Raw genomic sequence first — 126410 nt, 5'->3', positions numbered from 1 at the left:
ACAGTCGTTCCCTCCACATCTACAGTCGTTCCCTCCACATCTACAATCGTTCCCTCCACATCTACAGCAGTTCCCTCCACATCTACAATCGTTCCCTCCACATCTACAATCGTTCCCTCCACATCTACAATCGTTCCCTCCACATCTACAGCAGTTCCCTCCACATCTACAATCGTTCCCTCCACATCTACAATCGTACCCTCCACATCTACAATCGTTCCCTCCACATCTACAATCGTTCCCTCCACATCTACAGCAGTTCCCTCCACATCTACAATCGTTCCCTCCACATCTACAATCGTTCCCTCCACATCTACAGCAGTTCCCTCCACATCTACAATCGTTCCCTCCACATCTACAATCGTACCCTCCACATCTACAATCGTTCCCTCCACATCTACAATCGTACCCTCCACATCTACAATCGTTCCCTCCACATCTACAATCGTTCCCTCCACATCTACAATCGTTCCCTCCACATCTACAATCGTTCCCTCCACATCTACAATCGTTCCCTCCACATCTACAATCGTTCCCTCCACATCTACAATCGTACCCTCCACATCTACAATCGTTCCCTCCACATCTACAATCGTTCCCTCCACAACTACAATCGTACCCTCCACATCTACAATCGTTCCCTCCACATTTACAGCAGTTCCCTCCACATCTACAATCGTTCCCTCCACATTTACAGCAGTTCCCTCCACATCTACAATCGTTCCCTCCACATTTACAGCAGTTCCCTCCACATCTACAATCGTTCCCTCCACATTTACAGCAGTTCCCTCCACATCTAGTTGTTCAATCCGCATCTACAGCTGTTTTTTCAACATTACAGCTGTTCCCTCCACATCTACAACTGCTCCCCACCACCAACTTTGCTGCTCCCCTCAACTTTATCCTGAGCTGCTCCACATGTCTCTAACAACAGAAGAGGTGGGAGCTGAGCTCAGTAAAGGCTGTTGGTCCAGATGGTATATGTCCACAGCTTCTCAAAGACTGTGCAGGACAACTAACAGTCCTTCTTTAGCTTCTCTTCTATGTGAGTCGTCAGATGGAAAAAGTTCCAGTGCTGTGGAAGATTTCCTGTCTCACTGATGCCAAGAACAGGGTTACCAGTGAAGAAGAATGACTACAGACCAGTGGTTTTGACATCTCACACAGGGAAGACCTTGGAGAGGCTCCTTGTCTGTTACATAAATCTGCAGGTCGCTGAGAATCTAGACCCCCTCCAGTTTGCCTACCAGGCACACTTGGGAGTTGAAGATGCAGTTCTTTACATGCTGCACCGGCCGTACACCTACGTGGATGTACCTGGTTCTTATGTGAGGATCACGTTCTTCAACTTCTCCAGTACCTTTACCACCATAAGGCCTCCTGAGGTCCAACTCAGCTGTACTGAGGTACAACTCAGAGCCCTGCCACATATAGAAGTCCTCAGAAGATACAGTGATAGCGCTGGAGGGGAAGGGGAAGACAGGGATCTTGTAGAGGCCTTCTCCTCCTGGAGTAAAAAGAACTGTTATCTCCTAAACACCACCAAGACTAAGGAGCTGGTGGTAGATTTTAGGAGATCTAAAACACCCAGCCAGCCAGTCTGTATCGATGGAGAAGAAACAGAAACTGTGCAGGCCTATAAGTACCTGGGGGTAGCTCTAGATCAGAAGCTGGGCTGGTGTTCCAACACAGACACAGTGTGCAAGAAGAGAGTCTTCCTGAGGTGGCTTAGGTCCTGCGACGTCTGCAGTGACATGCTGCCGATGTTCTCTCACACTGTCATAGCAAGTGGTCTTTGTTGTCTGCTAGGCTGCTGGGGTGGGGGGACTGTAGACGTCTGGACAAACTTGTTAAAAAGTCCACTTCTGTGCGGGGTAGGGTAGATAGCTGGACCTGTTTTGCCTTTAAAAAGGGGTGATAATGGGAAGAGTGAATAATAACAGCAAACAGTTCTCTCCGTCTGTAATAAGGGAGGGGAACAGAGCCTGACTCCCCCTACTGGAGCACTGAGACAACATCATGAAGAAAACTGCTCAACATACAGGAGTCTCTGCTGGCTGCCTCCCTCTGATGAATAAAAGATGAAGCAAGACCATTAGCACAGAAATCCAAAATAAGAGTTTCATATGAACCTCTGGTTTGTGTCACAGACCCTGTTAGAGCTGCATCAGAGGAGGAAACGGCAGGACATTATGGACACTATTCCACCCTGACAGGACAGAGAAGCTGCTCTGAGAGGTTCAGGACATCCTTTGTCCCCACAGCCATCAGACTGTAAAGCTGTCACTACTTAAATATTAATCAATATTCTTATTTTATTCATTAAATTAACATGTTATTCTTTATATATGTTAAATTGTATGCTGCTGGCAGTCTGACTTTCCTCCATCAGGATTTATTTATCACTGTTACAGCATACCTCCACCCATCGACTGGCTATTAACAGGCGGAGTGGAGAAACACTTGACAACAAACTGGTAGGTTAATGGCTGCTGGCAGGATGATCTCCTGCATCTTACTGTAATATCATTTATTTATTATCATCATTAGGTCAAGAATGACATTAGGGATCTGGGAACTTAACTTTTAAACTCTTTCAGTTCATATTGAAGAGTAAAATCGTGTTTTTTCTGTTTCCCAGCAGGATTGATTAATTATTTTATTTCGTTATTGTTTATTTTCAAATATGTCTGACTAAACATTTACATCTTTTAACCAGTGGTGGCCGGCCAATAGAGGGCGCTGGGGCGCCGCCCCCCATAAAATGGGGAGAATGTAAAATTTATTTTTCATAATATCTTCATTTTATGTTCATAAATGTTGGTTTTACCCACTCGTATATGCTTACATGCAATATGAAATGTATCAGCTACATTTCACACCTGCTGACAATAAATTTGACAATAAATTTACACAGACGTTAGTGTTGTGGGGCTCTGGTCTGACTGCCCCAGCAGTGCACCCAAATAACCAATCATGCAGTGTAACTAGGGCGAATTAATAAATATATGACCAATCAGTGTCGCTGAAATTTCTCGTCTTGGGGCGCTAAAAATATTGCCCCTCAGCAGGAAATGCCGCGATATTTAAGATGTAAAAAAAAAAAAGAAAAAACGAGAGCGACAGAGAGAGGGCGCGAGAGAGAAGCTTGTGTGGTGCGGTCAGTTGGCGGAATGATGGCGAGTTTAACGAGCGAGGAGCAACTTCCACCAAATTCGGTGAGATCCTTATTTATTTCCCCCTTTGCAAGAAGGACAATGAAGGAGAAAATCTGTGTTAAGGAATTGGGACCCGACAAGCCCGACCTTAACATTAACCAGCAGACCAAGGAGAAAGGCAAAGTTTACAACCGGAGTTTTTGCAGGAGTCGGTTCGAGCAGAAGTCGTGGCTTACAGGTTGTGGACTCGCCAATGCACTTTTCTGTTTTCCCTGCATTCTTTTTAAAAGTGACAGATGTGATTTAACATGGACACAGTCAGGACAAACCGACTTGAAACACCTCTCCGAACGCATCAAGAAGCACGAACCATCAAGAGTTCATGTGATAAACTGCATCAAGCTAGCTGTGCTAGGAAAGATTAGCATAGCGACGCAGTTGGACGACGGACACCGCATTGCGGTAAGAAAGCACAACAAAGAGGTTGATAAGAATCGTCATGTTTTATTGAAACTCATAGACTGCATTAAGTTTTGTGGTGCTTTTGAACTGGCATTGCGGGGGCACGATGAAAGGGACACTTCTGAAAACCCTGGAATTTTCAGAGGTTTAGTTGACTTAATGGCGTCCATTGACCGGGACTTGAACGACCATCTTGAACTGTTTGCAACTGTTTTAAGAGGCACCTCAAAGACCGTGCAAAACGAGTTACTAGACTGTATGCTGGCAGTTCTGAGAGAAAAAAAAAATGATGAAGTAAAAACAGCTGATTTTTAGCCATCCAAGCTGATGAAACAACTGACATTTCCACACACTGTCAGTTAGTCCTGGTTCTAAGATACATTGACAGAAGCCACAATGTCCAGGAGCGTTTTTACGAGTTTATTAAGCTCTCCAATGCCAGCTCGGATACAATCGCCAGCGCCTTATTAGAAAGGCTGCGCATCATCCTTCCTGAGGGACAAGAAAAGAAGCGGATCGTCCAGGCCTATGATGGGGCTTCAGTGATGAGGGGTGCCACTGCAGGAGTTCAGGACATCTATGGAAATGCTTACTATCTTCACTCTTATGCCCACCAGTTAAACTTAGTAATGCAACAAGCAACACCTCACATTCCCCAGATCAGTCACTTTTTTTCTGACATTGGGGGATTTTCTTCTTTTTTTTCCAAGTCAAGCAAGAGAACGGCAGTGCTTGATGAGGTGGTCGCGCATCGCCTTCCAAGTGTATCAGCAACACGTTGGAAGTTCAGCAGTCATGCTGTTAACACAGTGTATGAACACAAGGCTGATATGGTCAGGTGTTTTGAGACCATCCGGAACAGACCTGAATTTGACAGTCTTACAAAGAGAGAGGCTGGCGGCTACGTGAGAATGCTTCAGGATGATGATTTCTTTTTTTTCCTGGCCCTCTTTCATAAAATAATGCCACATGTGGACATGCTGTACAATCAGCTGCAGAAAAGAAACATAGATTCTGTCTACATCTCAGGAATCATCCAGAGATTCATTGACAGCATGCAGGCTATCAGGTAAGCTTCTGTGCACAGAGTTACCCAAATGTTGTCTCTGAATAGACTCTGTGTAGCTTAATACTCAAATACAGTAATTTGTCATTTAATACAGTCTTAGAGTTATATATTATATGTTAAGAAGTTTTCAGAAATTATTTTTGAATCATATGTACTGAAGGGCTAAGCCAAAGCTTTAAGCCACTGGAATGTTAGGATCGGAAAGTTTGCTGACTCGCTTTACCTGATGTGGATGATGTTGATAATTGTCCAGACGCTGCAGTTTAAAAGCAGATTTATTTCCCATTTCGAACTCCAATATTTCCACAGTCAATAAACCAACGGCATTCTGCGCATACAACGTGTTCCCGGCAAAGCGGTCAAAACTGAATTTCTTTTCCGGCCTAACACACACCTTACACACACAATTTCCTGTCTTATATAGTCTTTCATTAATTGGCCCCTACATGTACTGTTTGTGTATTATCAGAGAAGCTGTTCCTTCCCTAGCTGAGGGTCAGGAGTCCAGTGGACCTGTACAGGAACCACCCACAAAGAAACGGCAGACATTGGGAGAAGACAGGAAACACCATTTGGCATTGGAGGTAAACACTTACTGCTGCCACCTGGTGGACAGAAGAATAACAACTTTTCACCACACTAGCTGTTTGAAATAGTGCTACTGACTGAAATATACATTGTCATGTTACGATATGAATACATGGATCAGGGGTCTCCAACTCCAGTCGTTGTGGGCTACCATCCTGCAGGCTTTGGTGTTTCCCTGCTGTGACACACCTGACCCAAATCAATGTCTCATTAACAGGCAGGTGCAGAAGATGACAACAAGTTGTTGGAGAACCTCTTCATTTGAATAAAGTGTGTTGTACCTGGGAAAACTAAAACTTGCAGGATGGTAGCTCATGAAAACTGGAGCTGGAGACCCCTGGTACAGAGTAACAGAGTACATACTGGCTCATACAATTTAGCTGTTCAGGAAAGGAAAGAATTGCAATCTGAATAATTTTTTTCAACAAGTCATTTGATTCCGGTGGTTACTTGCTCTCAGTGTACATTCAATACAAAAAGTAAAAAAAAAATTAAAGTTATAAGATATAAATAAAAATAAGAAAAATCCATTTTAAAAGAATATAAAGCTTATTGTTTAAAATGAAATGTCAAAACCTAGTTTTTACCTTTTTTAAATGACATATCATGTTATAGGTATGCGACACCATTATGTGCCGTGCCAAGGAGAGGTTTTCCTTCACCAAACACCTGGTCAGTGCCGCTCTGCTGCAGGGAGACTTGTTCCCAGAACACGACAAGAAGTTCCCAGATTCCCCGCTGGATACTACGGTGGAAGCATATCCCTCACTGGACAAGGCCAGGCTTAAAACAGAGCTGTCCTTGATCTACTGTAATGAAGAGATCCAGAGCTGCAGTGGTGCACTGGCTCTCTTTCAGGTTCTGAGGAGAATAATCTCCAAGACACAGAAACTGTAAGTCTTCTCAACATCCTGATTACCACGCCAATGTCCACATCAGAGTCAGAGAGGCGCTTCTCAACGTTAAAGAGAATAAAAACCTTCCTCAGGAATACAACGACAATGCTTTGGCTCTGCTCTCCAGAGAGAAACATCTAACACGGGACATCCTGATTTCAACACCAGAGTCTTTGAGAAATTTGCCACTCAAAAAGACAGATGAGCAAAGTTCCTGTCCAAATAAAACCTGTCCATCCCCTCCACTCAGCTATCACACCATACTCACCTCAGGGACACAAACACATTCTTCTTTCTCTGATTCACTCACACACACTGTTTTGTATAAATTCAGTTTATACCCTTTAATATTTGACTTATTATATTTGATACTTTTTCTATAACATGCATAGAGTATTATATTGTGAAACTGTTTAAGTTTATTTATCTATGAAAATGGTGATTTGAGGAGATTAAATCATTACTGTGAAATTATAATCGTCTGACTGTTGATTTGAATTCTTACACTCGACCAGGCAAAGCAATGTATTGTCACGTCAGCCCCACCTCGAACATTTTTCACCAGCCGCCACTGCTGTAAACCAATAAACGTATTCGTATCGCGGTTGCTATGGCGACAGACCTGTTGCCATGGCAACGCATAACCAGAGCTGGGTCTGAGATGTCCGGACACGCAGCAGAGGAAGAAAGGAGCAGTGAGGAGGACATTTCTGGGATAAAACCTCCCCAGCAGCAGATCTTCCACACCCCAGAAGCGGTGGAGGACTTCCTGAGGAACTTCCTCCTTAAAGCCGGTCTGAACCGGACTCTGAGCTGCTTCGAGGCGGAGTGGTACGGCTCAGCACCAGACACGTTCATCCCCGATGCGCTCGCGCACAGGCACGTGCTCCTGGTGCAGCTGGACTCGGTCCGCAGGGACACGCAGCTGCTGGGGAAGGAGGTGATGGCTGCAGCGGAGAGCCTGGTGAGGACGCAGCGGGAGAGGGACTTCCACCGGCTGCAGCACGGCCGCGTTGCGGAGCAGAAACACAGGCTGCTCGGAGACTACAAGCAGCTGGGGAAACACCTGCAGGGCTGCGAGCGCGCGCTCAGACAGCTGGAGGACAAGTACCACATAGCCCTGAGACATAAAACACTCCTCAGCCTCCAGAAGGACCGACTGCGAATGTCCAGTTCCAAGAACCAGTCAGGAAGACTGGTGGACATGCTGGTGGAGCCTCCACAGCCGCAAAGGAAATAAATTCATGTTTTATCAGCAAACTGCAATTTTTCTTGTTCCAGACCTGCAGCAGGAATCATCTCCTGTACTTTAGCTGTCCTCTGGGCCTGAAGAAGCCTCTGACTGAACACACCAACCTTATATTATGTTGTGTAGTATGGTGCAGCATAAGGATCAAAATTAGTGCCAGTGTGTTTCTTCCTAATCTGATACCAAGTAAAGCTTGGGCCAGTGTTGGCGACACCGATCCCATAAAGGACACTGTTTAAAAACTCACAAATCTCACGAGAGATAAACTTGTACATTTTTATAGAATGCTTCGTGACTAAAACTGACAATTTCAATAGATATGAATATTTAAATACAATAACTGCACATTTGTCAACAAATGCAACAAGTTTACCATCAAAACAAATGAGAATGATTGATGTTATTCACTAGCATAAGCAATTACATGCTAGTCATTAGCCAGGAGATGCTAAGCATTAGCAATTACATGCTAGTCATTAGCCAGGAGATGCTAAGCATTAGCAATTACATGCTAGTCATTAGCAAGGAGATGCTAGGCATTTGCAATTACATGCTAAGCATTAGCAAGGACATGCTAGCCATTAGTTGTTGCATGTAGCATGCATGTTGCAGCGACTCAGCCTTGTAGGATTAGGGGTGTTCATGTGTTTCATGTTATTTTTAACAGCAAGTGTCTTCCTGATACTTCTGTAAAACAGAATATATGTCAGATGTCCCACCATGAAGCCACATACAGTTTATATTCAGAACTTTTTATTTATCATAAATATATACAGACATGTACTTTTCCAGGCACTTCCTCTGTTATTAAGGTCCACTTTGACTTGTTCTGGAAACATGTACCATGGAACATGCTAACATAAGTTTATAACACATTTTAGCAAGACAGGATTAGCAATAAAAAAATATAACAGGCATCACACTGCATATGGTCATGTTAGCTTTCATACAGTAGTGTATGCTAAAGTAAGTTTAACATGTTTTAAGCTGTAAGCTGCACATGTGCTACCCTGACCACAAACACTTCCAACACAGTTCATGTTCATAATTCTTCATGTCCGGCCTGAGAAGGACGTCTTCATGTTTGTAAAAGCTGTCATGTAACATGGACAGCTTCATGTTTTACAGGATACCTGGATCAGAGATGCAGACAGGAAAGCGCAGAACCAGTCAGCTGCCATCTCATTTTACAGTTTCCTCCACTCAAGCACATCACACAGCCTAACACACATCCAATCATCAGTTTTATAATCCTCAATTTCCATCACACAGATTCCCTCACATCCACGAGGGACATGAAGCGCATTCAGTCGGTCTCCTGCAGAGAGAAGATCAGTCCATCAGCAGCTGAAGACAAATAGTGTCCTTCATCGCCCTCTTCAGTGGGTTGCTTGGGTTCCTCCACGAGAAGCTTCAGACGGCTCAGGTGATGGAGAGCTCTGAGGACGGATTCTGATCAATAAAACTGACTGAGGACCCTGAGGTTCATTGGTGCACAGGCACGTCTGAGTAAGTTACCTTTGTAATGACGGACTCCCAGAAAAACTTGGAAACTCTGCTTCACTGTCAGCTGGCTGCAACATACACATCATGTCACTGAAACCGATTAATGAGCAAATGAAATACATTTTCACTCCTTTAAAGCCAAAACTCTAAATTTTCTCTCACAGCAATACACACGTTTTATTTCATATAAACATCCTGAACATGCGTGATGTTTCAGTGTAGATGTGAAACATCACATGGAAGTGGCCGATATAAGTCCTATCAACATCAACTCCCCCATCAAGACTGGGTACCAAGCCTTAGCATCAGAGCTAAGACGAGAGTGAGGCACCCTCAGCACCTACTGGCAAGAATTAGTGATGTACCAGAAAGACCCCAACAAGTGATCAGTCCCATCCAACTACCGGCCAATAACCTGCCTCTCCACGACATGGAAGCTCCTGTCAGGCATCACAGCTGGTAAGGTAAGTGGGCACATGGATTGACTACCGGAAAGCCTATGCATCAATGCCTCACTCATGGATCTTGGAATGTCTGAAGCTGTACAAGATCAACGGCAACATGAGGACCTTTGTTGCAAACTCAATGAGGCTGTGGCAGACCTCCCTGGAGGCCAACTTCAAGCCAATAGCACAATTTTCAATCAAATGTGGCATGTATCAAGGAGATGCCCTGTCCTCGCTGCTGTTCTGTATAGGCCTGAACCCCCTCAGCCAACTAATCAACAAGACTGGCTATGGATACCGACTCAGGAATGGGGCCACCATCAGCCGCCTCCTGTACATGGATGACATCAAGCTGTACGCTAAGAGTGAGCGGGACATCGACTCACTGATCCACACCACCAGGATCTACAGCAGGGACATCGGCATGTCATTCGGACTGGAGAAATGTGGGCGGATGATAACAAAGAGAGGGAAGGTAATCCATACGGAGGGCTTTGCACTCCCAGAGGGCAGGATAACAGATGTGGAGGAAAGCTACAAGTACCTGGGCATACCACAGGCGAATGGCAACCATGAAGAAGCCACAAGGAAAGCTGCCACAGCTACATACCTGCAACGAGTGAGGCAAGTACTGAGAAGTCAGCTCAATGGCAAGAACAAGATCCAGGCAATCAACGGTGTGTTCAGACCAAACGCGTTTTGAGCGTCCAAAGCGTCAGGTTTACATGTAAAGTCTATGTGGAGGCGCGGCAAGGGGGCGTCGAGCTTTCTCACGTCGCGTTTTGAGTGTTAGCGTTCCGCGCCGAGAAGTTTTTAAGCTTGATGTGCGTTCTGCGCGGAACGCGCATCAAAAGCTGGAGATAGAAAATCGGAACTTTGCCCGCTTGACACGGGGTGTCAACCAATCAGATTGATCAGTTCGCAGCTCCTGGAGGATTTCTGTGGTGAACCCAGACACGGGGCTGAGACGCTCTACGACAGTGTTCATGCATGCTGCTCACTTGTGGCTCGTGAAGCACTTTCTGAAAATGCTCTCTAAACAAGTCATAATGATCCTCAATGCTGCAGTTCTCTCCACAAACAAGAGCTGCAGGCTGCTTGCAGAAACTTTGCTGTCCTAACAGCCCTAACTGACCCTGTCAGAGTTGCCAGTTCTGGCTGATTTCAGCTGCACAGAACTCCACCAAAGAGCCGCTCCGTCAGTAGCTCCGTTTATATAATGAAAAAGAAACGCCCACATTCTGGAGGCATTGTTGCATTTTACTGTTGCATAAGAATGCCATTACTCCGTACAATATTTAGGATAACCATTCCTTGCTAAAAAGCTGAATGTTACTGATTTGGCAATCAGGTGGTGGCTCTGCTTAGTGCGGCTCTTGTTTCATAAACAGTAGGGCCTGACCGATATGGATTTTTTTATACCGATATAAAGACTTTAGAGCCAATAGCCGATAAATCCATCCATGAGAAAAAAATTCAAAAATATGACTCAAAGCTAAAACATTCTAAGCTCGTTCTTAAACTCATGTCTACCTGTTAGACACCATGAACTATCTGAATTATTCACTGATTTAAAACATGTAAATCTGTTTTTCTTATTCCACAGTGCCGACACACCGTCACCGTTTTATCAGCTGACCTCTTTCCTTCTTCATCGTATCTGACAGGGAAACCAAAGTGTTCCCACACAAGGGATTAGAATGAACCGGGTGTTCATGTTCCTCTGCTCGCCATGACCACGCTGCACTTGTGTGGAACGATTATGCACGCGGCTTTTTAAAAATTTTTATATCAATCCGTGGATCACATGTGTGTCGAACCGTAGATACTGATCCAAACGGATCGCGGATCAATGATGATCCGTTGCACCACCAATAATAATAATAAGTATTCAGAAGTTGTGTAAATGGCACGCAGCCACCAACTTTCACACACGTTCACGAGGCTAAACACTAAGCACGGCTTTCCTCGCTGCAGCGCGGCCACGAGACACGCAATGACCAGTCTGTAGAGAATGTAAGAGGGAAAACATAACTGTGTTTAACATTTCAACTTACCAGTGAGTAAATATAAAATGCTGGTGAGCAGACGTGACTTTACTAGCCTCAGCGTCTATCTGTTTCACCGTCCGGTTTGCTCTGTCTCGGCTTCCACGGCAGGCAGCCATGAGCAAGGATGACCCCGCCCCCGCTGCTTATCCTGCAGACATGGCGCCATCTGCTGGATAAGTAGCCCAATTACATTTTTAACTGGGCAGACTCAGAAACAAACATGACAAAAATAAATCTATAAAAAATAAGCTATTTTTTACCGATAGCCGATATCACCCTGGACCCCCATATCGACCGATAATATCGGCAGGCCGATATATCAGTCGGGCCCTAATTAACAGTGACTATCACTGACCTACGACAACGTTCTCTAGCTTTATTTATTAAATAAAACCATGCCGTCTCTCTACTGCACCGCCGTCATTCAGACTGACCGGAAGGAAAGCTCCGCCCCCTCCTCTCTTTTCCGCTACGTCTGCCGCTCGCTCCAGACAAGCAGCAAACGCAGCAGGAGCGTTTTGGGCGTCGAACACAAAAGTGGCAGTTTAGTGAGCAGCGCCGAGCATTCAGCGTTTTGAGTGTTTTTGACACTCAAAACACGTTTGGTCTGAACACACCGTAACAGCTATGCCCTGCTAGTGATCCGATACCTTGCTGGGATACTAAGCTGCACTACAAAAACTCAGCCTTGAAAAACAAGAAAAAAAAATACAAAAATGAGGTAAATGTTGCTTTAACTAAGATAAATTATCTGCCCACAGAACAAGAAAATTAAGCTTGTTAAGACTTCCCAAAACAAGTAAAAATACTCTTAAAACAAGAGGAATTCTCTGGCATAAAAACTAAGAATTATCTTACCTTTAAAAAAATGAGCATATGTGGACTCAATTTAAGATTTTTAATCTTACTTAGATTTCAGTTTTTGCAGTGGAGGCCAAAGGAGGAAGCTCAGAACATGGATGTCAGAACACGGAAGCTGTTCACCATGCATGGAGGGTTCCACCCCAAGTCCAGTGTCCAGCGACTAGACACTAAGAGCAAAGAAGGGGGCCGGGGACTAGTGAGCATCAAGGCCACAGGAGCAGGCCCAGATCTACCAGACCAGGCAGGATCCCAGATCTACCAGACCAGGCAGGATCCCAGATCTACCATACCAGGCAGGATCCCAGATCTACCAGACCAGGCAGGATCCCAGATCTACCAGACCAGGCAGGATCCCAGATCTACCAGACCAGGCAGGATCCCAGATCTACCAGACCAGGCAGGATCCCAGATCTACCAGACCAGGCAGGATCCCAGATCTACCAGACCAGGCAGGATCCCAGATCTACCAGACCAGACAGGATCCCAGATCTACCAGACCAGGCAGGATCCCAGATCTACCAGACCAGACAGGATCCCAGATCTACCAGACCAGGCAGGATCCCAGATCTACCAGACCAGACAGGATCCCAGATCTACCAGACCAGGCAGGATCCCAGATCTACCAGACCAGGCAGGATCCCAGATCTACCAGACCAGGCAGGATCCCAGATCTACCAGACCAGGCAGGATCCCAGATCTACCAGACCAGGCAGGATCCCAGATCTACCAGACCAGGCAGGATCCCAGATCTACCAGACCAGGCAGGATCCCAGGTGCAGACTATGCAAAGGAGCCCCTGAAACAATCCAGCACCTCACTGCAGGGTACAAGATACTGGCAGGCAAAGAATACATGGACGAATGTACTCTCCATGTAACCAAGTAGCTGCATAGAGTACAGGATCATCTGTGCAGAATATGGACTGGAGACCCCTTAGTCCCAGTGGGAAACTCCCCCCAAGGTGGTGGAGAATGAGAGGACTAAGATCCTCTGGGACTTCCAGATCCAGACAGATAAAATGGTGGTGGCCAACCAAGCAGACAAAGTGATCATGGAGAAGCATCAGAGGAAAGCCGTAGTGATCCATGGATCCATCCCCAATGATGGAAATATCAGGAAAAAGGAGAAACTGGAGAAGTACCAAGGCCCCAAGGAAGAACTGGAGAAGGCCTGGAGGGTGAAAGCAACAGTAGTACCCATAGTGATGGGAGCACTGAGGGCCGTGTCCCCCCCACTGGAGAAGTGGCTCCAACAGATACCTGGTGGAACATCAGACATCTCTGTCCAGAGAAGATCAGTCCTAGGAACAGCTGAGATACTGAGTAGTAGAACCCTCAAGCTCCCAGGACTCTGGTAGAGAACCCGAGCTGGAGAGATGAACAGCCACCCGCCCTACCCTGGGAGATGGGAGGGGTGGGTGAGGGAGGAGGATTTATATTATATTTTATTTATATATATATATATATATATATATATATATATATATATACACACACACACACACACACACACACACATTTATATGTGTGTGTGTAAATAAAACTTTTTTTCTTTTTTTTGTGTGTAAGTAAAACTAAATGGTGGAGTAAATCCTTCTCTTCATGAGAGTTTCTGATAGATTGTCTTGTTCGAAGTCGATCCTAATAAAAAGTATTTATGTATATTTAAAACACTGATATGTATACAAACAGGGAGGCAATAGCATCTTATATACTGCAGTGTATACAAGCCAAAGTGGTTACTGCATCGAGTGAATATTTTATATACTGAGTACTACATATGTTATGATACACAGCCACCAGTTTACAGATCTGCTCAGCCAGTTGGAGTACGGATCACTGGTGTTCCACCTGTTTGTCAGGTGTGTGTGTGTGTGTGTGTGTGTGTGTGACTGTACCTGTTTGTCAGGTGTGTGTGTGACTGTACCAGTTTGTCAGGTGTGTGTGTGTGACTGTACCTGTTTGTCAGGTGTGTGTGACTGTACCTGTTTGTCAGGTGTGTGTGTGTGTGTGTGACTGTACCTGTTTGTCTGGTGTGTGTGGAACATCGGGTTGTAAAGCTGCGTGTTCCTGGCGGTGCTTGTGAAGCTCCGCCTCCACAGCCTGTAGTCTGAACAGCATCTGCTTCAGGGCCTCCAGCGGTCCAGGCTGTTTCCAGCGGCCGTCTGGACTCAAGCCTCCCACCTGGAAGCGGGGGAAGGACAGCAGGCAGCTTTATGCCTGTGGACCATGAAGCTCCTGCAGAGGTCTGAACGGCACCACCTGACCACCTACCTCCACTTGTGGGCGGCTCAGGTGTGTGGTGAGCCCGCTGGCCGAAGCGCCCCTGCAGGTCCAACATCAGGACATGTGAGAGGGGGAAGTCAGAGCGGATCAGAACAGAACTGGAACAGGAGTCTTACGGAGAGAACGGAGCAGCGTGATTGGCTGAACGCTGGGGCAGGTCTTCGGTGTTGGCTGGACTTTGTGGAGCTCCGCCCACTAACAACAGGAAGAGGTTTTTTGAGTTTGCTCCAAACTGAAGAGCCGTTCCCAAACGACCCCCACCTTCAACTACAGCAACACCCTAACTGCAGGACGAACACAGGAGTTAGCGAGCTGGCTGCAGAAGTATGGACACCCCTCAATAGAGGGATGTAGTCGTTACTTTGTAGTGAAGCTGACAGGAGGGATCTGGGGCTGCATCACCGGACCCGGTCTGACTGGGGACTTGGTTCAGTTGGGGAGGGGGGAAATTATTCCAGACCTGTGTTCACTGCACTTCCCAAACAAAAAACGTTTCACAGCCACCAAAATGTTAAAGAAACTGACGAATGCACCAAACCCGCAGACACGGTGACACCAACGAAGAAGAAATAAACCAAAGAAATGCTGTGAAATTTGACAAATGATAAACTACCAGATGAAATCCAAACTCGTTTAAAATGATGTGCAAAAAGGAAGAAAAAGCAGATTGATACTGATCAGAACGTCAAGCAGGGAAATCTGCTCAGGGGAACAGAGCAGTTCTGAGGTTTACACAGCTGATCGATCAGCTTCATCAAGTTCTAAATTAATTACAATTAAAACAACATGCTCGCCTTTTAAAACTGCCAATCAGCACACTGATCAGGGTGTTTCCCCCCCCTGCAGGACCCGCTGGAGGACCTGGTCTACCTGTCCCTGATGAAGGACCTGGTCTACCTGTCCCTGAAGGAGGACCTGGTCTACCTGTCCCTGATGGAGGACCTGGTCTACCTGTCCCTGATGGAGGACCTGGTCTACCTGTCCCTGATGAAGGACCTGGTCTACCTGTCCCTGATGGAGGACCTGGTCTACCTGTCCCTGATGGAGGATCTAGTCTACCTGTCCCTGATGGAGGACCTGGTCTACCTGTCCCTGATGGGGGACCTGGTCTACCTGTCCCTGATGGAGGACCTGGTCTACCTGTCCCTGATGAAGGACCTGGTCTACCTGTCCCTGATGGAGGACCTGGTCTACCTGTCCCTGATGGAGGACCTGGTCTACCTGTCCCTGATGGAGGACCTGGTCTACCTGTCCCTGATGGAGGACCTGGTCTACCTGTCCCTGATGAAGGACCTGGTCTACCTGTCCCTGATGGAGGACCTGGTCTACCTGTCCCTGATGGAGGACCTGGTCTACCTGTCCCTGATGAAGGACCTGGTCTACCTGTCCCCGATGGAGGACCTGGTCTACCTGTCCCTGATGGAGGACCTGGTCTACCTGTCCCTGATGAAGGACCTGGTCTACCTGTCCCCGATGGAGGATCTAGTCTACCTGTCCCTGATGGAGGACCTGGTCTACCTGTCCCCGATGGAGGACCTGGTCTACCTGTCCCTGATGGAGGACCTAGTCTACCTGTCCCTGATGGAGGATCTAGTCTACCTGTCCCTGATGGAGGATCTAGTCTACCTGTCCCTGATGAAGGACCTGGTCTACCTGTCCCTGATGAAGGACCTGGTCTACCTGTCCCCGATGGAGGACCTGGTCTACCTGTCCCTGATGGAGGACCTGGTCTACCTGTCCCTGATGGAGGACCTAGTCTACCTGTCCCTGATGGAGGATCTAGTCTACCTGTCCCTGATGGAGGACCTGGTCTACCTGTCCCTGATGGAGGACCTGGTCTACCTGTCCCTGATGGAGGATCTAGTCTACCTGTCCCTGATGGAGGACCTGGTCTACCTGTCCCTGATGGGGGACCTGGTCTACCTGTCCCTGATGGAGGACCTGGTCTACCTGTCCCTGATGAAGGACCTGGTCTACCTGTCCCTGATGGAGGACCTAGTCTACCTGTCCCTGATGGGGGACCTGGTCTACCTGTCCCTGATGGAGGACCTGGTCTACCTGTCCCTGATGGAGGACCTGGTCTACCTGTCCCTGATGGAGGACCTGGTCTACCTGTCCCTGATGGAGGACCTGGTCTACCTGTCCCTGATGGGGGACCTGGTCTACCTGTCCCTGATGGAGGACCTGGTCTACCTGTCCCTGATGAAGGACCTGGTCTACCTGTCCCTGATGGAGGACCTGGTCTACCTGTCCCCGATGGAGGACCTGGTCTACCTGTCCCTGATGGAGGACCTGGTCTACCTGTCCCTGATGGAGGACCTAGTCTACCTGTCCCCGATGGAGGACCTGGTCTACCTGTCCCTGATGGAGGATCTAGTCTACCTGTCCCTGATGGAGGATCTAGTCTACCTGTCCCTGATGGAGGATCTAGTCTACCTGTCCCTGATGGAGGATCTAGTCTACCTGTCCCTGATGGAGGATCTAGTCTACCTGTCCCTGATGGAGGACCTGGTCTACCTGATCCAACTGCCCCGTGCCATACCAGGTGGTCTTCACCGCCCCTCCTCTCCATCCTGTCTAAGCGCTTGTTTTTCCATTCTCAAAGTGTCCGGTGGTCTGATGCCGACAGTCCACCTTCCTGGCGGTGCTGATGTCCACCTTGCCTCTACCTGATCAGTTTTACATGTGGGAATTTCTACCTCACATTCCAGAAAGTTCCTAGTTGCCTGCTGTGCGTCATGGAAATGACACAGATTCATGGTTATCTGGGGTCACGTACCTTTTCAAAGCCAACATGTGGGCGTGACCAGACACTCCCTTGTGTTGCATCATGTAGTATTGATCCTGATTCATGAACAGCACCAGGCGTGGGACGTGAGTGCGCACAGTTTTATGAATCAGAAGTTTTTACACTGCATTTGCAGTTTTGTTTTTGTAAGCCTGCTGGAGTTGCGACACACTTTTCGAAACTAGGCTCAATCAGATTCCAGCGGTCTTGGTGGATCAGGTTTTAGTGGGCATGGTGGATCAGGCTTCTATCAGAAAGTTGTTTACCCACTGTGTACTTTGTTTTGTCATCCGCATCCGGTATTTGGTCCACTTCAAGACTGGTCATTGTAGGAGGTTCTCTTTTGTGATTGGAGCGGCTTTCCCGGCAAACGGAGCGGCTTTCCCGGCAAACGGAGCGGCTTTCCCGGCAAACGGAGCGGCTTTCCCGGCAAACAGAGCGGCTTTCCCGGCAAACAGAGCGGCTTTCCCGGCAAACGGAGCGGCTTTCCCGGCAAACGGAGCGGCTTTCCCGGCAAACGGAGCGGCTTTCCCGGCAAACAGAGCGGCTTTCCCGGCAAACAGAGCGGCTTTCCCGGCAAACAGAGCGGCTTTCCCGGCAAACGGAGCGGCTTTCCCTGCAAACGGAGTGGCTTTCCCTGCAAACGGAGTGGCTTTCCTGGCAGACGGAGCGGCTTTCCCGGCAAACGGAGCGGCTTTCCTGGCAGACGGAGCAGGATTTGGATCAGAAAGGTTGCTGGGAACGTGTACCGAGTGAGATGCTGTTTCTGGGACATCGGTTGGAAAGCGAAGCAATCATGGACCTGTCCGGGTTAAAAGAAGGAAACAGTTGGAAGTGAGAAAGTGGTGGTAGGAAAAGCGCTGGACTCACCTGGATTTGCAGGACTGTCTGAACCTCCAGCACCCTGAGACAGCCAGTTTAACACCTGGTCGGCCTTCTGAATTAGAGACTCCATCCTGCTGCCTGCAGGGCGGAGCGCTCAGGGTGAAACGGCAGACATGTGTACGTCTCTGGGCTGTTCGGGGGGTTTTTACCTCTGAGTAACGGCGTCAGGACGTCAGAGCTTCCCGTCTCTGCAGCTAGCAGAGACATCTGTCCAGCCAACCGAAGTCTCAGGTCTCTGAGTGACTGCTGCTGGTCCGCCTGCACACATTCACACAAACTGTCATCAACATGTTTTATTCTCATGGAGGATTAAAACTTGTCACACCTGGGCAGGTGTGTCGTCTGGCTCATCGTGTTTTTCCAAGTCGGACACCCAAGACGGAGGTCCAACTGTGGGAGCTGTGGGATGTAGAGGACCTGGAAGAAACAAACATCCTGATTCATTTAGATGTTTCTGCTCATTGAGTCCAACTTTCATCAGCTCCAGCTGTGCTGCACATCAAGCTGGTTCCAGTTTCATGTCAGATGGCTGATCGCTCACAGCGTCCAATTCAGGGTCTGCTCACTTCAAAGTGCGGTCGTCGCCTGCACACGTCACAGTGGTGCGCCTGTCCCGACTCTTTTCTCCCAGAATTCATTGAGTCTGATAAAAAACGGTGAGCAGCAGAGTGCCAGTGTCGTACCACACCAGCTAGACAGTTTCTTTTTTAAAATCTGTTTATTGAGGTGAACAGAATATAATAATGAAATAATGAAACGTAGTATTTATACTGACATGAAATCCAGACAAGAACAGACTCCCAGTCCAGCACCAAGCCCCAGTAGATGGACACACACGGTTAAAAGGCAAAGGAGAGCTAGAAATTTAGAGGGAAAAAATAAAATAAAAATATGAAATACTTTAAAAAAGAATAAAATAAAAAAAAAGTTATATATATATATATATATATATATATATGTGTGTGTGTGTGTAGAGAGAGAGAGAGAGAGAGAGAGAGAGAGAGAAAAAAAGCAGAACCCCAGACTATCCAAACTATCTCAGTGATCCACAGTGATCTGACACCCTGAGGTTTTAATATAAGGGCTTCCACGTCTTCTCAAATAGGGCAGCCCTGCCAGTCAGTCAGTTGAATTTTTCTGACCTAAGAAAATGAAGTACCCCTCTGACCCAGTTTGTATAGTTATGTGGAACTGGGTACTTCCATTTTAATAACATCAGTCCTCTTGCTAAGAGTTGTAAATGCTATAAGGTCTTTTTCAGCTAGGGAAAAAGTAGGATTTTTGTTCAAGGGGAGCTCCAATGGAAAGTGTTTGTAGGCCAAAATGGCGTCTGAATTGAGTCCAAAGAGGCCACCACCGAATTCCTCGAGTAATCAGAAACAGAGAGAGTCAACGGTGAGCACAGCCGAGCTTTCAGTGAGGCCAGATGCAAAGAGGTGGCTTCCAAAATCAACCAAGGTGGAGAGTCCTCAATATTTTCATAATTAACTCAGTAATTCTAACTTCTTATATGTGTTGCTCAATAATAAAGAAAATGAGGTGACGCCTTTCCACCCACAGCTTTAGGTCTCTGTAAGACTTGTCGATGGAGTCTAGGGGTCTCCTTATTCCAAACAAAATCTGGAATAAGGCTGTCAACTTAACGGAAAAATGAGAAAAGAAGGAAGATCGGAATGCATTGGAGTAAGTATAAGAACTGTGGAAGAATATTCATTTTAACTGTATTTATTCAAGCAACAGTAGGAAGGTTTAGTGGAGACCATCGGTCCGTGTCCAGTTTGATTTTAGTGACAAAAGAAAAAGTTTTTTTTCCTCCCAAAGCCGTCACCTCATCGTGGTGGAGGGGTTTGTGTGTCCCGAAGATCCTAGCAGCTATGTTGTCGGGGGCTTTATGCCCCTGGTAGGGTCACCCATGGCAAACAGGTGTCTAGGGGAGGGACCAGAATAAGTATGGCTCACAGAACCCTATGATGACAACAAACCTGGGCATAAATGTTCTCTTGCCCAGACACGGGTTATCGGGACCCCCCTCTGGAGCCAGGTCTGGGGGTGGGGCACGATAGCGAGCGTCCGGTGGCCGGGCCTTTACCCATGGGGCCCGGTCGGGCTCAGCCTGAAAGTGTCACATGGGCCCCACCTCCCGTGGGCTCACCATCTGCGGGAGGAGCCGTAGGGGTCGGGTGCAGTGTGAGCTGGGCGGCAGCAAGGGGCGGGGACCCTGGCGGTCCGATCCCCGGCTGCAGAAGCTGGCTCTAGGGACGTGGAACGTCACCTCTCTGGTGGGGAAGGAGCCTGAGCTTGTGCGCGAGGTTGAGCGGTTCCGACTAGATATAGTTGGACTCACCTCGACGCATGGCTTGGGCTCTGGAACCAGAACCCTCGAGAGGGGCTGGACCTTCTTCCACTCTGGAGTTGCTCATGGTGAGAGGCGCCGAGCAGGTGTGGGCATTCTCATCAGCCCCCAGCTTGGTGCCTGCACGTTGGGGTTTACCCCGGTGGATGAAAGGGTAGTTTCCCTCCGCCTCCGGGTGGGGGGACGGGTCCTGACTGTTGTCCGTGCTTGTGCACCGAACAGCAGTTCAGAGTACCCACCCTTTCTGGAGGCCTTGGAGGGAGTGCTGGTGGGTGCTCCTTCTGGGGACTCCATAGTTCACCGATTCTGTTCATAACTTATATGGACAGAATTTCTAGGTGCAGCCGAGGTGTTGAGGGGATCCGGTTTGGTGGCCTCAGGATTGGGTCTCTGCTTTTTGCAGATGACGTGGTCCTGTTGGCTTCATCTGGTCGTGATCTCCAGCTCTCACTTGAGCGATGAGAATCAGCACCTCCACATCTGAGACCATGGTCCTCAGATGGAATGGACCTCTCTGGGTCGGGAGTCAGGTCCTGCCTCAAGTGGAGGAGTTTAAATATCTCGGGGTCTTGTTCACGAGTGAGGGAAGGATGGAGCGCGAGATCAACAGACGGATCGGTGCGGCGTCTGCAGTAATGCAGACTGTGTGTCCCTCTGGGAGGAGACCCCGGGGAAGACCCAGGACACGCTGGAGGGATTATATCTCTCGGCGGGTCTGGGAACGCCTCGGGATCCCCCGGCAGATTTGGCAAATGTGGCTGGGGAGAGGGAAGTCTGGGCTTCCCTGGGTTAGGCTGCTGTCCCCGCGACCCGACCCTGGATAAGCGGCAGAAGATGAAGATGAAGAAGAAAAAGTTTTTCCCGTAGAGATCATCAAAGTTTGGGGAACATACTCTCCAAGTTGAACAACACCAGAGCTCACAACCTTAAATGGAAAATTTTGAGGTGTAAGTAGCTTCCATTTACGCCTCCTCTAATAATAAACATTTCACTTTTGCTAAGATTAAGTCTATATCCAGAGAATTTACCAAAGTGGTCTTGGATTGAGAGAGTCTGTCAGCGATAAAGGTTACTGACAAACCTGTCAGTAACCATGACACCTCACCCTGCGATGCCGCCAAACCTGTCAGTAACCACGTTACCTCACCTCGCGGTGACGCTAAACCTGTCAGTAACCCCGCGATGATGCTAAGCCTGTCAGTAACCACGTTACCTCACCTCGCGATGACGCTAAACCTGTCAGTAACCCCGCGATGATGCTAAGCCTGTCAGTAACTACGGGATGACGCCAAACCTGTCAGTAACCACGTTACCTCACCCCGCGATGACGCTAAACCTGTCAGTAACCACGTTACCTCACCGCACAATGACGCCAAACCTGTCAGTAACCACGTTACCTCACCCCGCGATGACGCTAAACCTGTCAGTAACGACACCTCACCCCGCGATGACGCCAAACCTGTCAGTAACCATGACACCTCACCCCGCGATGACGCTAAACCTGTCAGTAACGACACCTCACCCCGCGATGACGCCAAACCTGTCAGTAACCATGACACCTCACCCCGCGATGACGCTAAACCTGTCAGTAACCATGACACCTCACCCCGCGATGACGCTAAACCTGTCAGTAACCATGACACCTCACCCCGCGATGACGCTAAACCTGTCAGTAACAACGACACCTCACCCCGCGATGACGCTAAACCTGTCAGTAACGACACCTCACCCCGCGATGACGCTAAACCTGTCAGTAACAACGACACCTCACCCCGCGATGACGCTAAACCTGTCAGTAACCATGACACCTCACCCCGCGATGACGCTAAACCTGTCAGTAACAACGACACCTCACCCCGCGATGACGCTAAACCTGTCAGTAACAACGACACCTCACCCCGCGATGACGCTAAACCTGTCAGTAACCATGACACCTCACCCCGCGATGACGCTAAACCTGTCAGTAACAACGACACCTCACCCCGCGATGACGCTAAACCTGTCAGTAACAACGACACCTCACCCCGCGATGACGCTAAACCTGTCAGTAACAACGACACCTCACCCCGCGATGACGCTAAACCTGTCAGTAACCATGACACCTCACCCCGCGATGACGCTAAACCTGTCAGTAACGACACCTCACCCCGCGATGACGCTAAACCTGTCAGTAACAACGACACCTCACCCCGCGATGACGCTAAACCTGTCAGTAACGACACCTCACCCCGCGATGACGCTAAACCTGTCAGTAACAACGACACCTCACCCCGCGATGACGCTAAACCTGTCAGTAACGACACCTCACCCCGCGATGACGCTAAACCTGTCAGTAACAACGACACCTCACCCCGCGATGACGCTAAGCCTGTCAGTAACCATGACACCTCACCCCGCGATGACGCTAAACCTGTCAGTAACAACGACACCTCACCCCGCGATGACGCTAAACCTGTCAGTAACGACACCTCACCCCGCGATGACGCTAAACCTGTCAGTAACAACGACACCTCACCCCGCGATGACGCTAAACCTGTCAGTAACAACGACACCTCACCCCGCGATGACGCTAAACCTGTCAGTAACAACGACACCTCACCCCGCGATGACGCTAAACCTGTCAGTAACAACGACACCTCACCCCGCGATGACGCTAAACCTGTCAGTAACCATGACACCTCACCCCGCGATGACGCTAAACCTGTCAGTAACCATGACACCTCACCCCGCGATGACGCTAAACCTGTCAGTAACCATGACACCTCACCCCGCGATGACGCTAAACCTGTCAGTAACCATGACACCTCACCCCGCGATGACGCTAAACCTGTCAGTAACCATGACACCTCACCCCGCGATGACGCTAAACCTGTCAGTAACCATGACACCTCACCCCGCGATGACGCTAAACCTGTCAGTAACCATGACCCCTCACCCCGCGATGACGCTAAACCTGTCAGTAACAACGACACCTCACCCCGCGATGACGCTAAACCTGTCAGTAACGACACCTCACCCCGCGATGACGCTAAACCTGTCAGTAACAACGACACCTCACCCCGCGATGACGCTAAACCTGTCAGTAACGACGACACCTCACCCCGCGATGACGCTAAACCTGTCAGTAACCATGACACCTCACCCCGCGATGACGCTAAACCTGTCAGTAACAACGACACCTCACCCCGCGATGACGCTAAACCTGTCAGTAACCATGACACCTCACCCCGCGATGACGCTAAACCTGTCAGTAACAACGACACCTCACCCCGCGATGACGCTAAACCTGTCAGTAACAACGACACCTCACCCCGCGATGACGCTAAACCTGTCAGTAACAACGACACCTCACCTCACTAAAGGGAGACTGCATTGTTCAAAGACATTCACATAGGTGTGTAATAATAATAGTCAAAACTTGGACAGAAATTTAGAATTTGCACCCAAATGCTGTTTAGTGAAGCAAAGTTGCTTCAAGTCAGTCTACAGCCAGGGATCCATTTAACTTATGGGTTACTAACCTAACACCAGTGTCTAAACACGGGAGCTATGTGCAGCCTATTGCCACAGAAAAATAACCCAAAGTGTTCAGGCGAAAAATCAGCATCCTTCGGGGACGGGGCCTTTTTAAGTTTCTTGCAGACAGACTCCACGGCCCGGTCCGGACCATCTACCCTGTAGGTCTGGCCGCTGACAGACTCCACGGCCCGGTCCGGACCATCTACCCTGTAGGTCTGGCCGCTGACAGACTCCACGGCCTGGTCCGGTCCGGACCATCTACCCTGTAGGTCTGGCCGCTGACAGACTCCACGGCCTGGTCCGGTCCGGACCATCTACCCTGTAGGTCTGGCCGCTGACAGACTCCACGGCCTGGTCCGGACCATCTACCCTGTAGGTCAGGCCGCTGGACAGGGTGAGGACAATTTTACTGTTTGCACAGATGTGAAGCTTCCTCTTCACCTTAGAAAAAGCTGCTTGCTGCTTCGCCACAGACGGTCTGGCAAAATATACACTCTTTACCGTTATATAAAAGGGGTTAGATAAGCTGTAACTGATGACCATCGGGCGTGGTGGGTCCTCCTACTCCGGTTTAGCATGTGACGTTCGATGGGCCCCATCGAGACCGGGTGTCTCGCCAAGTTTTAACAAGTCCATTATAAGTTTGGCACCTGTAGGTTGGGGACCTTCGGATCCCTCAGGCAGCCCCACTAAGCGAACATTATGCCATCTAGAACGTGCCTCCAGCTCCTCACACTTCTTGCCTAAGGACTCCACTGTAGCAGATAACTTAGCTTTATTCCCCTGCAAGCTGGCTAGCTGGTCCGAGTGATCATTAGCCAGGCGCTCCAGGTCACTAGTAGTTCCGCTTTGCAGGGAAATTTCTTCTTGCAACAGTTTAAGAGACGTTGCCACCTCCTTCTTAACCAGCTCTGATATAATGGACTCGTATTTCGCCACTATTTACGTTGATCGTCCATCATTACTTTAATGCTACGTAGCATCTCCTCATTAGCACCTAGCTTCTCCCGGCCTGTTCCGCCCGGACTTAGCAGCTGCATTTTTCACCCTATCGCTCGACATTAATGCAGTACTGGTTCTCAAAATGTTTCCTTCCTGAAGTACTTTCAGCCACCTAAAGGTTACAAAGACAGCTGGGAAGCTCAGAATGAATTTTAAACTATATTATAACCACGTTCCGAGATCCCTCGGGAAACACATTGTTCTCTCTCCAAGACCGTTTGTTTCATGTATACACACATATCTGTCCCAGCAGACCAGCTGGGATGGCACTGTGCCCAGTAACCACAAATTAATTTAATCACATTCCAACCAGGATTATTTTCCACTGACGTTAACGTCAGCTTGACAGGATGAGCTGTCAGCCAGAGCAGAACTGAACCGCCTCCTCCTTATGTTGTCATTTACTCACAAAGGAAAATAAATAAAATTAAAATGACTGGCACCATTTTCTGTCACTGTAAACAATATTTTTTTGTTTTTTGTGAAGAATGGGATCAGTATTTAGACCAACTTGGCATATGTAGTTGCTAGGCAACGGAGGACTGGAGCACTATGGGTAATTGCCGTATGTCATTTTATCTCGGAGTGCGCAGACCCTGACCGGGACGCAGCTACATTCTAGGTTTAATCCAGCACTGTGTCGCAATGAATGAAAAGCACACCATCGCGATCACGTTCATTCACACGCTGCGCTTCAGGCACGCGAGCCGCGGCGGCGATGAGTCATACCCGGGTCATCCCAGGAGTCTGGAGACGCTTCACCGACACTGCAGTGCTGGATCCAGGCAGGCCACTTCGGGTCCAGAACGCTACCCATCTCAGAGGAGTCCGGTTCAGCCTGGTCGAGTGATGACGGCGGCCTCTCGGCTCCGTGTGCAGACTGGCGGACAGGAAGAGCGGATGATGCGGCTGCAGCGGTGTCACCAGCTTGTCTAAACGTGATCAACTTGGCTCTTCTTCTGCAACTACAAATGCAGAGAAAGTCAGAAACTCTTTCAATCATTACATGAAAGCTGTATTATATCTTTTCAGATGGCTTCCTTCTAAGGGAAGCTGCACAATGCCTGAGGCTCAACTGACCAGCAGCTTCGTGCAGGAACACAGTGGCGGTGGGGGGCATCGCAGCCTCCGCAGAGCCCCGCTGGGCCTCCGTGTGTTGGTCTGGTGGAGGACAGGCCAGACTGGGACAGGAGGTCTGGACCAGCAGATCAGACATAAGCAGGAGTCACTCGGGCTGCTGCGACCGCAGGACATGAATGTGGACTTTACAGACCTTGTATGAAGGCAGAGGTGTGGGTGACAGGCATGGAGCCATCGTATGGTATGGACAACAGCTCATCTGTTGTCATGGAGAGCCTGTCGTGGTTGCCATGGTGATGGAGGGAGCTCACGGGGAGGTTCAGGAAGTCCAGTTCCCTGTCAGTCAGACGCTCCCTGAGAACTACAGACATGAAATGAAGAACTTAAAGTGGAACTATTATGTGCATTTCAGGCTAATTTATTTTTATTTTTGAGACCAGAAGGGCTGGGATTGATGGAGTTATTGTCACAAATGGCTTTATTTACTTCAGACCGACCCTCTCCGTAGGCTGTCAGATCAGCCTGCGGGCAAAACGAGTGGATTGAGACTCTTCCGCATTAAGCCCCGCCTCCCGCCACTGCACTACATCGGGAGCGCGCACCGCACCTGCTTTCACCGTCATTGTAACGTCTCATAAACAGAAGGATTAGGCTGATATGAACTTAATAAAAAAACAAAATACAATGTCAACACATAGCATCCAGCCCTACATGTTGGAACCTGAATCAGAGCCTGAAAACGAAGTGGAAAACAGCAACCCACAGCAACGAATGCAGCAGGATGTCTCTCTTTGGTAAACTCACCAGCCATCGTTGGAAATAACTTTATCCCACATTTTCCACCCGCCTGATGTATTTGTACATGCCCTTGTTAACCAGTAGAAGGTAACCAATCACCGACCCTTATCCCCCGGGACGTCACAAGAATTTCCAAGCAGAAAAAACTCTCTAAAACCAAGCGTTTTTCGTCACCATGGAAACTGAACGGAGAGAGTGCTGGAACTCAAACTCAAACATGCGTTTAGGTGTTAAAAAACAGCGTTGTTCACATGTCTGATGAGGATTCAACACTGTAACACCGTAGAAAGCTCAGAAAACTCCAAATACCATCATAGCACCCATTTAACATGTCCAGGATGACACCAACGCTGGTTAACCAGCACTGCAATTCCACCACCCTTTAGCTTTCCGCTGTGTTGTCTACTGCGGTCTGCACGGACCATTTTAAAGCCCGGTACAGACACATTACAGTCAGGGATGTGTTCATGCAGCCATGTCTCGGTGAAGCACATAATACTGCACTCTCTGTATTCTTTCTGAGACCTTGTTAGCATCTCGAGCTTGTCCGTAGCTAGCGTTCTCACAATGTGTTTATACCTTCTGTAAACGTGTTTATATCTGCTGTACTCGTGTTTATATCTGCTGTACTCGTGTTTATATCTGCTGAAAACCTGTTTATTACTGCTGTAAACGTGTATAAACACGTTTACAGCAGTAATAATACTGCTGTAAACGTGTTTATTACTGCTGTAAACGTGTTTATTTCTGCTGTAAACGTGTTAATGTCTGCTTTAAACGTGTTTATTCAGTAAAGACAATAATAAATGTGAGCTTCCTAAAACAGAGGAGGATGGATGTGATTTGTTTTTTCCATCCTGCATGCAGAGACGTCCTACCGTCTTTGTTCCTAAGCTTTCCCAGTCTCGCTCTGCTGATTGTGGAGTGTCGGTCCTGAGGCAGAACCAGTGGTCCCATCAACATCCCCCTGCTCCCACTGCTCCTCTCAAAGTCTGCAATGTAGGCGTCCAACGCTTCTGAGGCGGAATCGTACTCCTGAAATGATTCAGTACAGACACATGGATGTCTTCATCATCGTTTGCACTGTGAGCAGAAAGGAAGTCCAACTTCTCCACTGGTCTACAGCTGATCTGGGACAACAGGAGACTCAACCTGGTCTCTGTATCTGAAGGTGGGGTTGCCTTCAGGAACCCTCAGACTGCTCCTCAGATGGCCTGAGCTGGACAGCAGAGACGTCACAGTTGACTCTGGGGATTGGACATCACCGACCAAGCTGGTGGACTCCATAAAACCAGTAAGCCCTACAGCTGGGGGCAGATAAGAGATCCAACATGGAGCTTCCTGAACTGGACAGATGTTCTGACCAACCGTTACTTAGCAACGGCTAGCCAACCGCTAGCTTAGCAACGGCTAGCCAACCGTTACTTAGCACCGGCTAGCCAACCGTTAGCTTAAGACCGGCTAGCCAACCGTTAGCTTAGCAACGGCTAGCCAACCGTTAGCTTAAGACCGGCTAGCCAACTGTTAGCTTAGGACCGGCTAGCCAACCGTTAGCTTAGGAGCGGCTAGCCAGCAGTAGAAGCTGTATTTTAACGTGCAGATGAAGTTTCTATCTGAAGCGCAGTAACTGCAGCGGAATTTCTCTGGAACACAACTGGTGATAAACATGAACTCACCGCTGCCGCAAACCTCAGGTGCAACAGTTTAACTCGCTACAGGACGCTTTACTGTTCAGTGTCCGCGGTCCTCTCCCAGTCCACGGTCCCAGTCTGTGGTCCTGGTCTCAGTCTGTGGTCCTGTGGTCCCAGTCTGTGGTCCTGTGGTCCCAGTCTGTGGTCCTGGTCCCAGTCTGTGGTCCTGTGGTCCCAGTCTGTGGTGCTGGTCCCAGTCCACTCTCGTGCGCGGCGTAACGGCGGGTAAAGTTCCACATTCAGCGGATCTGGGATCCGTTTAGACCATAGACATCATATATACGTAGACGCCTCATTGAGCGCTGGAGAGTGAACCAGCGTCGCCGCCATATTGGATGGGTCTCCGCTGTCGAGTTTTGCTGCAGCGTCAACGTAGTTTCCCCACAAAACTCTTTGTGGAACAACCCGTATATATTACACACTAAAAAAAAAACACGTTTCTACATAATTGGTTGATAAATAATATTAACACAGTGAATAATATCTTAAATGCAAGTGAATTATTAGAATTATGATGATATTATTATTAGAATTCCTACACACCAAGAACCCAGTAGAGGCAACACAGGATTAAAAAGTCGAAGTAGAAAAAAAGCGAAGCTTCGTATATGAGTAACGAAGCAGAGCGCTGGAGGATTTAATGTACTGCACAAAGGACAATCATGAGACAACAAGTGGGGAGAAGACATTACATTTAACAAAGAATGAATAAAGAATAAAATAAACCTAAATTAACACTAATACACACACACACACACACACACACATATATATATATATATATATATATATATATATATATATATATATATATATATATATATATATATATATATATATGTGTGTGTGTGTGTGTGTGTGTATAATGTAATGTTACTTCTGAGTGCTATATTTTATTATTAAACCTACATAAAATGAAACATCCTGGGTCTAATGTCTTGCTGTTCTGTATACAGCAAAATTTGGATTGTCTTCATTAAATCTTACTCCAAGGTTTTTGGAAAGTTAGCAGCCCTTGTGTACCAGGAAATGTCCCTCAGCAGTCTAAACCTATCGCAGCATAACAAAGGGATAGTTAGATAGCTAGTGATCCCTAACTATTGGACTTATCAAAATATCTTAACTTAAAAGCACGTTGTTTTTTTTTCATGTTTAACAGTGATCTGTATCACAGCAATATCTCTGCCCTTTGTAACAAACCAAACTGTGAGGAAAAACAGGTAAAAATCCGTGGAGTTCTTGTCGTGGTTAAACTTACACCTTACAAATAAATGCATTGGAGGTGCATGGGAGACCCATCCAAGATGGCGGCGCGATGAGACGTCAGCTCGTATAGGCGGCGTGATACAATGCGGCGTCTACGTATATATGATGTCTATGGTTTTGGACAGAGACAAAGATTGAATGAACGTAGACAGGAATAAAGTTTTAAATAAACTTAGAGATTAATAAAGTATAGATAAACAGAGACATGAAAAAGTGTTTAATAAACGTAAAGATTAATAAAATATGAATAAATATAGACATGTATAAAGTATAAATAAACTTAGACATGGATAAAGTATAAATAAACATAGACACGAATAAAGTATAAATGAACATAGACATGATAAAGTATAAATAAACATAGACGCGAAAAAAATATAAACATAGACATAAATAAAGTATAAATAAACATAGACACGAAAAAGTGTAAATAAACATAGACATAAACAAAGTATAAATAAACATAGACATGACTAAAGTATAAATAAAGACATGAATCAAGTATAAATAAACATAGACATTAATAAAGTATAAATAAATATAGACATGAATAAAGTATACAAAAAATAGACATGAATAAAGTATAAATATACAAAGACATGAATAAAGTATAAATAAACAAAGTGATGAATAAAGTATAAATAAAGACATGAATAAAGTATAAATAAAGTATAAATAAACATAGACACAAATAAAGTATAAATCAACCTAGACATATATAAAGTATAAATAAACATAGACATGAATAAAGTATAAATAAACAAAGACATAAATAAAGTATAGATAAACATAGACGCGAATAAAGTATAAATGAACATTGACATGAAAAAAAGTATAAATAAACAAAGACATGAATAAAGTATTGTGGTGATTCCTGTTCCCTGGTGGGTGTGGTCAGCTGAGAACTGGAGGCACACCTGATCCACATTCCAGCAATCAACATCAACCTATTTAAGACCAGCTCTGCCTGCTAACCAGCGCCAGATTGTTGATTGCACTGCGGTAAAACAGCTCTCGGCCTCTGCTTACGTTGCTTGTGCAAACCTTCAATTTGTAACCTGTCCTGTCTTCCTCCTGCCAGTGAAAGCCTGCCAGATCATAGACGCTACCTGCCAGTCTGCCTGCCTGCCCGCCCGTTCGCTTGCTCCCCTGCTTAGCTGCCTGCCTGCCTCCTGCTGCTCGCCAGTCTGCCAGTCTCTGAAGTTCTGCTGGAAGAATTCACAGGGATCTGTGGAGAACCAATAAACCTCTCTTTGTACTCTGACAGTGTCCGCTCTTTGGATCCTACTAGCCCCACTTTTACAACAAGTATAAATAAACATAGACACGAAAAAAGTATAAAGTATAAATAAACCTAGACATAAATAAAGCATAGTCGCGAATAAAGCATAGACAAGCATAGACATGTTCAAAGTTTTTAATAAAAAAGAGGGTTAAAAAAATATAAAGATAGACATGAACAAAATATACATAAGCATATGTTACACACTTCAAGAACGAGGCATGAACTGGTGTGCAACAGGATGACTTTTTTAAAAATTCTGTAAACACAGAAAATACAATATTTTAGAGATGGCACGTCTTTCTGGCTTAACAGCTGGCGAGTTGCGCTTGGACTAAGCCGTTTCTACTTCTACTAATATAATGTAACTGTAGCTGTCAGTACACTGTTACATATTATATAAATATAGACAAAAGAAAAACATTTACATTTCAAAAAGTTACAAAGTTGCTACAATATATACATGTTGTGCTCTGTAATAACTCCTAATGCACAGTAACCATGGTAACTGCCAACTGCCCAGTGGTTCACTCTGCTAAAACTAGAGGCAGTTGACAAAAACTTTAAACACAGAATACAACTTAATAAAATACAATCTGATTTCACAAAACATTTCCCAAAGCTTAAAATATAACTAAATATCTTACATATATAAACTTTGCACACAAGACCCACCTGTAAACACAGAAAATACAACGAAAATACAACGGCTTGGACTAAGCCGTTTCTAGGCAACGCACGGAACCCAGTCACTTCCCTTGCGCCACCACTGCCACCTACTGGTGTAAAGTGGTATAACGCCACAAATTACTGTTAAAAACTTCACAGGTAGATATGGGTGTGCCAAACAGCAAAAACAAGTAAAACACATAAGAAATAGCATAAAAATTGTTGGGGGGTGTCTTTTATCATTAAAAAAGTCCTGGGTGCCACACCCTCCCCTGCTTAATAAAATAAATATGCTATGCCATTTTTTTTTCACTCTTCTACTGTGTCCCTTGAGCTTATATTGTGGTTGCAAATCACACTTTTGGCACTACTTACAGGAAGAAAGCTTGCAATTACCTTTAGTAGTAGACAGTTTTGAATACCATACTAGCAATACCAAAATTTCTGTAAGAATAACCACCTTAGTTCTCAAGATAAATAAACAAGTTCACCTTATAGTGACCAATACTTGTACTTTTCTAACCAGACACATAAACGGCCAACTTTGTCACTTTGTCTGGTACTATATCATCACATTGTTTAAACTAGACACTGTTAACCTGTGCAATATTCTTAAAGTCTTTATGAGTTGCACCTTGAATATATTCTGATTCGTTAGTGTTTCTTGTTACAGTCTTAAAGTGTCTGTATCACTTTCTCAATCTCAGTCTTTAATAAGCTGCTTGCATGGTGTCGGACGCCCATGGTCTCCAGAGTCTCTGTGAGCATGTAGGTGGGACACTCACCTCGATACAGTCCATACCAACTGGTTTTGTAGTAGGGTGTCCGAGCTGGTCATAGGAAAGGACCTGGGGCCGCCGCCGCTCTCTCCGTGGGTAGACGTGATGTGAAGAGGTCGACCATGGCACAGCGTATAAAGTACAAATAAAGTAAAAATAAAAAGACACGAATAAAGTACAAATAAACAAAGACACGAATAAAGTACAAATAAACATGAACATTAATAAAGTATAGATAAGCATAGACAAGTTCAAAGTTTTTAATAAAAAAGAGGGTTAAAAAAATATAGATAGACATGAACAAAATATACATAAGCATAGGCATGAATAAAGTATAAATAAACATAGACATAAATGAAGTGTCAATAAACATAGACGCGAATAAAGTATAAATAAACATAGGCATGAATAAAGTATAAATAAACATAGACATGAATAAAGTATAAATAAATATAGACATGAAAAAAGTATGAATAAACATTAACATCAATAAAGTATAAATAAACATAAAAATTAATAAAGTATAGATTAGCATAGACATGTTCACAGTTTTTAATAAACAGAGAGATTAAAAAATATAAATAAAGATAGACATGAACAAAATATACATAAGCATAGACACGAATAAAGTATAAATAAACATAGACATAAATAAAGTGTAAATAAACATAGATGTGAATAAAGTATAAATAAACATAGACGCGAATAAAGTATAAATAAACATAGACATAAATAAAGTGTAAATAAACATAGACGCGAATAAAGTATAAATAGACATAGACGCGAATAAAGTATAAATAAACATAGACGCGAATAAAGTATAAATAAACATGAACATTAATAAAGTATAGATAAGCATAGACATGTTCAAAGTTTTTAATAAACATAGAGATTAGTAAAATATAAATAAAGATAGACATGAATAAAGTATAAATAAACAAAGACATGAATAAAGTATAAATAGACATAGACATAGATAAAGTATAACTAAACATAGACATTAATGAAAATGATTAAATTATTCAATGTCTTTGGTTCTGGTATTACCACATTAAAATGCCAATTGCCACACGATCACATGCTGAAGGATAACTAATTATAGCATGAAACTTAAAATGAAAACATATGCAGTAATGACGAAGTTTGCTCCAATGAGAAACATAAAGAAGATAGTTGCTTCAAATAGATTCCAATGATTCCATTCTAGGTTGCGCCGTCTGTTGGCAGCAGATTGTAGTAGCTCTGACTTGCTATCTTGATTTTTTTAAAGTACAAACTCTTCTCACTGAGATATTACCTCAAATTAGGTATTTTTTTCTGAGGATTTCATGCCGGTTCGGAGGGTGTGCTGCAAGGAAGATTTTTCTGCATATTTTTGGCTCTTTCAAGGCTTGTTATGATGAGTCTCCATGGCAACGAAAGACTTGTTTACAATCGGGATCAACTGATTAAACCTCCCAAATCAGGATTATCAGCGAAACAACACATCAAATCCTGATGGAGTTGAAAAGAAAGAGAAGAGGATGCAGAGCGGGAGTGAGACAGAGGAGAAAGTGATGGAGATTTAAACCATTTCTCCTGACCGTCATCATGGGTAATGTGAGATCGCTAGCTAACAAAACGGACGAGCTGGAGATGCTAACAAGGTCTCAGAAAGAATACAGAGAGTGCAGTATTATGTGCTTCACCGAGACATGACTGCATGAACACATCCCTGACTGTAATGTGTCTGTACCGGGCTTTAAAACGGTCCGTGCAGACCGCAGTAGACAACACAGCGGAAAGCTAAAGGGTGGTGGAATTGCAGTGCTGGTTAACCAGCGTTGGTGTCATCCTGGACATGTTACTGTCAAGGAGAAGATATGCACAAGGGACATGGAACTGTTAGCTGTGAGCTTCCGTCCATATTACTTACCCAGAGAGTTTACCTGTGTTATTCTGGTAGCGGTTTATATAATACCTGGTACCGCACCAGACACAGCCTGTGATGTCATCAGCTCCGTCGTTGCTCGGCTACAAACACAGCATCCAAACTCATTCATGGCGATCTCCGGAGACTTCAACAACGTCTCCCTCTCTGCAACTCTACCAACATTCCAGCAGTTTGTCAGCTGCTCCACCAGAGAAAATAAGATCTTGGACTTATTTTATGCAAATATGAATAATGGATCCAGTTGTTCTGCCCTGCCTCCTTTAGGAAGATCTGACCATAATCTGGTTCTTCTCACCTCCACCTACAAGCCCATCGTTCAGCAGCAACCAGTCATCACAAAGACTATCAAAATCTGGTCTGCTGAAGCTGAAGATGCTCTCCACCTCCACCTTGTTTGTCTCCTGCAATCAGGTTAAGAAGCAACTTGAGAAACTGAACCAGAACAAGGCTGCAGGTCCAGATGGTGTCAGTCCCAGAGTTCTCAAGACCTGCTCAAAACAACTATGTCCGATTCTCCAGCACCTTTTCAACACCAGTCTGAGACAAAATAGAGTCCCAGTGCTGTGGAAAACCTCCTGCCTTGTTCCAGTGCCTAAAAAAACACAACCAGCTGAACCAAGTGACTACAGACCAGTTGCCCTGACATCTCACATCATGAAAGTCCTGGAGAGACTCTTACTGGCTCACCTCAACAAGCAAGTAAACACCTTTCAGGACCCATTCCAGTTTGCATATCGTAATGGACTTGGGGTTGAAGATGCCATCATATACCTGCTCCAGAGAGCACACTCTCATCTGGACCATTCAGGCAGCACTCTGAGGGTCATGTTCTTTCATTTCTCAGTGCTTTTAATACCATTCAGCCTGCTTTGTTATGTGAGAAGCTCCATAAATTCCAGGTGGATACCTCCACAACCACCTGGATCTGTGACTACCTCACAAACAGACCCCAGTTTGTGAGGCTGAAAGGTTGTGTGTCTGAGATGGAGGTCAGCAGCACTGGTGCACCACAAGGAACTGTACTCTGGCCATTCCTCTTCACTCTGTACACCTCAGACTTCCAGTCCAACTCTGAGTCCTGTCATCTGCAGAAATACTCTGATGACTCTGCAGTTGTGGGGTGTATCAGGGATGGACAAGAAGCAGAGTACAGAGAACTGGTCAGTCAGTTTGTTAAATGGTGCGGTGACAATCATCTCATATTAAATAGCAGCAAAACAAAAGAGATGATTGTTGACTTCAGGAGGAAGAAGAATAAACAAAGCACTGTTTCCATCCTGGGAGAGGAGGTGGAGGTGGTGGAGGAATACAAGTATCTTGGAGTTCAGCTGGACAACAAACTGGACTGGAAATGCAACACTGACTACATCTACAAGAAAGGTCAGAGCAGACTGTACTTCTTAAGGAAGCTGAGATGGTTTAACGTCTGCACCAAGATGTTGCATATCTTCTATAAGTCTGTTGTGGAGAGTGCAGTCAGCTTTGCAGCATCTGCTGGGGTAGTAGCATCAGAACCAGAGACTTGAAGAGAATCAACAAACTGATCCAGAAAGCTGCTTCTGTGCTTGGAGTAACTCTGGAGCCGCTGGAGCTGATTGTCCAAAGAAGAATGCTGCACAAGCTGATGAAGATGATGGAGGATTCTTCACACCCTCTCCACAACACAGTGATGAAACAACAAAGTGTGTTCAGTGAGAGGCTTCTTCAGGTCCCATGTAAGACTGAAAGATACAGAAGATCATTCCTGCCAGCAGCCATCAGCCTCCGGAACAAGACCTCCTCTAGTTATTATTATTATATACTATAATATTTCCCATTGAGGATGATTAAAGTATTTTTCATTTCATTCATTTGCATGTAGCACAAATTCAGAGAAGGACCAAGTAAAGCAGCTAAATAAATAACTTAAACATGTTCAATTTCTTTTTTCTCATTATTTAATTTGTGTGTTCGAAATCAGGATTTGTTTTACTTTTGCTTTTCCAGTAAATGTTGCGCATAATGGTTGATTGAGTTCATTAATTAGTTTAAAATGCAATAAAAAATGTTATTAAGACCCAAAACAAGACAGTAACATCTTTTATTAGCCTGCAGTTAAATGTGTTTTCATCATAAACTGCATTAGAATGCAGTTTTGTTTCTGTGTGACACAAATGCAGAATCAAATGTTGCTGTTCCTTCCTGGACGGTAAAGCTACTTCAACTGTTTTTATCTTCAATTTACAATAAAATGAAGCTAAATAAGTTTTACATACAATGCAGTGAACGCACCGCTCAGATCACATTCCAACAAGGCCGCAGAAATGCTGAGCTAAAGTTTTCCCCTCATCTACTGTTTCTCCTTTTTCTACCGTTTTCTCTTATTTCCACTGGTTTCTCTTATTTCTACTGGTTTATTGTATTTCTACTGGTTTATCTAATTTCCACTTGTTTCTCTTATTTCTACTGGTTTATTGTATTTCTACTGGTTTCTCTCATTTCTACTGGTTTCTCTTATTTCTACTGGTTTATTGTATTTCTACTGGTTTCTCTCATTTCTACTGGTTTCTCTTATTTCTACTGGTTTATTGTATTTCTACTGGTTTCTCTTATTTCTACTGGTTTATTGTATTTCTACTGGTTTCTCTCATTTCTACTGGTTTCTCTTATTTCTACTGGTTTATTGTATTTCTACTGGTTTCTCTCATTTCTACTGGTTTCTCTTATTTCTACTGGTTTATTGTATGTGTACTGGTTTCTCTCATTTCTACTGTTTTCTCTTATTTCTACTGGTTTATTGTATTTCTACTCTTTTCTCTTATTTCTACTGGTTTCCTGCGGTTTTCTTCTGACCCTGGTGAACTGCTTGTACTCAGCAGAGATCGTCTCATTTCGGAGCCAATAAATGTTCTGCTGATGTGATGTCAGACCAGGAGATGGTCCAGATGGATTGAACATCATGTTTTTCTTTTCTCTCGTGTCCTGAAAGTTGAAGTCGGGGTTCCGGGACCCTTTAAAAAGTCCGAACCTGTGACGTCAGTGAAGGAGTGCCAAATAGAGAGGTCTCACTCTGATTCAAATTCTAGGCACTAGAGAGATTGAGGTGTTTTCTGGATTTGGTCTTATTTCTTCAGGACACCAGCTGTTCAGATCTGTTGTACACAGTTCCACCTCTCATTTGTCGTGCAGATGGTTTTTATGTGTGAAGACACACCAGATTCGTAGCTAAAAGCACGTAAACAGTTTTATTACGGACATTTTTCAGACATGCGATAAAAAAACGATTTACACATGCTTTGTGTCTCTCTGGCAGCAGGCTGCTGGTGAGAAGATGTCAAAACAGATTGTTAGGTAAATGATCTGCTCTGCATCTTTGATAAAACATGCATCCATTTCAACTCGAATTTCAACGCTTCCAACTCTCTAAGATGACATCCTCATCATGAAATGATGAGACCACAACGTCTTGACATTTGTGAAAGGATTAAATATCTGTCAATGTGTTTTGGGGTGAACAAACGCAGATGGCACATAGCACTAGTAAAAAGAAGTTTCCGGCTTGCCTGTGAAAGTGATGCAGTTGCAGCTCCAAACCAGATCTTTGCAAAGATCAGGTCCAATAAAGTGAAGCAGAACTAAACTGGGAGGTTTTGGTTCACACTGGTCTGGTCAGGACTCCAACGTGGTCTTCCTAGCACCGCTTGGCATCATCTGTTCTCAGCATCTCCGTTTGTGGGACCTCTGGTCCATCACAAGGCCAGTCAGATGTTTAGCTCCCGTCTGTAAATGATGAGGGATGTGCTTAGGACACCTTCTGGGGAGATTTTATGGCTATATTACACTAGAAGGACTCCTGCAGGGAAGACATGCTGGTTCTGTCTCCAGACTGGTCTGGGAACACCTTTGGATAAGCGGGACATGTTGCTCTCGCTGCCACTCAGAAAATGTCAAAAAAAAAAAAAAAGAAAGAAAAAAAAAAAAAGGAATTATTTATTATCTTTAGATTTATTTATAGACCAACATTAAATAGTTTCAAAATCCTTTTTATTAACACCTGGAATGGATTTTTATTCTGCATTTGGTTCTCCGTTATCCCCAAACATGAGGATCTATCTATCTATCTATCTATCTATCTATCTATCTATCTATCTATCTATATATATATATATATATATATGTATATATATATATATATATATATATATATATATATATATATATATATATATATATATATATATATATATATATATATATATATATATATATATATATATATATACACACACACGTATTTGAGCCTGTCTCCCCAGTTTATGTCTATGTGCCAGTACTGGTTTAGTCGTTTCATAACTCTTCCTCCCTGAAACCGAAGAGCAGAAATGATGTGACAAAGAACAGATTTACTGATGGATTTTCGGGCTAAACCAGTCATGTCCCTTTTTCTAAAACAGCCGTTTTCTGGGAAACTTTTCTGTTTTTAAAGCAAGAGTGAAAATCTGAGAGTATTCCCCCTTCTTGAGGAGATTTAAATACTAGTATATCTGAAAAAAGTGGTGAAATAAAATAATCTAAAGAGTTATAACGTACACAACTTTGGTCTTTAGTTATAATTCATTTAAAGGTTTAAATGAAATAAGAATATTTTAAGAAATCATAAAACTTAAATATCAAACAATCAACAAAGCTTTGTGAAAACATGGATATGGTGTATTATGATTTATTTTGGCTGCAAATCATTGTTGTTGTTGTTGCTTTACGCTTTGTGACGAGCTGAACATCAGAATGAAATCTGCCCGGAGTCAACCATCTTCTCCGCTAGACGATCTGTGGAAGGCTGCGTGTTTGTGTGCGTGTGTTTCGTGATATCTCAGACGTCACAGTCTGCCGTTGGTCCGCTTTAGTTCGGATCAGATGACCCGTCAAACGGGATAAACTTTCCCGCATCTGAATCCAGGTCGGTTAATCCGGGACAGCTTTGGCTGCCAGTCCGGACCGAACCGGGACACTTCCGTCTGTTGTTAAACCCGACCTGAACCCGGCGGAGCGACACGGAGCCGCCGTTGACGTGACGCCCGTGACGTCGGGCCGCCTGGTCGCTCCGCTCCTCTTTCTGACGATCAATTGATCAGGATCTGACTGATCGATAAGGGGCCGATGATGGAGAGGAAGAGGACGGACTGCCACGCTCTGCCGCCCGGCTGGAAGAAAGAAGAGGTGATCAGGAAGTCCGGACTGAGCGCCGGGAAGAGCGACGTCTACTATTACAGGTAATCCAGCCATCGATCCGCGCGCGCACCGAAATCCGGTCAATCAATCCCGATGCGGCAGAGTCCGGTCTATAGGAAACCAGTAGACTCCATTAGACCCCAGTCTCAACTGGTAAACTCCAGTAGACCCCAGTCCTCTCGGGTAGATCCCAGTAGACCCCAGTCCTTACCGATAGATCCCAGTAGACTCCAGTAGACCCCAGTCCTCTCGGGTAGATCCCAGTAGACCCCAGTCCTTACCGATAGATCCCAGTAGACTCCTGTAGACCCCAGTCCTCTCGGGTAGATCCCAGTAGACCCCAGTCCTTACCGATAGATCCCAGTAGACTCCTGTAGACCCCAGTCCTCTCGGGTAGATCCCAGTAGACCCCAGTCCTTACCGATAGATCCCAGTAGACTCCTGTAGACCCCAGTCCTCTCGGGTAGATCCCAGTAGACCCCAGTCCTTACCGATAGATCCCAGTAGACTCCAGTAGACCCCAGTCCTCTCGGGTAGATCCCAGTAGACCCCAGTCCTTACCGATAGATCCCAGTAGACTCCTGTAGACCCCAGTCCTTACCGATAGATCCCAGTAGACTCCTGTAGACCCCAGTCCTTACCGATAGATCCCAGTAGACTCCTGTAGACCCCAGTCCTTACCGATAGATCCCAGTAGACTCCTGTAGACCCCAGTCCTTACCGATAGATCCCAGTAGACTCCAGTAGACCCCAGTCCTCTCGGGTAGATCCCAGTAGACCCCAGTCCTTACCGATAGATCCCAGTAGACTCCTGTAGACCCCAGTCCTTACCGATAGATCCCAGTGGACTCCAGTAGACCCCAGTCCTCTCGGGTAGATCCCAGTAGACCCCAGTCCTCTCGGGTAGATCCCAGTAGACCCCAGTCCTTACCGGTAGATCCCAGTAGACTCCAGTAGACCCCAGTCCTTACCGATAGATCCCAGTGAACTCCAGTAGACCCCAGTCCTCTCGGGTAGATCCCAGTAGACCCCAGTCCTCTCGGGTAGATCCCAGTAGACCCCAGTCCTTACCGGTAGATCCCAGTTGACTCCAGTAGACCCCAGTCCTTACCGATAGATCCCAGTGAACTCCAGTAGACCCCAGTCCTTACCGATAGATCCCAGTAGACTCCAGTAGACCCCAATCCTTACCGATAGATCCCAGTAGACTCCAGTAGACCCCAGTCCTTACCAGTACATCCCAGTAGACTCCAGTCTTTACCGATAGATCCCAGTAGACTCCAGTAGACCCCAGTCCTTCCCGGTAGATCCCAGTAGACTCCAGTAGACCCCAGTCCTTACCAGTACATCCCAGTTGACTCCAGTCCTCTCCGGTAGATCCCAGTAGACCCCAGTAGACCAGGTCTACTCCGGCAGATCCCAGTAGACTCCAGTAGACCCCAGTCCTTACAGTTAGATCCCAGTAGACCCCAGTCTGCTTTGGTAGATCCCAGTAGACCCCAGTCCTTACCGGTAGATCCCAGTAGACCCCAGTCCTTACCGATAGATCCCAGTAGACTCCAGTAGACCCCAGTCCTTACCGGTAGATCCCAGTAGACCCCAGTAGACCCAGTCTACTCCGGCAGATCCCAGTAGACTCCAGTAGACCCCAGTCCTTACAGTTAGATCCCAGTAGACCCCAGTCTGCTTTGGTAGATCCCAGTAGACCCCAGTCCTTACCGGTAGATCCCAGTAGACCCCAGTCCTTACCGATAGATCCCAGTAGACTCCAGTAGACCCCAGTCCTTACCGGTAGACCCCAGTAGACCCAGTCTACTCCGGCAGATCCCAGTAGACTCCAGTAGAACCCAGTCCTTACAGTTAGATCCCAGCAGACCCCAGTCTGCTTTGGTAGATCACAGTAGACCCCAGTCCTTACCGGTAGATCCCAGTAGACCCCAGTCCTTACCGATAGATCCCAGTAGACTCCAGTAGACCCCAGTCCTTACCGATAGATCCCAGTAGACTCCAGAAGACCCCGGTCCTTACCGGTAGATCCCAGTAGACTCCAGCAGACCCCAGTCTTTACCAGTACATCCCAGTAGACCCCAGTCTTTACCGATAGATCCCAGTAGACTCCAGTAGACCCCAGTCCTTCCCGGTAGATCCCAGTAGACTCCAGTAGACCCCAGTCCTTACCAGTACATCCCAGTTGACTCCAGTCCTTACCGGTAGATCCCAGTAGACTCCAGTAGACCCCAGTCCTTACCGATAGATCCCAGTAGACTCCAGTAGACCCCGGTCCTTACCGGTAGATCCCAGTAGACCCCATTCCTTACCGGTAGATCCCAGTAGACTTCAGTAGACCCCAGTCCTTACCGGTAGATCCCAGCAGACCCCAGCCTATGCCAGTAGATCCCAGTAGACTCCAGTAGACCCCAGGCCTCTCCGGTAGATCCCAGTAGACCCCAGTAGACCCCAGTCCTTACAGTTAGATCCCAGTAGACCCCAGTCTGCTTTGGTAGATCCCAGTAGACCCCAGTCCTTACCGGTAGATCCCAGTTGACTCTAGTAGACCCCAGTCCTTACCGGTAGATCCCAGTAGGCCCGAGTCCTTACCGGTAGATCCCAGTAGACCCCAGTCCTTACCGGTAGATCCCAGTAGACTCCAGTAGACCCCAGTCCTTACCGATAGATCCCAGTAGACTCCAGTAGACCCCAGTCCTTACCGATAGATCCCAGTAGACTCCAGTAGACCCCAGTCCTTACCGGTAGATCCCAGTAGACTCCAGTAAACCCCAGTCCTCTCGGGTAGATCCCAGTAGACCCCAGTCCTTACCGATAGATCCCAGTAGACTCCAGTAGACCCCAGTCCTTACCAGTACATCCCAGTAGACCCCAGTCTTTACCGATAGATCCCAGTAGACTCCAGTAGACCCCAGTCCTTCCCGGTAGATCCCAGTAGACTCCAGTAGACCCCAGTCCTTACCAGTACATCCCAGTTGACTCCAGTCCTCTCCGGTAGATCCCAGTAGACCCCAGTAGACCCAGTCTACTCCGGCAGATCCCAGTAGACTCCAGTAGACCCCAGTCCTTACAGTTAGATCCCAGTAGACCCCAGTCTGCTTTGGTAGATCCCAGTAGACCCCAGTCCTTACCGGTAGATCCCAGTAGACTCCCGTAGACTCCAGTAGACCCCAGTCCTTACCGGTAGACTCCAGTAGACCTCAGTCCTTACCGGTAGATCCCAGTAGACCCCAGTCCTTACTGGTAGATCCCAGTAGACTTCAGTAGATCCCAGTCCTTACCGGTAGATCCCAGCAGACCCCAGCCCTTGCCAGTAGAGCCCAGTAGACTCCAGAAGACCCCAGGCCTCTCCGGTAGATCCCAGTAGACCCCAGTAGACCCCAGTCCTTACAGTTAGATCCCAGTAGACCCCAGTCTGCTTTAGTAGATCCCAGTAGACCCCAGTCCTTACCGGTAGATCCCAGTTGACTCCAGTAGACCCCAGTCCTTACCGGTAGATCCCAGTAGGCCCCAGTCCTTACCGGTAGATCCCAGTAGACCCCAGTCCTTACCGGTAGATCCTAGTTGACTCCAGTAGACCCCAGTCCTTACCGGTAGATCCCAGTTGACTCCAGTAGACCCCAGTCCTTACCGGTAGATCCCAGTAGACTCCAGTAGACTCCAGTAGACCCCAGTCCTTACCAGTACATCCCAGTAGACCCCAGTCCTTACCGGTAGATCCCAGTTGACTCCAGTCCTCTCCGGTAGATCCCAGTAGACCCCAGTCTACTCCGGCAGATCCCAGTAGACTCCAGTAGACCCCAGTCCTTACAGTTAGATCCCAGTAGATCCCAGTCTGTTTTGGTAGATCCCAGTAGACCCCAGTCCTTACCGGTAGATCCCAGTAGACCCCAGTCCTTACCGGTAGATTCCAGTAGACTCCAGTAGACCCCAGTCCTTACCGGTAGATCCCAGTAGACCCCAGTAGACCCCAGTCCTTACAGTTAGATCCCAGTAGACCCCAGTCTGCTTTAGTAGATCCCAGTAGACCCCAGTCCTTACCGGTAGATCCCAGTTGACTCCAGTAGACCCCAGTCCTTATCGGTAGATCCCAGTAGGCCCCAGTCCTTACCGGTAGATCCCAGTAGACCCCAGTCCTTACCGGTAGATCCTAGTTGACTCCAGTAGACCCCAGTCCTTACCGGTAGATCCCAGTAGACTCCAGTAGACCCCAGTAGACTCCACTAGACCCCAGTCCTTACCAGTACATCCCAGTAGACCCCAGTCCTTACCGGTAGATCCCAGTAGACTCCAGTCCTCTCCGGTAGATCCCAGTAGACCCCAGTCTACTCCGGCAGATCCCAGTAGACTCCAGTAGACCCCAGTCCTTACAGTTAGATCCCAGTAGATCCCAGTCTGTTTTGGTAGATCCCAGTAGACCCCAGTCCTTACCGGTAGATCCCAGTAGACCCCAGTCCTTACCGGTAGATCCCAGTTGACTCCAGTAGACCCCAGTCCTTACGATAGATCCCAGTAGACTCCAGTAGACCCCAGTCCTTACCGATAGATCCCAGTAGACCCCAGTCCTTACCAGTAGACTCTAGTAGACCCCAGTCCTTACCGGTAGACTCCAGTAGTCCCCAGCCCTTGCCAGTAGATCCCAGTAGACTCCAGTAGACCCCAGGCCTTTCCGGTAGATCCCAGTAGACCCCAGTAGACCCCAGTCTGCTTTGGTAGATCCCAGTAGACCCCAGTCCTTACCGGTAGATCCCAGTTGACTCTAGTAGACCCCAGTCCTTACCAGTAGATCCCAGTAGGCCCCAGTCCTTACCGGTAGATCCCAGTAGACTCCAGTCCTTACCGGTAGATCCCAGTAGACTCCAGTAAACCCCAGTCCTTACCAGTACATCCCAGTAGACCCCAGTCGTTACCGGTACATCCCAGTAGACCCCAGTCTTTACCGGTAGATCCCGGTAGACTCCAGTACTTACCGGTAGACTCCAGTAGACCCCAGTAGACCCCAGTCCTTACCAGTACATCCCAGTTGACTCCAGTAGACCCCAGTCCTTACCAGTAGACTCCAGTAGTCCCCAGTCCTTAGCGGTAGACTCCAGTAGACCCCAGTCCCTACCGGTAGATCCCAGTTGACTACAGTAGACCCCAGTCTTTACCGGTAGACCCCAGTCCTTACCGGTAGACTGTAGTAGACCCCAATCCCTACCGGTAGATCCCAGTTGACTCCAGTAGTCCCCAGTCCTTACTGGTAGACTACAGTAGACCCCAGTCCCTACCGGTAGATCCCAGTTGACTACAGTAGACCCCAGTCCTTACCGGTAGACCCCAGTCCTTACCAGTAGGTCCCAGTAGACTTCAGTAGACCCCAGTCCTTGCCGGTAGATCCCAGTAGACCCCAGTCCTTGCCGGTAGATCCCAGTAGACCCCAGTCCTTACCGGTAGATCCCAGTAGACTTCAGTAGACCCCAGTCCTTACTGGTAGATCCCAGCAGACGCCAGCCCTTGCCAGTAGATCCCAGTAGGCTGCAGTAGACCCCAGGCCTTTCCGGTAGATCCCAGTAGACCCCAGTAGACCCCAGTCCTTACAGTTAGATCCCAGTAGACCCCAGTCTGCTTTGGTAGATCCCAGTAGACCCCAGTCCTTACCGGTAGATCCCAGTTGACTCCAGTAGACCCCAGTCCTTACCGGTAGATCCCAGTAGGCCCCAGTCCTTACCGGTAGATCCCAGTAGACTCCAGTCCTTACCGGTAGATCCCAGTAGACTCCAGTAGACCCCAGTCCTTACCAGTACATCCCAGTAGACTCCAGTCCTTACCCGTAGACTCCAGTAGACCGCAGTCCACTCCTACCATACACAGCCACCTGTCGTACCGTATGCAAATACTGGTCGGACTTTACTGTTGTTGATTGTGGAGGTCCACCATGTAGTATGTGTTCCTAAAGGTGTATTTGCATCAGAACAGTTCGCTAGGTTGGGGAATCGGTCCGGTTGGGGACTCATCCAGTCGGGGACTCGGTCCGGTCGGGGACTCGGTCTGGTTGAAGACTTGGTTTTGTTGGGGACTGGGTGTGGTTGGAGACTCGGTCCAGTTGGAGACTCGGTCCGATTGCAGACCCGGTCCAGCTGTAGGGGGGTGTATCCATGCGGACCGTGTTCATGCTGCACTTTGGTCAAACCAGTCAAACCATTAGAATAATATCTCCCCATTCCCACCAGAGGGGGCGCTGCACTAGTATTTAGCAGAAGAGAGGACCAGACCGGCGTGAAGAAGAAAACTGTTTCCTCCACCTGCCAGTTAAACATGGAGACCAAACTATGACTTTTTTGGGTTTTTATTGTGTCTTATGCAAGTATACTGCAGAAATCCACTGCAACAATGGACGCAGTATGAACACCAGACGAGGCAGAGGACCCTTAACGCCATCGCTATGGATTTACCCACAATGCAACGCTACGCCACATGCAGGAAGGGACTTGGTTTGTAGTCCACTTCCTGTATTTGGTCCGCTTGAAACGGGCCAAGACCTGCATTAGTAGACAGACCGAGTCGCTTCTTTGGTCTGAATCAGAATTTATTTCACATTTCCCCAAACAAAGCGACTTTCCAGCAAACAGACTCGGATTCGGATCAGACAGGCGGATGTGGACGTGTTCTAAGAAACCTTCTTGTTCTTGAAGTTTTGGGATTTTTTTCCACTAAAACTCTGTTACTATGGAAACGAGTGGTCAAAGCTCAAGGAAACCGCAGCGTTTTATTGGTTCATGTGGGGCCTGAGTTACAGGTCAGGGTTGGTGTCTAAGTTCTGAGCTGATAAAAATCTCAAATATTGTTTTGTCTGTTGTTTTTAAAGAAGATGTTTCTTCGTATTTCGATGAAAATTGCGACATCTGTCTCACTTTAGCTGAGTTGAACTGCGACTGGACCATTGAGAGGATGTGGATCAGATTTAGTGCCACATGTGAACGGGATGTAGATCTGGTTTGGAGAAGCCAGACACAAAACCACATGTAGATCCATTTGTGGTGCACTCCAGTTTTCTCCAAATTTCCAACTCTGGAAAGCAGCAACACCCTGAAAAACAGCTGATTCTGCGGGTGCGAGGACTGGTTTGGCCTCATTATTGATCTTTTTCCTGGTCTGATACTAAATCAAAGTCAGTTTCTTCCTCCTTAATTCATCTGTTTTGTCATGAACAACATGAAGCTTAGTTATGGCATGAACTTTAAGGTGGCCATGTTTGTTTTCTGCCCTACTTGGTGTTTCCAACATGGAACGGTGGAAGACGTGACAGTCACATGACTGGACCTTGGCTCTGGATTGGTGGGGACTCTGCTGCAGCCGGGGAGAGAGTTGGTGGATTTTAACGACGATTTTCAGTTGCAGTTTTTCTGCTTCAGAGAGGAAGTCGCTCCGGCTGCAGGGCTGTGGTGACGCCACAGAGCCGCTGGCTGCGCTCACTTCCTGTTGATCGGCGGCAGAGCCGCGGCCCTGTCACAGCATCTGAACACACGCTGAAGCTTTCAGGGTGAAGGTTTACTTTCAGTTTGGCCTGTAAGTGTGACTCATCAGTTCCTGTAAGGAAACCAGTCAGCAGGGCAGCTTACTGGAAAGCAGCAACACCCTGAAGCCTCTAGTGGCCCCGTCTTCACTAACTGGTTCAGACTCACACCCACGCAATGCATCGTCGGCACTGATGGAGACGCTGTAGACTAATGACACACACACACGCACACACACACACACGCACACACACACACACACACACACACGCACACACACACGCGCACACACACACACACACACACGCACACACACACGCGCGCACACACAGCCACTGACCTACATGTAATGCCGGGCGGACACTGATTTTGAGGCGATTTCACCAGGATTTTGCTGTTGCAGACCGCGCTGCGTCATCGTGGAAACATGGTAGCGTCGGGAGGTCGTGAGCCATACAGTGTGAGAACACTCACGAGGAAGGATTAATTGCTGCTACGTTCTAACGATGATGCTGCGACCTCCCGATCAAACTTCTGGCATGTCAGAAATGTTCGCCGTCGCTCGTACAGTGTGAGCGGTGTTACGTCACAATTCTACGTTCGCACCTGCGCAGAAGACACCGGCGGAGCTTTAAACAATGACGGGCAAGCCCAACTTCAGACGTGTGCGGTGGACACAGCTGCTAGAAGAGAGATTAGTAGAGCTATGGAGAGAACAAGAGGTTTTCTTTTTTTTTTGTTTCAGCGCACAAGACAGCGCACACAACTGCAACAACTGGCTGCCTGCTCGCCATCTTGTTGTCAGGCACACTGTGGTTGTCATAGGAACTAGGAACCTTTGTTTTTCGTTGTTCACACTCGAGCACGTCGTGCCGTCACACGCCGACTGACGCCAACAAGTAGTCGTGGTTGTCAATAATGGTGGCTGACAGCAGTTGTACAGTATGAGTACACATGTTGTAGAGTCAGATAGAGTGCGAGGGACAAACCCGGTCGTGCAGTGGGAGCATTTCCCCGACAGTCAGATTTCTAGAATCGCACAGTGTCCGATCAGGATTAGTAAAAGCTGAAAGTTTGTGTCTTTTGGTCCTTTCCCACCAGTATCAGCTCGTCTCAGCCTCGGCTCGGTTTGGAGGGGACCCGTTTACCGCTACTTTTTCTAGAACTCCTCAGCCCAGTTTCGAAACGAGCTGAGTCGGGTTGTGTGTGACGTCACCAGACTGCATGCCACTATTGGTCAGGGGCGCGGCCAATCAGAGGTCAGGGTCAGAGTGGCATCACTGGAAGAGCAACTGCAACTCGCAAGTTAATTACATAACGTGACAAGCAATGACTCAACAAAATTCTGTTCTGCGGTCCAATACGGAGGTGGAGACATTTCTTTGCTTGGTGGCGGCGGAGAGGACACAGAGCGAACCAGATGGAGCGACACGAAATGAAACATCTGTCGAGTTTGCAGCCACTTCTCGCGCTCTTTTTTCAATTTGTTGCTAAAAACCAGCAGATATATGATTGCCTCTGGGTCCTCCATCTTGGTGTTGTTTGTTGCGCACAACACTGACGTCACAGCGATTTCACACAAACCCCGCCCACTATAGAGAAACTGGACCAAGCAGAGACGAGTTGAGGCGAGTTAAGTTGAGACAAGCTGATACTAATGGAAAAGATGCATTTGTGAGAACCAGTTTAGTTTGGAGCCTATCCCAGCTTGCCAATCCATCGCAGAGCCACACAGAGACGAACAACCACTCACGCGCACACTCATTCCTATGGGCAATTTAGAGTAACCAATTAACCTAACATGCCTGTCTTAGAACGGTGGGAGGAAGCCGGAGAACCCATGCATACACGGGGAGAACATGCAAACGCCACACAGAAAGGCCACTGACTGAACCCCTCCCCAGCCAAGGATTGAACCAGTGACCTTCTTGCTGTGAGGCCACAGTGCTAACCACTGTTCCACCGTGCAGAAACTCAATTCTGCACAATTTATTTCTTAATTTGAATAAACAAATTCAAATTAAGAAACTACTAGTGCGTGCAGTCTTCAGACAAATCTTGCAGTTATGAAAACCTTTTTGATCCATATCAGTCTGGCTTTAGGCAAGACCATTCCACTGAAACTGCTCTTCTGTCTGTTACCGATTCCCTCCGGCTTGCCAGATCCACTGGTCAGTCCTCCGTCCTGGTCCTGCTGGACCAGATCCACTGGTCAAGCCTCAGTCTTGGTCCTGCTGGACCTGTCTGCTGCTTTTGACACAGGGAACCATCAGATTCTCCTCTAAACTCTCTGAGCTCGGCATCTCTGGATCTGTCCTCTCCTGGTTCTCGTCCTACCTCTCAGGAAGATCCTTCAGAGTATCCTGGTGAGGAGAAGTGTCCAGATCACATGAGTTGAAAACAGGGGTGCCTCAGGGATCGGTGCTCGGCCCTCTTCTCTTCTCACAATACACCTCCTCACTTGGGAGCAGTCATAAGCTCTCACGGCTTCTCCTATCACTGTTGCGCTGATGACACTCAGCTTTTCCTCTCCTTTCCTCCGGATGACACAACCGTCTCAATGAGAATATCATCTTGCCTTGCTGATATCTCTGCATGGATGAAGGATCGCCACCTTCAGCTCAATCTGTCCAAGACAGAGCTCATTGTCTGTCCAACCAATCCTTCCTTACATCCGTAACTAAATGTGAAGCTTGACTCTGTCACACTTGTTTCTACGTCTGCTGCCTGGAATCTGGGAGTCATGGTGGATGACCAGCTGACCTTTAAGGTCCATGTTGCCTCATTTGCCCGTACCTGCCGAAATGCTCTCTACAACATCAAGAGAATCAGACCGTACCTGACAGAACACATGAATCAGCTTCTGGTTCAGGCTCTGGTCATCTCACGCATCGATTACTGCAGTTCCCTACTGGCAGGTCTGCCTGCATGCTGGTTAAACCTCTGCAGATGATCCAGAACCAGCAGCACGTCTGGTTTTCTACCAACCCAAACGGGCTCATGTCACTCCGCTGCTAATCGCTCTTCAATGGCTTCCAGTCACAGCACGCATCAAATTTAAAGCCTTGCTTCTGGCTTACAAAACAATAACTGAAACGGCTCCCGTCTACCTTCACTCCCTAATCCAGACCTACGCTCCCTCTCCACAGCTACGTTCCACCAGTGAAAGACGCCACGTGTTACCACCGATACGTGGGACTAAATCACCAGCCAGACTCTTTTCCTCTGTTGTTCCACGATGGTGGAATGATCTCCCAAACTCTGTCCGCTCTGCAGAGTCCCTGTCTACTTTTAAGACCCAGCTGAAGACTCAGCTCTTCAAGGAGAACTTCAACACTTAGTATAGCTGTATTTGTTGGAAAAGTTGGAAAACTTCTTTGCAACAAACTTCATGGTATTAATTATTTGTTATATAACATAGGTGATATTATGGGATGGGAAGGGAGTAAAAAAAAAAAAAAAAAAAAGCCTGTAGCGCTTCATGGAAGGATCTGCATCTAACTGGACAGTCCACCAGGACCTTCCTACGATGTCCTTGACTGTTTGATTTCGTGCTTGTGCTGTCCTTACTCATATGTAAGTCGCTTCGGATAAAAGCGTCTGCTAAATGACTGCAGAATAGAATAGAATATTTTGTATTAATTGTACAACTTTTCAAGACAGACATTATGTTAGTTGTCCAGACAGTCCACACTTTAACTGCACAGGTTGAAGCTAAAGCTAAAGTTGAAGTCAAAGTTAGAGACTTTCAAGAAAGAGTATGCAGAACTCTGTGTACGACAAATGGCATACCACCAAAATGCACAACGTTTGATGCTGGTTTGAACCCATGCCTCCTACACCAATGTGTACCTGTGTACCTGTGCAGAAAATGGACCAATCGCTGAGATGCATTTTCTGTCACAGGAAATGATTTGCAAATTTGACAAAAAGCTGAACAACTTGAAAAGTTTACATCTTACAAAGACCAAAAGTCACAGCACATATCTCCTGAATGGGCTGAAGAGTTTGATACTTGAATGGTTGAAGTGAGACAAAAAGTGTGGGAGGACTAACGTTTAAAACATTTTGCAGGAAAGACAACTGTTCTATGAATGAAATGAAATTAAAAATACTTTATTAATCCCCAAAAGGAAATTCAATGTTGTAGTAGATAATTAACTAGAGGAGGTCTTGTTCTGGAGGCTGATGGCTGCTGGCAGGAATGATCTTCTGTATCTTTCAGTCTTACACCGGACCTGAAGAAGCCTCTCTCTGAACACACTTTGTTGTTTCATCACTGTGTTGTGGAGAGGGTGTGAAGAATCCTCCATCATCTTCATCAGCTTGTGCAGCATTCTTCTTTGGACAATCAGCTCCAGCGGCTCCAGAGTTACTCCAAGCACAGAAGCAGCTTTCTGGATCAGTTTGTTGATTCTCTTCAAGTCTCTGGTTCTGATGCTACTAACCTAGCAGATGCTGCAAAGCTGACTGCACTCTCCACAACAGACTTATAGAAGATATGCAACATCTTGGTGCAGACGTTAAACCATCTCAGCTTCCTTAAGAAGTACAGTCTGCTCTGACCTTTCTTGTAGATGTAGTCAGTGTTGCATTTCCAGTCCAGTTTGTTGTCCAGCTGAACTCCAAGATACTTGTATTCCTCCACCACCTCCACCTCCTCTCCCAGGATGGAAACAGTGCTTTGTTTATTCTTCTTCCTCCTGAAGTCAACAATCATCTCTTTTGTTTTGCTGCTATTTAATATGAGATGATTGTCACCGCACCATTTAACAAACTGACTGACCAGTTCTCTGTACTCTGCTTCTTGTCCATCCCTGATACACCCCACAACTGCAGAGTCATCAGAGTATTTCTGCAGATGACAGGACTCAGAGTTGGACTGGAAGTCTGAGGTGTACAGAGTGAAGAGGAATGGCCAGAGTACAGTTCCTTGTGGTGCACCAGTGCTGCTGACCTCCATCTCAGACACACAACCTTTAAGTCTCACAAACTGGGGTCTGTTTGTGAGGCAGTCATAGATCCAGGTGGTTGTGGAGGTATCCACCTGGAATTTATGGAGCTTCTCACATAACAAAGCAGGCTGAATGGTATTAAAAGCACTGAGAAATGAAAGAACATGACCCTCAGAGTGCTGCCTGAATGGTCCAGATGAGAGTGTGCTCTCTGGAGCAGGTATATGATGGCATCTTCAACCCCAAGTCCATTACGATATGCAAACTGGAATGGGTCCTGAAAGGTGTTTACTTGCTTGTTGAGGTGAGCCAGTAAGAGTCTCTCCAGGACTTTCATGATGTGAGATGTCAGGGCAACTGGTCTGTAGTCACTTGGTTCAGCTGGTTGTGTTTTTTTAGGCACTGGAACAAGGCAGGAGGTTTTCCACAGCACTGGGACTCTATTTTGTCTCAGACTGGTGTTGAAAAGGTGCTGGAGAATCGGACATAGTTGTTTTGAGCAGGTCTTGAGAACTCTGGGACTGACACCATCTGGACCTGCAGCCTTGTTCTGGTTCAGTTTCTCAAGTTGCTTCTTAACCTGATTGCAGGAGACAAACAAGGTGGAGGTGGAGAGCATCTTCAGCTTCAGCAGACCAGATTTTGATAGTCTTTGTGATGACTGGTTGCTGCTGAACGATGGGCTTGTAGGTGGAAGTGAGAAGAACCAGATTATGGTCAGATCTTCCTAAAGGAGGCAGGGCAGAACAACTGGATCCATTATTCATATTTGCATAAAATAAGTCCAAGATCTTATTTTCTCTGGTGGAGCAGCTGACAAACTGCTGGAATGTTGGTAGAGTTGCAGAGAGGGAGACGTTGTTGAAGTCTCCAGAGATCGCCATGAATGAGTTTGGATGCTGTGTTTGTAGCCGAGCAACGACGGAGCTGATGATGTCACAGGCTGTGTCTGGTGCGGTACCAGGTATTATATAAACCGCTACCAGAATAACACAGGTAAACTCTCTGGGTAAATAATATGGACGGAAGCTCACAGCTAACAGTTCCATGTCCCTTGTGCATATCTTCTCCTTGACAGTAACATGTCCAGGATGACACCAACGCTGGTTAACCAGCACTGCAATTCCACCACCCTTTAGCTTTCCGCTGTGTTGTCTACTGCGGTCTGCACGGACCGTTTTAAAGCCCGGTACAGACACATTACAGTCAGGGATGTGTTCATGCAGCCATGTCTCGGTGAAGCACATAATACTGCACTCTCTGTATTCTTTCTGAGACCTTGTTAGCATCTCCAGCTCGTCCGTTCTGTTAGCTAGCGATCTCACATTACCCATTAAGACAATTGGTAAATATGGTTTTAATCTCCATGGCTTTCTCTCCGCTCTCTGACTCTCCCTCTGCATCCTCTTCTCTTTCTTTTCAACTCAGGATCAGGATTTGATGTGTTGTTTCGCTGATAATCCTGATTTGGGAGAGGTCAATCAGTTGATCCCGATTGTAAACAAGTCTTTCGTTGGCATAGAGACTCATCATAACAAGTCTTGAAAGAGCCAAAAATATGCAGAAAAATCTTCCTTGCAGCACACCTTCTGAACTGGCATGAAATACTCAGGAAAAAAACGACCTAAATTGAGGTAATATCAATGTGAGAAGAGTTTGTACTTAAAAAAAATCAAGATATCAAGTCAGAGCTACTACAATTTGCTGCCAACAGACGGCGCAACCTAGAATGGAATACTAAATATAATATTAATAATTATTGTCATCTGCAGTATTAATATTATTAGTATTAAACTGTCATATATGAACAATTTGCTAAACCAAACAAACACTTGGTTCAATTTTTGAAGACAGACATCACACTAACTTTAACATGTTTGTGCAACCCATCCATGCATTTAAACACACAGTTTGAAGCTGAGGTCAAAGGTCTTCAATGGGCCAGTGTGCAGCACTCCATGGGCATCAACCACTATACCATCATGGTGCACAATGGTTAAGCCTGGATTTGAACCCTTGCCTTGTATACCAATGCGTACCTGTGTACCGTTGCAGAAAATGGAACAATGGCTGAGCTGAATTCTGTTTTGTCCAATCACAGGGACGGATTTTTAAAAATTTACAAAAACTTGAATAACTTGAAAAGTTTAAATGTTACAAAGACCAAAAGTGGTAGAACATATCTCCTGAATGGGCTGAAGGGTTTGATACTTGAATGGTTGAAGTGAGACAAACGGTGTAGGAGGAGTAGCATTTCAAACATTTCGCAAGAAAGACAATGGAGACTGGGGCCAAGACGAAGCGAACACTGCAAACTGGTGCAGAGCTCCGAACCCCTGTTGAAGCAGTTTTCAGCTCATTATGCAAAAACCGACCAATCGCTGTGCTGAATTTTTGCAAGGTCCAATCCACATTTGGTTGGAAGGACTTTCATCCAACTACAAGGCTGAATTATTTTTTTACAAAATGCTAAATATCTCAAAAACTACAAAGATTTGAAATGACAAAAGTCATAGCACACTTCTCATGAAGGAGCTGCAGGGATTAGGAAGTGAACGGTTAAAGTGACCTGAATGGCGCAGGTGGAGTAACGCGCCAGAGTTTGGCGGAATAATAATAAAAATGGCCGAACTGGATCTCAATAATGTGAATGCCTCCATGGGCCCCCCAAATTACTTGCTGGACAGACAGTTTAAACTGGACATTAACAATCTAAATGGACCAAACGGAGACAACAGAAATGATGTTAGTTTACATCCCACTCTGTAAGCCAGGCTGGGATCAGCGGTGGATTTGCACATGCACTATTCATTGTGACTGTGAACGTGGACTTGTGCAGGTGTCCTCTCCGCTCCTCTGACCGGCTGGGAGTGCTTTATGATGGGGAGAGGTGCCCACTGCTTATTCCTGACAGTCACTGCTAAACAATATGTGCTTATAAGTCAGTCGCCAAAACACCAGAAACGTCTCCAGTAACTCCAGTAAAAGTCGCTGGATTTGTCGCTTGTCGCTTTTAACAAAAAAAATCGCCATGGGAGTTTGGAAAGTCGCCAAGTTGTTTTCCTACCAGCCGGCATCTGAGTCGCGTGGTGTAAGGATCCGCCGTTGTCATTTGTTGAGGGAGAAAGAGGGAGCGCTTGATTTTATGCAGATGATGTCCCAGTTCGAAATGTGGTGCATTCATGGTTTTTTTGTTTTTAATAGTCATCATTTGAAAATGAGATTGTATAAGAGTATGAATCGAGATTGCGACATTTTTTTAACGATTAATTGTGCAGCTCTACTGTACACTCGCCATCAGAACCATCTTCTGGTACCAGGCCAACCTCCTCATCCAAACCGCCTTCTTACACATAACATGTAGTGTTTATTCAGAGACTCTAGATGGTAAATCCACCATTATTTATCACATCTTCATCACCATCACTACTATGTTGCTAAGAGACCTCTATTTTCACCTGGACATGATGATGAAGACACTTCCTGTCAGACTTTCCACCAATCAGAGAGCTTAAACTGACGGTAACGTCCAATCAGGAGCAGCCAAAGATCAACAAGTGATGAGAAAAGCAGGAAAATAATGATCCTCTATGGCTGGAATAAAGCCAAGAAGACGTTTGGGATGCAGCTGAGGTGGAGGTGCTGCAGTGAGGATAGCATGTAGATAGTAGCAGGAAGACGTGTGGAAACATGGAAACGGTGTGTGTGTGTTTCAAAAGTAAAAGAATGATGTGCAGATGAGAAAAGGTCACTGCTGATCTATGTGTTATTTCTGCAAACTTCTGGTTGCTCTCCCAGTCACTCGCAGACATCACGTTTCCATGGAAACGTCACGTCTCCACGGAAGCGTCTTGTCCGCATGGAAACGTCTCGTCTCCATGGAAACGGGACGTCTGCAGCTGACTGGGAGTAAAGGCTTCTGCTTTTACAGGCTAGTTTACATTTTTAAACATTTGCTGAAGGGCTGTAATTTTAGGGGAAAACATGATCAGCTGGAATCTCCTTCAGCATGACACCAGCAGCGTTGATCCACAGCAGGATGGATATTTTCTTTTTCAGATCGTTCTCTGCAAACCCTCCAGATGGTTGTGTTAAAAGATCAACATTTCAACATGTTCATTTCAACATCTGCCTTTTCCTCTCCCTCAGTCCCACAGGGAAGAAGTTTAGGAGTAAGCCTCAGCTGTCCCGTTACCTTGGAAACACGGTGGATCTGGCATGTTTTGACTTCCGCACGGGGAAGATGATGCCTGGAAAGCTGCAGAAGAGCAAACAGAGATTGCGACATGACCCGCTCAGCCTGGCAAAGGTAGGATGATGGACAGAAACCTGTTGGAGCCAGGGTGGGGGTGGTGGGTGGGGGTTATCAGATTATCAGATTAACATGAGCTCTTCCTGCAGCAGGTCAGCCGCTCAACAGGTTGGCTGAGGAAAGTCAAACTTTAGCCGCTCTCATATGTTCCAGGTTTGGAACTTATTCATTTACCTCACATCTGGGTTCACAAGTAGAACTGGAACCCTTCTGGACCTCCTGTCTCTGGTCTTGTTTTGGCAAGAGGTCTCTGGGTCCTCTGCCATTTGGGTGTTTTCAGATTCGTTTTCATTCTGTGGAAAGTCAACTGTGGTTTGAGTTGCACTACCTGTCCTGTACTTTTCTAGATTATGACCTGTTGCTGTTTCAGGTCTGACTGGTCCAGTCTTGTCTTGTCTTGTCTGGTTCCAGTCAGACCTGGTCTTGTTATGTCATTGCAAAGTCATTTACCAGTCTGATGTGGAAGAAACGGGACGGAGGAAGAGGTAGGACTAAAGCCTGCTGCACCTCCTGCTGGCAGAACTTTCTTCTTTTTAGGCTCCTCCCTGGACGAGGACCGGATAGACTCGGACCTGATAGACTCGGACCTGATGGACTCGGACCGGATGGACTCGGACCGGATGGATGAGGACCGGATGGACGAGGACCGGATGGATGAGGACCGGATGGACTCGGACCGGATAGACTCGGACCTGATGGACTAGGACCGGATGGACTCGGACCGGATGGACTCGGACCTGATGGACTCGGACCTGATGGACGAGGACTGGATGGACGAGGACCAGATGGACGAGGACAGGATGGACGAGGACAGGATGGACGAGGACCGGATGGACGAGGACCGGATGGACAAGGACCAGATGGACGAGGACCGGATGGACGAGGACCTGATGGACGAGGACAGGATGGACGAGGATCGGATGGACAAGGAACAGATAGCCTCGGACCTGATGGACTGGGACCGGATGGATGAGGACCTGATGGACGAGGACCAAATGGACGAGGACCGAATGGACGAAGACCGCATGGACAAGGAACAGATAGCCTCGGACCTGATGAACTAGGACAGGATGGATGAGGACCGGATGGACGAGGACAGGATGGACGAGGACCGGATGAACGAGAACCGGATGGACAAGGACCAGATGGACGAGGACCGGATGGACGAGGACCTGATGGACGAGGATCGGATGGACGAGGACTGAATGGACAAGGATCAGATGGACAAGGATCGGATGGACAAGGAACAGATAGCCTCGGACCTGATGGACTGGGACCGGATGGACTTGGACCTGATGGACGAGGACCGAATGGACAAGGACCGGATGGACAAGGAACAGATAGCCTCGGACCTGATGAACTAGGACAGGATGGACGAGGACCGAATGGACGAGGACCGGATGAACGAGGACCGGATGGACAAGGACCAGATGGACGAGGACCGGATGGACGAGGACCGGATGAACGAGGACCGAATGGACGAGGACCGAATGGACGAGGACCAGATGGACGAGGACCGAATGGACAAGGACAGAATGGACAAGGATCGGATGGACAAGGAACAGATAGCCTCGGACCTGATGGACTGGGACCGGATGGACTTGGACCTGATGGACGAGGACCGAATGGACAAGGACCGGATGGACAAGGAACAGATAGCCTCGGACCTGATGAACTAGGACAGGATGGACGAGGACCTGATGGACAAGGACCAAATGGACGAGGACCGAATGGAGGAAGACCGGATGGACGAGGACCTGATGGACGAGGACCGGATGGACGAGGACCTGATGGACGAGGATCGGATGGACGAGGATCGGATGGACGAGGATCGGATGGACAAGGAACAGATAGCCTCGGACCTGATGGACTGGGACCGGATGGACGAGGACCTGATGGACGAGGACCTGATGGACGAGGACCGAATGGACGAGGACCGGATGAACGAGGACCGGATGGACAAGGACCAGATGGACGAGGACCGGATGAACGAGGACCGGATGGACTAGGACCGGATGGACGAGGACCGAATGGACAAGGATCGGATGGACAAGGAACAGATATCCTCGGACCTGATGGACTGGGACCGGATGGACTAGGACCTGATGGACGAGGACCGAATGGACGAGGACCGGATGGACGAGGATTGGATGGACAAGGAACAGATAGCCTCGGACCTGATGAACTAGGACAGGATGGACGAGGACCTGATGGACGAGGACCAAATGGACGAGGACCGAATGGACGAAGACCGGATGGACGAGGACCTGATGGACTAGGACCGAATGGACGAGGACCAGATGGACGAGGACCGGATGGATAAGGACCAGATGGACGAGGACTGGATGGACGAAGACCTGATGGACAAAGACCTGATGGACGAGGACAAGATGGACGAGGACAAGATGGACGAAGACCGGATGGACGAGGACCGGATGGACGAGGACCGGATGGACTTGGACCTGATGGACGAGGACCGAATGGACAAGGACCGGATGGACAAGGAACAGATAGCATCGGACCTGATGAACTAGGACAGGATGGACGAGGACCGGATGGACGAGGACAGGATGGACGAGGACCGGATGGACGAGGACCGGATGGACAAGGACCAGATGGACGAGGACCGGATGGACGAGGACCTGATGGACGAGGATCGGATGGACAAGGAACAGATAGCCTCGGACCTGATGGACTGGGACCGGATGGACGAGGACCTGATGGACGAGGACCAAATGGACGAGGACCGAATGGACGAAGACCGCATGGACAAGGAACAGATAGCCTCGGACCTGATGAACTAGGACAGGATGGACGAGGACCGGATGGACGAGGACAGGATGGACGAGGACCGGATGAACGAGAACCGGATGGACAAGGACCAGATGGACTGGGACCGGATGGACGAGGACCTGATGGACGAGGATCGGATGGACGATGATCGGATGGACAAGGAACAGATAGCCTCGGACCTGATGAACTAGGACAGGATGGACGAGGACCTGATGGACGAGGACAGGAAGGACGAGGACCAAATGGACGAGGACCGAATGGACGAAGACCGGATGGACGAGGACCTGATGGACGAGGACCAGCTGGACGAGGACCGGATGAATGAGAACCGGATGGATAAGGACCAGATAGCCTCGGACCTGATGAACTAGGACAGGATGGACGTGGACCTGATGGACGAGGACCGAATGGACGAGGACCGGATGGACTAGGACCGGATGGATGAGGACCGAATGGACAAGGATCGGATGGACAAGGATCGGATGGACAAGGAACAGATATCCTCGGACCTGATGGACTGGGACCGGATGGACTAGGACCTGATGGACGAGGACCGAATGGACGAGGATTGGATGGACAAGGGACAGATAGCCTCGGACCTGATGAACTAGGACAGGATGGACGAGGACCTGATGGACGAGGACCTGATGGACGAGGACCGAATGGACGAGGACCAGATGGACGAGGACCGGATGAATGAGAACCGGATGGATAAGGACCAGATGGACGAGGACTGGATGGACGAGGACCTGATGGACGAGGATCGGATGGACGAGGATCGGATGGACAAGGAACAGATAGCCTCGGACCTGATGGACTGGGACCGGATGGACGAGGACCTGATGGACGAGGACCTGATGAACGAGGACCGAATGGACGAGGACCGGATGAACGAGGACCGGATGGACAAGGACCAGATGGACGAGGACCGGATGAACGAGGACCGGATGGACGAGGACCGGATGGACAAGGACCAGATGGACGAGGACTGGATGGACGAGGACCGGATGGACGAGGACCGGGTGGACGCGGACAGGATGGACGAAGACCTGATAGACAAAGACCTTATGGACGAGGACAAGATGGACGAAGACCTGATGGACGAGGACAGGATGGACGAGGACAGGATGGACGAGGACCGGATGGACGAGGACAGGATGGACGAGGACCGGATGGACGAGGACAGGATGGACGAAGACCGGATGGACGAAGACCGGATGGACGAGGACAAGATGGACTTGGACCTGATGGACGAAGACCTGATGGACGAAGACCGGATGGACGAGGACCGGATGGATGAAGACCTGATGGACGAGGACCGGATGGACGAAGACCGGATGGACGAGGACCGAATGGACAAAGACCTGATGGACAAGGACAGGATGGATGAAGACAGGATGGACGAGGACCGGATGGACGAGGACCAGATGTGCGAACCGTCGTGCGGCGCCTTGAGGACGCTTGTCTGGTTTGTCTTCCTGGAAAGCTGCTGAAGGGCAGCGATAGGAAATGTGGTTTCTCAGGTGATGTGTGACAAGCAGCAGCACACACCATGTTTATAACACACACACACACACTCCTAGCAGCAGCAGCATGACGACGACGATGATGATGACGATGATAATGATGACGATGATAATGATGATGATGATGACGATGATGAAGATGATGGCGGCAGGACATATTGCATCACAGAATCCCCCCACCTGCAGATGTAAATGAAGCTAAAGGACCAACTCTATCAACACTTTGTCTTCTCCAGGGAGGGAAACCAGACCTGAACACCACCCTCCCCATCAGACAGACCGCCTCCATCTTTAAACAGCCTGTTACCAAGGTTACGAACCACCCCGGCAACAAGGTGAAGGCCGACCTGCAGAGAGCCACCGAGCAGCCCAGACAGGTGAAGCAGCGACACAGGGAGGGTGGAGGGTCTGAGGGTGGAGGGTGGAGGGTCTGAGGGTGGAGGGTCTGAGGGTGGAGGGTGGAGGGTCTGAGGGTGGAGGGTGGACTGTGGAGGGTCTGAGGGTGGAGGGTCTGAGGGTGGAGGGTGGAGGGTCTGAGGGTGGAGGGTGGAGGGTGGACTGTGGAGGGTCTGAGGGTGGAGGGTGGAGGGTCTGAGGGTGGAGGGTCTGAGGGTGGAGGTTAGGGTGATGTGGAGGTGAGGGTGGAGGGTGGAGGGTGGAGGTGTGCTTACGTGTGCTGACTCTACTGAGTCGCTAACCGCAGCCTCAAATAAATGATCGGATCCATAACTGTCGTCATTGAAAGATTAGATCGGTAGCATGCTGCTACATTAAAATAATAACGGAGTAACTTCGTACTTACATCTGTAGGCATTTCCCTCCACAGACACGTTTATCTCCACCATGCTTTTGCTCTGGAAATTTCTCGGAAATTTCCCTCCTCTTTACACTACATCAGCAACATGGCGTGGAGTGTTAATCTGTACCAGGTGTTAGCCTGTACCAGTTTTTAGCTTGTATTGTGTTAGTCTGTACCAGGTGTTAGCCTGTACCAGTTTTTAGCATGTATCATGTGTTAGTCTGTACCAGGTGTTAGTCGGTACCAGTTTTTAGCTTGTATCATGTGTTCGCCTGTACCAGGTGTTAGCCTGTACCAGTTTTTAGCATGTATCATGTGTTAGTCTGTACCAGGTGTTAGCCTGTACCAGTTTTTAGCTTGTATCATGTGTTAGTCTGTACCAGGTGTTAGTCGGTACCAGTTTTTAGCTTGTATCATGTGTTCGCCTGTACCAGGTGTTAGCCTGTACCAGTTTTTAGCATGTATCATGTGTTAGTCTGTACCAGGTGTTAGCCTGTACCAGTTTTTAGCTTGTATCATGTGTTCGCCTGTACCAGGTGTTAGTCGGTACCAGTTTTTAGCTTGTATCATGTGTTCGCCTGTACCAGGTGTTAGTCGGTACCAGTTTTTAGCTTGTACCATGTGTTCGCCTGTACCAGGTGTTAGTCGGTACCAGTTTTTAGCATGTATCATGTGTTAGTCTGTACCAGGTGTTAGTCGGTACCAGTTTTTAGCTTGTATCATGTGTTCGCCTGTACCAGGTGTTAGCCTGTACCAGTTTTTAGCATGTATCATGTGTTAGTCTGTACCAGGTGTTAGCCTGTACCAGTTTTTAGCTTGTATCATGTGTTAGTCTGTACCAGGTGTTAGTCGGTACCAGTTTTTAGCTTGTATCATGTGTTCGCCTGTACCAGGTGTTAGTCGGTACCAGTTTTTAGCTTGTATCATGTGTTCGCCTGTACCAGGTGTTAGTCGGTACCAGTTTTTAGCTTGTATCATGTGTTCGCCTGTACCAGGTGCTAGTCGGTACCAGTTTTTAGCTTGTATCATGTGTTCGCCTGTACCAGGTGTTAGTCGGTACCAGTTTTTAGCTTGTATCATGTGTTCGCCTGTACCAGGTGCTAGTCGGTACCAGTTTTTAGCTTGTATCATGTGTTCGCCTGTACCAGGTGTTAGTCGGTACCAGTTTTTAGCTTGTATCATGTGTTCGCCTGTACCAGGTGCTAGTCGGTACCAGTTTTTAGCTTGTATCATGTGTTCGCCTGTACCAGGTGCTAGTCGGTACCAGTTTTTAGCTTGTATCATGTGTTCGCCTGTACCAGGTGCTAGTCGGTACCAGTTTTTAGCTTGTATCATGTGTTCGCCTGTACCAGGTGCTAGTCGGTACCAGTTTTTAGCTTGTATCATGTGTTCGCCTGTACCAGGTGCTAGTCGGTACCAGTTTTTAGCTTGTATCATGTGTTCGCCTGTACCAGGTGTTAGTCGGTACCAGTTTTTAGCTTGTATCATGTGTTAGTCTGAACTTGTCGACGAAAATAAACACTTAATTAAGATGTATTTAAGTGGTTCCTCCCCCCGGAAACTTTTTTGCTTTAACCCCTGGACTCACTGTGATAAAGATTCTGCTGTGTAAAGATTGAACTTTGTGTCTCTAGTTGTTCTGGGAGAAGCGACTGAAAGGTCTTCGGTCATCAGACGTCTCGGAGCAAGTCCTACGTAGCATGGACCTGCCAAAAGGTCTGCAGGGTAAGCGCCCTTCATCATCATCATCACCACCTCGCTGCTCTGCAAGCTGATGTCTAACCCCTCCCACTCTCGCCGCTGCTGCAGGTGTGGGTCCAGACCCCAGCCATGACACTCTGCTGTCCGCCATCGCCAGTGCCCTGCACATGAGCTCCGCCCCCATCACGGGACAGACGACGGCGGCTGCAGAGAAGAACCCGGCCGTCTGGCTCAACACGTCGCAGCCGCTCTGCAAGGCATTCACCGTTACAGATGAGCAGATCCGGTAAGACTCTGGACCGTCTTCTTTCCTCCATGAGTCCGCTTCACTTTAAATCAGGAAAAATTACGTGGTTTTAATCCCGCTTCCACGGCAACATGTCTGCTTGGAACTCTGATCAGACCTCCTGAAGTTAACCCTGATCATGTGTTCACACACGCATCACTTATTTCAACTGAATTAGGAACGATTACCTGCAGGAAGAAAAACGGCGACTCTGGATGTGTGTGTGTGTGTGTGTGTGTGATCACCATCTGCAGCTCTTTGTGCTTTTGCTCCCTGCTTCTTCCATCAGTTTCTTCTGAAGGTCTTTTCTGCTCGCTTCATTACGTGAACCTGGTTGTCCGTCTGAGACATTGTCCTCATATTTCCACACGTCTTTAACGCTGTTGAGTCAGCTGATCCACTAGGGGGCAGTGCTGAGTTCAGAGCTCACTTCTACGTTCTGACACCGGTTGGTGGCGGGAAACAAAGTTGTTTACAACCGTCTAAAAACACCAGAAGAAGAAAACTACAGTGTTTTTTTGCTGCTCTCAACTTCCTCTGCATCTTCTCCGGGAGCTTTTCATTTGGTGGCTTCTGCGTTGTCTTCTTCCTGTCTTCTTCTTCTTTTTTGGTTGTGTGTCAGCTGTACAACTCAACACTGCCCCTGGTGGTTTCCGGTAGTTTTATTGTTTCCTGCATCAAGTGACCGATAGCTAAGCCCCTTGAAAATGCACCAAATTATGTACGTAACAGACGCAGAATTTGGATGAAACAGTCCCATCTTTGTTTTCTTCTTCTGTATCCAGCAGAAATTGGTTTTAAAGACGCAGTCTGTAACATTCTGACATTAAAACTTGGCGTCCCGGATATGTTTGATGACACAGTGACATCTATCATGTGCATTTCTAGAACTGTTGCTGCCCAGCAGCGTCCTGAGACTGAGAAACCGACACGAAACAGTTACAGTTACATCCAGGACACGGCGTAACGTTTGGCTTCGTGGTATAATAAGGATCTGGCTGTTTGAACACACAACATCGCTGATTCAGCAAAGAGACAAGAATATTAAAGAGAGAAAGAGACAAGAGTCATGGTCTTCTGCTGGCTGGAGAAGGCTAACTGGAGACGCTGCTCTGAAGCATCACCAGGAGGAAAAACCAGAAATATTTTGCTTCCCAGCATAACATGAAGCTTGTGTCGTGTCGGGCTGAGGCCCAGCCACTTCTCAGGAGCTGGGACCCGGCAAAACGCGGCTCGTGATCCTCCCGGGCAACGGACAGTGCAGAGACTTAAGAATTCAGCACTTGATTCATCGGTATATCTAAAGCGTTACCAACCCCTCCCACTCACCCCATCCTTTCACTAACAACACAGCGCAGACTTCCTGTCTGGCCTTTACAAAATAAAACCGTAGGCGCAGCGCTTACTGAACACATGAAGTCTTTTACACCAGCAGGGACCTCCTTAGAGCTGTGATGGCGTTATCTGTTGTCCAGGCACTTTTGTTGGTTTGTTTTTACAAGCTCAGAGACCGTTCCACATAAACTACCAACGACAGATGAAGACATTAAAGCCGGGGTAGGTGATGTTGGGGAACTAGCAAGATGTGAAGGTGGCGCCCTGTCTTGGCCCTGTCTTGATTTTTTCTTCCCTCCACCAAGGAGGTTATATATTTACTGCTGTTCATCTGTTTGTGTTCAAGAAAACGAGCCGGGTCGGGAAATCCTTCCTGCATTTTCTCAGCCATGTTTGCCTTCTGAGTTTCTTCTTCACTACTTTGTATTTTCATCCTAACACGCTGTTTATATGCAGGGTGTGGCTATCAGGTATGCGCTGCTGGAGGGGGAGGAGGGGAGCCGGGAGAAGAAGCTACGAAATATAAGAAATGAACAACTCCATTTGGGTCGGAACGTTTGGATTGGTCAGAGTTTTTACAGATTTACAGTAAACTGAGGGGTCTAACTATATTTCTTATTGTTCATGATGACAGAATAGACTACTATCAGGACGAGGAACCAGTTCACCCAGAGGAACATGTCTCTGAGCAACGTTACCTACTGAAGATTTAAAGATTTTTCCTGGCTGGAGGGGGGAAGATGTTTGGTTTTTAAAAAGCCCGGCTACATGTGGACAAGGCCTCAGGGTCACACACAAAATATAACATTAAACCCCCCAAACCTCCCTGTGACACTTAAAGGCACCACGGCATTATCCGAGGAAGAAAGGAAGGGAAAACGCAAAAGACAAGAGTCGACATCAGCCTAACTTTTACTGCCTGGAGAGATGTCAGAGAAGAGACGGGATGAAGACCAAGCCAGATGTCATCTGTAAAAGTCTGCCTGAACTCAGCATTGGCGCAGGAACCAATTCGGGAGCCGGTCCAGACACCAGGAACCGAGACGGGAGCCGGTCCAGACACCAGGAACCGAGACAGGAGCCGGTCCAGACACCAGGAACCGATACGGGAGCCGGTCCAGACACCAGGAACCGATACGGGAGCCGGGATTTGGACATTTTAGGACAATTACCTAAAGGTTAGACCCCCCCTGAGGAGGACCAGGTCTCAGTGTGGTCCAGTCAGAATCCTGACCTCATCCTGACATCCAGAACCAGCTGAGACCTCCAGAACCAGCTGTGACCTCTAGAACCAGCTGGTTCTGGAGGAACCCCCCCCCAGCTGTTGGTGTAACAGGGACACTTCCTGCGGTTGGACAGCAGGGGGCACTGTGGCGACACACAACTTACTGTGTGTGTTTCTGTGTGTGTCCAGCTGACCGAAGACGTGACTGCAGAGTCCTGAACCCCTCCTCTTCCCTTCCACCATCCTTCCATATCTCTCTACATCCTCCCTCCTCCTCCTCCTTTGCTCCATCATTTATCCATCCCTCCTTCCTTTTGTTTTTCCATCTTCACCTCTGGTTTTCCATCTTCAGCTCACCCCTCCACCCCTTCCATCTTCACTCATATCAGCTACTGGTTCCCAGCTCTTTCCCTTCATCCTCTTATCTCCTCTCCATTTCCCATTTTCTTCTCATCCCTCCCGTCTTTACAGCTGAATGTGCTTTTCATCCTAAACTGCTCTCCTTCCTCCTCCTCCTCCTCCTCTTCCTCTTCCTCACACATTGCTTTAGTTTTCCTTCATTCTCTTAGAACAAAAGCCAGTTAAAGGCGAGCTTTCATTCTCACAGACGTATCTACTGATTTTTTTTTCTGTGCAGGAAGAGAAAAATGTCTTTTATTTCTGTTTTAAATCATTGTCTGGGAGAGCAGCGGGTTAATCGTGGCAGGAGAACTGCTGATCAATATGTCTGACGGATGTTTGGTTGTTTCTGGAATATTTCTCCAACACAAGATGAACTCTGGAGTGCAGGACTGAGCGAGTCTGACAGTCATGAAGAAAACTCTTATCTGAGACGTCTGGAGACCCAGACCTGGTTCCTCAGCCTATTGACTGTCAGAAAACCAACATTCAATAACCTAAAGAGGACTAAACCAAACCCAAGTACAGACACTCACAAATATATAGATAAATAAACATAAATAGAATAGTTAACATAAGATTAACTAAATTTAATTCGAACAAATTAACAAAAAGAAAGTTCACCAACTGAAGACAGAAGTAAATGTTTAAATAAAACAAAAGTTTACGTGATGTTTATATGTTTATGCGATGTTTATATATTTACATGATGTTTATATGTTTACGTGATGTTTATATGTTTATGTGACTTCCAGGCGATGTTTACATGATGTTTATATATTTACGTGATGTTTATATACTTACGTGATGTTTATATGTTTACGTGACTTCCAGGCGATGTTTACGTGATGTTTATATGTTTACGTGACTTCCAGGCAATATTTACGTGATGTTTATATGTTTATGCGATGTTTATATATTTACATGATGTTTATATGTTTACGTGATGTTTATATGTTTATGTGACTTCCAGGCGATGTTTACATGATGTTTATATATTTACGTGATGTTTATATACTTACGTGATGTTTATATGTTTACGTGACTTCCAGGCGATGTTTACGTGATGTTTATATGTTTACGTGACTTCCAGGCAATATTTACGTGATGTTCATATGTTTATGTGATGTTTATATGTTTACGTGATGTTTATGTGTTAATGTGATGTTTATATGTTTACGCGATGTTTATATGTTCACGTGACTTCCAGGCGATATTTAAGTGACATTTATGAGTTTACGGGATGTTTATGTGTTAGCGTGATGTTAATGTTTTTTTTTTTTTATGTAATGTGATGTTTACGTGATGTTTATATGTTTAAGTGATGTTTATGTGTTTACGTGATGTTTATATGTTCACGTGATGTTCATGTGTTTACGTGATGTTTATGTGTTTATGTGATGTTTATGTGTTTATGTGATGTTTATGTGTTTATGTGATGTTTATGTGTTAGCGTGATGTTAATGTGTTTACGTGATGTTTATGTGTTAGCCTGATGTTTATGTGATGTTTATGTGTTTACGTGATGTTTATGTGTTAGTGTGATGTTTATGTGATGTTTATGTGTTTATGTGATGTTTATGTGTTTACGTGATGTTTATGTGTTAGCGTGATGTTAATGTGTTTACGTGATGTTTATGTGTTAGCGTGATGTTTATGTGTTAGCCTGATGTTTATGTGATGTTTATGTGTTTACGTGATGTTTATGTGTTAGCCTGATGTTTATGTGATGTTTATGTGTTTACGTGATGTTTATGTGTTAGTGTGATGTTTATGTGATGTTTATGTGTTTATGTGATGTTTATGTGTTTACGTGATGTTATGTGTTAGCGTGATGTTAATGTGTTTACGTGATGTTTATGTGTTAGCGTGATGTTTATGTGATGTTTATGTGTTTACGTGATTTTTATGTGTTAGTGTGATGTTTATGTGATGTTTATGTGTTTACGAGATGTTTATGTGTTTACGTGATGTTTATATGTTTACGTGATGTTTATGTGTTTACGTGATGTTTATGTGTTTACGTGATGTTTATGTGTTTACATGATGTTTATGTGTTTACGTGATGTTTATGTGTTTATGTGATGTTTATGTGTTTATGTGATGTTTATGTGTTTACGTGATGTTTATGTGTTTATGTGATGTTTATATGTTCACGTGATATTTATGTCTTTACGTGATGTTTATGTGTTAGCGTGATGTTAATGTGTTTACGTGATGTTTATGTGTTAGCGTGATGTTTATGTGATGTTTATGTGTTTACGTGATGTTTATATGTTTATGTGATGTTTATGTGTTTACATGATGTTTATATGTTTACGTGATGTTTATATGTTTATGTGATGTTTATATGTTTACATGATGTTTATATGTTTACGTGATGTTTATGTGGTTATGTGATGTTTATATGTTTACATGATGTTTATATGTTTACGTGATGTTTATATGTTTACGTGATGTTTATATGTTTACGTGATGTTTATGTGGTTATGTGATGTTTATATGTTTACGTGATGTTTATATGTTTACGTGATGTTTATGTGGTTATGTGATGTTTATGTGGTTATGTGATGTTTATATGTTTACGTGATGTTTATATGTTTACGTGATGTTTATATGTTTACGTGATGTTTATGTGGTTATGTGATGTTTATATGTTTACATGATGTTTATATGTTTACGTGATGTTTATGTGGTTATGTGATGTTTATATGCTTACGTGATGTTTATGTGTTTACGTGATGTTTATGTGGTTATGTGATGTTTATATGTTTACGTGATGTTTATATGTTTACGTGATGTTTATGTGGTTATGTGATGTTTATATGTTTACGTGATATTTATATGTTTACGTGACTTCCAGGCGATGTTTATGCGATGTTTACACAATGTGAACTCTGTGTTGTGTGTTTGAGAGATTTATACGTGTCCTTGAGGCTTTGATCATTTGAACTAGTGCTTCATGTTTCTATTTCACTGTGTTCTGGATGTTGCCTGATAGACTGTAAACAAAGCATAACAGAGTAATCTGTATGTGTGCCTCCAGGGAGCAGGAAGTGAAGGTGTCCCAGGCCAGGAGGAGCTTGGAGGAGGCCCTAATGGCTGACAGTTTGGCGCGGGCTGCTGAAAACACGCGAGAGCTGCTGGAAGGGAAGATGGCCTGAAGACAGACAGGTGAGACCAGGAGGAAGCTGCTGCCATGTCGTTAACCACGTTTCCAACGTGCAGATTGGGTCTGAGAGATGACAGCTGGCATTAGCTGGTTGTCATGGAAACTGAGTTGCAGATGAGGAGCATCAGAGATGTGCTTGAGAAGAGAAGAGCTGTGAAGGTGGGAGGTGCTAGAAGCTGAGATGAAACACGTTTTTTATTAGCCAATCACAGCAACTTCCTGTTTCACATACACAATTCAATTCAGCTTTATTTATACAGCCCTGATTCACAACAACACACAACCCCACTTTTACAGTCCGGTTCAGTCCAGTTCAGTCCAGTTAGGTCCAGTTCAGTCTGGAAAACCTCCACCAGGACCAGAACCAGAGAGGAAATCCTCCATCAGGACCAGAACCAGGAAGGAAAACCTCCATCAGAACCAGAACCAGGGAGGAAAACCTCTGTCAGGACCAGAACCAGGAAGGAAAACCTCTGTCAGGACCAGAACCAGAACCAGGAAGGAAAACCTCCATCAGGACCAGAACCAGAACCAGGGAGGAAAACCTCCATCAGGACCAGAACCAGAACCAGGGAGGAAAACCTCCATCAGGACCAGAACCAGAACCAGGGAGGAAAACCTCCATCAGGACCAGAACCAGAACCAGGGAGGAAAACCTCCATCAGGACCTGAACCAGGGAGTAAAACCTCCATCAGGACCAGAACCAGAACCAGGGAGGAAAACCTCCATCAGGACCAGAACCAGAACCAGGGAGGAAAACCTCCATCAGGACCAGAACCAGAACCAGGGAGGAAAACCTCCATCAGGACCAGAACCAGGGAGGAAAACCTCCATCAGGACCTGAACCAGGAGGGAAAACCTGCATCAGAACCAGAACCAGACTTCTGTCGGTCTGGCAGAAACTGCTCATGAGGCTGTATCTTGGAGCAGAAACAGGAAGCGGAGCTTCATTAACGTCTACTCAACATCTCACTGATGAAATCTGAAGGAAAATCTCTTTTATACGACATAAGCAGCGTGTCTTCTGACCTGCAGTTACTGCTGTTCATCTCCTGGTCACATGACCATCCTCCCGGATCTGAGTTGCCCATCCATTCGTCAGGTTTCTGCACCATCAGGACCACGATGCACGGATCCGATTGAGGCTCCTGCACTGGTCTGAAAGAGCAGCGAGACACAAACATGCGTGTTGTTGAGAAGCCAGGACCGTCTGACATAATGAGTCTGACTTACGGTGTGTCTGTGCTCACACCTCACAAGGCTGATGGGAATCCCAGCTTTTAATGGAAACGCAGTCATGCAGGAGGCTGGTGTGTGTGTGTGTGTGTGTGTGTGTGTGTGTGTGTGTGTGTGTGTGTGTGGGCAGTGGTGGTGGTGGAGGGGGGGGGGCTTTTTTGTATTTATTTATTTTTTTATTTTACATTTACTTAAAAATATTGAAGGTGAAAATGAAGACGAGGAAAATAATCGTTGTCTTAAAGCTGAATGCTCATATAGGTGTTTAGTTCACCTGGTAAAGCAACCAGGTGTAAGGTTCAATTTCCACTTCTCCCTGAACCACTTTCCTTAATCTACAACTGGACAGTAAAGGACAGTAGAGCTCACACCATGTTAAAAATATAACACAAACAGTGTACAAATAACATGTTTTACAGGTTTATTTAAATATAATTTATAAATAAATGTATAATTACAATGAAATACAACAGAATTTAGTCGTAAAAGACATGTTTTAGCTGTGAAAACGCCATTCTGGCCTTTCAGTTGGTCTGAAAGATTTTGGCCCCACGTCTAGTTGCCTACCCTGGACATATATAACAATTAATGTCGTGATTAGCAAGTCGCTAAGAGTGATATTAATAGACTTTCCACATTCCACACTCATCCAGGGTTCAAACGAGCAGCATCCACTGTTTGTTTTGAGATGTATTTCCTGTTGTCTTTCTTGTGCAACAGTAGAGTCTCTTTTTGAGAGTTAAAAAACCTGCAACTGGGCTGGTTCTCCTCTATCTGAGATTCATACGTGTTTGCATCCGACTTGTGTTTGATTCCCCATGTTGTTATTATCTGTTCTTCTACAACCTGTGAGACTAAGGCAGAGCAACAAGGAGACCTCAGTAACAATGTTTGTGCAAAACTGGAGAGAAAGTGTTTAATTACTCTCCCTCCTCACTTCTTAAATCTCCAGTACGTAATGTTGCTGAGAGACATGTTCCTCTGGGTGAAGTGGTTCCTCGTCCTGATAGTAGTCTATACATTCTGTAATCATGATCAATAAGAAATATAGTTAGACCCCTCAGTTTACTGTAAACCTGTAAAAACTCTGACCAATCCAAACGTTCCGACCCAAATGGAGTTGTTCATTTCTTATATTTCGTAGCTTCTTCTCCCGGCTCCCCTCCTCCCCCTCCAGCAGCGCATACCTGATAGCCACACCCTGCATATAAACAGCGTGTTAGGACGAAAATACAAAGTAGTGAAGAAGAAACTCAGAAGGCAAACATGGCTGAGAAAATGCAGAAAGGATTTCCCGACCCGGCTCGGTTTATTTGCCTCCTCCTGCTAAACAGCCGAGAAAGAGAAAATCGTTGGTGGAAAAAGCTGCGAATAAAAAAGCTTTGGATCACGCAAGGAGCAGAACCAGAGGGGGAGGAGCCCAGACAGGGGGAGGAGCCATGACTGGGAGGGGCCAAGACAAGGGGAAAAGCCGATGGAGAGGGAGGGGGCAAGACAGGGGGAGAGGCTAAGACGAGGGGGAATCCAAGACAATGGGAGGAGCCAAGAGGGAGGAGCCAAGACAGGGGGAGGGGCCAGGACCAGGGGAGGAGCCAGGACAGGGCGCTAGCTCCCTAACGTTACCTACCCCAGCTTTAACTGCTGTACTGGTAAGAAATAAAATAATCATGATGACATTTTCTTGGTGGCTTTCAAGCAAAGCTCATGCAAACAGCTGCTGATACATTTAGCATCATATTCACTTCTGTGAACGGAGTATTGTCATGTCTACTAAGCATGTGGGTCACTTCTGGACTGCAGACTGGAGTCTGGTGAGGGTTGAAATTATGTAAACAACACAATATAAATAAATAAATAAAATCCAACAGTCGGCAAAAGATCATATTTAGAAGTCAAGTCCTACAATGTTATAATCCCATTACTTAATATTTTTAATATTTTTTGTGTCTGTGTGTATGTGTGTTTGTGAGTGTGTGTAAGTGTGTGTGTTCTAATGTTTCCTCTCAGAGACAACAGATAAGTTTTCCTTTTTTTTTAAAGCACATTTGTTTTCAGAGGAAGGAGAATCATTCATTCATGCAGATTTATGCAGATTTATGCAGATGAGCTGGATGGAAGTGTTTGCAGTGATTTATACTGGTGCTTTTTACATCAGGGATCGTCCTGCTGAACCACCATCTTAAACTCACACAGAAATCTGGGATTGTTTACATTGTTTCTTGTAGCTTACTCTTTTCGTCCTCATACTGGTCACCAGTGTGGTTCCTCCTCCTCATCCTGGTCACCAGTATGGTTCCTCCTCCTCGTACTGGTCTCCAGACTGGTTCCTCCTCCTCACACTGGTCTCCAGTCTGGTCCCTCATCCAGTTTGGGACTGGCCACACTGGACCAGATTTGGGCCAGACAGGGTCTGCTATGTGGGGAGCCACCAGTATAACTAGTTGTTTGCTACTGGGAGAGATTGATGGTCTTCTTTTTCTTTCCCTCCCGTTCCCACTCTGCCTTGGTCCTACTTTGTATTGTCCGGCTATCTATCTGAGCCTCTTGCTACTTTTCTTTCTAAATTTAAATCATGGATCTGGTCAGCTGAGCTCAAAGACCTCTATGATGACTATGACCATGGGCGGAAATGTTCCCTTGCCCGGACGTGGGTCACCGGGACTCCCTCTGGAGACAGGCCTGGTGGTGGGCCATGAGAGCAAGCAACTGGTGGCCGGGCCTTTGCCTGTGCGACCCGGTTGGCCGAAAGGGTTACATAGGCCCCACCTCCCGTGGGCTTACCATCTGCGGGAGGAGCCGTAGGGGTCGGGTGCAGTGTGAGCTGGGCGGCAGCAAGAGGCGGGGACCCTGGCGGTCCGATCCCCGGCTGCAGAAGCTGGCTCTAGGGACGTGGAATGTCACCTCTCTGGTGGGGAAGGAGCCTGAGCTTGTGCGCGAGGTTGAGCAGTTCAGAGTAGATGTAGTTGGACTCACCTCGACGCATGGCTTGGGCTCTGGAACCAGAACCCTCGAGAGGGGCTGGACCTTCTTCCACTCTGGAGTTGCTCATGGTGAGAGGCGCCGAGCAGGTGTGGGCATTCTCATCAGCCCCCAGCTTGGTGCCTGCACGTTGGGGTTTACCCCGGTGGATGAAAGGGTAGTTTCCCTCCGCCTCCGGGTGGGGGGACGGGTCCTGACTATTGTCTGTGCTTATGCACCGAACAGCAGTTCAGAGTACCCACCCTTGCTGGAGGCCTTGGAGGGAGTGCTGGAGGGTGCTCCTTCTGGGGACTCCATTGTTCTGCTGGGGGACTTCAATGCTCACGTGGGCAATGACAGTGAGACCTGGAGGGGAGTGATTGCGAGGCATGGTCTCTCCCCCCCGAACCCAAATGGTGTTTTGTTATTGAACTTCTGTGCTCGTCATGGATTGTCCATAACGAACACCATGTTCCAACATAAGAGTGTCCATATGTACACCTGGCATCAGGATTCCCTGGGCCGCAGTTCGATGATCGATTTTGTAGTCGTATCGTCGGACCTGCGGCCACATGCCTTGGACACTCGGGTGAAGAGGGGGGCGGAGCTTCAACTGATCACCACCTGGTGGTGAGTTGGCTCAGGTGGTGGGGGAGGAAGCCGGTCAGATCTGGCAGGCCTCAACGTGTTGTGAGGGTCTGCTGGAACGTCTGGCTGAGTCCCCTGTCAGAGCGAGCTTCAACTCCCACCTTCAGCAGAGCTTCAACCATGTCCCGAGTGAGGCGGGGGACATTGAGTCTGAATGGGCTGTGTTCCGTGCCTCTATTGATGAGGTGGCCAGCCGGAGCTGTGGCTGTAAGGTCGTTGGTGCCTGTCGTGGCGGTAATCCCAGGACTCGTTGGTGGACACCAGCAGTGAGGGATACCGTCAAGCTGAAGAAGGAGTCCTATCGGGCCTTCTTGGCCTGTGGGACTCTGGAGGCAGCTGATGGGTACCGACAGGCTAAGCGGCATGCGGCTTCGGCCGTTGCCGAGGCAAAAACTTGGGCATGGGAGGAGTTCGGCGAGGCCATGGAGAAAGACTTCCGGACGGCTTCGAGGCAATTCTGGTCCACCATCCGGCGGCTCAGGAGGGGGAAGCAGTGCTCCGTCAATACTATGTACAGTGGAGGTGGGGAGCTGCTGACCTCAACTCGGGACGTTGTGGGTCGGTGGAGGGAATACTTCGAAGACCTCCTCAATCCTACCAACACGTCTTCCGATGAGGAAGCAGAGCTGGGGGACTAAGGGGTGGACTCTCCTATCTCTGGGGCTGAAGTCGCTGAGGTGGTTAAAAAGCTCCTTGGCGGCAAGGCCCTGGGGGTGGATGAGATCCGCCCGGAGTTCCTTAAGGCTCTGGAGGCTGTGGGGCTGTCCTGGCTGACACGCCTCTGCAGCATCGCGTGGACATCGGGGACAGTGCCGCTGGATTGGCAGACTGGGGTGGTGGTCCCCCTTTTTAAGAAGGGGGACCGGAGGGTGTGTTCCAATTACAGGGGAATCACACTCCTCAGCCTCCCTGGTAAGGTCTATTCAGGGGTCCTGGAGAGGAGGGTCTGCCGGATAGTCGAATCCCGGATTGAGGAGGAGCAGTGTGGTTTTCGTCCTGGTCGCGGAACAGTGGACCAGCTCTATACCCTCTTTGGGGTCCTGGAGGGGGCATGGGAGTTTGCCCAACCAGTCTACATGTGTTTTGTGGACCTGGAGAAGGCGTTCGACCGTGTCCCCCGGGGGCTCCTGTGGGGGGTACTCCGGGAGTATGGGGTACCGGACCCCCTTGTACGAGCTGTCTGGTCCCTGTACGACAGGTGTCAGAGCTTGGTTCGCATTGCCAGCAGTAAGTCGGATTCGTTTCCGGTGAGGGTTGGACTCCGCCAAGGCTGCCCTTTATCACCGATTCTGTTCATAACTTATATGGACAGAATTTCTAGGCGCTGCCGAGGTGTTGAGGGGATCCGGCTTGGTGGCCTCAGGATTGGGTCCCTGCTTTTTGCAGATGACGTGTTCCTGTTGGCTTCATCTGGTCGTGATCTCCAGCTCTCACTTGAGCGATTCGCGGCCGAGTGTGAAGCGGCTGGGATGAGAATCAGCACCTCCAAATCTGAGACCATGGTCCTCAGCCGGAATAGGGTGGATTGCCCTCTCCGGGTCGGGAGTCAGGTCCTGCCTCAAGTGGAGGAGTTTAAATATCTCGGGGTCTTGTTCACGAGTGAAGGAAGGATGGAGCGCGAGATGGACAGACGGATCGGTGCGGCGTCTGCAGTAATGCGGACTCTGCGCCGGTCTGTCGTGGTGAAGAAGGAGCTGAGCCAGAAGGCGAAGCTCTCGATTTACCAGTCGATCTACGTTCCTACCCTCACCTATGGTCATGAGCTGTGGGTTGTGACCGAAAGAAGGAGATCTCGTATACAGGCGGCTGAAATGAGTTTCCTCCGCAGGGTGGCCGGGCTCTCCCTTAGAGATACGGTGAGGAGCTCGGTCATCCGGGAGGGGCTCAGAGTAGAGCCGCTGCTCCTTCGCATCGAGAGGAACCAGTTGAGGTGGCTCGGACATCTGGTCAGGATGCCTCCTGGACCTCCCTGGTGAGGTGTTCCAGGCACGTCCCACTGGGAGGAGACCCCGGGGAAGACCCAGGACACGCTGGAGGGATTATATCTCTCGGCTGGCCTGGGAACGCCTCGGGATCCCCCCGCAGAGTTGGCAAATGTGGCTGGGGAGAGGGAAGTCTGGGCGTCCCTGCTTAGGCTGCTGCCCCCGCGACCCGACCCTGGATAAGTGGTGGAAAATGGATGGATCTGGTCAGCTGATCTGATGGGCGAGGTGGAGCCGCATGTCCTGACTGAGTGCATGCTGCTGGATACGTGATGAAGGTCATGTGTCTGTCACTTCTTCCTGTGGAACTGGATTTATGATCTGTGATCTGTGATGGACTATGCCGAGCTACTAGCAGCACTCAAACTCATGCGGTGATGGAGCTGGACTGTAAACTGGATGCCAGTCTGGCCTGAACTGGCAGGCTGGTTGTGGTTCTGGAGCTCATCTATGGGGTGGAAACATCTTGGAGAAGCTGATGCTCGGTTTGGTGGAAACTGACCCTGATTCGGCATTTTTGGAGTCAGGTTGAGACCACTAAGGACTTAAGGATGAGCCAATTGAAGCTCACCGTGACCCAAAACAAAGCTGTTTTCTGAATCTGCCTCCCTGCAGGCCTTGCAGGCTGGTTATCACGTCTCCTGGAATGTAATGCTGTCTGAAGCTCAGCCCCCCCACATCCCACTCTCTTCTCAGGCCTGTGGAGCTAAACTCAGCTCTCAAGACCACGTTTACATCAACAGGTGGCAGACTGGGATGAACGGGGGGGATAGTTAACTGACTCCGGACCTTTCCCCTCCCTCCACTCACAGATGGCGAGTTAGATGGATGTGCCGCTTGGCTGCAACTGCACTTGGCTGCTAAGACACCCCCCATGTGATCCCTTATGTTGTAACTGTCTGAATGTGTGCTTTTTTGTTTAGAGGTGTTTTTTTGTCGCATCTTTATCCTTACCCCTTTGAGGTGAAGTGTAGAGATACTTCTTTTTTTTTATAACCCACCCACCCTCTCTCGTGTAATCTTCTCCTCATTCTGCATAAAAAGGTGGCTGCTGCCTCCGTCTGCTGGATCCTGTTTATGTCACATGTATGTTGTTTTGTCTGATCTTGGACAGGTTGGACTGGAATCATTTGGTTGTGCCGGACGCTGGCTCCATGACAAATTAAACTGGTTCTGATTCTGATATCCACTGACAATGATGTTTGCATGTGCACGCAAGTCATTTCACACGTATTCTAACTGACATAAAGCTGTTGTTTGAAAACCTGGAGCTCCATCCAAGAAGAAAATCAGTCATTTTCTGGAGAAATACTTCGGAGACCAGACTTCTCTGCACCTTCTGACCTGTCTGATGGAGAAGCTGCTCCTTTAAATGTGCAGACAGGTTTTTATCTGATTGAGACGATGTTGCTGACGTAGAAAAAAGACAGACAATAGCTTCTCTATGTGATTATCAGCTGCGGCTTGTCATTTCCAGAGGAGCTGATTCAGACCCTACAGCATCTTTCAGCTGCTGCTAATTACTGAATGTTGAAACAGAGAATTATCTTCTCCAGTCGTTCAGTCGGCTGATAACTGTGTCCAAGCACACACGCGTGCTGCTGTCAGTCTGCTGAACGGCCTCCATTAAGCTGCAGATTATCAGGATTTTCTAATTATTAGGAGGGTAATTAAGACGAAGTTGAGTATTCTCTGTCTGAAACGTGAAGAAATGAACATACAGACACGTTAAAACACTGCCGCTGTTGAACAGAAGAAAGTCAGAGTTCATGCTTCTATCCAGATTTAGCTCCACCGGTCCTCCCTGGTCGTGCGTGGAGCGTTCTACAGACGGAAGGAGTGGACTGGGAAAACCAGGATGCACAATGGTGCATTGAAGGCTGCAGGGTTTAGAAGCAGACTTGAATCTTTCCTGCTTTGTTTGTGTGTTTCTCTGCCTTAATGTACAAACGTTTTCCATGCAGGCAGAATCCCTCTACAGAGGAGTAATACCCCCCACCTCCTCCTCTTCCTCGTCCTTTAATGTGGCAGAAGGAAGGAGGTGTCAAAGGGTTAATGGAGTGGCATGACACTATTTACATTAATATGAGTTTTGTCTTTTTTCTGGGATGTTTGTGAGTAGCAGAGAATCTGACCTCAGACCTGCTTTTATGTAAACCAGTTGGCCTCACAGTCACAGTGAAGATGCAAAGTGCATAAGAGGAGACAACACAAACATTTTCCTGGTAGAAACCAGTCCAAGGCATTCACCACAGCAAACACTGATAGTTATGTTCTCCTCCAGTCCAGCAGCCGTGTTAGCCGCGTTCAGCTGCCATCTAAGTGCTAGCTGTGAATGTGGGAGCCGGCGTCTAAGTGCTAGCTGTGAATGTGGGAGCCGGCGTCTAAGTGCTAGCTGTGAATGTGGGAGCCGGCGTCTAAGTGCTAGCTGCGAATGTGGGAGCCGCCGTCTAAGCGCTAGCTGCTAATGTGGGAGCCGCCGTCTAAGCGCTAGCTGCTAATGTGGGAGCCGCCATCTAAGTGCTAGCTGCTAATGTGGGAGCCGCCATCTAAGCGCTAGCTGCTAATGTGGGAGCCGCCATCTAAGTGCTAGCTGCTAATGTGGGAGCCGCCATCTAAGTGCTAGCTGCTAATGTGGGAGCCGCCATCTAAGTGCTAGCTGCTAATGTGGGAGCCGCCGTCTAAGTGCTAGCTGCTAATGTGGGAGCCGCCGTCTAAGCGCTAGCTGCTAATGTGGGAGCCGCCGTCTAAGCGCTAGCTGCTAATGTGGGAGCTGCCGTCTAAGCGCTAGCTGCTAATGTGGGAGCCGCCGTCTAAGCGCTAGCTGCTAATGTGGGAGCCGCCGTCTAAGCGCTAGCTGCTAATGTGGGAGCCACCGTCTAAGCGCTAGCTGCTAATGTGGGAGCCGCCGTCTAAGCGCTAGCTGCTAATGTGGACCTTTACAGTCTCCTTGTATTTTGCTGAGCTGCTGACGTTGACACTGTTCTGCATGCTGGTCCTCCTCATGAGTGCCATTCACTGCATTTTATCTCTTCCTTGGCAAGTCAAAGGAACCTTTCAATGAATTATGTAATTCATTATAATTATGTGCTCCCGTTCTGCTCCATGTCTTCTCCATGTCATAAAAACACTGACAGTGTTTTTATGGTGGTGGGCTGTTTGCTTCCTTACTGCAGCTGTGATGTGGGACAGGCATGTTTGGTGTGTGGAAGTGGATTTAATATGTGACGTGTTGAGGAGATGTTTGTAAAAAATAGATGATAAAAATGACTTGAAATGTTTCCTTACAGAAAAACCACGTGCGCTCCACGTTTCACATGTTAGTATTGTGTGGTGTACATGTAAATGTAATTCCATGTGTATTGCATGTGAACCACGTGAACACTGAAAGCCTACCTCTCCTCTCTCTCCAGACATCCTCAGGGTTTTCCACGTCTTCACCTTCACCCAGACAACAAGCCAAACACAGATTTCCCACAGACTTGAACATCACTTGCACTGATCCGTTTTGCCTCGTCCTGATCTTCAGGAAACGTCTCTGCTCCCATTGGAGCCTGGACGTCTACCAGCGATGTTCTCCAGAGCAATGTGAGGTCAGACTGGACCAAACCAGCAGCAGCAGGACTGCTAGCGATGCCGAGTTCAACAGCTGGAAGCAACCAAAGCCTTTAGTCCTCTCCGACACCAGCGTCTTCCTTCTCCCAGCTCCTGGAAGCAGAAGTCCCGTCTGTGTTCTGTGAGGAGCAGCGAGGAGAGCAGGCCGCAGACTGCTGGACGGCTTCGCTAACAGCCAGCTTTCATCCTGCGCTCTCATCGTTTGTGGAGCAACAGGTTGTCACTTTTAAGTCTTCAGGGATTTTAATGAAATTATCTGAATTTACAGAAATACAACAGTGACTTATTTAAAAGAAATTTTATACCTTCAGAGAACTTGTTTGTACATTTCATGAACTGAGGTAAATAAATAATTATATTGACTATCAGCTGTGTCTTTTTGGGCGGGATGGAGAAAAAAGGTAGAAACGTTTTGGAAGTTTCAACAGAAGGCAAGAAGCACAGAATCATCATGCCAAGGAGGAAAGACACCAGCCATCATCCAGACTGACGTGGGAGGAGACGTTCGCAGTCCAAACACAGCTTCCGGTCTTCACAGTGGTGGACCTGAACTCCTACGTACAGCTCAAAGTCTGCAGGTCTCCGTCAGGGACTCATGCACCAGCACCGCTGATGAAGATGATGGAGGATTCTTCACACCCTCTCCACAACACAGTGAAGAAACAACAAAGTGTGTTCAGAGAGAGGCTTCTTCAGGTCCGATGTAAGACTGAAAGATACAGAAGATCATTCCTGCCAGCAGCCATCAGCCTCCAGAACAAGACCTCCTCTAGTTATTATTATTATATACTATAATATTTCCTTTTGGGATTAATAAAGTATTTTTCATTCATTTCATGGAAATGATGTGAGCTTTGTGTCATCCTCATCCTGCTGGAAGTTTCCATCACCGCCGGGACGCGGTCCTGATGCAGAGGGAGCAGACAGGGAGCAGAACGGGAGTGATGGTGTGTGTGTGTGTGTGTGTGTGTGATGATTGTGTTTGTGTGTGTGTGTGTGTGATGGTGTGTGTGTGTGATGTGTGTGTGTGTGTGTGTTAGTGTGTGTGTGATGGTGTGTGTGTATGTATGTGTGTGTGTGTGATGATTGTGTTTGTGTGTGTGTGTGTGATGGTGTGTGTGTATGTATGTGTGTGTGTGTGTGTGTGATGATTGTGTTTGTGTGTGTGTGTGATGGTGTGTGTGATGGTGTGTGTGTGTGTGTGTGTGATGGTGTGTGTGATGGTGTGTGTGTGTGTGTGTGATGGTGTGTGTGTGTGTTGCAGACAGACCAGTCTGCCAGCTCTGCGCTCATTTGCATATGCTAATGTCTCCGTGACGCCAGCTTCTGATCCCTGCAACGTGCCAGACGCTCCTCTCCTTCCTCCTCCCGTCCAGGGATTCCTACCTCCTCCCGGTTGGAGCAGCTCCCGCCGTGCTCTGCATCACAATGCAGCTGTGGGTCATCGTGCACACACACATTCTCTTCCCTTCACCGTCAAACTGCAGCGCTGCTGCTTGGACTCCTCATGAGGAGGCCCGGCTGCAGATTTCTGCTCCCGTTCTCCCACAACAGCTTGAAATGAGGGAAAGATGGTGAATGTTTACAGGAAGGATAGGAGCAGATTTTCTCCGGTTTAACGCAATTAAACCATGACATGCAGATAAAACAGTGTTCTGCACATGTACAGGTTTCACAGTCCGCTAGACTCGGTCCAGATGGAGACTCGGTCCAGATGGAGACTCGGTCCGGTTGGAGACTCGGTCCAGTTGGAGACTCGGTCCGGTTGGAGACTCGGTCCAGATGGAGACTCGGTCCAGATGGAGACCCGGTCCGGTTGGAGACTCGGTCCGGTTGGAGACTCGGTCCAGATGGAGACCCGGTCCGGTTGGAGACTCGGTCCAGATGGAGACTCGGTCCAGATGGAGACCCGGTCCGGTTGGAGACCCGGTCCGGTTGGAGACTCGGTCCGGTTGGAGACTCGGTCCAGATGGAGACTCGGTCCGGTTGGAGACTCGGTCCGGTTGGAGACTCGGTCCAGATGGAGACCCGGTCCGGTTGGAGACTCGGTCCAGATGGAGACTCGGTCCAGATGGAGACTCGGTCCAGATGGAGACTCGGTCCGGTTGGAGAATCGGTCCAGTTGGAGACCCGGTCCAGATGGAGACCCGGTCCAGATGGAGACCCGGTCCGGTTGGAGACTCGGTCCAGATGGAGACTCGGTCCGGTTGGAGACTCGGTCCAGATGGAGACTCGGTCCAGATGGAGACTCGGTCCGGTTGGAGACTCGGTCCGGTTGGAGACCCGGTCCAGATGGAGACCCGGTCCGGTTGGAGACTCGGTCCAGATGGAGACTCGGTCCGGTTGGAGACTCGGTCCAGATGGAGACTCGGTCCAGATGGAGACTCGGTCCGGTTGGAGACTCGGTCCAGTTGGAGACCCGGTCCAGATGGAGACCCGGTCCAGATGGAGACCCGGTCCGGTTGGAGACCCGGTCCGGTTGGAGACTCGGTCCAGATGGAGACCCGGTCCAGATGGAGACCCGGTCCGGTTGGAGACTCGGTCCGGTTGGAGACCCGGTCCAGATGGAGACCCGGTCCGGTTGGAGACTCGGTCCGGTTGGAGACTCGGTCCAGATGGAGACCCGGTCCGGTTGGAGACCCGGTCCAGATGGAGACTCGGTCCAGATGGAGACCCGGTCCGGTTGGAGACTCGGTCCGGTTGGAGACCCGGTCCGGTTGGAGACTCGGTCCGGTTGGAGACCCGGTCCAGATGGAGACCCGGTCCGGTTGGAGACCCGGTCCGGTTGGAGACTCGGTCCAGATGGAGACCCGGTCCGGTTGGAGACCCGGTCCGGTTGGAGACCCGGTCCAGATGGAGACCCGGGAAAGATGGAGACTCGGTCCAGATGGAGACTCGGTCCAGTTGGAGACCCGGTCCGATTGGAGACCCGGTCCGGTTGGAGACCCGGTCCGATTGGAGACCCGGTCCAGATGGAGACTCGGTCCGATTGGAGACCTGGTCCAGTTGGAGACCCGGTCCGGTTGGAGACCCGGTCCGGTTGGAGACTCGGTCCAGATGGAGACCCGGTCCAGATGGAGACCCGGTCCGGTTGGAGACTCGGTCCAGATGGAGACCCGGTCCGGTTGGAGACCCGGTCCGGTTGGAGACTCGGTCCGGTTGGAGACCCGGTCCAGATGGAGACCCGGTCCGGTTGGAGACCCGGTCCGGTTGGAGACTCGGTCCAGATGGAGACCCGGTCCAGATGGAGACCCGGTCCGGTTGGAGACTCGGTCCAGATGGAGACCCGGTCCAGATGGAGACCCGGTCCGGTTGGAGACTCGGTCCAGATGGAGACCCGGTCCGGTTGGAGACTCGGTCCGGTTGGAGACCCGGTCCGGTTGGAGACTCGGTCCAGATGGAGACCCGGTCCAGATGGAGACTCGGTCCGGTTGGAGACCCGGTCCAGATGGAGACCCGGTCCGGTTGGAGACTCGGTCCGGTTGGAGACTCGGTCCAGATGGAGACTCGGTCCGGTTGGAGACCCGGTCCGGTTGGAGACTCGGTCCAGATGGAGACCCGGTCCAGATGGAGACTCGGTCCGGTTGGAGACCCGGTCCAGATGGAGACTCGGTCCAGATGGAGACCCGGTCCGGTTGGAGACCCGGTCCAGATGGAGACTCGGTCCAGATGGAGACCCGGTCCGGTTGGAGACTCGGTCCGGTTGGAGACCCGGTCCGGTTGGAGACTCGGTCCGGTTGGAGACCCGGTCCAGATGGAGACCCGGTCCGGTTGGAGACCCGGTCCAGATGGAGACCCGAAGAGAGGACAAGACCGGCGTGAAGAAGAAAACTTTTTTTTTTCTCTCCACCTGCCAGTTAAACATGGACAAAGTGTCAACAACTCATTTGATTAACGCCATTCCCCAAATTCCCCCAACACTTCCCGTCTTCTCCTAAGTCGGTGTACGTCCTTCTTTCCAATAAAGCTAAATGTGTCCATTAATCTTAGGAAAGTTGAGGCTTATATGTTGAAAGGCATAAAAAAGTATGATGAAAAGAATAAATATCTGAGTAGTTGTCACCACAACTGCTCCTTCTCTCCAACACCTGGTCTCTCATGCATCAATAAAAGAAAATTCATGAGAGCAGCTTTAAGGGAAGGGTTAATGGAACCATGAAATCAGTATAAACGTGTGTGTGTGTGTGTGTGTGTGTATTTATATTTTGTCCTGGTTATTTCTTTATGTCACCTCTGATTGGTTTTATCTAAACAAGGAGCCAAATGGTATTTAATGGGAAAGTAAATGAGCAGCAGCAGCTCATGGTCATCTGGTCTCAATCCCCTAAAAAGTCACATGTTCCTCTTTGGAAGGTTTAACCGGGTAAAACCTCTCAGGGTCTTGAAATGGCTTGGCTCTGTCTGTTTTATAAATATTTTAAAAAGCTTCTGACTGTAATTACCCCATGCAGTTTGTGACGCTGGGCACAAACACTCACCACAACTTTTCAGTTTGTTGGCATCAGCACACATGTCAGCATGTTGATGGAACACGCCTACCATGTTCAAGATTTTTACATACATGTGATGCACCTGTGTGGACTATGGCGTTCAGGTTGAACATCAGAGTCATCTCATCTACAGATCACCTCATTTCAGATCAAAACCAGACCCAGTTAGACTTGGAGAATGAAGGGGTGGGGGGGTGGGGGGGGGGGGGGGGGGGGGGTAGTTACTCTACAATAATGTCATTTTAGGAGTTTGGGAACAGAGATACGGATCCTTGTATGTAGTTACCGTGAGACTGAATGAGTAACCGAACATGTTAGAACCAGCGTGGGATTGCCCGTCTGCGATTGGCTGGTTAGTAATAACTCGCCTGCGATTGGCTGGTTAGTAATAACTCGCCTGTGATTGGCTGGTTAGTAATAACTCGCCTGCGGTTGGCTAGGTAGTAATAACTCGCCTGCGGTTGGCTGGTTAGTAATAACTCGCCTGCGATTGGCTGGTTAGTAATAACTCGCCTGTGATTGGCTGGTTAGTAATAACTCGCCTGCGGTTGGCTAGGTAGTAATAACTCGCCTGCGGTTGGCTAGGTAGTAATAACTCGCCTGCGGTTGGCTGGTTAGTAATAACTCGCCTGCGGTTGGCTGGTTAGTAATAACTCGCCTGTGATTGGCTGGTTAGTAATAACTCGCCTGCGGTTGGCTAGGTAGTAATAACTCGCCTGCGGTTGGCTAGGTAGTAATAACTCGCCTGCGGTTGGCTGGTTAGTAATAACTCGCCTGCGATTGGCTGGTTAGTAATAACTCGGCTGTGATTGGCTGGTTAGTAATAACTCGCCTGCGATTGGCTGGTTAGTAATAACTCGCCTGCGGTTGGCTAGGTAGTAATAACTCGCCTGCGATTGGCTGGTTAGTAATAACTCACCTGCGATTGGCTAGGTAGTAATAACTCGCCTGCGATTGGCTGGTTAGTAATAACTCGCCTGCGATTGGCTGGTTAGTAATAACTCGGCTGCGATTGGCTGGTTAGTAATAACTCGCCTGCGGTTGGCTAGGTAGTAATAACTCGCCTGCGGTTGGCTGGTTAGTAATAACTCGCCTGCGGTTGGCTGGTTAGTAATAACTCGCCTGCGATTGGCTGGTTAGTAATAACTCGCCTGCGGTTGGCTGGTTAGTAATAACTCGCCTGCGGTTGGCTGGTTAGTAATAACTCGCCTGCGGTTGGCTGGTTAGTAATAACTCGCCTGTGATTGGCTGGTTAGTAATAACTCGCCTGCGGTTGGCTAGGTAGTAATAACTCGCCTGCGGTTGGCTGGTTAGTAATAACTCGCCTGCGATTGGCTGGTTAGTAATAACTCGCCTGTGATTGGCTGGTTAGTAATAACTCGCCTGCGGTTGGCTAGGTAGTAATAACTCGCCTGCGGTTGGCTAGGTAGTAATAACTCGCCTGCGGTTGGCTGGTTAGTAATAACTCGCCTGCGGTTGGCTGGTTAGTAATAACTCGCCTGTGATTGGCTGGTTAGTAATAACTCGCCTGCGGTTGGCTAGGTAGTAATAACTCGCCTGCGGTTGGCTAGGTAGTAATAACTCGCCTGCGGTTGGCTGGTTAGTAATAACTCGCCTGCGATTGGCTGGTTAGTAATAACTCGGCTGTGATTGGCTGGTTAGTAATAACTCGCCTGCGATTGGCTGGTTAGTAATAACTCGCCTGCGGTTGGCTAGGTAGTAATAACTCGCCTGCGATTGGCTGGTTAGTAATAACTCGCCTGCGATTGGCTAGGTAGTAATAACTCGCCTGCGATTGGCTGGTTAGTAATAACTCGCCTGCGATTGGCTGGTTAGTAATAACTCGGCTGCGATTGGCTGGTTAGTAATAACTCGCCTGCGGTTGGCTAGGTAGTAATAACTCGCCTGCGGTTGGCTGGTTAGTAATAACTCGCCTGCGATTGGCTGGTTAGTAATAACTCGCCTGCGGTTGGCTGGTTAGTAATAACTCGCCTGCGGTTGGCTGGTTAGTAATAACTCGCCTGCGGTTGGCTGGTTAGTAATAACTCGGCTGCGATTGGCTGGTTAGTAATAACTCGGCTGTGATTGGCCCAATCGGTTGCATTCCAGGTGGGGCTCTGCCACATAACCAGGCTGCTGACGAACATTCAGAGCAGCTGTAGTTGTTTGCAAACAGCTTTTCACTAATTGGTTAGTTGTTTTAGCTGCCTGTAAACGAGTCCTCACAGTGGACTTTTTGGGAAGTCTTGTGGTGTTTGTTTTGTGTAAACTGCTTCTGAACTTCAGGGCTGTTTGTTGCTGCCCTTTCCCCTGGCAGAGTTGGGGTTATAACATTAATGGGAGCTTGTCCAGGATGTTTAAAAACCTTATGTAGCTACCTGTAAAGTATTGTTTGGTATTGGACGTTGGCTTTTACAGCTGCGAATGGTACACTGGATACTGAATATGGCACAGTTTGATCTTGAGCTGTTTTTGAAAAGTCCTTCTCTTGATCAGCTGGAGCGATGTTGCAAAGACGACTTGGCTCAGATTGCAGCCCACTTCTCAGCTGTGTTGCCACAAAACTGAGCGTGTGTCTCAGCATGGGTCTGAAGAATCTTAGGTGGACTCCTTTCACGCTTCCTCTCTCCAATAGTAGCTCTGCTGGGTCCAATCAATGCTCAGCTGAAAGTCTGACTTGCTCGACTGCAGTTAGAGGAAAAAGCACAACGGAGGTAGTTCCAGCTGGAAGTGAAAAGGTTGGAAATGGAGCAAACCATTCAGTCACGCCAGATGGAGCTTGAATCCCAAGCCAGAACCAGTGCTGCGCAGGTTGTGCTTACTGGTTCGGTGGTGTCCTTCTTTCCTCTTCCTGAAAAAGACAGACACTTTGATATAACTAAATATCCCGTTGAGTGCCAGAATTTGGAAAGTTGAAGTGGACTATTACTTTGCTGCTTTTGAGTGCATAGCACCAGCTTGACAATGGCCTCCAGATGTATGGTCCCTCGTAAAGCAGGGTAAAATCCATGGAAAGGCACAAGAGGTTGTAGCAGCGCTCCCTCTCAGTGATAGTTTAAATCACGACATTGTTGGGCCTGCTGTTCTGAAGGCCTATGAGCTCGTCCCAGAAGCCGACAGGCAACAATTGAGGTTTATCAAGTCAAACCTACCCTGAATTGGCTAGGAAAAAGGAAAGCTTATTTAAAAGATGGTGTGCAGCTTGGAAGGCAACAGACTTTGACTCTCTGAGAGTTCATTTTGCTGGAGGAGCTGCCAGAATCTATTTTTTTACACATGTAGTACCGAAGGTCTTGTCTGTTTCCTGGCTGATGAATATGTCTTTGTTCATGAGTCTGTTTTCCATCCTCGAACAACATTTTCCGCTGTTTCACATGTTAATCAGTACAAAACAAGGATGACATGAGTCTGGGCACTTTTAACAGTATAACTCTTCTAGTTACAAACGTACACTTTATTTTCATCGTTTATTCATAGTTTTTCATTTTGATGTACATTCTTTCAGGTCTCAACAAAAGTGAGACCTTTTTGTTGTTGCCGTGTTGGTTGCCAAGGACAATATTAATAACAAACTGGAAGAAAGTTTTGTTTCATTGGACTAACTTGATCTTACAAAAATATGTGAAATGTGTAACATAAAATTATATGCTGCAGTTTCAGAGTCCTTGTGTGAAATGGTTGTTTTCCACAGTGGACAGTGTACGTATTACACAATGCTGGGTGGGACTGGGTTGAGGACACGTGAAATTAAAAGTATTGCTTTCAACAATATTAAAACATAAGAGTCGACACTTTGATGCACATATTAGCCAAACTTTACCCTTTCTTGTGGATGTTTGTGTATGTTGTGAAACTCAAACATAAAAATAATCATTGGTAGAAACCTGGAAACAGCGAAGTTGGGATTAGACGCTACAGCTGTGTTAGCTCAGGCAGGTTAGCAACGACCACATAGACTGGAAGGCATAAGATAAAAATGACCAACACTAACGTTTTCCTTTCAGACAGCACACAACCAACACGACAAGCCAGATGCAAGCTGAAGCTCTCAGCAAACGTCAGCTAAGCCCAGCAGAGTCATGATGGTGATACACTGATAACTGTGTAAACCTCATGTCTTTAGTTTTTTAAACAATTTGACTTATGCAAGAAGAGCACAACGAGGTTACAAAGCACATTGCTGAAATTTAGGCTGTTTTAACAGCAGGAAAAACCTGTCAAATTAGATGCTATTTCATGGGTCAAGCTGGCTAATTTGCTTAGCATATTATAGAAAAAGATAGCAGAGGCATGATGATGGTGATGATATGGTGAAATTATTTGTATAAATGTTATTATTATTTTATCGGTTTAGTTCAAAGAAAGATAGAAAGAGGAAAATGAAAAACAGTAGTGCAAGTAAAACTGTAGTGTCCTGTATAGTGCTCACGCCTTTTTCTAGGGGTGTCCGAATGTCCAGAGAGAAAAAGTAGTGCACTCAGAATTACCCACTGAGTGCTGCTGGAAGTGTGGACCCAAGGTTTTAAGCCAGGAATAAGCTGAAGGCAAGGGAAACATGGTCTGACACATCGATCCAGCTACTAGAAACGGAAACCAAGCCGTGTAAATACACACGAACAGAACGAGACCCAGGTGGAATGACTGATGATGAACAGGAAACTTGACATCTTATTAAACATTTCATAACTGAACAGATATGCAGCACGAGTTTGGATTGGATCTGGAACGACATCTTCAGGCTTTGACAGCTGCTAGTCACATGATCTGTGGCGAGGAGAAAGCATGTGCTAATCACCAACAGCATGAGTTATTACAGAGTCTGTGTAAATATATGTAAAGTAGTCCTCCATACAGTGCAGCCTTGTGTAGTAAACGAGTGCTTAGGTGGCGGAGCAGACAGGGTAGCCATTTTCTTTTCCTGAACTAGAACAAACGGAGACTTTTTAGAGGATGGAAAAAACAGACCTTTGCCTTTTAAACTCCCACTTCCAGTCAATCAACTGAACACTTTAAAAATAATTCAGCATTTTATTTAGCTTTTTATAAAAAGGACTGTGCATCCTACGGTGGTTTGCTTGTTGCATGTTTGTCTTCTGACGTTACTGGTTCAGAACATCCATCCTGGCTTGTCATGATGATTAAATACGACATCCGGCTAGATAGGAACTCAAGTCCTGGTTCTTGCAGTGACGACGCCAGGCAACCCTGCAACCAGACACAGCAAAGTCACTCAGGTAGTTCAGGTAAATCAGGATAAGAGGTTCTCTGCTTCATCCTGGCCAAACACGCAGACCTCCCAGCAGGTCGCCTCACAGGCCTGCTCTTCAGCCACACACCGGCTCAGTGTCAGTCACGGTGTGCTCGGTCTTACCAGGCCTCCATGCCGTTGGGATCCCGGACAACACGCTTGGCACAGTTGATTGCCACGGCAATGTTATCTGTCAGAAGGTCTGTGATCAAACAAAGAAATGAAAAGTTTAGCGCCATGTGCTTGTAGATCCTCGTTTGGTCCAAAACAAAGGAGCAGATCCAACATGGACATGAGCTCAACAGGAGTGTTCAACCTTCACATGGCTGGAGGACTTGTGGAGGGTTAATGCAGTCTTCTGGAAAACTATAACACTATAACAATAACAACACATTTTCATCTCATATTTAAGTGATTACTGTTTTATGAGGAAACAGAATGGAAACACCTGTCTACTCTGCAGAAGAACAACAAATTCCTCCTCCAGTTGAATTACATTAGAGCTGGAGAGTGGCTAATCAGGGTTAGCATAACACTGCCGGGTTTCAACTCTTTCAGGCAGCTTCCAGGCTTCATGGCAGATTCGGCCATAGAAGAGGCACAAAGCTGCATGCAAACATGAAACAACGAAAGACGAGGAAAACATCGCTGACCGCTGCATCTGATGTTGCACGCGTTGGATGTTCTGGTTTGGCCGTCGTTGCACCACCAGCGGCTGTTGATCTGGAAGATGCCGTAGTCCGTGGTTCCGTCAGTGTTGTGGTTGATGGCGGTGGTTCTGAACTCTGACTCCCACTGGGTCAGGCAAACCCCTACGGATCAACACATTCAGCCGAGCTGTTCAGTTCGTCGCTGCCAACACAGCATCAACATGACGTAAACGTCTTTAAAGTCAGCTTTCACCTGGTCTGAATCTGTCAGGCAGCACAAATGTTGGTTTCTGACATGAGCAGTGGAACAAAACTTTGTTGTGTTCATCGTGACTTTAAGAGCATAAAATCACATTTTTGGACATATTGTATGTCCCAGTATTATTATTATTATTATTATTAATATTATTATTATTATTATTATTATTATTATTAATATTGTTATTATTATTATTATTATTATTATTATTATTATTATTATTATTATTAATATTATTATTATTATTATTATTATTATTGTTATTATTATTATTATTATTATTATTATTATTATTGTTATTATTATTATTATCATCATTATTATTATTATTATTATTGTTGTTGTTGTTGTTGTTGCTTTTTATTGATGAGAACTTCCAATGAAAGAAAAGACTGTGTAAATGATGAAGAGGATCTGAACGTGAACGTGTTGCAGGATGGCTCGAACACATTTCTTACTCTCTGACTTTGAAGGAAGTTTCTTTTTTAGACATCCTGGCTACATCTAATTACCAAACACACACACACACACACACACACACACACACACACACACACACACACACACACACACACACACAAGCAGATGGACACCGAGTGGAACGTTAATGTAGATGAAACTGGGATCTTCCAACCCTACCAGCTGACGTGACCCTGGCAGAACAAACCATCCTACAGTAACACCTGACCAGATACCAGCTGTACAAGCAAGGCGGAGTGACAGCGGGGACAGCCAATCACACAAGACATGGCAGAGCCAATGGAGGAGCTTGTGGGCGGTCCAAACTAAGAGAACCAGGCTTCAGTTTGAGCAGCCGTTTGGTGCTCAGTCCTAGAGCCTGAAATGTCAGAATGTAGGGAAATCATAGACTGTATAGAAAGATGGGCGGAGCCTCCGTGACGTCACCCGTAGGTTTCTGAGAGCTGAATTGAAGCTTGGTGGGCGGTTCCTACCGTCACCATCTTGGCAGGGGCATACGTGTCGTCTCACCCGGAAAATACAAATATGGGCAAAGAGGCGGAGCTGAGAGGGGGGCTGTGAGCGTCATGGTGGATGATTGACATCGAGCGAACTCCGAGCTTTCTGTAGCTAAGAGCTAACTGAGCTAACCCAGAGATAACAGGAGCTAACCAGCTAACGGAGGTAAGCGGGCTAAAGCTAAGTCACGTTGTTAACCGGGTAAAAAATCGGGTTGATCTACGTTCTTCTGACTTGAAGCGGGAGATCGGGTACCTGTCAATCAAAAGGACACGCCCCTAAATATGCAGAACTTCGAGATTAAATTACTTTTAAACGGACGAGTGAGAAAAAAATTCACTTCACCCACAGTTGTCATGAAGGTAAACCTGACCTGTTAAACCTAAAATGGATTTTTGTACCAGGCTGTAAACATGTTTATTTCTGCTGTAAACATGTTTATTTCTGCTTTAAATGTGTTTCTTCCTGCTGTAAACATGTTCATTTCTGCTGTAAACATGTTTATTTCTGTTGTAAACATGTTTATTCCTGCTGTAAACATGTTTATTTCTGCTGTAAACATGTTTATTTCTGCTGTAAACATGTTTATTTCTGCTGTAAACATGTTTATTCCTGCTGTAAACATGTTTATTCCTGCTGTAAACATGTTTATTTCTGCTGTAAACATGTTTATTCCTGCTGTAAATGTGTTTATTCCTGCTGTAAACGTTTATTTCTGCTGTAAACATGTTTATTTCTGCTGTAAACATGTTCATTCCTGCTGTAAACATGTTTATTTCTGCTGTAAACATGTTTATTCCTGCTGTAAACATGTTTATTTCTGCTGTAAACATGTTTATTTCTGCTGTAAACATGTTCATTCCTGCTGTAAACATGTTTATTTCTGCTGTGAAGTTGGTCTTTTTAACATGGGAGTCTATGGGGATTTGCTCTGTTTTTCAGCCCCTAGTGGATGAAGGCGGAACTGCGGTATTATGTACTTCCACATCGGCTTCACGTTTAACCGCTGGAGGCTCCGTCCATATTTCATATACGGTCTATGAGGGAAACCTTGTTCCTGGACAGTAACTAGAGCAGCAGACCAAATCGGACCGGGTCCCTCCCTGCAGGGGACATGTCCCCCTGTGTCCCCCTAAAGTTATTCATGCTTCATCACTTTGGATAACGATTTAATTATTTCACAATGTGTCAATCTTTCAACAAATGCTGAAATCATTTCTGACTTCTGACGGATTAATAATGTAGAGGTTTAGATAAAACGTCTTCTGTGATATTTTGATGGGAAAAGAGCTGGTTTACCCGAAAACATCCCACAGGATGATCTTACAAACAGATTAACTGGTTGACTTATCACGGTGTTCCGCTGAGGAAAAAGAAACCAGGTGGTGCTTTAAAAACTTCTTTGCAAGGTTGCTTTTGTAGCAACATCTATACACTGTATGTCTATATGTCAGCATACACCATCGTTCTGAACTGTCCACAGTAAAACTTGTGCAATGATTTGCTGTGGTGACTCTTCACAAAGGGAAACAACAACTTAAAGTAGATATTTATATAAAAAGTTGTAGTTTTATTTTTCCGTCTGACTGTTTTTGGTGTTTCTGTCCTTAAATGCAGCGTTTTATAGAACTTGTTTTTAAAGAAGAAGGGTTGCCAGTTCTGCTTGAGGTGGTGCATGTGGGAGACCTAAAAGACCACCAGTTTGGTACTCACAGTTTGCCAGGCTGTAGCCACGGTAACCATCCATCCCATAACTCTTCAGCACTTTGGCCCACTCGCAGCGCTCGTAGTTTCTGGCGTTGGCCACAGCCACCAACAGAAGGAACAGCAGACGCTTCATCGTGTCTTCTGTCCTGACCTGGACGTCTGTCTTTATACGCTGCTGCTTACATAAGCAGCTGCCACGCCGTCCAGCATCCAGCAGGGACAGACCTTTCACCACTTTTATCAACCTGAACTTTGGCTGGTATCAGCTGGACGGGGCTGAAGCTCTGCTGGGATGTTGCACAAACCGGGATAAATAACGAGCAACAGAGAGCAGGAAGAGCAGAATTAAACGCCGCTAGTTTCATTTCAGAAGTGGTGAAACCTGCAAGGTCTGTTTACTTTTAGTGTTACTGACCCAAAGAATGTCAACATGTCCTTGAGGCTTCGCAAACATGCTTCACTTCCTGACCAGCCTAAATGTTTAAATGCTGAATGTGTCTCAGACTGGGAAAAGTTCTTGGAATTGACCAAATATGCTGCTTGAAGTTCTGATCATTTTTTTCATTATCAGAAACCTTCAGTCATGATTTTAGTCCTTAAAATGGACTAAAAAAAGTCCAAAGAGGCTGTTCTGTGCTCTCTGTATACATACACACACACACATATGTGTATATATTTATATATATATATATTCATTCATTTTCCAAACCGCTTATTCCAATTAAGGGTCGCGGGGAAGCTGGAGCCTATCCCACACTCACTCCTAGGGGCAATTTAGAGTGACCAATTAACCTATTCATGCATGTCTTTGGATGGTGGGAGGAAGCCGGAGTACCTGGAGAGAACCCACGCATACACAGGGAGAACATGCAAACTCCACACAGAAAGGCCACTGACCAAACCAGCCAAGGATTGAGCCAGCGACCTTCTTGCTGTGAGGCCACAGTGCAGCCCCTATATATATATATATATATATATATATATATATATATATATATATATATATATATATATATATATATATATATATATATATAGTTGTGCTCATAAGTATTCGTCCCCTTTCATTAAAGAAAAGCTGAATTTACAACAGTCACTCAAATAACTGGATATAAGACACTGTTTTTTCATTTAATTGAGTTAAAGAAAAAAAAAAAAAACCAAACAAACAAACAAAGAAATGTGTCCTGGACAAATGAGAGCATTTTCCTTATGAACAGTGGGACAAAATACCTGTCGACAGGTGCAGAAGTCTGACTGGAGCGGAAACATTAAAGCATCGTTCAACTAAATATTACGACTGATGGAATAAATAATCTTATTTGTTTGCCTTAATGATTTTCATAATTTTCATCTTTATTTATTATTACTTTCAATTTCAGCTTATTTTACAGGCAGCTGTTTTTTCCTTCTTTAATAAAAGGCTATGAATGAATATGAATGAATATGAATGAATATGAATAAATATGAATGAATATGAATGAATATGAGGACGACTGTACACATACAGCAGCTCTGTGCATGCCCAGCACCCCTCAACCTCTGACCCTGACGGGAACAAGGCTTGAAGTTCAAGTTTCACCATTTTGTCCGGAAATGTTGGCGCTTCTTCGGGACCGCCTTCCTGCACCCAGCTGGGTTCTACATGCCGCCGTGTGATTGGCTGCTTAATGTGATCAGGTGGAACTGGTGACAAGCCAGTCAGATAACGTATTTGGAAGGATTTGTTGCCAGTTCTCACTGGTTATCCTTTTTCTCCGTTGAACATGCGATGTAAGAGGAAATCGTCACTCAGCTGCGTATTTAATGACTTCAGCAGCTGCTCGTCTCCATTCAGAGAGGAATCCTCCTGAACTCCTAACTTTCTCTGCCGGGGGTTTGTGTTTCAGTCTGCTCGCCGTCTCATCCCAGGCCTGCAGTTTGAGAGAAGGCAGCTGGATCAGCTCGTCTGAGCCAGAGGGGAACGGATTGATGGGGATCACACAGACAGAAGGACTGTAAATGAAATGATGAGAGGGGAATGCAGCTGGTAGACACTGGCAATGTTCATCCAGGAGATGCTGTTGATGCATCACACTCCTTCATGATGGCTGTAATTTACTGGCATCCACCCACAGCATCATTCCTGATTATTTTGCTGAGAATATTCTGGTCACATTTTCCACTTATATCCATTGATCACTTTATTTCCATTAATACCTAATCTAAGCTTCTGAATGCATTTTATTATCACTGAGCCAGCGTCCCGGCACAACCGAATGTCCTCCAGTTCACCCCGTCCAGGAAGAAACAGGCAGCAGCGGCCAGAGAGGAATGGGAACAGGGTCTCCCAGCACGCCGGCTGTGGACGGCCAGACTGGAAGCACCAGGAGGCGTTCAAAGAAGGCGGAGAAACGTCGCGAGGTGTGTCTCAATCAGCGCACTAACACTACTTGGCACATTACACGACTTTTACAGCAAAACCTCAGTGCACTAAAAGTACCCGGATACTGCCCTAAACCCGCCCATAAAAAGTATTAAATGATCCCGTTATGATTGTGATGTATACTGCAGCCTGACGACAGTTATGGATCTGACCATTTGTCAGACTCGGTAGTTAGCACCGTAGCTTAGCACACTGTTAGCAGTTTTTATCCGCTGTAGTGGACATATACAGGTTATATGTGTTATAAATGATGAATGTTACAGGTTCTGTATGTTCATTCATCCTTGCTGAACGTCCAGATGAAGCATTGTGGTGTTTATAACCTAAACTATTAAAACCGATATAGCGCCAGTTTTTAGAGAGCGGTCCGTTACTATGGTTACCACTGATGCCATAAATCTGCATCGTATCGTCAGATTGTAGATCTTCATCATATAGAGACACACAATTTGTTTCCCATTCGCCAAATTATTTATTGTTTAGATATAAATGCAGGCATGATCTGGGGAGTAACACATCATTACCATCCTCTGCCTCTCATCAGCCTCACAGACGGTTCCTGGAGATGCTGCTGGTTCTCCTGCTGGTTGTTCCCCAGCTGCCCTCCTGACATCTTCATCATCATCATCATCATCATCTGGCTCCAGAAGGTCACCGCTGCTCATGCAGATGTTGTGGAGGACGGTGGACGGACCTCCACCTGGTCTCTAGGATCCTGAAAGACGGACCTCCACCTGGTCTCTAGGATCCTGAAAGACGGACCTCCACCTGGTCTCTAGGATCCTGAAAGACGGACCTCCACCTGGTCTCTAGGATCCTGAAAGACGGACCTCCACCTGGTCTCTAGGATCCTGAAAGACGGACCTCCACCTGGTCTCTAGGATCCTGAAAGACGGACCTCCACCTGGTCTCTGGGATCCTGAAAGACGGACCTCCTCCTGGTCTCTAGGATCCTGAAAGACGGACCTCCACCTGGTCTCTAGGATCCTGAGAGACGGACCTCCACCTGGTCTCTAGGATCCTGAAAGACGGACCTCCACCTGGTCTCTAGGATCCTGAGAGACGGACCTCCACCTGGTCTCTAGGATCCTGAAAGACGGACCTCCACCTGGTCTCTAGGATCCTGAAAGACGGACCTCCACCTGGTCTCTAGGATCCTGAGAGACGGACCTCCACCTGGTCTCTGGGATCCTGAAAGACGGACCTCCACCTGGTCTCTAGGATCCTGAAAGACGGACCTCCACCTGGTCTCTAGGATCCTGAAAGACGGACCTCCACCTGGTCTCTAGGATCCTGAAAGACGGACCTCCACCTGGTCTCTAGGATCCTGAAAGACGGACCTCCACCTGGTCTCTAGGACCCTGAAAGACGGACCTCCACCTGGTCTCTAGGACCCTGAAAGACGGACCTCCACCTGGTCTCTAGGACCCTGAAAGACGGACCTCCACCTGGTCTCTAGGGTCCTGAAAGACGGACCTCCACCTGGTCTCTAGGATCCTGAAAGACGGACCTCCACCTGGTCTCTAGGATCCTGAAAGACGGACCTCCACCTGGTCTCTAGGATCCTGAAAGACGGACCTCCACCTGGTCTCTAGGATCCTGAAAGACGGACCTCCACCTGGTCTCTGGGATCCTGAAAGACGGACCTCCACCTGGTCTCTAGGGTCCTGAAAGACGGACCTCCACCTGGTCTCTAGGATCCTGAAAGACGGACCTCCACCTGGTCTCTAGGATCCTGAAAGACGGACCTCCACCTGGTCTCTAGGATCCTGAAAGACGGACCTCCACCTGGTCTCTAGGATCCTGAAAGACGGACCTCCACCTGGTCTCTAGGATCCTGAAAGACGGACCTCCACCTGGTCTCCAGGATCCTGAAAGACGGACCTCCACCTGGTCTCTAGGATCCTGAAAGACGGACCTCCACCTGGTCTCTAGGGTCCTGAAAGACGGACCTCCACCTGGTCTCTGGGATCCTGAAAGACGGACCTCCACCTGGTCTCTAGGATCCTGAAAGACGGACCTCCACCTGGTCTCTAGGATCCTGAAAGACGGACCTCCACCTGGTCTCTAGGATCCTGAAAGACGGACCTCCACCTGGTCTCTAGGATCCTGAAAGACGGACCTCCACCTGGTCTCTAGGATCCTGAAAGACGGACCTCCACCTGGTCTCCAGGATCCTGAAAGACGGACCTCCACCTGGTCTCTAGGATCCTGAAAGACGGACCTCCACCTGGTCTCTAGGGTCCTGAAAGACGGACCTCCACCTGGTCTCTAGGATCCTGAAAGACGGACCTCCACCTGGTCTCCAGGATCCTGAAAGACGGACCTCCACCTGGTCTCTAGGATCCTGAAAGACGGACCTCCACCTGGTCTCTAGGATCCTGAAAGACGGACCTTCACCTGGTCTCTAGGATCCTGAAAGACGGACCTCCACCTGGTCTCTAGGATCCTGAAAGACGGACCTCCACCTGGTCTCTAGGATCCTGAAAGACGGACCTCCACCTGGTCTCTAGGATCCTGAAAGACGGACCTCCACCTGGTCTCTAGGATCCTGAAAGACGGACCTCCACCTGGTCTCTGGGATCCTGAAAGACGGACCTCCACCTGGTCTCTAGGATCCTGAAAGACGGACCTTCACCTGGTCTCTAGGATCCTGAAAGACGGACCTTCACCTGGTCTCTAGGATCCTGAAAGACGGACCTCCACCTGGTCTCTAGGACCCTGAAAGACGGACCTCCACCTGGTCTCTAGGATCCTGAAAGACGGACCTCCACCTGGTCTCTAGGATCCTGATAGACGGACCTCCACCTGGTCTCTAGGATCCTGAAAGACGGACCTCCACCTGGTCTCTAAGATCCTGAAAGACGGACCTCCACCTGGTCTCTAGGATCCTGAAAGACGGACCTCCACCTGGTCTCTGGGATCCTGAAAGACGGACCTCCACCTGGTCTCTAGGATCCTGAAAGACGGACCTCCACCTGGTCTCTAGGATCCTGAAAGACGGACCTCCACCTGGTCTCCAGGATCCTGAAAGACGGACCTCCACCTGGTCTCTAGGATCCTGAAAGACGGACCTCCACCTGGTCTCTAGGATCCTGAAAGACGGACCTCCACCTGGTCTCTAGGATCCTGAAAGACGGACCTCCGCCTGGTCTCTAGGATCCTGAAAGACGGACCTCCACCTGGTCTCTAGGATCCTGAAAGACGGACCTCCACCTGGTCTCTGGGATCCTGAAAGACGGACCTCCACCTGGTCTCTAGGATCCTGAAAGACGGACCTCCACCTGGTCTCTGGGATCCTGAAAGACGGACCTCCACCTGGTCTCTAGGACCCTGAAAGACGGACCTCCACCTGGTCTCTAGGATCCTGAAAGACGGACCTCCACCTGGTCTCTAGGATCCTGAAAGACGGACCTCCACCTGGTCTCTAGGACCCTGAAAGACGGACCTCCACCTGGTCTCTAGGATCCTGAAAGACGGACCTTCACCTGGTCTCTAGGATCCTGAAAGACGGACCTTCACCTGGTCTCTAGGATCCTGAAAGACGGACCTCCACCTGGTCTCTAGGATCCTGAAAGACGGACCTCCACCTGGTCTCTAGGATCCTGAAAGACGGACCTCCACCTGGTCTCTAGGATCCTGAAAGACGGACCTCCACCTGGTCTCTAGGATCCTGAAAGACGGACCTTCACCTGGTCTCTAGGATCCTGAAAGACGGACCTTCACCTGGTCTCTAGGACCCTGAAAGACGGACCTCCACCTGGTCTCTAGGATCCTGAAAGACGGACCTCCACCTGGTCTCTAGGATCCTGAAAGACGGACCTCCACCTGGTCTCTGGGATCCTGAAAGACGGACCTCCACCTGGTCTCTGGGATCCTGAAAGACGGACCTCCACCTGGTCTCTAGGATCCTGAAAGACGGACCTCCACCTGGTCTCTAGGATCCTGAAAGACGGACCTCCACCTGGTCTCTAGGATCCTGAAAGACCTCTCCACACACACCTGGCTTCTGACAGGCAGCAGGTGAAGCGAGCTTGCAGGTGGATTCAGACAGGCTGCCTGAGGAGCGTCATGAGGAAGATGGGGCGATGTGGATGGGTCTTCTGATGGAGGGGGAAGAAGTTGAGCAGAGATGGGAAGGATGCAGACGGACCAGAGCAGAAGACAGTGGATGAGTTTCAGCCAAAGGCCACCTAAAGACTCCACAAACAAAACCAGCCTGCACAGATGTGCAGGAATTTCCCAAGACCATAATAAATGTCCTTTAAACCAATTATAAATCACTGTAATCCATACCAACATGAACCTGTGTAACATCTTATTCACTATGTCCTCTCTTTCTTAACCTACAACTGAAATTATGGAATTAAAATAAATGTTATGCTCCAGCAGTGTGATTTAACTCAAAGTAAATATTTTCTTAAACCAACTTAACGACGGGGGAAATATATGCAGGTGTGTGTCAGTTAGCAGGCCAGCGGCAAGTCACAGAAGATAATCTCGCATACAGTAAATCACAAAAAAACGACAAGACTACAAGACTATACAATCAGCGTGTTTATCCTTCATTTCTTCGCCTGGCTGGTTTTGATCAAGGTGCAAAGTGCATGTGACACAGTCACTGAGTTGTCTGCAGGTTTATTCTCTAACAGCAGCTGGTTTTCCTCGTCTCCCATCAACATTTAACCCGACAGTTTTTGGTGCTCCTGTCACCTGATAGCCTAGTCCTCTGCAGGGGGAGCATGAATCTAAGACTGGCCTGTTTGCGTATATGTGTGCGTGTGTGTGTGTGTGTCTGTGTACATGTACGTATGGGTGTATATGCGTATGTTTATGCAAATGTCTGTTTTTTTTAATTTCTTTCTCTCTCTATCTCTCTTTTCCTCTCTCTCTCTGAGGTGTTTTCTTTCTCTTTCCCTGTGTCTTTCTGTCTCCCTTCTATCCTCTCCGGTCTGGTCCAGCAGTAGAAACTCTGTATTACAATTAAACAAAATAAATATATAACATAAGAATCCAGAAAATCAAGGGGATCATCATACCAGTAAATTTGCTCAGCAGAACACAGAATCCAGACCATCATTCTGCTGCTTAAACGCTGAACAAGACACGAATAAAAAAAAAAACCAGTAGTCTTGCTTCAGCTGCCTCTCTGGCCGTCATGCCTCCAGCCGTTGGGGACAGGTACGACTGCTTGCTTTAATTTCGTCTGTATGGACGATGAATTCTGTTTCACATGCAATAAGTTGGTGTTGCTGTCACAAACTGCAGCAGGCTAATGTGTGTTGTCATGGCAACGGGATGCCATGGACTCCAGTGGCTCCGGACGTGGAGGTGCCTGGCTGGAATGTTTTCTTTACATGTTACAGTGAGTAATTACATGTTGAAAACATATTATTGTAGTTTCACACATATCTAGGTAGTCTTTTAGTCATTTTATATTAAAAGCTTCTGACATGGCGGATAATTCTCATATCTGCTTTAAAGCACCACAAATAGCTATTGTAATGTTTTAATGACATGAAGCTGTGCAGAATCATGGGGCTGCTGGTGTTACAGCTGCTTTCCACTGTTATGCAGTCAAAGTCATCTTCCAGGCATTACAGAGAGCCATTTGGTTAATAAGTTAATTAAAACATCAATTAGATGTCTGACCTTTATCTTCTGCTCTTCATCCTGTTCTGAGCGCAGCTGGAAGACGAAAGCTTCTTTGGGGACAGAAGAAATCAAAGCTTTGAGGATGGTCACACTGCTGGAGGATCTGGAATAAACAGTTTCCACCGTTAGACGAGGATAGCTGGGCATGTGTTGATTTAATGTGAACACGGTGGCAACACAGTGATGCTTAACCCTTTAAACTCGTCCAGACTTCCATCACAGCCACCAGGTCCACCTCCTCCACCAGCAGTACCAGTAGTGTGGAACTGTGATGGTCATGTGATCCTCCAGCTGGTCTACGGAGGTTTTCCAGCGTTTCTATCCGTCCAGGAGGTTTACAATCCAGACACAACATGTAGTGTTTATTCAGAGACTTGTTTCTGTTGAGCGTCTTGTTCAGGATGATTCTACTGGTTTAGGTTCTGGTTCCGGTTCTGTGCTGGGATCACTCTGGTTCTGGATCTTCTCCAACACTTGGCTACCTTTCTGTCTTGTATGGAACCTGAAGAAGCCTCTGACTGAACACACTGATGTTCCATCACTGTGTTGGAGACACATCGTGTTCAGCAGAACCAGAACCAGAACCAGAGGTATCCTCAGAACCAGAGTGATCCCCACACAGAACCAGAACCGGAGTGATCCCAGCACAGAACCAGAACCAGAGTGATTCCAGCACAGAACCAGAATGTTCTGTGCTGGGTGGGACCACGGCGCTGGGACCACGGCGCTGGGCCCACGGCGCTGGGACTACGGCGCTGGGACTACGGCGCTGGGACTACGGCGCTGGGACTACGGCGCTGGGACCACGGCGCTGGGACTACGGCGCTGGGACTACGGCGCTGGGACCACGGCGCTGGGACCACGGCGCTGGGACTACGGCGCTGGGACCACGGCGCTGGGACCACGGCGCTGGGACCACGGCGCTGGGACTACGGCGCTGGGACCACGGCGCTGGGACTACGGCGCTGGGACCACGGCGCTGGGACTACGGCGCTGGGACTACGGCGCTGGGACTACGGCGCTGGGACTACGGCGCTGGGACCACGGCGCTGGGACTACGGCGCTGGGACTACGGCGCTGGGACTACGGCGCTGGGACTATGGCGCTGGGACCACGGCGCTGGGCCCACGGCGCTGGGACTACGGCGCTGGGACTACGGCGCTGGGACCACGGCGCTGGGACTACGGCGCTGGGACTACGGCGCTGGGACTACGGCGCTGGGACTATGGCGCTGGGACCACGGCGCTGGGCCCACGGCGCTGGGACTACGGCGCTGGGACTACGGCGCTGGGACCACGGCGCTGGGACCACGGCGCTGGGACTACGGCGCTGGGACTACGGCGCTGGGACTACGGCGCTGGGACCACGGCGCTGGGCCCACGGCGCTGGGACTACGGCGCTGGGACTACGGCGCTGGGACTACGGCGCTGGGACCATGGCGCTGGGACCACGGCGCTGGGCCCACGGCGCTGGGACTACGGCGCTGGGACTACGGCGCTGGGACCACGGCGCTGGGACCACGGCGCTGGGACCACGGCGCTGGGACCACGGCGCTGGGACCACGGCGACCCTGACTGTCCAACCCGCAGGTGAAGAGGGGAGGATGCGGGACCTGCGCAGATTCTGCCCGAAAAGACATTTTTGCTGGCTGTTGTGTTTTCTGTGTTTTATTTTGTTAATTATTTTTAGATTGAGTGTTGATGTGTAAGACCGACATGTGTAGGCTGCTGGAAAGTTATGAAAATACGGAACAAAGTGCGTCCCGTATTGGTTCAATCCGGGACACATAATTTGTCTGTTAATTAATGAACGATTCTGTATTTTATGGGACGGGTGGCGACCCTACCTACCTGACCTGTTAGCTCTCCCCAGCCAGCAGAAGACCATCTTCCCATGACTCTTGTTTTCTCTCTTTTAATCTTTTTGTTTCTTTGTTGAATCAGCGACGTTGCATGTTCAGAACATCCAATTCCTTATTATACCGTGAAGCCAAACGTCACGTCTCGTTTCGGATATAAACGTTGTACAGTGTCGGTTTTTCAGCCTTGGCACGCTGCTGGGAAGCAGCGGCTCTAGAAATATACGATGTCACTGTGTCATCGAACATGTCTGGGACGTGGAGTTTTAATGTCAGAAAGTTACGTGTCATATATATATATATATATGTGTGTGTGTGTTTATATATATATATATATATATATATATATATATATATATATATACATATATATGTGTATATATATATATATATATATATATATGTGTGTGTGTGTGTTTATATATATATATATATATATATATATATATATATATATACATATATATGTGTGTGTGTATATATATATATATATATATATATATATATATATATATATATATATATATATATATATATATATATATATATATATAGAATGTGAAAAGTAGTGTAAAGCACTTTGAGTGTCTGCATGACACTTACAAGTCCATTTACCATTCCACTGGGTTGGGATGAGGTTCTGTTTCTGTGTGGGACTTCAAGTGACTCAGAGTCTTCATGAGATAAGAGGAATGGAGCAGGAGGACCACAGTCATCGAAGATCTGACAACATCCGGCTCCACCTTCTGCGTTTCATCCATTTCTCTCTCTATGTCCTGCTTGCAGATAAGTTGGTAGCCTGTTGGCAGGACGGTCTCTGCTATGGACAATGTGGGCGACCGCCGGGGCGCGACCTTTCTGAGGGGTGCACGAGTGCCCTAAAGAAAAATAAAATAAAAAAATCAGTAGTTCTCCAGACTAATACGGCGCATTTCCACATCTAGTTAATAAGCTCTACTATCATGTCAACTCGCTGCTGGATTTAGGAAAAATGGACGTTTATGTGGTGGATTTAGGAAAAATGGACGTTTATGTAGTGGATTTAGGAAAAATGGACGTTTATGTGGTGGATGTAGGAAAAATGGACGTTTATGTGGTGGATGTAGGAAAAATGGACGTTTATGTGGTGGATGTAGGAAAAATGGACGTTTATGTGGTGGATTTAGGAAATAAAAGTCTCACCCTGCGGCCAGAAGACATGAAGAAGCAAGAAGTGTCAAATTCCTGGTCAGTATACTTTTATATTTCTAGAAATGACGAGACAAGTGACCTGAGCTAAGTTATGGTATTTATGTTTAAACAATAAGTTGATCATATTTGCATTGGTAACGTCAGCACACGGTCAAAATGGAAACTATTACCAATATTATTTTTATTTCTAAAGAGAAATAAGGAACTGCTTGCCATCGATGTCCGAACATAAAACATTTCTGAACAAAGTTACGTCACAGAAATGATATTTTTGCAGGATAGTAAATCGAACGGATTAACTTTAGTCCTGTCTTTATTTCTGTGCGTCATTCTTGGTCCTTTTCTGAATACGTTGTGTTTTGTTGTAATTTGGTCCAATTGTCTATGTCCTCATCTGAAATCATAAAGGAGAAAATTTGTATATTTTTCTTTTGTCCTAGATTGTCACCATGGCATTATTCTTATTAGGGTCCTCGCCATACGAAGTATGGCAGGGCCCTATTGTTATTGTAATGTTTATTAGGGTCCGAGCCATACGAAGTATGGCAAGGCCCTATTGTTATTGTAATGTTTATTATTTTAAGCACAACTCGCTCAATTTTGACCCCCTTAGACCCCGTGAAAAGTTGCGAAACTTGGCACACACCTCACGTCCGGTGAAAATTTTGATAATTTGGCGTTTGTATGCACGCCAATGCAAAAATGCCTCGACAGCGCCCCCTAGAAACGCCAAAAATGGCCTCTAGAATGGGGAAAAAAAAATTTAGTTTGACGTAGGACGACGAAATTCGGTACACATGTCTATCACATCAAGACAAGTAAAAAAGTCATTGAAACGCCTGTTGTCATGGCAACGGGCTTTCCGCCATCTTGGCGTTTGCGGCCATTTTTTTGCCCGTTTTTGTCAATTTGGGCGCATCGCATTTGAACGAACTAGTCTGAGGCGATTCATGCTATTGGCTCCACATTCGCCATGGAGCTTCGTGACGAGATGGGGACCAAAAGTTATTCAAATCTTTTTGATAGGCGAAAGCGTGTTACCGTGGCAACCCATGGAAAAAAGCGATCTCGCCATGAAACACGGTTCACTCATATCTTCGCAGAAATACATCCGATCGGAACCAAAATTAAAATAATTCATATTTGGTAGGTCCTTCACGCATTGTAATATATATTGTGGGGGGGGCGCATTTTGGGGGGGCCCCTAGGGGCCCGATCGTCTACTTTGAGCTAGGGCTACGAAATTCGGTACACATGTATAAGTAACCAAGACGAGCAAAAAACTCTATTGAGAACCTGTTACCATGGCAACGGGGTGGCCGCCATCTTGGCGTTTATGCCCTTTTTATCACTTTAAGCGCATCGTATTTGAACGAACTAGTCTGAGGGGATTCATGCTATTGGCTCCACATTCCCCATGGAGCTTCGTGACAAGATGGGGACAAAAAGTTATTCAAATCTTTCTGATAGGAGAAAGCGTGTTACCGTGGCAACCCATGGAAAAACGCGTTCTCGCCATGAAACACGGTTTGCTTATATCTCTGCCAAAATGCATCCGATTGGAACCAAAATTCCAATAATTCATATTTGGTAGGTCCTTAACGCGTTGTAATATGTATTGTGGGGGGGGCACATTTTGGGGGCGGCCCCTAGGGGCCCGATCGTCTACTTTGAGCTAGGGCTACGAAATTCGGCACACATGTGTATCAACCCAAGACAAGCAAAAAACTTCATTGTGCAGCCGTTACCATGGCAACGGGGTATCCGCCATCTTGGAAAAAAAACCTTCTCGCCATGAAACACGGTTTGCTTATATCTTTGCACAAATTCATACGATGTGCACCAAAACTGTAACTATTCATATTTGGTAGGTCCTTAACACATTATAGAATGTATTGTGGGGGGGACACTTTTTGGGGGGGCCCCTAGGGGCCCGATCGTCTACTTTCATCTCGGGCTACGAAATTCGGCACACATGTGTATCATCCCAAGACAAGCTAAAAAGTCAATGAAACACATGTTGCCATGGTAACGGGCTGTCCGCCATCTTGGCGTTTACACATTCTTTTCTCAATATGTGAATTGTATTTCTCTATTAAAATGAACTGGCTGTGCGGGTCCTTCACATGTAGCATTAGGAGAACCAGGACTCGGGTGGAGGGTTCGGCATGAGGCGAGGACCCGATGGATGCCGCTTGCGGCTTTATTAGGGTCCGAGCCATACGAAGTATGGCAAGGCCCTATTGTTATTGTAATGTTTATTATTATTCTCCTAAGCACAACTCACTCAATTTTGACCCCCTTAGACCCCGTGAAAAGTTGCGAAACTTGGCACACACCTCAGTCCCGGCGAAAATAGCAATATTCTGGGGTCCGCGTGCACGCCAATGTGAAAATGCCTCGACGGCGCCCCCTAGAAACGCCAAAAATGGCCTCTAGAATGGGGGAAAAAAATTTTAGTTTGACGTAGGACGACGAAATTCGGTACACATGTCTATCACATCCAGACAAGTAAAAAAGTCATTGAAATGCCTGTTGTCATGGCAACGGGCTTTCCGCCATCTTGGCGTTTGCGGCCATTTTTTGGCCCGTTTTTGTCAATTAGGGCGCATCGCATTTGAACGAACTAGTCTGAGGGGATTCATGCTATTGGCTCCACATTCGCCATGGAGCTTCGTGACAAGATGGGGACCAAAAGTTATTCAAATCTTTCTGATAGGAGAAAGCGTGTTACCGTGGCAACCCATGGAAAAAAGCGTTCTCGCCATGAAACACGGTTTGCTTATATCTTCGCAGAAATGCATCCGATCGGAACCAAAATTCCAATAATTCATATTTGGTAGGTCCTTCACGCATTGTAATATGTATTGTGGGGGGGGCGCATTTTGGGGGGGCCCCTAGGGGCCCGATCGTCTACTTTGACCTATGGCTACGAAATTCGGTACACATGTATAAGTAACCAAGACGAGCAAAAAACTCTATTGAGAACCTGTTACCATGGCAACGGGGTGGCCGCCATCTTGGCGTTTATGCTCTTTTTATCAATTTGGGCGCATCGCATTTGAACGAACTAGTCTGAGGGGATTCATGCTATTGGCTCCACGTTCGCCATGGAGCTTCGTGACAAGATGGGGACCAAAAGTTATTCAAATCTTTTTGATAGGTGAAAGCGTGTTACCGTGGCAACCCATGGAAAAATGCGTTCTCGCCATGAAACACGGTTTGCTTAAATCTCTGCAGAAATGCATCCGATCGGAACCAAAATTCCAATAATTCATATTTGGTAGGTCCTTAACGCATTGATATATGTATTGTGGGGGGGGCACATTTTGGGGGGGGGCCCTAGGGGCCCGATCGTCTACTTTGAGCTAGGGCTACGAAATTCGGCACACATGTGTATCAACCCTAGACAAGCAAAAAACTATATTAAACACCTGTTACCATGGCACTGGAGTGTCCACCATCTTGGAAAAAAACCTTCTCGCCATGAAACACGGTTTGCTTATATCTTTGCACAAATTCATGCGATGTGCACCAAAACTGTAAATATTAATATTTGGTAGGTCCTTAACACATTATAGAATGTATTGTGGGGGGGACACTTTTTGGGGGGGCCCCCAGGGGCCCGATCGTCTACTTTCATCTCGGGCTACGAAATTCGGCACACATGTGTATCATCCCAAGACAAGCATAAAACTCAATTAAGCACCTGTTACCATGGCACTGGAGTGTCCGCCATCTTGGAAAAAAACCTTCTCGCCATGAAACACGGTTTGCTTATATCTTTGCACAAATTCATGCGATGTGCACCAAAACTTTAACTATTCATATTTGGTAGGTCCTTAACACATTATAGAATGTATTGTGGGGGGGGCACTTTTTGGGGGGGGCCCTCAGGGGCCCGATTGTCTACTTTCATCTTAGGCTACGAAATTCGGCACACATGTGTAACAACCCAAGGCGAGTAAAAAAGTGCATTGACCACCTGTTACCATGGCAACATGGTGTCCGCCATCTTGGCGTTTATGCCTTTTTATTACTGAATGTGCATTATTTTTTAACAAACTACTTTTGGATTCATGCCTTTTACTTCACATCTACCCGGAAGCTTTGTGGTGAGTTCGGGTGGAGGGTTCGGCATGAGGCGAGGACCCGATGGATGCCGCTTGCGGCTTTAATTAGGGTCCGAGCCATACGAAGTATGGCAGGGCCCTATTGTTATTGAAATGTTTATTATTATTATTATTATTATTATTCTCGTTCTAAGCACAACTCACTCAATTTTGACCCCCTTAGACCCCGTGAAAAGTTGCCAAACTTGGCACACACCTCACGTCCGGTGAAAATTTCGATAATTTGGCGTTTGTATGCACGCCAATGCAAAAATGCCTCGACTGCGCCCCTTAGAAACGCCAAAAATGGCCTCTAGAATGGGGGAAAAAAAATTTAGTTTGACGTAGGACGACGAAATTCGGTACACATGTCTATCACATCAAGACAAGTAAAAAAGTCATTGAAACGCCTGTTGTCATGGCAACGGGCTTTCCGCCATCTTGGCGTTTGCGGCCATTTTTTTGCCCGTTTTTGTCAATTTGGGCGCATCGCATTTGAACGAACTAGTCTGAGGCGATTCATGCTATTGGCTCCACATTCGCCATGGAGCTTCGTGACGAGATGGGGACCAAAAGTTATTCAAATCTTTTTGATAGGCGAAAGCGTGTTACCGTGGCAACCCATGGAAAAAAGCGATCTCGCCATGAAACACGGTTCACTCATATCTTCGCAGAAATACATCCGATCGGAACCAAAATTAAAATAATTCATGTTTGGTAGGTCCTTCACGCATTGTAATATGTATTGTGGGGGGAGCGCATTTTGGGGGGGGCCCCTAGGGGCCCGATAGTCTACTTTGACCTAGGGCGACGAAATTCGGCACACATGTATAAGTAACCAAGACGAGCAAAAAACTCTATTGACAACCTGTTACCATGGCAACGGGGTGTCCGCCATCTTGGTGTTTATGCCCTTTTTATCACTTTAAGCACATCGTATTTGAACGAACTAGTCTGAGGGCATTCATGCTATTGGCTCCACATTCGCCATGGAGCTTCGTGACAAGATGGGGACCAAAAGTTATTCAAATCTTTTTGATAGGCGAAAGCGTGTTACCGTGGCAACCCATGGAAAAAAGCGATCTCGCCATGAAACACGGTTCACTCATATCTTCGCAGAAATACATCCGATCGGAACCAAAATTAAAATAATTCATATTTGGTAGGTCCTTCACGCATTGTAATATGTATTGTGGGGGGGGCGCATTTTGGGGGGGGCCCCTAGGGGCCCGATAGTCTACTTTGACCTAGGGCTACGAAATTCGGCACACATGTATAAGTAACCAAGACGAGCAAAAAACTCTATTGAGAACCTGTTACCATGGCAACGGGGTGTCCGCCATCTTGGCGTTTATGCCCTTTTTATCACTTTAAGCGCATCATATTTGAACGAACTAGTCTGAGGGGATTCATGCTATTTGCTCCACATTCCCCATGGAGCTTCGTGACAAGATGGGGACAAAAAGTTATTCAAATCTTTCTGATAGGAGAAAGTGTGTTACCGTGGCAACCCATGGAAAAACGCGTTCTCGCCATGAAACACGGTTTGCTTATATCTCTGCCAAAATGCATCCGATTGGAACCAAAATTCCAAAAATTCATATTTGGCAGGTCCTTAACGCGTTGTAATATGTATTGTGGGGGGGGCACATTTTGGGGGCGGCCCCTAGGGGCCCGATCGTCTACTTTGAGCTAGGGCTACGAAATTCGGCACACATGTGTATCAACCCAAGACAAGCAAAAAACTTCATTGTGCAGCCGTTACCATGGCAACGGGGTATCCGCCATCTTGGAAAAAAAACCTTCTCGCCATGAAACACGGTTTGCTTATATCTTTGCACAAATTCATACGATGTGCACCAAAACTGTAACTATTCATATTTGGTAGGTCCTTAACACATTATAGAATGTATTGTGGGGGGGACACTTTTTGGGGGGGCCCCTAGGGGCCCGATCATCTACTTACATCTCGGGCTACGAAATTCGGCACACATGTGTATCATCCCAAGACAAGCTAAAAAGTCAATGAAACACATGTTGCCATGGTAACGGGCTGTCCGCCATCTTGGCGTTTACACACATTCTTTTCTCAATATGTGAATTGTATTTCTCTATTAAAATGAACTGGCTGTGCGGGTCCTTCACATGTAGCATTAGGAGAACCAGGACTCGGGTGGAGGGTTCGGCATGAGGCGAGGACCCGATGGATGCCGCTTGCGGCTTTAATTATTATTATTATTATTTTTTTCCTCAGCACAACTCACTCAATTTTGACCCCCTTAGACCTGGTGAAAAGTTGCGAAACTTGGCACACACCTCAGTCCCGGCGAAAATAGCGATATTCTGGGATCCATGTGCACGCCAATGTAAAAATGCCTCGACGGCGCCCCCTAGAAACGCCAAAGATGGAAAATAAAATGGGGTGTCAAAAGTCTACTTTCACGTAGGACAACGAAATTCGGTACACATGTCTACCACCTCAAGACGACCAAAAAAGTCAATCGTAGACCTGGCGTCATGGCAACGGGATGTCAGCCATCTTGGCGTTTGCGGCCATTTTTTTGCCCGTTTTTGTCAATTTGGGCGCATCGCATTTGAACGAACTAGTCTGAGGCGATTCATGCTATTGGCTCCACATTCGCCATGGAGCTTCGTGACAAGATGGGGACCAAAAGTTATTCAAATCTTTTTGATAGGTGAAAGCGTGTTACCGTGGCAACCCATGGAAAAAAGCGATCTCGCCATGAAACACGGTTCACTCATATCTTCGCAGAAATACATCCGATCGGAACCAAAATTAAAATAATTCATATTTGGTAGGTCCTTCACGCATTGTAATATATATTGTGGGGGGGGCGCATTTTGGGGGGGCCCCTAGGGGCCCGATCGTCTACTTTGAGCTAGGGCTACGAAATTCGGTACACATGTATAAGTAACCAAGACGAGCAAAAAACTCTATTGAGAACCTGTTACCATGGCAACGGGGTGGCCGCCATCTTGGCGTTTATGCCCTTTTTATCACTTTAAGCGCATCGTATTTGAACGAACTAGTCTGAGGGGATTCATGCTATTGGCTCCACATTCCCCATGGAGCTTTGTGACAAGATGGGGACCAAAAGTTATTCAAATCTTTTTGATAGGTGAAAGCGTGTTACCGTGGCAACCCATGGAAAAATGCGTTCTCGCCATGAAACACGGTTTGCTTATATCTCTGCAGAAATTCATCCGATCGGAACCAAAATTCCAATTATTCATATTTGGTAGGTCCTTAACGCATTGTAATATGTATTGTGGGGGGGGCACATTTTGGGGGGGGCCCCTAGGGGCCCGATCGTCTACTTTGAGCTAGGGCTACGAAATTCGGCACACATGTGTATCAACCCTAGACAAGCATAAAACTCGATTAAGCACCTGTTACCATGGCAACGGTGTGTCCGCCATCTTGAAAAAAATACTCCTCGCCATGAAAGACGGTTCAATCATATCTTTGCAGAAATAGATCCCATTGGAACCAAAATTCCAATAATTCATATTTGGTAGGTCTTTAACACATTATAGAATGTATTGTGGGGGGGGGGCACTTTTTGGCGGGGGCCACTAGGGGCCTGATCGTCTACTTTGACCTAGAGCTACGAAATTCAGTACACATGTATAAGTAACCAAGACGAGCAAAAAACTTAATTAACCACCTGTTACCATGGCAACGGGGTGTCCGCCATCTTGGCGTTTGTGCCCTTTTTATCACTTTAAGCGTATCGTATTTAAACAAACTAGTCTGAGGGGATTCAGGCTATTGGCTCCATACTCAGCAGGAAGCTTCGTGACAAGATGGGGAGCTAAAGTTAGTGAAATCTTTCCAACAGGACAAAGCGTGTTACCGTGGCAAACCATGGAAAAAAGCGTTCTCGCCATGAAACACGGTTCACTCATATCTTCGCAGAAATACATCCGATCGGAACCAAAATTCTAATAATTTATATATGGTAGGTCCTTAACACATTGTAATATGTATTGTGGGGGGGGGCGCATTTTGGGGGGGCCCCTAGGGGCCCGATAGTCTACTTTGACCTAGGGCTACGAAATTCGGTACACATGTATAAGTAACCAAGACGAGCAAAAAACTCCATTGAGAACCTGTTACCATGGCAACGGGGTGTCCGCCATCTTGGCGTTTATGCCCTTTTTATCACTTTAAGCACAACGTATTTCAACGAACTAGTCTGAGGGGATTCAGGCTATTGGCTCCACATTCGCCATGGAGCTTCGTGACAAGATGGGGACCAAAAGTTATTCAAATCTTTCTGATAGGAGAAAGCTTGTTACCGTGGCAACCCATGGAAAACAGCGTTCTCGCCATGAAACACGGTTTGCTTATATCTCTGCAGAAATGCATCCGATCGGAACCAAAATTCCAATAATTCATATTTGGTAGGTCCTTAACGCATTGTAATATGTATTGTGGGGGGGGCAAATTTTGGGGGGGGGCCCTAGGGGCCCGATTGTCTACTTTGAGCTAGGGCTACGAAATTCGGCACACATGTGTATCAACCCGAGACAAGCATAAAACTCAATTAAGAACCTTTTACCATGGCAACGGGGTGTCCGCCATCTTGGAAAAAAAACCTTCTCGCCATGAAACACGGTTGCTTGTATCTTTGCACAAATTCATGTGATGTGCACCAAAACTGTAACTATTCATATTTGGTAGGTTCTTAACACATTATAGAATGTATTGTGGGGGGGGCACTTATTGGGGGGGGGCCCTAAGGGCCCGATCACCTACTTTCACCTATGGCTACGAAATTCGTCACACATGTGTATCATCCCAAGACAAGCTAAAAAGTCAATGAAACACATGTTGCCATGGTAACGGGCTTTCCACCATCTTGGCGTTTACACACATTCTTTTCTCAATATGTGAATTGTATTTCTCTATTAAAATGAACTGTCTTTGCGGGTCTTTCACATGTAGCATTAGGAGAACCAGGACTCGGGTGGAGGGTTCGGCATGAGGCGAGGACCCGATGGATGCCGCTTGCGGCTTTAATTAGGGTCCGAGCCATACGAAGTATGGCAAGGCCCTATTGTTATTGTAATGTTTATTATTTTAAGCACAACTCGCTCAATTTTGACCCCCTTAGACCCCGTGAAAAGTTGCGAAACTTGGCACACACCTCACGTCCGGTGAAAATTTCGATAATTTGGCGTTTGTATGCACGCCAATGCAAAAATGCCTCGACAGCGCCCCCTAGAAACGCCAAAAATGGCCTCTAGAATGGGGAAAAAAAATTTTAGTTTGACGTAGGACGACGAAATTCGGTACACATGTCTATCACATCAAGACAAGTAAAAAAGTCATTGAAACGCCTTTTGTCATGGCAACGGGCTTTCCGCCATCTTGGCGTTTGCGGCCATTTTTTTGCCCGTTTTTGTCAATTTGGGCGCATCGCATTTGAACGAACTAGTCTGAGGCGATTCATGCTATTGGCTCCACATTCGCCATGGAGCTTCGTGACGAGATGGGGACCAAAAGTTATTCAAATCTTTTTGATAGGCGAAAGCGTGTTACCGTGGCAACCCATGGAAAAAAGCGATCTCGCCATGAAACACGGTTCACTCATATCTTCGCAGAAATACATCCGATCGGAACCAAAATTAAAATAATTCATATTTGGTAGGTCCTTCACGCATTGTAATATATATTGTGGGGGGGGCGCATTTTGGGGGGGCCCCTAGGGGCCCGATCGTCTACTTTGAGCTAGGGCTACGAAATTCGGTACACATGTATAAGTAACCAAGACGAGCAAAAAACTCTATTGAGAACCTGTTACCATGGCAACGGGGTGGCCGCCATCTTGGCGTTTATGCCCTTTTTATCACTTTAAGCGCATCGTATTTGAACGAACTAGTCTGAGGGGATTCATGCTATTGGCTCCACATTCCCCATGGAGCTTCGTGACAAGATGGGGACAAAAAGTTATTCAAATCTTTCTGATAGGAGAAAGCGTGTTACCGTGGCAACCCATGGAAAAACGCGTTCTCGCCATGAAACACGGTTTGCTTATATCTCTGCCAAAATGCATCCGATTGGAACCAAAATTCCAATAATTCATATTTGGCAGGTCCTTAACGCGTTGTAATATGTATTGTGGGGGGGGCACATTTTGGGGGCGGCCCCTAGGGGCCCGATCGTCTACTTTGAGCTAGGGCTACGAAATTCGGCACACATGTGTATCAACCCAAGACAAGCAAAAAACTTCATTGTGCAGCCGTTACCATGGCAACGGGGTATCCGCCATCTTGGAAAAAAAACCTTCTCGCCATGAAACACGGTTTGCTTATATCTTTGCACAAATTCATACGATGTGCACCAAAACTGTAACTATTCATATTTGGTAGGTCCTTAACACATTATAGAATGTATTGTGGGGGGGACACTTTTTGGGGGGGCCCCTAGGGGCCCGATCGTCTACTTTCATCTCGGGCTACGAAATTCGGCACACATGTGTATCATCCCAAGACAAGCTAAAAAGTCAATAAAACACATGTTGCCATGGTAACGGGCTGTCCGCCATCTTGGCGTTTACACATTCTTTTCTCAATATGTGAATTGTATTTCTCTATTAAAATGAACTGGCTGTGCGGGTCCTTCACATGTAGCATTAGGAGAACCAGGACTCGGGTGGAGGGTTCGGCATGAGGCGAGGACCCGATGGATGCCGCTTGCGGCTTTAATTATTATTATTATTCTCCTAAGCACAACTCACTCAATTTTGACCCCCTTAGACCCCGTGAAAAGTTGCGAAACTTGGCACACACCTCACGTCCGCTGAAAATTTCGATAATTTGGCGTTTGTATGCACGCCAATGCAAAAATGCCTCGACAGCGCCCCCTAGAAACGCCAAAAATGGCCTCTAGAATGGGGAAAAAATTTTTTAGTTTGACGTAGGACGACGAAATTCGGTACACATGTCTATCACATCAAGACAAGTAAAAAAGTCATTGAAACGCCTGTTGTCATGGCAACGGGCTTTCCGCCATCTTGGCGTTTGCGGCCATTTTTTTGCCCGTTTTTGTCAATTTGGGCGCATCGCATTTGAACGAACTAGTCTGAGGCGATTCATGCTATTGGCTCCACATTCGCCATGGAGCTTCGTGACGAGATGGGGACCAAAAGTTATTCAAATCTTTTTGATAGGCGAAAGCGTGTTACCGTGGCAACCCATGGAAAAAAGCGATCTCGCCATGAAACACGGTTCACTCATATCTTCGCAGAAATACATCCGATCGGAACCAAAATTAAAATAATTCATATTTGGTAGGTCCTTCACGCTTTGTAATATATATTGTGGGGGGGGCGCATTTTGGGGGGGCCCCTAGGGGCCCGATCGTCTACTTTGAGCTAGGGCTACGAAATTCGGTACACATGTATAAGTAACCAAGACGAGCAAAAAACTCTATTGAGAACCTGTTACCATGGCAACGGGGTGGCCGCCATCTTGGCGTTTATGCCCTTTTTATCACTTTAAGCGCATCGTATTTGAACGAACTAGTCTGAGGGGATTCATGCTATTGGCTCCACATTCCCCATGGAGCTTCGTGATAAGATGGGGACAAAAAGTTATTCAAATCTTTCTGATAGGAGAAAGCGTGTTACCGTGGCAACCCATGGAAAAACGCGTTCTCGCCATGAAACACGGTTTGCTTATATCTCTGCCAAAATGCATCCGATTGGAACCAAAATTCCAATAATTCATATTTGGCAGGTCCTTAGCGCGTTGTAATATGTATTGTGGGGGGGGCACATTTTGGGGGCGGCCCCTAGGGGCCCGATCGTCTACTTTGAGCTAGGGCTACGAAATTCGGCACACATGTGTATCAACCCAAGACAAGCAAAAAACTTCATTGTGCAGCCGTTACCATGGCAACGGGGTATCCGCCATCTTGGAAAAAAAACCTTCTCGCCATGAAACACGGTTTGCTTATATCTTTGCACAAATTCATACGATGTGCACCAAAACTGTAACTATTCATATTTGGTAGGTCCTTAACACATTATAGAATGTATTGTGGGGGGGACACTTTTTGGTGGGGCCCCTAGGGGCCCGATCGTCTACTTACATCTCGGGCTACGAAATTCGGCACACATGTGTATCATCCCAAGACAAGCTAAAAAGTCAATGAAACACATGTTGCCATGGTAACGGGCTGTCCGCCATCTTGGCGTTTACACACATTCTTTTCTCAATATGTGAATTGTATTTCTCTATTAAAATGAACTGGCTGTGCGGGTCCTTCACATGTAGCATTAGGAGAACCAGGACTCGGGTGGAGGGTTCGGCATGAGGCGAGGACCCGATGGATGCCGCTTGCGGCTTTATTAGGGTCCGAGCCATACGAAGTATGGCAAGGCCCTATTGTTTTCCAAATGTTTATTATTATTCTCCTAAGCACAACTCACTCAATTTTGACCCCCTTAGGCCCCGTGAAAAGTTGCGAAACTTGGCACACACCTCACGTCCGGTGAAAATTTCGATAATTTGGCGTTTGTATGCACGCCAATGCAAAAATGCCTCGACGGCGCCCCCTAGAAACGCCAAAAATGGCCTCTAGAATGGGGCAAAAAATTTTTAGTTTGACGTAGGACGACGAAATTCGGTACACATGTCTATCACATCAAGACAAGTAAAAAAGTCATTGAAACGCCTGTTGTCATGGCAACGGGCTGTCCGCCATCTTGGCGTTTGCGGCCATTTTTTTGCCCGTTTTTGTCAATTTGGGCGCATCGCATTTGAACGAACTAGTCTGAGGCGATTCATGCTATTGGCTCCACATTCGCCATGGAGCTTCGTGACAAGATGGGGACCAAAAGTTATTCAAATCTTTTTGATAGGACAAAGCGTGTTACCGTGGCAACCCATGGAAAAAAGCGTTCTCGCCATGAAACACGGTTCACTCATATCTTCGCAGCAATGCATCCGATCGGAACCAAAATTCTGATAATTCATGTTTGGTAGGTCCTTCACGCATTGTAATATGTATTGTGGGGGGTTCGCATTCTGGGGGGGGCCCCTAGGGGCCCGATCGTCTACTTTGACCTAGGGCTACGAAATTCGGTACACATGTATAAGTAACCAAGACGAGCAAAAAACTCCATTGAGAACCTGTTACCATGGCAACGGGGTGCCCGCCATCTTGGCGTTAATGCCCTTTTTATCACTTTAAGCGCATCGTATTTGAACGAACTAGTCTGAGGCGATTCATGCTATTGGCTCCACATTCGCCATGGAGCTTCGTGATAAGATGGGGACCAAAAGTTATTCAAATCTTTCTGATAGGAGAAAGCGTGTTACCGTGGCAACCCATGGAAAAAAGCGTTCTCGCCATGAAACACGGTTTGCTTATATCGCTGCAGAAATGCATCCGATCGGAACCAAAATTCCAATAATTCATATTTGGTAGGTCCTTAACGCGTTGTAATATGTATTGTGGGGGGGGGGGGGCACATTTTGGGGGGGGGCCCTAGGGGCCCGATCGTCTACTTTGAGCTAGGGCTACGAAATTCGGCAGACATGTGTATCAGCCCGAGACAAGCATAAAACTCAATTAAGCACCTGTTACCATGGCACTGGAGTGTCCGCCATCTTGGAAAAAAGCCTTCTCGCCATGAAACACGGTTTACTTATATCTTTGCACAAATTCATGCGATGTGCACCAAAACTTTAACTATTCATATTTGGTAGGTCCTTGACACATTACAGAATATATTGTGGGGGGGCAGTTTTTTGGGGGGGGCCCTCAGGGGCCCGATCGTCTACTTTCACCTATGGCTATGAAATTCGACACACATGTGTAACAACGCAAGGCGAGTAAAAAAGTGCATTGACCACCTGTTACCATGGCAACGGGATGTCCGCCATCTTGGCGTTTACGCCCTTTTAGCACTGTATGTGCATTGTTTTTGGACAAACTACTTTTGAATTCGTGCCTTTTACTTCACATCCACCCCGAAGCTATGTGGCGAGTTCGGGCTGAGGGTTCGGCATGAGGCGAGGACCCGATGGATGCCGCTTGCGGCTTTAATTATTGCTTATTATTGCTTCCTCCCACCATCCGAAGACATGATGTTAGGTTAACTGGTTACTCTAAACTGCCCCGAGGAGTGAGTGTGAGCGGTTGTTTGTCTCTGTGTGGCCCTGCGATGGACTGGCGAGCTGTCCAGGGTGTACCCTGCTTGTTGCCCAAAGCCAGCTGGGATAGGCTCCAGCTTCCCCGCCACCCTGAATTGGATTAAGTGGTTTAGAAAATGAATCAATGAATGAATGCTATTATTATTGTAATATCAATGTGATTATATTATATTGGTAACACTTTACAATATGGGTCACAAAATTTGCTTCGTTACTCAGGAACTACTGAGGAACGAATAAGGGACGAATAAGGGACTAATGATTCATTAATGATTAACAAAGTTTCGTATTCCCGTCACATTGAATTGATTAACTATTGATTAGTAGATGATAGTTAATCATAAAAAGACAAAAACCCGATAAGGGACTAATGATTCATTAATGATTTCCTAAGCTTTGTATTCCCGTCACATCTGATTGAGTACATATGGATAATGATATTAGTTAGTCATGACTATTTTTTCTTTAGCTTTAAAGGTTCTATAAAACACAATCAGAGGCAGCTGATTCATTGGGGTGGGCTTATGCTTCTACCCACTCCTTTTTAACATTTTTATCTTCTTTCATTTCCGTTTTTTTTTTTTTTTTTTGGATTTCATTTTGTTCAAATAAACTTTCTAAACCAAAAATAATCATCCAATTCTACATGATGAGTACCTTACCTTTTTTCTGGTCCCAGGTTCAGATGTACCAAGTGAATAACAGAACCAAAATCTGCACCAGTTCCTTTTAAAATATTTTTTTCTCCTGATCAGCAAACACTCAAGTAGAAAGAGGATTTTATGATGAGTAGTTAATCATTACTTTACCATTAACCAATCAGTACCGAAGCCTTTTGTTGCCTCTGAAATAAAGTAAGAGGTTACTTTACCATTAACTAATCAGTACCTAAGAGGTATATGAGCAACATTTATAAGATATCTCATCAAGTTAACAAATTATACACATTTTCTATACCCAAAATGGTGCTTCCTTCTGACAGTAAATGACATAAAAGTGTTATACTCTTGATTAGTTCAACATCATTTCTCTTCATTTTCATCTTCTGCCGCTTATCCGGGGTCGGGTCGCGGGGGCAGCAGCCTAAGCAGGGAAGCCCAGACTTCCCTCTCCCCAGCCACATTTGCCAACTCTGCGGGGGGATCCCGAGGCGTTCCCAGGCCAGCCGAGAGATATAATCCCTCCAGCGTGTCCTGGGTCTTCCCCGGGGTCTCCTCCCAGAGGGACGTGCCTGGAACCCCTCACCAGGGAGGTCCAGGAGGCATCCTGACCAGATGCCCGAGCCACCTCAACTGGTTCCTCTCGATGCGGAGGAGCAGCGGCTCTACTCTGATCTCCTCCAGGATGACCGAGCTCCTCACCCTATCTCTAAGGGAGAGCCCGGCCACCCTGCGGAGGAAACTCATTTCAGATACGAGATCTCCTTCTTTCGGTCACGACCCACAGCTCATGACCATAGGTGAGGGTAGGAACGTAGATCGACTGGTAAATCGAGAGCTTCGCCTTCTGGCTCAGCTTCTTCTTCACCACGACAGACCGGCGCAGAGTCCGCATTACTGCAGACGCCGCACCGATCCGTCTGTCGATCTCACGCTCCATCCTTCCCTCACTCGTGAACAAGACCCCGAGATATTTAAACTCCTCCACTTGAGGCAGGACCTGACTCCCGACCCGGAGAGGGCAATCCACCCTATTCCGGCTGAGGACCATGGTCTCAGATTTTGAGGTGCTGATTCTCATCCCAGCCGCTTCACATTCGGCCGCGAATCACTCAAGTGAGAGCTGGAGATCACGACCAGATGAATCCAACAGGACCACGTCATCTGCAAAAAGCAGGGACCCAATCCTGAGGCCACCAAGCCGGATCCCCTCAACACCTCGGCTGCGCCTAGAAATTCCGTCCATATAAGTTATGAACAGAATCGGTGATAAAGGGCAGCCTTGGCGGAGTCCAACCCTCACCGGAAACGAATCCGACTTACTACCGGCAATGCGGACCAAGCTCTGACACCTGTCGTACAGGGACCGGACAGCTCGTACAAGGGGGTCCGGTACCCCATACTCCCGGAGTACCCCCCACAGGAGCCCCCGGGGGACATGGTCGAATGCCTTCTCCAGGTCCACAAAGCACATGTAGACTGGTTGGGCAAACTCCCATGCCCCCTCCAGTACCCCAAAGAGGGTATAGAGCTGGTCTACTGTTCCACGACCAGGACGAAAACCACACTGCTCCTCCTCAATCCGAGATTCGACTATCCGGCGGACCCTCCTCTCCAGGACCCCTGAATAGACCTTACCAGGGAGGCTGAGGAGTGTGATTCCCCTGTAATTGGAACACACCCTCCGGTCCCCCTTCTTAAAAAGGGGGACCACCACCCCAGTCTGCCAATCCAGCGGTACTGCCCCCGATGTCCACGCGATGCTGCAGAGGCGTGTCAGCCAGGACAGCCCCACAGCATCCAGAGCCTTAAGGAACTCCGGGCGGATCTCATCCAACCCCGGGGCCTTGCCGCCAAGGAGCTTTTTAACCACCTCAGTGACTTCAGCCCCAGAGATAGGAGAGAGTCCACCCCTGAGTCCCCCAGCTCTGCTTCCTCATCGGAAGACGTGTTGGTAGGATTGAGGTGGTCTTCGAAGTATTCCCTCCACCGACCCACAACGTCCCGAGTTGAGGTCAGCAGCTCCCCATCTCCACTGTACATAGTATTGACGGAGCACTGCTTCCCCCTCCTGAGCTGCCGGATGGTGGACCAGAATCGCCTTGAAGCCGTCCGGAAGTCTTTCTCCATGGCCTCGCCGAACTCCTCCCATGCCCGAGTTTTTGCCTCGGCAACAGCCAAAGCCGCATGCCGCTTAGCCTGTCGGTACCCATCAGCTGCCTCCAGAGTCCCACAGGCCAAGAAGGCCCGATAGGACTCCTTCTTCAGCTTGACGGCATCCCTCACTGCTGGTGTCCACCAACGAGTCCTGGGATTACCGCCACGACAGGCACCAACTACCTTACAGCCACAGCTCCGGCTGGCTGCCTCAACAATAGAGGCACGGAACACAGTCGATTCAGACTCAATGTCCCCCGCCTCACTCGGGGCATAGTTGAAGCTCTGCTGAAGGTGGGAGTTGAAGCTCGCTCTGACAGGGGACTCAGCCAGACGTTCCCAGCAGACATCATTTCTCAAACACCTCCACCTGCCTCCATCTGCCCGATGGGTTAGGGTTAGGGTTAGGGTTAGGGTTAAACTCTAACCTAGACGATGTTCTCCACGTCTGGCTGTGGAGAACATCGTTCTGTTCCTCTGCTCTGGGTTGGGAAAAGGAGCGGACCCGACCTGTCAGTCCCTTCCCTTTGGAAGGTGCCAGACTGGAGTCCAGAGTCTCCATGTTCCGTGTCCACCAGCAGGGACAGATAAGCCACATTGGGGAGCATTTTATATCCAACCATCACTTCATGTTCTGTATCTGCAGGTGGAGGAAACACCTGAGCAGCCTGATGATGGGCTGTTGTCATGGCGACCGCCTCCTTTTACCTGCAGGTCTTCATGTAGAGCTTTATTAGTACGGCAGCTTCTGTACGACTTATTAACTGTGTGATGTGGCTTTTCTAACATGTAGAACTGCTTGGTTTCAGAACATTTTACTGCTGGACGTTTTACGTGCTGGAGGAACTTTTTCTCTCCTTCTGCAGATGCTGTTAATGTCCAACATTCTGGGGGAAAGTTCACATTTCATTCGGAACAAATGGCTCAGATTTCTTTTTATTTTCTTCCTTTGGTGTCGCCGTTTCCCGTTTCTCCAGATGTTGTCGTATGCCGGGGTCAGAGTTGGCGTGGAGGTCGGGACGTTTTACCGCCAAGTCCTGCTTTTAGAAACCCCAGAAGTGGACTGGGACTGGTCTATGGCGGGTTTGGTGTGACAGCTTCGTAAATGAGGAAAGTGTCTGCAGCGCCTGAACAACAGATGGAGCCGCTGCAAGCCAACAGGAGGAGGAGGCTAAGCTAATGGAACTGAACTTTATAACATTTCAATCCAGTTTGGTTTGTTTTAAAAGACATGCAAGCAAAGCTTTTATAGTTTATTTCACCACTGTGTGGCGTAATTATTAAAACGTAATGTTAGATTGGACATAGAAGATGTTTTTCAGTGGAAGAGGACACAGGGCTTCCAGAGGTTATAGTCGACATCGAGGAGGTTGTTGGAGCAGCCCAGGGACTGAAAGAAGAGTCAAAGATCATCGAGGATTTGAGCGGATGTGCACACTGAAAACAAGCCAGTCTCTTACAGAGGATCAAGTAGCTCCTCTACCAACGGTCTGCTCCTGTCTGGTCTGCACAGGTTTCCACTGTTTCAGTAGGAAAATGTCATGAGAGATCAGAAGTACTGCATTCTCCACATCTTCTTCCCTTTTTCCTTCCTGCATCCCTCCCTCCTTCCTTCATGGTTTCTTTCTGTCTGTCTCTCTTTCATTCTTTGTCTCTTGCCTCATTCTCTTTCCTTTCTTCCTTCTTTTCCCCTTTTGTCCTCTTCCAAAGTAACAAAAACAAAAGACAGAGTACATTTTTCTCGGCAGGTCCTGCAGATCATGTTTTCAGCCGGCTGCAAAAGCCTCATCGGGTGCAAGGCGCTGTGGACGTGGAGGGCAGCGTCCACGAGGAGTCTGGACTCTCTGAGGCACTGGCAGCACCGTGCCGTAACATCTCTGCTATCGTGGCAACAAATGTTGTTTATACAGTTTTGTCTTGACTTTTTATTTAGTTTTAGACACCTGCATGGCTTCCTCCAGTACTGAAGGAGGGTTGCGTCGCTCCGTCTTTGCCAGATGGTCGTCGGTTCACAGCTCTTGGATGTGTGTGGCTGCCCAGCGCTGCTGCCTGCGTTGCTCCTGAGTTTGACTTTGGTTTTTCCCTCGTGTTTCTGGTGAAATTGCTCATTTTGATTTTTTTGAGCAATTAAAGGATTATTTCCCTCTGGGAACCTTCTGTTGTGTCTCTGTCTGGCATTTTGGGTCTGGTTACGGCAAACATGACAGTTACAAGTTAAAGTGGCACTTTGTACGTTTTTCTTCTCATACAAATATCAGTTCTTCACAGAATCCTCTTTTATGATGAAACACTGATGTTAAAGCTGGAAAAGCTGAAGCACTGTCTTCATGACTGTTATATGTTGCAACATGTAGTCAGGCAGCACAGCTACAGAAGATTTGATCATTCTTATGCTTGTATTCTGATCATTAAAAATTTGCAGTGTTTTGAACAAACGTCATATTTATTCACTGTTTACATTTATCATGCATGTCTTTCAGCAACACTTCTTAGGTAGGACAATGCCTCCTGGAACACGCTGTGCTCATTGTTAACCACCGCTCCAAGAAGAAGAGATACGTCTGGAAACCTTTCTCCAAACTGCTGCAGGACATATCGGTCTGGTTCTGATGAAAATGGGTCCGAGCCAAAGGAAGACACCCAAGTCAGGGCGGACCCCAACTCCTGTTCATACATATGTGCTGCTTCGGTTGCATTGGGCAGCTGCTCCATGGAAATTCTTGCTGCACAGCTAGCAGCTGCCAGTTGGTTTGGGATCCCTCTGCCTGCAAGTAGTAAAGGTTTTTTTTTTTTTTTTTTTTAAAGTTTTGGACCAATATTATGTTAGTTATTATACAACTACATACATGCAGTTTTACAACTTACCTGGTGGGCATTCCAGGACTGCACAACTCTGCTAAGTCCAATCCGACTCACTTGACATGTCAGGTTGGAGACACAAAAGTTGTGTAGATTATCTTGCATATCAAGTAACTCCTGATGGACCAGGTGGAGCAGAGCCTGTTTTAAGGGGTAGTTTACCCTATTGTTAACCTCTGGCCCAATTCTTTCCACTCGCAGGTTCTGATGAAACACAAGGAAAAACTTTTCTTACAACCACATCAGAAAAAAAAACCATTTCTGGTATGTAAAACACAAATAGCAAACTGCAGTGATTTGTAAATGTCCTTTTATTTGTCTTTTTTTTTGTTGGGCTGTGTGGATTTATCCATCTTTTTATTTATCTTTACATATAATTAGTAGAACAACATTTACCCTTGAAGAAGTAGCCTGCACATAAGGTAGCCTGTTGATGTTGTGTCTGTGTTGAGACAGCTTTTATTGCACGTACAAGGTCAGAAAAAACTCCTTGTCATGATTCCGTTACTGGCAACTGCTTTCCTTTCATGGAAAAATTAGTTCATTATATGGCTACATACGTTGATATGACAGATTAACATTTATTTCACATTCTAATGCATGCAGTACATACAGTGAAATGATTCAATGTGGTGCTTATTATTTACTTTAGCTTTGACTTGCCTGTAAACTTCCTTAGAAATAATGAGGTTGTTCTTCACTGGCATGGAGGATTCCATCAATAGCCACAACATGTGTCACGCCAAACATTCCCAGCTTCTGGTTTTGATCGAGGTGGAGTTTATGGCCTATGTACTCCGCATGGTAAGAAACTGGATTTAGATTACATGCTCCCTAAAGCAAGTGTAACTCAGTCAATGAAAAGTGCAGTACCATCATCATACCATTACATCAGCTGCAATTTCAAATTATCTGCAAACCTAATGCATGCATGTGCTGCTAATATGCAGAGTAAATTTACCTTTTCATGTGGTCACTAATTTAAAAAATCATCTTTTTCTTTGTGAATAATTAATATAAGTGGGGAGTAGAGAGGCTGGATGTAGGACTGTGCATCGACTGACAGTCAAATACGGAATAAAACATCCAACCCTGATGTTAAAGATGATTTCATCTACTACAACAAGACTCACACACACACACACACAGACACACACACACACATGCATACATGCATATGCACACCCACACACACACCAACACCTCCTTCTTGAGAATGTTTTCCAATGTTACACACACTTCTCCACTGGATTTAACACAAAGGTGTGTATCAGAAAAGACCAAGGCTAACATTCTAGCACAACTAGCTTAACTTTGGAAAGATCAATATTATCCCAGATGATCGGTCTCATGTTTATGGTATTTTGAAGACTGACAGGGTTTAAATGATTTGTTTAGCGTGTTGACCCAGAGACCAGGCTGTCTACTGGCAGCCTTCACAAGAGTTGCTTCCCCTCGTCAAATAAAAGCACTTGATGTGAAATTAATAATAACAGAGTTCAGATCAGGACTAACACACCGGGCTGTCAGCAAATAAAAACATGCGACGACTCCAACCTTTCCTGATATTCTTCTTCGATCGGTCATATTGCACCTGAGTGGCGTACACCGAAGCCAGGAAATTACCTTCTTATTTATTGTCATACAGTTAATGCAGCCTTATGTTGTCTGGGCTGAAAATTTAGAAACGTACACGAGC

General features: G+C 47.1%; 4 protein-coding genes across 6 annotated transcripts; 2 read left to right on the top strand and 2 right to left on the bottom strand.

Annotated features, from left to right (window-relative positions):
- Positions 1–6834: 6834 nt before the first annotated feature.
- LOC306768186 (sperm-associated antigen 16 protein-like) lies at positions 6835–7413 on the top strand (the record flags this gene model as incomplete). Its single annotated transcript, XM_079256417.1, has 1 exon — positions 6835–7413. The coding sequence occupies one exon, from the start codon at positions 6835–6837 to the stop codon at positions 7411–7413; it is 579 nt and encodes a 192-aa protein (XP_079112543.1).
- A 740-nt stretch (positions 7414–8153) lies between these two features.
- On the bottom strand, positions 8154–28916 carry cUnh18orf54 (chromosome Un C18orf54 homolog). 2 transcript variants are annotated; one of them, XM_079256944.1, is made up of 14 exons: positions 28676–28916; positions 28152–28306; positions 27878–28034; positions 26395–26562; positions 26202–26316; positions 25851–26086; positions 18573–18664; positions 18397–18505; positions 18233–18325; positions 14691–14769; positions 14563–14614; positions 14311–14472; positions 8941–8996; positions 8154–8861 (listed from the first exon to the last, which is right to left on the bottom strand). In XM_079256944.1, exons 2-14 carry the CDS (start codon positions 28284–28286, stop codon positions 8729–8731), a joined length of 1587 nt encoding a protein of 528 aa, XP_079113070.1. In that variant the 5' UTR covers positions 28287–28306; positions 28676–28916; the 3' UTR covers positions 8154–8728. The 2 variants fall into 2 exon arrangements, with proteins under 2 accessions (XP_079113070.1, XP_079113071.1); XM_079256945.1 differs by lacking the exons at positions 8154–8861; positions 8941–8996 and adding an exon at positions 13368–13686.
- Positions 28917–39446: 10530 nt separating this feature from the next.
- mbd2 (methyl-CpG binding domain protein 2) lies at positions 39447–80605 on the top strand. Of its 2 annotated transcripts, XM_079256223.1 has the most exons (7): positions 39447–39868; positions 56434–56593; positions 61152–61292; positions 63349–63439; positions 63524–63701; positions 69707–69834; positions 80071–80605. In XM_079256223.1, exons 1-6 carry the CDS (start codon positions 39756–39758, stop codon positions 69822–69824), a joined length of 801 nt encoding a protein of 266 aa, XP_079112349.1. In that variant the 5' UTR covers positions 39447–39755; the 3' UTR covers positions 69825–69834; positions 80071–80605. The 2 variants fall into 2 exon arrangements, with proteins under 2 accessions (XP_079112349.1, XP_079112350.1); XM_079256224.1 differs by lacking the exon at positions 61152–61292 and having other exon boundaries at positions 80071–80604.
- A 6770-nt stretch (positions 80606–87375) lies between these two features.
- On the bottom strand, positions 87376–93737 carry LOC306768185 (lysozyme C-like; the record flags this gene model as incomplete). The annotated part of the gene is made up of 6 exons (XM_079256416.1): positions 87376–87447; positions 87585–87613; positions 89909–89967; positions 90134–90212; positions 90664–90822; positions 93611–93737. The coding sequence occupies 6 exons, from the start codon at positions 93735–93737 to the stop codon at positions 87376–87378; spliced, it is 525 nt and encodes a 174-aa protein (XP_079112542.1).
- Between the last annotated feature and the right edge of the window lie 32673 nt (positions 93738–126410).

Source organism: Telmatherina bonti, assembly GCF_933228915.1.
Source record: "Telmatherina bonti genome assembly, chromosome: 17".
NCBI classification, from domain to species: domain Eukaryota; kingdom Metazoa; phylum Chordata; class Actinopteri; order Atheriniformes; family Telmatherinidae; genus Telmatherina; species Telmatherina bonti.
Note: the sequence above shows the minus strand (reverse complement) of the source record. Positions and strands in the feature narration are given on the sequence as shown.

Excerpts from the sequence above, each read along its gene's own strand:
- cUnh18orf54 (XM_079256944.1), bottom strand. The coding sequence starts at position 28,286 with ATGGAGTCCACCAGCTTGGTCGGTGATGTCCAATCCCCAGAGTCAACT. Across the intron at positions 14,770-18,232 it reads AGACAGTCCTGCAAATCCAG|TGGGCGGAGCTCCACAAAGT; the intron begins GTGAGTCCAGCG and ends TCCTGTTGTTAG. Across the intron at positions 8,997-14,310 it reads CACACACACCAGACAAACAG|CCAGCTGACAGTGAAGCAGA; the intron begins GTACAGTCACAC and ends TGTATGTTGCAG.
- mbd2 (XM_079256223.1), top strand. The coding sequence starts at position 39,756 with ATGATGGAGAGGAAGAGGACGGACTGCCACGCTCTGCCGCCCGGCTGG. Across the intron at positions 63,440-63,523 it reads CCTGCCAAAAGGTCTGCAGG|GTGTGGGTCCAGACCCCAGC; the intron begins GTAAGCGCCCTT and ends CCGCTGCTGCAG. Across the intron at positions 63,702-69,706 it reads GTTACAGATGAGCAGATCCG|GGAGCAGGAAGTGAAGGTGT; the intron begins GTAAGACTCTGG and ends GTGTGCCTCCAG.